The sequence below is a fragment of the Heterocephalus glaber genome, unplaced genomic scaffold (genome assembly GCF_053883595.1).
Source record: "Heterocephalus glaber isolate CG9 unplaced genomic scaffold, H.glaber_assembly_v1.0 deba00001593, whole genome shotgun sequence".
In the NCBI taxonomy this organism is placed as follows: domain Eukaryota; kingdom Metazoa; phylum Chordata; class Mammalia; order Rodentia; family Bathyergidae; genus Heterocephalus; species Heterocephalus glaber.
Genome location: NW_028258368.1, coordinates 4,622,505 through 4,750,141, shown reverse-complemented (window position 1 = coordinate 4,750,141; position 127,637 = coordinate 4,622,505). Strand labels below are relative to the sequence as shown.

At 40.3% G+C, this 127,637-nt stretch overlaps 1 protein-coding gene and 1 non-coding gene across 2 annotated transcripts; one reads left to right on the top strand and one right to left on the bottom strand.

Moving 5' to 3' along the window:
* Nucleotides 1-23,985: 23,985 nt before the first annotated feature.
* On the top strand, nucleotides 23,986-127,109 carry Ccdc170 (coiled-coil domain containing 170). Its single transcript, XM_087193446.1, has 11 exons — nucleotides 23,986-24,107; nucleotides 59,580-59,708; nucleotides 60,821-61,077; nucleotides 66,030-66,174; nucleotides 70,463-70,648; nucleotides 92,716-93,033; nucleotides 105,283-105,483; nucleotides 111,426-111,599; nucleotides 114,119-114,361; nucleotides 120,431-120,667; nucleotides 125,933-127,109. The coding sequence occupies exons 1-11, from the start codon at nucleotides 24,006-24,008 to the stop codon at nucleotides 126,131-126,133; spliced, it is 2,193 nt and encodes a 730-aa protein (XP_087049572.1). The 5' UTR covers nucleotides 23,986-24,005; the 3' UTR covers nucleotides 126,134-127,109.
* On the bottom strand, nucleotides 120,736-120,842 carry LOC147823327 (U6 spliceosomal RNA). The gene has a single exon (XR_015444088.1). It is a non-coding gene; the product is annotated as a U6 spliceosomal RNA (small nuclear RNA).
* Nucleotides 127,110-127,637: the final 528 nt, after the last annotated feature.

The window sequence follows — 127,637 nt, the reverse complement described above, 5'->3', positions numbered from 1 at the left end:
TTGGCTCCTAATATTATTTTATGTCTTTTGGGCACTCCTTGTCCCCCCTTTTTCTAGCTACAGTAGCCTTCAAACATACAAGCTCTTTCTGACCTTAGGGGCTTCACAAACACTACCTCTCCTGCCTAATATTCTTTTCTCTGGTTTCTCATTAGGTGTCAGTTCAGCTATGCTTTAGGAAGGGCATTCTCTGATACCCAGTCTAACAGCTTCTTCTCTCCCAGCCCTCCCTGCCACCTTCATCCCATTCCTCTTACTCAATTGTAAATTATATAGGTATATTATATATATATTTATCTCTCCTACTGGACTGTAAACTCCACGAGGGTGGGTACCAAGTGTAATACCTGGCACATAGAAAGTACTCATTATTTATTGAATAGATAGCAATTAAAGCCTTCAATAATCCATCTAAATCTACTTTTCAACATACCTTCCACTATTTCTGTTTCTCAATGGTTAAAGCAAACTAAGCCATTTCCTTCTTATATTTGCTTTATGCTTCTCCCTTAGCCTGTTGACTGTGATAAATGACATTTTTTGGACTGCCTTTCCTTTTCTCATATAGTAACAGTTTACTTTCAGAGTATTCTCATGGGACTATTAATCAAGGCACCTTACCCCTCTTCTAGCTAAGAATAAAATAAAGTGAAAAGGGAATCTGAGTCAAAATTGGCCAATTGGAATTTGAATCATGAACACAGTGACAAATATAAACTGATTGAAGCTCATTCATTGTAACAAAGTTGCCTGCATGAGACCTAATTCTTGCTACACAAATCCAATGGGATTGTGTAGTTGCTTATTTTGTGAACATGTACTTTTAGTAAATTCTTTTTTATTTTAAATCAGACTTTCTGTTGCTTGAAACCTGGTCAACACAACTGTTTAATTTCCCATTTGTTTTTAATGTTATTTCGTCTTCTTTTTTTTTTTTTTTTTTGGTACTGGGGATCGAACTCGGGTCCTTGCACTTGCACAGCAGGCAGTGAAACCACTGAGCTAAATCTCCGGCCCTGTTATTTCTAAACTTTATATTTTTGCTGTTCACTTAAGTTTATATATAGTATAGTAGTTATAATTGGCTTGGGAACCAGATATTTTATACAGATACATTAGCTATAAGAACATTTTTCTGGCAGCTATTTCATTAGAGTAAAGAACATTTTTGAACTATAATCAAGGGTAACTTTTATGGTAGAAACAAAATAACCAGATCTTGTTTTCTGAGAGTTCTCATTATGCAAACTAAGTGCCTACTTTTACATAGGAAGATCCTCTAGAGCAGTGAGTACCTTCTATTTTTCAATATTTAGCTCAGATGTGGGGAAGGAGTTACGAGAGAGAAGCTGACCTCTGATCCAAATCCAATAAACCTGTATTAGTAACTCATACGAGATAAAGTTGTATGCAAATTGCATTTTGCAAACTGTATGATAAATTACATTACTTTTACCATACAAACTGTCAAGCTTCCCCAGCTCACGCTTGAGTCATCAGGTCCCTCCACTTTCGCATTATATTCATATCGCTAATGTAACTCATCCTACTGGGTATGAGGGCAGGAATCATTTTCATCTCATACAGCAAGTGCCTAAAGGTATAACTGGATGTAATACCTGGAAGACAAACTACCACTCTGGATAAAAAGTAATTGTCCCAAGTTCTGACGAACAAGTAAAACCTTTCTCATTCTACATACTAAATTTTCTTTATGCTTGGCGACAATATAGCTAAAGCTTCTACTTCCTGAGCTGGCGCTTCAAATCCTTTCCGGAAGGCGGCAGAAGGTAAAGTGAACAACACTCCTGCTGTATGTGTAGGGAAGACAGAGCCTTCCTATCTCCTAATTCCTTCCCTCTGCTCCTAGATCGGCTGCCCACCCGGAGACCATAGGCCTTAGTAGGGGCCGGAGCTTGGCTCACGGTAGGAGACGTCGTCGCTGTGCTCCAAGCACTTTGCCAGAGAGACCTCAGTAGAGAGGGTCAGACACTTGCCACCTAGGGTACAATGCACAGTTAGCCAGGAAGAATAAAACAAAACAGGAGAGAGTTCACAGGCAAAACCAACCCCCAAGTGACCTCTTTCATTTCAGAGGGCCTCCCCCATATGTTTTTATTAATATGGCTTCGTAGAATAATTTGAAATCAGATATTATGATATCTCCCATATTTCTTTTTTTGCTCAGAATTTCTTTGATTAGTCTGGATCTTTTCTGATTCCATATCAATTTTGAGATTTTCTTTCTAATTCTGTGAAGAATGTTGATATTTTAATGGGAAACACATTGAATCTGTAAATCATTTTTGGTACTGTAACCATTGAAACAATATTAGCCCTGCCAATCCATGAACAAGGGAAGTTTCCATTTTCTAATATCTTCTTCAATTTCTAATATCTTCTTCAATTTTCCACTTTCTAAAATCTTCTTCAATTTCTTTTTTCAGTGTTTTATAATTTTCATTATAGAGGTCTCTCTATAGGGTAGGTTGATTCCTAGGTGTTAAAAAAAAAACTACTGTGAATAGGATCCTGAGTTCTTTCTTGGTGGGTTCATTATTAGTGTATAGGAAAGCTGTTGATTTTTTTTTTTTTTTTGGTACCGGGGATCGAACTCGGGTCCTTGTGCTTGTGCAGCAGGCGTCAAAACCACTGAGCTAAATCCCCGGCCCAGGCTGTTGATTTTTGTGTTTTGCTTTTGTAGCCTGCCTGTTATATGTTTTGCAAAGTGGTTTATACTTTATAAAATAATTTGGGTATTACACAATGTTATCATGAGAGTACTGATATATAGATCTTACTACACTAACTGGATTTCTGGGTAGCAGAAATTCTATAAGCTTACAAGTGGCTTGATTGAGGCTTGAAACAGTGGCTTCCAAGACTGCTGGCCTTTTTACAGTCTTGTATTCTTTTTTTTTTGTACTGGAGATGGAACTCAGGACCTTGCACTTGCCAGGCAGGTGTGATGCCACTGAGCTAAATCCCCACCCCATGGTCCCGTATTCTTAAGGACAAATAGTAAGATCTCCCAGATATCAGAAATACAACCAAGAATGCTTAGACTTTGTCCTATTGGCCACTGGTTTTCTACTTTCGTCTCTGCACACTCAGGGTTCTGTGGTGGTACTTTGGGGACCAGGGGAACAATGTACAGTGGGGGTCACAGAGAGACACTTTGGTGGGACTCTGAGCACTCCATCACTTGGTAACTAGGCCAAACAAGAGAATCTCCAAGTTGATCTGCATATTGAGCTCCTGAAAAAGACTGCAATTGAATAGGAGTCTTGGCTTTAACATAAGGAAGGTTCAAAAGCGCTGCTGTGGGTGATAGGCAGCCACTGAAAATTTCTTAGGAGGAAACTGGTAAGTTGTATTTTAGAAAGATCAATCTGGTCGGGATTTTGAAGACCTGTAATATAGAGGGTCTGACTGAGAGAGACTTTAGAAGAGTGTGGACAGGCCCAGGAGAAGTTACAAGACAGGTCATTGGAGAGCACGGCGTTGGACAGGAGAGGCAGAGCAAGGTGTAGGAACAGCAAGAACTGTTTTCTAGATCTTAGAGTCCACAGGATTGAACTTTTTGGGGGGGCATATTTGTTTTTAATTCAAAAAATTGTGATTATCAAACTTAAATTTGGGAGTACAGTTCTATTAATTTCAACCCATGTATAGATTGATGTAACCACCTGTCACAGTTAGGATACAAAACATTCCATCACCCCTCAAAATTGCCCCTATACAGGGCCCCCTACTATCTCTACCTATCAGTCCTGACACAACACATCGTCTTTATAGTTTTGGTTTTTGGAGACTGTTACATAAATGGAATCCCACCCTACAAATTTTTTTTTCCTTTTCCTTTTTTTGGGGTACTAGGGATTGAACTCAGGGCCTTCTTACCGAGCCATATGCCCAACCTTTGTTTACTTTTTGGGTTTTTTTTTTTTTTTTTTTTGGTACCAGGGATTGAAGGCAGGCAGCAGAACCACTGAGCTAAATCCCCAGCCCTGTTTATTTTTTATTTTGAGATAAGGTCTCACTAAGTTGATAAGTTGCTCAGGCTGGGATAAAACTTGCAGTCCTCCTACCTCAGCCTTCCAGAGTGCTGGGATTATAGGCGTGTGCCACTACATCCGGTTCCTGTAAACCTTTGGACATTGTGTTCTTTAGCCAGCATGAAACCTTTGAGATTCATCCGTTGCATATATCAATATCCACTGGACTCTGGAAATGAGGCTGTGGTGAAAAGGAGCTGTGGTGTGATCAAGTTGGGGCTTGAAGGATTTTGAAGTGGAAAGAGTAATAATCACGTGCTATAAACACTCAAGGGAATCCTTTCATTCTTTTTTATGCAATTACTTACTGAGCAACAAATATATGCTAGGCATTACTTTAGAGGATTAAGAGGTGAACAAATGAAAAACCCCATCCTCAATGTGCTTGAAGGAAGCAGATGAACAAATGCATTTGTTATTTAACGCTGGGAAATGAGGTACTCTGGTCAGAGTACAGAGGGAGGAGAGGCCATCTTAGACAGAGGAGACAGGGAGAGTCACTGGAGAAGGTCAAACTGGACCACAGACAGGAATGAAATACTTGTGTGTGCCACAGAGCCATGTTTTAGAAAGGTCAGTCTGGTTATGATTTTGGAGAACTTCAGTGTGGAGGGTCTGACCGACAGGACAGGCCCAGGCCCAGGGAACTGGCATGGTTGCCATGTTCAAGGAAGCTCAAAGAGGCCAGTGGAGGCAGAGCAGTGACCTGAGAGGAGATGAGGCCATGACACAAAGGGTCCTGGGCCTGTGGATTTACATTCAAAGTGTGATGGGCAGCCTTGGAGAATTTTGAACAGAAGAGTGACTTGCTCAGATTTATGAAGGCCAGTCGGGCTACCTGGTTGGGGAATAGACTCAGTGAATGTGTTGAGAGGTTGGGGAGGAACTGAGGCCAATGTAATACGAGAGAAATGTAATATGGATCTGAACTAGGCCAATGGTAGAAAAAAAATGTAGGAAGGATGAATACAAAACAAATTAAAGAAAAATGGAATTTATTGCCTAAGGAATTATACAGTTAAAATTTAAATAACTTCCAGGAATACAGATAAGCTGGTAGAAAATATGACCGTTCTAAGTTATAAGGGAAACTAGGGATGCGTGGTGTGACTGTACCTAATATTCTGTTATTGAATCAAGGTTAATTGTGGCTTTCAGACTATGCCCCTTTGATTTTCCAGGGATGTCAGAAACACTCCTTGGCAGAAGCCATGTTCTCAACTGCCACTTCAACCAGAGCAGTGCTAACACAATTTGTTTAACACATTTGCTTCCCTGTAAAATATCATTAGCGTGTAATGTTACATAATAAAAGGAGGAGGTACCCTGTGGCAAACCACATACTCAGGAACTTTTTATTCCATGAATGAAGAGTTTTTCTCTCCCCTACTGTGATGGTTAATATCAATTGTCAACTTGACTGGTTAGAAAAATGCCTAGGGGATTAATAAAGCTCATTTCTGGGTGCGTCATGGAAGACCTGGGGGTCTATATCTGGTCCCTGACCTCTTCCTCTCAGGCACTCTTTCCCTATTTTCTGCTTCCCACCCTTTGTGACCTGAGCAGCGTTGCTCCGCTATACCCTTCTGCCATGATGTTCCTGCCTTGGAGCCAGATTACCATAGACTGAAACCTCTGAAACCATGAGGCAAATTAAACCTCTCCTCTCTTAGGTTGTTTGTGTTAGGAATTTTGTTCTATCAATGGGAAAGCTAACCAGCAACCCAGAGATAGAATCTAGTCTGGCTCCCACAGCATTTTTAAAAGAAAGAATGCAATTTATTGAGAACTTAATGGACAGAAGGGACAGAAGCCTGTCTCAGCCAGCAGCAACACCTGACTCCTAGATTTGGAGACAAGAGGAAAGGGCTGATCTGCTATGCTAGACTCCCACAGCATATTATGGGAGAGGGGAGGACACAGCCATATGTATCACATGTTAGACCTTATTCTCTCTATATCTACTCCTAGAGTTTTTGTTGTACTTATTATTCAAATGTTTTATTTTTGACTTTTAAAAATGAAAACACATTCACAATATATTTCTTTTCATAAATGTTTAACATTTCCCAACACAATTCAGCAGTCTTGTATGTACAGTAGTCTTCTGTATCCATGGGGGCGTCTCTCCAGGATCACCCGTAGGACCCTGAACCCCATATTGTACCTACCATGGTTTTTCCTACATCCATATCTATATACCTATGGTAAAGTTAAATTTATGAATTAGGCACAGTGAAGGATTAATAAAACTGAAAAATAAAATACATCAATTGTAACATGCATTACAATAAAAAATTTGATGAAGGTGATCTCTCCATCTTGAAAGATTTAGAACAAATAAAAATATTTTCAGGCCATGGTTAAGGATCTCTGAAACCTTGGAAAAATGAAACCACAGATAAGGGGAACTACTGTATGTCTTTTTGTTTTCATGTTCTGTGTTTTAAATAACGATAGTTAAGGATATGCTACCTGTTATAACAGCTGAAGTTCCGTGGCTTGACAGAATAGACAGTACTCTCATAAAGTCCAGTTGGCTGGGAAGTGTGTGTGGGAAGCTTTGAGATCACTGACTTTATGAAGACATGCAGGGGTCTAGCCGACAGGTTCAAAGGTCATCCTGGAACCAAGATCTAGCCAGAATTTAGGGGAATAAAGAGCATGCAGAACCACACAGGATGTTTTTCTGAGCCAAACCTGAAAGTGAGGGCTTCACTTCCACCCAAAAGTCAGCTTTCCAGGTCACACGTGACCGGGTTTGGTGAGTAGCCAACCACTCTCTGTTCTATGTATGACTGTGGTATAAAAACTGGTGAACATGGGGCCGAGGATTTAGCTCAGTGGTTTTGATGCCTGCTGCGCAAGCGCAAGGACCCAAGTTCAATCCCTGGTACCAAAAAAAACAACAAAAAAACCTGGCGAACATAAACCTGGGCCCTGGATTTATATTTTTGCCTTGGGGCAAGTCAGTTGCTTTGTTTGTGTTTTTGAGACTGTATGTGAAAACTGTATGTGTAAAAGCAAATTCAGAGAGCTTTGTGCCCATATAAGATACATGCTGGTTACCCCCAAGCAGGATGTCTAGGAGAGAAAGAAACTCTTCTTTTCTCATTTCTTCTTTCAAAGTTCAGTAAAATTCACTCCCCTGGCAAAGTATTTTTCAACTTTCATCAAGTCCTTTTATAACTGTAGCTATTACTGATAACATAAAAATCAAAATGGCTACAGAATGGTCAAAAAGAGAGTAAAATCCTTTTCTGAGTCTTAGGGATTTAACTGATAGGGCTAAATTGCCACATAGATATTATATTGGGAACTGAATCCACCAAAGGAACAATTTTCTGGAACCTAACAATATCTTGCAAGGTTTGAGAAATACTTGATTGTCCAGTTTGTCTCCACCTGGACATTCCTGGGGGTGGCAGGAGATAGTGTGGGAGACAGTCTCTTTGGCCCGAGGCACACTGCAGACAGGATAGGATGCCTTCTGACCCTTGGAGACCATGAGAACATCCACTCTCACCAGATTTCCTCAACATTCTGACAGGAGCCTGAGAAAAATGCTCCTGCTCCTATCATATTTCCTTGACCTCTGGCAAGAGTTCTGGGGAGCATGTGCTCCAGCTGCTTCAGAGTAACCTAGGGTAACCCCACTGTCTTTATAATAGCTTTAGCACTGTGGCTTTGACATCCCTCACCCTCTGGGCTTTGTCAGTCATGCTTGACCCCTTTAGGCTCACATAAAGTCCAAAACGCCCCTTCCCAATGTGAGGGTGGAGACTTTCAACAACTGGACAGAGTCACATAGGTCCACCCCAGACCTCAAGACCCAGAAAAGGCCCCAGTAATTCCTCAAACCAGAAGCAGACCAGTGGCTCAGAGTCAAACTCACTCTGAAGTTTTCTCATCTGCTTGATCTCCATCTGTGGAATGTACTTTCCTTTAATAGATCTCTGCCCCTTCCTACTTCTGGGTGTCCTGAGCAATTTTTCCTTTGGGATACAAAGAGCCTAGATGTTGGATGAGAGTGAGACCAACTGTCTGGTAACAAGTGGATTTACAGAGTTTATGACCGCCCTGATTTGTGCTGAATGAATTCGCCTAAATCTTCCATATCTCCCCCAAAGAATGCTAATCAGCACCACCCACTCACTGCTCGGCTCTGTGAAAGCCAAGCTCACTTTCCCTCCAGCACACTGGTTCTGTCTCACTGAGCCCATGGTTCCAATTAGGAATCTGCACCTGAATACAAAACTGTCTGGGCTATTGTTTTAATCTCACTTATGATTTCTTAGTTGGCATTACTCAGTGATTTTACAGCATTGTGTGGCTGATTTTTGTGCTTGTGTTTTATTCATTTATTTATTTTCAAGTTTCCTCATTCCTGGTTAATCCGTAAGTCGTTGATAGAGTTAAATATCTCTCTGCTCTCTTCAACTCTCAGACTTCTGCTCAGTGCTCTGTCTTGAGCAGATTGACTTATCAAAGGAAATAAAGCCACAATCAGTGTTTTGCACCTAGTGATAAAACTTTTAGGAGCTATCTCAAGATACCCTGGAGAGACCGAGATGTACATTTCTTTAAAAACCGATGAGCTGATTCCAAAGCTTCCTGCATCTCTTCTCTTGTATAAGAAGTTTTTTAGACCAAGTAAGTGAAAGCAAGCACATTATGACCAGTAATGCAAGCTTCTAAATGGAGAATTGAAAGCGATATCAAATCTATGAATCAGCAGGAGATAAAATCTCTTTCCAAAAATCAGACTAATTTATTAGTCTGATATTTCTGGAAGAGGTAGATAAAAATTCCTGTCTATATATGTATGGGGTTGGCTAACCCTCGATGGGTAATAAAATCTAGCCTGATCCAAGTCAGAAAAATCATCGAAATATTTTTGGAGTACTTTTGTGAAAACCTCACTCTCAACTCTAAAAAACAGAAATTACTTTTTTTTGAAAGAAAATTGGCACAATTTAAAAAGAAATCCAGAACATGTCTAGAATGGAGTCAGGAAAATCCCACACTTCCCCCACTCCAAGCTATAAGATTTTCCAATATAATAAGGGCATTTTAAAGATCCAGAAGAACTGAGGCTTGTGCTTAATTTAGAAACCATGTTTGTTTTTGAAAGTTGATTTTAACAGATCATTTGGCAAATTATCATTTGCTTTGAGGATTTTTTTTCTGTTTTTTAATTTTTGAGACAGTGTCTCTGGGTAATTTACGCTGGCCTTGAACTCACTCTGAAGCTCAGGCTGGCCTCGAACTTGTGGCAATCCTCTTGGTTCAGCCTCCAGAAGGCTGGGATTGCAGGCTGTGTGCCACCAAACCTGGCACTTTGAGGAATTTTTAACATTTCTCTTTTGAGAACTCCAATGTACGCTAAGAACCACCCTCATTTTTCACTGCTGTCTCAGTCACTCCGAGTAACTTCCAGTAAATGGCTGCAACTGCAGTGTTAACCTCTGTTCCCATGACCTTTCCTAGGCACAGGAGTGTAGACAAAGATCTTGAGGGAGGACAAGTTCCGTGGGGAGGGCTTTGAGCTACAGGCTTGCATGCTTAGCGGGTGGAATCTTGTTCTTTATTTATTTTTATTTTTTATTTTTCACTTCTGGGAATTGAACATAAGCCAGGCAATTACTCTACCATTGAGCTACATCCCCAGCCCTTTTTATTTTCTATTTTGAAGACAAGATCTTTCTAAAATGCCCAGACTCTCAATTCTCCTGCCTTAACCTCCCAAGTAGATGAGATTACCTGTGTGGGCCACCATGCTAGGGTGAATTTTGATCTTTAAAAACTGGAATGGCTACTTATTATTTTAGATGGGAAACAAAGTTATCAAAGACAGTAATATTTGAGATCCATTGCCTCCTCTCCCTCTTTCCACTTCCAGATTCCACTGTGGGAAAAATCTCTCTTGTTATTGCCATATCCTTGATGCTATAGTCAATTAAGTTGAAGTCCCATCTTGGCCTGGGAGAAAGTGCATCTTTAAGTGGTGTTTTGCATCTTTGGTTTAACCATATAAGACTAAATGATACCTAAGTTCTCAGAAGCAAGGTGTTTCTGTTGTTTCCAAATCCTTTCTACAATTCTTATTTTCCAAAACTAAAGGAGATGCTTTTAAAATTTATTATTACCAAATAGCTGAAAACAAATTAAGCCTATGGTCTTGCAAAGCTCTGAATAGAGTATGAGCAAATATTTTGCTTTTCTAGTCCTTTTTTTAGTGTCTTGTGAGAGTATTCACTATGGTTTAAGAAAACAATGCTAATAGCAAACCCTTACTAACTTTGTTGCAGGTTCTGTATCCCAGGAATTTTCATGTATTAAATAAGTTAATCTTTATAACAACCCCATGATCTAAGTATTGTTATTACTTTTGTACTTAGGCCCAATGAAGCAGAGGGAACTGCCCAAGATCTCAAGGCCAGGAAATGGCAAAATCAGGACTGGAAACCAGACAGCCTGTCTCCAGGGTCTGTCTACTTAACAACTATTTGAGATCTCCAAATCCATGAATAAACCCAAGGACTTTTAGTATTTTAAAAAAGGATAAAATCTCTTTTATACTTTATGGATATTTTTTTCTCTCAAGTATGAAAAGAACTAAATCTCATTTATAATCTGATTTTAATCAAGGATTAATCTATTGATTGTCAACTTAGGTAAAGCAGAAGGAATGCTTTACTCTATAACATTTTCACTGGGCAGTCTATTATTTCTAGCCACCAAGAAGGAAGGCTGACTTTTGTCTGAGAAAAATCTGCCAACTTCATGGATCGGTTCTGATTTTTCAGCAATACATCTATTGAGGACTTTTGTTCTGGCTAGCTTCCTCAGTCATCATCCATGGTGACATCAGTACCCAACTATGTTACCCATCCAACACTTTGGCCATTTCAGTTCTTTGATTACCTGCTTCAGAGTCAATAACTTTTACCTATTTCACCTGTTCTCATGATTACTGCCACCCCCAGAAACTACAATGTCTTTATCCTACTTTGACCAACACCTGCTGTCCTTTCATTTCACATTTCACAATTTTTTTCTTTTTTCTTTTGTACCGGGGATCGAACTCAGGACCTTGCACTTTCGAGGCAGGCAGCAGAACCACTGAGCTAAATCCCCGGCCCTCATTTCACAATGTTTTGACCTTACCAAGACCTCTTATTTATTGATCCAATCTTTTTATTTTTTCAAACTCTCATATTCCTTCATTTTTCTCTTACTTTTATTTTCTTTACTATTCAACTTAAATTTCATGATCCATAATTATAATGAATTCCTTGCAAATACAGTCAATTGCCTTGTTCCCTTCTCTAGTTTTTTGCCTGGCATAACCCTGACTTTGGTTGAAGGTAACTGTATTCCATTTTCTCAAACAATTGAAACACTGAAGAGAAAAATCATACAATTAAGCTCACTGATTTAATTTTAAAACCAGGACCATAAACCTCAGGGCCTCATTCAATATTACCAGGAAATTCTATCATATTTCCCTGTATAATATTTTCCAAACTTTATTACCTCTATGATTTTTCTTGTCTCTGAATGCTACCTATGCAATGATTTACTATATAGCTCATTTTAAATTGATTCACACTGAAAACACACCCATATCCTAAGTCTTGTCCTAGACCATGGTTGGCAAGTATGATGTTTAATCTTGATTGTCAACCTGACTGGATTGAGAATGCTTAGGAAATTAATGAAGCACATTACTGGGTGTGCCTGTGAGAGTGTTTCCAGAGATGATTGGCATGCAGGTGACAAACTGAGGGAGACCTTGCCTGAATGTGGGAGGCACCATCCACTAGGCTGTACCCAGATAGCATAAAAGCAGAAGGAGGAAGCACACCAGCACATGCTTTCTCCCCTTCCTCTGTCTCTGGTCCACAATGACTTGAGGTGCTCTGTTCCGTCAGAGAGTTCCTACTAAGACACTCTGCCTCACCACAGGGCCAGAAGCAACGAACCCAGGTGACCATGGACTTAAACCTCTAAAACTATGAGCCAAAATAAACCTTTCCTCTTCTAGGTTGTTTTTCTCAGGTATTTGGTCACAGTGACAGGAAGCTGACTAATATAGCAAATGTAGCCAAAGGCCAAATTTACCCTGCTACTTACCTTTTATAGTCCATGGGATAGGAATGATTTTTACTTTTTTTTTTTTTTGCAGTGCTAGGGATCGAACTCAGGACCTTGGCTTGCAAGGCAGGTAACAGTGCCACTGAACTAGGTTCCTGGCCCCTGATTTTTACATTTTTAACTGGTTGGAAAAAGAAAGAATATTTGTGACACATGAAATGATATGAAATTCAATTTTCAGGCTCCTTAAGTAAAGTTTTATTGAAGGGCAATCAATCCTCTGACTGCCTAGAAAGGGGGACACTGAGGGCTGAAGAAAGAAAGACAGTAGAGACTTGCATACTTTCAAAGTACATGGGAGGCCAGGAGGTCAGTGCCTCAGAGTGGGCAAGGACAAAGGCACTCCTGAGCTAGCCACTATTTATTAGGTACACACAATAATTGGAGGGAGTATCAGGTGACTCCGGGGTGGTGGTAATCCTGTCAATGAGGATTTTATGCTGATGAGGGTCTTTTCTTTTGGTACTGGGAATCGAACTCGGGACCTTGCACTTGCGAGGCAGGTGGTGGCATCACTGAGCTAAATCCCCAGCCCTGATGAGGATCTTAGGTCCTGAGGATCTTATGTTGATGAGGGCGGTAAGGGGAGCACTTTTATAATAGTAGGTGGGCCAAGACAGCAGGCTAGCAAAGACGTTGTCCTTCCCCCAGGTGAAATCTTTCTTTTTAAAATTACTACTCAGTTCTTAACGAACCAGGATGTCTTCAGCTGATGTGTTCTTGCCCTTGAGCATCACAATATCATAGGACCACTGAAGCCTCAACTTGTGACCAGAGGCAAAAGTTATGTTTCTGCATGTCACAGCTGGCTCATGGACAAGGTGACGCTGGGCCTCAGACAGCTATAGTCATACTTTAATGATGAAATTATCCCCCCCCCCAATTTATGTAGAGTGGCTCTTGACAAAGTTTTATAAGAACACAAGCCACACTTGTTTATATTTTATCTCTAGTTTGTCTCTAGTATTTTGTCTGTAGTTTGCACTACAACTGCAGAGATCAGGGGCTGCAGATAACTACGGTGGTGCTCTTATCATTTGGCCCTGCAGATCCGTGAACTACAAATCAAAGGTGCCACTGTAGTACTAAATATGTTTGGAATGTCATGTGTATTGCGATACTGTGACATTTTATTTTACTTTTTAAATTACCAGTCGTTATGGTTTATATCTACGGGTGCCCCCGGGAGCTCCATGCATTCATAGGCAGGGTATTTGCAAGAGGACTGGACCATGGGGGTGCTATAGCTAAATGTGAGGGTAGGAGGTGGGGTCTGGTCAAACGAGGCTGGTCAGTGGGGGTACGAACTAGTGAGGTCCATCTCCTTTCCCAGCTCCACACTTCCTCTCTGCTTCCAGGCTGCCAGGGCACATAAGCAGATTTCCTCCACTCAGGCCCTTTCACCATTTTGTAAACATACGTAATGTACACTGACAGAACTAGACTAAGCGCTCATCACAGTAAATGTAAACATGTAAATATGTTGGGAAAACAGTAGAAAAAATTTAAATGTAATATATTATCACAGCAGAATTTCATAAAAGCAAATAAATTAAGTAAGTCCGCAACCAAAGTAAGTTTCTGAGGGGTTATTTATTAATCAGGCAAAGACTACCACTTACTAATGGTGTGCTCATTTAATTATGTTTGACTTCTGGCATTAAAGCTATGTAACTAGAGGAAGTGAATCTGCCTTTCAGTAAGACCGGTTGTTTAGAGAGTTAAGCACCCTGAGATCAACAATAGTCAATTAAAAAACAAAGTGAATAAATGGTTTAGAGTGATTCTCTTTGTCTCTTGATGAGTAGACAGATGATAACAGTACTGTTCTATTGTTATTTTGAAAAGTCAGTGGCAAGACTGAAAAAATCTGTGTGGAACATCTGTGTGGAATTTTCAGAGAAATTGAGAAAATATTCATTCAATGCAACCTGAAGAAGAATCTGCTAAGATGTTACAACTAATGACAAAAAAAATGTGAACATAAAAGTATTCAGTGAGATAAATTTACAAAGCTTGGGAACATGAAAAGCCTAAAGTTATCTATTACAATAGTTATTCGTTACACTGTATATCAGTAAGTATATCCCTGGTAATACTTGTATTTATAAGGTATTATTAAACTGATAATGTCGTTAAACTTAATTTGCCCTTATGGTCCTAAAGAGCTGAAAATCCTGACTGATTGTTTCACTGCAGTTTGATGTATCAGGAGTAGTAAAGTTTCCTGGGAATTTTATTATTATTATTATTGGGTTTTTTGTTATTTTTTTTTGGTACTGGGGATCAAACTCAGGACTTTACACTTGTGAGGCAGGTTGCAGAACCACTGAGCTAAATCCCCAGCCCTCTGGTAATTTTATTTTAAATTCAGGGATGATATTCAAATTTTTCTGAATAAGAAAAACAGGCTTTAATCACTATTATTACACACCAAATTGTTTGAGAAACTAGCTTTTGCTGTAGACTTGATAATATTTATTTTTAAAAAAATTTAAACAATAATTTTTATTAACATGTATTAGTTCTACATATTAAATGAATTCAGTGTGATTTTCCACATATACATATACTGTGCACTAATCAAATTCAGCTTCCTTTTATCCATCCCCCACCCCACCCACCCCCACACAACCTTCCCAACCTCCATTAGTCATTATTATTCATTCAGGTCATCTTTTATCCTCTTCCTCAGATGAGAGAGAACATGCAGTACTTTTTTTCTGTGTCTGATTTATTTCACTTAACATAATGTCTTCAGTTCCATTCGTTGCAGTTGACAAGATTTCTACTTTATAGCTGAATATATTTCACTATGCATATATTCCATGTTTTTTTAAATTTTAATTTTATTGGTACAACTTAGATATACATAATGATCACATTCATTGTAGGGAATTTGTACCTGTACATGATGTATCTTGATTCTACTTTTTTTCCCATTCTCATCCCCTCCCTTCAACCCCTCTTCCTCCCCTTATTTACAAAAGCTTTGTTTCCATTTTTTCCTTCTTTTCTCATTTTTCTTTTCCCTTCCTTTCCCCCTCCCCTTCCCTAGTTTCCCTTTCCTTTTGAACAATTTTTTCCTATTTCCTATTATCTATTATATATTTTGGTCCCTATTTACACTTTAGTTTCTCACACCAGAGAGACAATGTGATATTTACATATGTATGTATGATTTATTTCACTTAAGAGTATATCTTCAAGGTGCATCCATTTAGCTATAAATGTCTCAAATTTATACTTCTTTATGACTGAATAGTACTCCATTGTATAAAAAAACCACATCTTCTTTATCCATTCATCAGTTGATAGGCATTTGAGTTGTTTCCAAGATTTAGCTATTACAAATTGTGTCACTATAAACATGGGTGTGCATATATCACTGTGGTATGATGCTTTTAATTCTTTTGGGAAGATAACCAGGAGAGGAATAGCTGGGTCAAATGGGACTTTTAATCCTAGTTTTTTTAGGAATCTCCGCACTGATTTCCACAGCAATTATACCAGTTTGCACCCCCACTGCAACAGTGGAGAAGGGTTCCTTTTCCCCTCAGTCCCACCAGCAATTGTTGTTGGCTGATTTCTTGATATTAGCCATTCTTTCTGAAGTGAGATAGAATCTCAGCACTGTTTTAATTTGCATCTCTTGAATGACCAGTGATAGTGAACATTTTTTCATATATTTGTTTCTGTTTCTACTTCATCTGAGAAGTGTCTATTCATTTCAGATGCCCATTTTTGAATTGGGTCTTTAAATTTGGGGAGTCTGATTTTTTCCAATTCTTTTTATGTTCTAGATATAAGTCTACAACTGGCTATAATTTTTTCACACTCTGTGGGTTGTCTCTTTACTCTGTTGGTGATTTCTTTTGCCATGCAAAAGCTTTTTAGTAGGATGAGATCCCAGTTGTTGATTCTTTGTATTATTTCCCAAGTGATCAGAGTTTTGTTCATGAGGTCTTTGCCTACACCTAGGTCCTCAAGAGTTCTACCTATTCTCTCTTCCAGTAGATTTAGTGTTTCTGTTTGATATTTAGATTTTTGCTCCATTTTGCAGTGGAGAAGATTTTTTTTTTTTTTTTGGTACTGGGGATTGAACTCAGGTCCTTGCACTTCTGAGGCAGGCGGCAGAACCACTGAGCTAAATCCCTGGCCCTCCATTTTGATTTTCGTTTAGTGCGTGGTGAGAGACATGGGCCTAGTTTTAGTCTTTAGCATGTAGAAAGCCAGTTTTTCCAGCACCACTTATTAAAGAGGCTATCTTTTTTTCAGTGAACGTGTTTGGCCCCTTTGTCAAAGATAAGGTCACTGAGTATGTTTGGGGTTATTTCTACATCTTCCAGTCTATTCCACTGATCCTCAGGTCTGGTGTTTTTTCTTTTCTTTCTTTCTTTTTTTTTTTTTTTGCCAGTACCATACAGTTTTTAATCACAGTAGCTCTGTAGTATAATTTCAAGACAGGGATTGTGATGCCTCCTGCCTTGGCTTTGTTACACAGAATTGTTTTTGCTATTCTAGGTCTCTTCTGGTTCCAAATGAATTTTAGGAATGTTTTCTCTAGTTCTGTTAGGTATGCTGATGGTATTTTGATGGGGATTGGATTAAATCTGTATAACAATTTTGGGACTATGGCCATTCTCACTATGTTGGTTCTTCCTACCCAAGACACTCTATATAGAAGACCTCAAAAACACCACCAAAAGACTTCTGGATTTAATAACCACATTCAATAGCATATCTAGATACAAAGTCCACACTCAAAAAACAATAGCATTCCTTTACAAATAAACTCACTGAGAGAGAAATTAGGGAAACAACACCTTTCACAAGAGCATCAAAAAAAAAAAAAAAAAAAAAAAAGAGAAATACTTAGGAATTAATCTAATAAAGAAAGTAAAAGATCTTTACATTGAAAATTACAGTACTCTGAAAAAGGAGATCGAAAAGGATTTTAGAAAATAGATATCCCTTGATAATATTGATTAATTGATTTGAATTATAATTGTAAGATAAAACAGCACCATATGTAAAATTTATGCAATATTTTGTTAAAGTCATTTTGATAATCCCTAACATTGTTTGTAGTACAAGTAATGTCAAGCTGCTTTGTATTACTTCCATGCTGTCAAAATTAAAAATAAGAAGTAAAATTTTCACTACTTTACAGATACTTAGCTCTCAATACTAGTGCAAAGGAAATTTCCAGGGTTCAAAATACATTTCATATGAAACTGAGGAGCATCCTTCTAACCTATTGGAAGTGATTAATCTGAAATGTAATAACATGTTAAAAGGCAAATACAAAAAAAATCCAATATAAATTTATAAATGGCTTCCAAGCAATTGATACGCTCTATTAAAATCACATACTTGTGTACTGAAATCAGTACTTGGCACTCATCTTTGTGAAATGACATTTTCAAAGATGAAATATGTAAATTTTCATGACAGATAAACATTAAGAGTTGGGTATTTGCAATACAATTTGATGCTAAGAAACACAGTAAGTCTTGGTTAAGCAAAATGTTATTCACTCCACAAGGCAATTCTTATTTGTTGTAATGTATTACAAAAATTTGCACTTATTATTGTGTTTAAACTTTCTTAATAAAAGTGTGGAAAATGTGTTCGCTTCGGCAGCACATATATAATAAAAGTGTGGAAATTTGTTTCTTTTGGCATATAAAAACTTAATAACCTGATTTTGCCTCTTGGCTTACAAAGCTTGAAATATTTACTCTCTAGCTCTTTATAGTAAAGTATGCAGATTCCTGCTCTAAGATGGTGGTTCTGAAGAGTAGTTAAGTGTGCATCAGAGGCTCACATAGGGCTTGCTGCAATGTCTTGCTGGCCCTGTCTCCGGAGATGCTGATTCATTTGGGGTTGGGTGGTGAGGGAGTCCCAGCATTTGCATCTCGAACAAATTCACAGGAGATGCTGTCCCTGCTGCATCAGGAACCACACTTGAGAACCACTCCTATGGATTCCCGAGCCTCCCCTGAGCAGCTGGATGCCCTAGGTTTGTCCTTCCCTCCACAGCTCCCCCTGCCACGTTAGTAGAACTTCATGGATTATATAGTCAGCTTGGCTGTGTTTATTTTAAAAAGCACTCTCAAAATTTGATTAGAAGTTACCAACTAGAACAATTGAAAACAAACATTATAATCCTTTGCAGTATCATTGCAAGAATTCTTTTATCCCCTCTTTTCAGTGACGTGGTTTGGGAAATATGGTTTGGGAAATACTGATTTTTATCATATTCAGACTTCCAGTGTTTGGGCTTTTAGCAAGAGACTGGGGCAAGAGAGGGAGTCTGGGATATTTAGTCCATGAGCTTTCTTTCAGTCCACTTGTAGGGTACTGGCCATGCTCCATTGAGAGTTGGGCATTTGTGATAAGTTTTTTTTTTTTCTTGGTACTGGGGATCTAACTCAGGACCTTGTGCTTGTGAGGCAGGCGCCAGAACCACTGAGCTAAATCCCCAGCCCTGTTTGTGATAAGTTTTGATGCTAGGCAACACTGTAAATCTTAGTTAAGCAAAATGTTATTCACCCTACAGGATAATTCTACTCTTATTAGTTGTCATCATGATATCTGTAGATTTAAATTGGAAACTTAAAATATTGTTCTGGACATTAAACAAAGAGCAGATCATGTGAACTACAAAGTAAATAACAGATTTAACCAGTGACTAATTCCTGTGCAGTTCCACAAATTCTTATTATTCATAGAAGTTATGTTCTATGAATTCACTATGAACATTGAATTAGTGAATACTGCATTACTTCTATGGAAAATAGAGGGCAGGATTCTTTTGTACCTGTGCTTACAAAATTTCCATCAACCGATCAATTCATAATCATATTTTATGTGTTTTTGTTTAAACAAGATTTGATTTAATAAGTACAGTTGATTCATTAACACTGAACTCACACTCACTAGTGCTGTGCCTCATGCTTGAATGAAGATTAGCTAATACATACTTTATCTGAAAGACACAACCCAATTTTATTGTGCTTTTTAATGCTAACAGCACGTCAATACTATGTGGGCCATTTTTAATCAGCAAAATCACCAAGAATAAGGACAAAAATGCCAGTAAAAAAATAGCAAACTAGATTTCAAAAGGATATTTGTTTATAGTATTAGTAGTGGATCAAGAATGTGCTTTGACTGCACATTGAGTGACTTAAATTGTTTGCTCCTGCCAGCTTCTCAGAACAGAAAAATACTAACATGGATTGCCCCATTTATCCTTCTAATTTTTTCCTAAAATATTCAACTATTTTAAACTTGCAAATCTACAACTGAAAGATAACTCCAGTAAGGCGATGAATAATGGTATTATGTATAATCATCTTTTTGACCAGTTCAGGAAATATTGATTAAAGTTGAATTAAAATATTAAAATTGAATTTATTGTTAAATAAAATCATAGAAATCCAGAAAAATGTATTCATCATGGATGTTTTTCAGAGGCATATATTGATCCAGCTAAAATATCTTGAAATGTACTTTCTTTTGATAAAAAAAGAACAGTTATAGTTGACTTTAACAATGAAATGGATTTTTAAGTTGGTTATTTTGCATGAAGCGAGCTCTCTGTGGTCTCTTAGCCTGGCCTACAGAAAAGTTACAAAAAGATCACATTTATTTTAGGTATAAAATATGTATGGTCAAATACATGGGAAAAAGAAAAAAACGGACCTTACAAATAAGTGAAATGAGAATTTATGAAGATTTTTGGAAGCAACATTGATAAATTGTTTTACAACTAGCTGTAGATTACAATAGAATAAATAAGGCAAGGGTTATTTGTTTTCAGATGAACTGATAACACTAAAATTACTGCTAAAGAAGGACTCATTTATTTGAGAGATCAAATAGGGACCAGCACACAGCTGAAAGAAGTTTAAGACAGGGCTGGGAATGGCTTTAACGGTCTTTAAATGCTGTCAATTAGGATAGCAGATTTTAATATCTCACCAAGTAAACTGTTAAATGACTGAAGTAGTTACCAATTCTGTCTTAGTCCATTTGGTTTGCTAGAACAAAATACCTTAGACAACAAAGATTTATTTCTTATGGTTCTGGAGGCCAAAAAGCCCAAGCCAAAGGTGCCAGAAGGTTTGGTGTCTGACAGGTAGGTGGCGCTTCAATGGCACGAGTCTCACTCAACAAGCGACTTAATCACTTCCCGAAGCCGGCACCTCTGAATATGGGAGGGACTCCAACATTCAGACCATAGCAAGTTGTTTATGAAAATATATAAATCAAGCATGCTCTTTTCCACAGTCTTTAGAAAATGAAAATGTCCTAGGAATGGTTACAGTGACAAGCATTTAAACATAAATCAAAAGCCCCAAAGTTATCACAGTGCAAAGTTTCCTATGAGAAACATACACATTTGTAAAATAAACAAACAAATAAAAGGAGGCAATCTGAGTAATAAAGCTACGACACCACGAGAGAACTCCAAAGAAATTCATGCCTGAATCTACAGACCCCCACCCCCTCACCCCATCTACTTACAGGAGTTTTGATCTCCTCTCAGATATTGTGTTTATTTAACACACATCTCAGCACACCTGGCTTATCAGTGTACTTCAGGATAGGGCTTAGCATTATGGCAGAGCGAGCTGGATTTTCTGCTTTAAGCTGAATGTTCCCTGGGACTTCCTGTTCCAGCAAAAGATCTGTTTGTCTTCTCCTCTCAACACTTGAGACTAAATTTGTCCCAGTCTGAGCTCTCTCTTTTCCTCCCTCCTCTGCTTTGTCTCCTTGCTGCCTGATTAGGCCTCACCAACATCCAGACTGTCTGGTGAGCTCAGACCCCAACTGATTGCACCCCTACAATCTCTCACCTCCTCATTATTATGATGTCCACTCCCTCCCGTCCCATCTCCCACCTGTGTGTGACAGTCTCCTCCTGGGGCCCCCTCCCCACCCCCCGGCCTACTCACTGCCACCTGTTACCTTCTTTGGGTGCTGCATTCACAAGTGCTCTTCCAAAACTTAACAGCTTGAGTTCCTATACCACAGGTCCAAATTCAGCCTAGTACTTAATTAGGAACCCTCGTCTTTTATAAAGATGCAGCTCTATGGTGCTGAAGCATACAAGACTATATGGCTGGCAGCTTCCTGCCTCGGTTGTCACTGTAAAGGTAAATTAAAGTCTGTACCAGGGCACTGTGAGCTGCCCATACATAGGGTTTGTGAGAAGTCTGGACTGGAACATGCTTTGTTCATTTTACTTCCTGCCTTTGCTTAAATTGTCATCACACATATGGCTCCCAATTCTGGCCTGCAGTACTCTTCTACTATAGACCTAGGTGGTTCAAATTATTGTCCTCCAGGGTCCAGGTTCTGCTCAATCCCTTGGTCAGCATCAGATCTCAATTTCACATGCTGACCTGAAGGGTCACTTAGTTCATGTCTTGACATCCCAGAAAGTTCAAAGGCATCCCAGCAGGGGTTAGGCTGAGCACTTTTTCTGCTCCCATTACCACAAAAGCACATACTGTCTTTACACTGAGAAAAATTCTTTGACAATGATTTTCAAGGACCTTGCAAATTCCCATCTCCTGTTCTCATGAGGAAGAGGTTTCAGGTGAACCCAAGTGACCAGAATTAGATTTTATGAAATGGTATGGTGGCAAATGGATGAAGAGTTAATCTAGAGAGAGGAGTTTTCAGGCTGGTTCTTTTTTTAAATTTATATCTTTATTGGTACATTTTGGGTATACAATACATTTACATTTATCATTGGGTGCTTGTACCTGAACATGATGTATCTTAGTTCTTATTTTTTCCGCCATTACCTGTGCGTCCTTCACCCTCAGGCTGGTTCTTTTACAGATGCTTCCAGTTTTCATTAACTTTGTTTTCTCTGGCAATGTCCATTCATGGAAAATAAAATAAAATAGTAGTGATTCTGCTGCAAGGAAAAACTGCAGCTAGAAAAAAATATTTTCTACAAATTATACTATTAACAGGAGATTTCTGAAACCTTAGGTTCCATTAAGGACTTTCTGTAAAACATTGCTAGAACTGAAAGTGTCAAGATGATTCTGAATTAGATATATGGCAGTGGTGGTGAACCTATGGCACGCATGCCACAGTGGGCTGTTTGTATCATTGAAAACTCTAAAAGGTTTGCCATCACTGATATATGAGATTGTAGAAGTACTGTCAAGCCACTCTCAGCATTTTATGGTACCCTATCAATGTATATAATTTTTACATGTCATTAAACATACTTTTTAAAAAGCAAGGGCAAGAGGGCCAGGGACTAAGCTCAGTGGTTCCACTGCCTGCCTTGCAAGCACAAGGTCCTGAGTTTGATCCTCAGTACCAAAAAAAAAAAGCAAGGGCAAGAAATCCTCAAATACAATCATGGATGCATGTAGGGTGGATGGGTGATGTTATGGTTTAGATCTAAAATGTTCCCCAAAATTTTCATGTTTAGAAGTGGGGCTTTTGGAAGGTGACTTGATCACAGGCTGCTATACTCACCAGTGGATCCCTCCATTGGTGAGTTCAGAGCTGGCTGTGCTGCTAGGGTTGGGGCCTGGTTGGAGGTGGGTCACTGGGGACCTAAACTGGAAGGGTGTATTCTCAACTGCAGCTCCTCCCTTTTCTCTGCTTCCTGGCTGCACAATTTTCCTCCACCAAGCTCTTCCATTCTGCCTTGGACCTGGCTGACCATGGACTGAACCCATTGAAAATGTGAGCTATATTAAACCTCTTCTTTTTTAAATTGTGTCTATGGAGTATTTTGTCCCGGTGATGGGGAAGTGACTAATGCACACAGAATCCAAGCAAAGCTGCCTCAGCTCTGATTTTATTTAAGTTTCCAATAGTCCTTCAGTCCAACAAGGTCTTTCACATGTGGGGTCCATTTTTGGATGCTGCTGCAGTGTGGGACGTAGAGAGGTCACTCCCTTTGTGGGGTGTGATACTCTCTCTACCACCTGGCAGTTGTACACTCTTTGACCATTTACTTCAATTCCCTGTGACATTAACTCAGAAATGGACTATTCTAACATCCACTTCCTAATCCTGTTTCTAGGGAGATCATACATGGGAAGCACTTAGAGCAGCTCAGGTATGGCACCCATGAGTATGCCACCTGCAAAGCTGTGCTGTTACTGTGACTAGCATCCTGTCACCGTACTTCCTGCAGGGGACTTGAGAAGGTTAAATGAAAGAACACTCACCATGACAGGCTACACAGTTCGGGCCTGGAACAAAATGAAAATCCAGGGTAATTCAAAAGCTAAGAATTTCTGGGGAAGAGGATCTAACGATGGGGAGGTTGGAAGGGAAAGGGAATAAAAAGAGTTAAGATATGTTACGTACGTGTGTACGTACCTACTTCCCACAGTGAATGTGATCATTTGTAGTACAAACATACTAAACAAAAATGAAAACGAAAAAACACTACTAAGAATTTCAACAAAGCGTTAAACAGAGGGCAGCCAGGACCCTCCCACCCCCAACCCCCGTGCAAGCCTCAGGTTGCCTGCCCATGAAGGGGACCCTGGGGCTCGGAGACGTATCTGCATACAGTAGGTGCAAAATAAATGCTCTGTTCACGTTGGAGTCCTCAAGCTCCGACTGCGCACGCCCCTGCACTGTGAATACTGACAGCTCACTGTCCCTCGCCCACCGCAGGTGACACCAGTTTTGAGGCTGAGGTCGCCCAGCGCCCGGGCGGGTCTAGTGTGCAGCCAGGCGTGGCTGCCCTGTCTAGGTGTTTACCGGTTGCCCAGGAGACGCATGGCCGCCTCAGCAGCCATGAGCCGCCGCGGCTCCCCCGGCTCCCGGAGCCTCGACCCGACCTGCGACGCCGCGGCGGGCGCCCGGTCGACTGCGCCTGAGGTACAGTCCCAGCGGCGGCCCCTGGCAGCTAGGACCCAGATCCCAGCGAGGGAGGCGCCGGGGCCAGACGACCCCAGGGGCACGGTTCCTGTGCACCCGGGTGCTCCTGACTGCGCGGTCCCGCCCGGACAGCGCATGGGGGGAGCGGGACGGCTAATTTTAGAAATGATGAGCAGGTCAGGAATTAGTAAAATGAGCCTGAATTTTCTTTTTAAGGTTGTGTCATGCCACTTCTTTGACCTTTTAGAGTGGTTAAATTCGACAGATGGGCCGCTCCTGTCCCCGCCCCCGGAGCATACAGGCAGTTCCCGCCCTAACTTCCCGGCTTCGCTGCTGAGACGTGCCTGTGAGCACTCCAGAGCTGGGCGCTAGGAGTAACGCGGCCGGGGGAGGTCGCCAACACCCGCGTTGCTAACCACTCCGGAAACAGTAATTAAGTTGTCGTTGGACTCGTTTACTCCCACGAGTTACTTAGACACGGGGAACTCGGAGATGTCAGATATGCTATGGACACACGCACGCTCTCCATGAGGAATTCTGGAGGGCTCAGCCTGGGCTGAGTCTTACCACCTCTGGGGCCGCCACCGGTCCCCCAGGTACTCTGTGTTCTGGAGCATTTGCTAGAGAAGCAGAATTGTGCTCAACAGAGGCTGTTAGAGGGGCCCTCGGCATATAAGTCCCTGGGGGAAGTTGGGCTCCAAGCAGCGCTTGCATTCCCCAACACGCTACCACAATTCTACTAATCAGCACGTTTGATTGTTGCTTTGCATCCCCACATTTAGATTTTCCCGATTCCTAATGTATTTGTGGAAAAGTAGTACCAATAAAACTAATTTTTCTGCCATCGGGCATTTTCATATTCCATATTACATTTTATCTCAATATGGTCTTGGTCTTTATAAACGAAGACTATCAGCCCATATATACGCACCAAGTATTTCTATTATTATTTTTTGGTTATGTATTTTTGGTGAGCAAAGCAAGTTAAAACATCATGACCCTTCCATCCTAAAAGCTCTGGTGTAAATTTTCTAATAAAGAATTTAATAATTTAAGTACAATGGATCAAATTCAGAATACCATACTTAGCATTTTTGCAATAATCTACTTACTCCAATAGTACACCATCTGCTCAAATTTTGTCAATACTCCCAGTTATGACATTTATTGAAAAAATTTTTTCACTCGTAGATCACACACATTTAGTTGTTACATCTTAGTTTCTTTGTTTGAAATTAATTTTATTTGTGCATTTTAGATATACACAATGATAACATTCATCATAGGGAATTTGTAGCTATACATGATATATGTTGCTTCTTTTTTTCCCCTTTCCCTCCCCTCAACCCTTCTTCCTCTCCTTATTTATAAAAACTGTTTCCATTTTTTCCTTCTATTCCCTTTTTTTCCCTTTCCCTTCCTTTTTCCCCCTTTTCCCCCTTCCTAGTTCCCCTTCCCATTTGAACATTTTCTTCCTGCTTCACAATATCTCTTATACATTTTGGTCCTTATTTACACTTTCTGTTTCTCATACCAGAGAAACCATGCCACATTTAAACATGTGTGCCTCATTTACTTCAGAGTATGGTCTCAAGGTGCATCCATTTATCTAGAAATGTCTCAAGTCCATCCTTCTTTATGGCAGAGTAGTACTTCATTGGATAAGAAAACTACATCTTTGTGCATTCATTGATTGATGGGCATTGGGGCTGTTTCCAAGATTTAGCTATTAAAACTGTGCCCCTATGGGCTGGGGATTTAGCTCAGTGGTTTTGTCACTTGCTGACAAGCGCAGGGACCTGAGTTTGATCCCCAGTACCAAAAAAAACACACACAAAAAACTGTGCCACTATAAACATGGGTGAGAATATATTGCTGTGGTACAATGCTTTAAACTCTTTCAAGAAGATACCCACAAGAAGAGGAATGGCTGGGGTCAAATGAAACATCTAGTTTTAGTTTTTTGAGGAATCTACATACTGATTTCCACAGTGGTTGTACCAGTCTACACTCTCACCAACAGTGGAGAAGGGTTCTTTTTTCCTTCCAGCTCTGCCAGTATTTGTTATTGGTTGATTTCTTAATAATTGCCATCCTTTCTGGAATGAGATGGAATCTTAATGTTGTTTTAATTTGCATCTCTCGAATGACTAGTGATGCTGAACTTTTTTTCATATATTTATTTGTTGTTTCTACTTCTTCACCTGAAAAGTCTGTTCAGTTCAGATGCCCATTTTTAGGTTGGGTCTTTTTTTTTTGTACCGGGGATCAAACTTGGGACCTTGTGCTTGTAAAGCAGGCTGTGGAACCACTGAGCTAAATCCCCGGTCCCTAGGTTGGGAATTAAATATCGGGGGGGGGTGTTGGATTTTTTAAAGTTCTTTACATATTCCAGATATTAGTCCTTTGTCTGAAGAACAGCTGGAAAAATTTTTTTCCCACTCTGTGGATTGTCTTTTCGCTCTGTTGATGGTTTCTTTTGCTGTACAAAGGCTTTTTAATAATATGAGATCCCAGTTGTTGATTCTTTGTAATAGTTCTTGTGGGATTGGAGTTTTGGTCACAAAGTCTCTGCCTTCACCAATGTCTTCAAGAGTTCTGTCTATTCTATCTTCCAGCAGATTTGGTGTTTCTTTTTTAATATTTAGATCTTTGATTCATTTTTTTTTTGTTCCAGGGATTGAACTCAGGACCTTGCACTTGTGAGGCAGGTGCAGTGCCACTGAGCTAAATCTCCGGCTCTCATTTTGATTTTAGTTTAGTGGGTCATGAGAGATATGGGTCTAGATTTAGTCTTTAGCCTGTGAAAACCAGTTTTCCCAGCAGTATTTATTAAAGAGATTATCTTCCTTCCAATGAAGGTGATTGGCTCCTTTGTCAAATATAAAGTGGCTGAGTGTGTTTGGAGTTGCTTTTGCATCTTCTAGTTTGTTCCACTGATCCTCGGGTCTTCCCCCCTGCCCCCCCTTTTAAATCACAGTAGCTTTGTAGTGTAATTTTAAGTCAGGGATTGTGATGCCACCTGCTCAGAATTGCTTTTGCAATTCTAGGTCTCTTCTGGTTCCATGTGAGTGTTAGGATTGTTTTGTCTAATTCTGTGAGATATACTATTGTATTTTGGTCAAGACTGCATTAAATCTGTATAACAATTTTGGGAGTATGGCCATTTTCACTCTTTGGTTCTTTCTATCCAAAAACAAGAGATATCTTTCCAATATCCTCTTTGACCTCCTTTTTCAGAGTACGTAGTTTTCCATGTAAAGGTCTTTTACTTCCTTCATTAGGTTAATTCATAAGTATTTCATTTTTCCCAATGCTATTGTGAAAGATGTGGTTTCCCTAATTTCTCTCTCAGTGAGTTTATTATTTGTGTACAGGAATGGTATTGACTTTTGAGTATTGACTTTGTATCCAGCTATGCTACTGAATTTAGTTATTGAATTTAGAAGTCTGTGGTGGAGTTTTTGGGTCTTCTATGCAGAGTGTTATGTCATCCACAAATAATGATAATTTAACTTCTTTTCCTATCCTCATTCCTTTTATTTCTTTCTCTTCTCTAGTTGCTCTGGTTAATATTTCTAGAACTATATTGAATAAAAGGGGACTTCCTCTTCTTGTTCCTGATTTTAGAGTGAAAAATTTCACTTGACCACTTAGTATGATGTTGGCTGTTGGTTTGCCATAGATGGCTTTTATCAGATTGAGATAAAGACCATCTATTCCAATTTTCTGTGGGGTTTTTTTTTTATCATGAATTCTTGTTGGACTTTGTCAAATGCTTTTTCTGCATCTATTGAGATGATCATGGGGTTTTTGTCCTTGGCTCTGTTAACATGGAGTATTGTTGAACCATTCCTGCATCCCTGGGATGAATCCTACTTGGTCATGGCATATAACCTTCTTGATGATCTTCTGCATTCCATTTGCCAGTATCTTATTGAAGATTTTTGCAGCTATGTTTATTAGGGATATTGGCCTGTAGCTTCTCCTTTTTTTTGTTGGATCCTTCTCTGGTTTTGGTATCATGGTAATGCTTATTTCCAGGAATGGGTTTGGGGGTATTGCTTCCATTTTAATTTCATTAAAGAGTTTGAGGAATAATGCCATTAGATCTTCTCTAAATTTCTTATGGAATTCAGAGGTGAATCCATCAGGACCTGGGTTTTCTTTGTTGGTAGCTTAAAAAATTAAATTTATTGGTACATTGTAGGTGTACATAATGATCACATTCATATAAATTTACCTGTACATGATATATATTAGTTCTTATTTTTTCCATTCCCCTTCCCTCCCTTAAACCCTTCCATTCCTTCTTCTTGACAAGAGCTTTGTTTCCATTTTTTCCTTCTTTTCTCATTTTTTCTTTCCCTTCTTTCCTTTCTCCCACCCCCTTCTCTAGTTCCCCTTCCCCTTTCAATATTTTCTTCCTATTTTACAATATCTATTATATATTTTGGTCCTCATTTACACTTTCAATTTCTCATACCAGAGAAACAATGCAGTATTTACGTGTATGTCAGATTTATTTCACTTAAGAATATGGTCTTAAGGTTCATCCATTTAGCTATGAATGTCTCTAGTTTATCTTTCTTTATGGCTGAGTAGTACTCCATTTTATAAAAGAACTACATCTTCTTCATCCATTCATCGATTGAAAGGCATTTGGGCTGTTTCCAAGATTTAGCTATTACAAACTGTGCTGCTATAAACATAAGCATGCATATATTGTTGTGGTATGATGCTTTCAATTCTTTCAAGAATATACCAAGAAGGAGAATAGTTGGATCAAACAGAACCTCTAGTATTAGTTTTTTGAAGAATCACCACACTGATTTCCACAGTGGTTGCACCTGCCTACACTCCCATGTTGGTAGGTTTTAAATTACATCTTCTGTTTTATTGAGTGATTTTGGTTTATTTAGAATTTTGTATTTTCTTGATTCAGCCCTGGTAATTCATATGTATCTGGGAATTTGTCCATTCCGTCTGTGTTTTACTTCTTATTAGAATGCACGTTGTTGAAGGAGGTACTGATGATCTTCCGGATTTCTGCAGGATCTGTTGATTTTACCCTTTTCATTCCTAATTGCCTGTATTTGAATCTTTTCTTTCCTTTTTTTGATAAGGTTGGCTAAGGGTTTGTCAATTTTATTTAATGTTTCAAAGAACCAACTCTTCAATTCATTGATTCTTTGTATTGTTTTCTTAGTCTCAATTGCATTAATTTCTGCTCTGATCTTTATAATTTCCTCCCTCGTATAAGCTTTGGGCATGACTTACTCTTCTTTTTCTAGAAATTTGAGGTTCAACATTAGGTTGTTTATTTGAGCTTTCTTTGTTTTTCTGATATGAGAATTCCCCTCTATAAATTGTCCTGGTAGGACTGCTTTCATTGCACCCCATAAGTTCCAGTATGTTGTACTGGCATTTATCATTTAATTATAGAAACTGTCTAATTTTTTCTTTAATGTCATCTGTTACTCATTGGTTGTTTAGGAGGGTGCTATTTAATTTCTATTTGTTTATGAAGTTCTTGTGGTTTCTTTTGCCATTGATTTCCAAATTCATTTCACTATGGTCTGGTAATATTTATGAGATAATTTTAGTTCCTTTGTATTTACTTCAGCATGTTCTATGAGCTAATATGTGGTCCGTTTTGGAGAATGCCCTGTGTGCAGCTGAGAAAAATGCATATTCTTTTTTTCTCCCATAAGTTTATTGGTACATTTTAGGTATACATTACAGTCACATTCATCATTGGGAATTTGTACCTTTATATGATATAGCATGGTTCTTGTTTTTTCCCATTCCCCTTCCCTCCCTTCCACCTTCCCTATTTATAAAAGCATGGTTTTCATTTTTTCCTTCTATTCTCATTTTTTCTTTTCCTACTTTCTTTTCTCTCACCCTCCCTCCCTATTTCCCCTTCCTCTTTGAACCTTTTCTTCATATTTCACATTATCTATTATACATTTCGGTCCTCATCTACATATTCAGTTTCTCACACTAGAGAGGCAATGCGGTATTAACACATGTGTGTCCTATTTATTTCACTTAAGAGTATGGCCTCAATGTACAACCATTCAGCTATAAATGTCTCTGGTTTATCATTCTTTATGGCTGAGCAGCACTGCATTTTATTTAAAAAATATGTTTTTTATCCAGTCACCAGTTGATAGGCATTTGGGCCATTTCCAAGATAAGAATGCATATTCTGATGTGGGGTGGAACACTCTGTAGACATCTATTAAGTCCATTTGTTAACAGGTTTGGTTCAGTTCTGATATTTCTCTGTTGTTTTTTTTTGTCTAGTTGATCTATTTGTGATAGTGGAATATTGAGGACCCCCCCATTATAATTTTATTATTGTTTATCTGATTTTTCATGTCCATTAATATTTGTTTTGTATAGTTGAGTGCATTGGTATTTAATGCATATGTATTTATGATTGTTATCTCTTCTTCTTAAATTGTTCCCTTATCAAAGATGTAGTGACCTTCTTTGTCTCTCTTGATCAGTTTTGGCTTGAAATCCACTTTGTCTGTAAATATAATGGCTAATCCTGCTTTTTTCCAGGTTCCTTTCAGATGAAGTATTGTTTTCCATCCTCTGACTTTCATCTATGAATTTCTTTTTGAGTTAAGTGTGTTTCTTGTATGCAGTATGTTGTTGGATCTTGTTTCTTGATCTATTTTGCCAGTCTGTTTCTTTTGATTGGTGAATTGAGACCATTTACATTGACTTTTATAGCTGATATATATTGACTTATCCTTATCATGTTATTTTTCTATTGTTGGTTCTCTTTCTTTTTGCTCTGTTTGATTTGTTGCCTTGCTTGCTGGACTCATTCCATTGGGATTCATGGAGTTGTAGTCTTCATTATCTCTTTTTAGAACACCCTTCAGAACATTTTGGAGTGCTAGTTTGGCGATCATGAATTTCTTCAGGTGTCCTTTGTGATAGAAGTATCTTATTTCTCCATCAATCTTGAAAGATAGTTTTGTGGGGGTATTTTAATTTTGGTTGGAGGTTGTTTTATTTTAGGGCTTGAAATACTTTACTTCAAGCTCTCCTTGACTTAAATGTTTGTGTTGAGATGTCTGCTGTAATTCTGATGGGCTTTCCTTTGTAAGTGATTTGTTTCTTTTCTCTAACAGTTTTTAACATTCTGTTCTTGGTTATATTTGTGGTATCCTGACCATTATGTGCTTCAGGGTAGATTTTTAAAATCATAGCTAATTATAGTTCTATGTGCCTCATTTACCAGTATGTCAAATTCTTTTTTCCTGCTTGGGAAGCTTTGTGCCATTACTTCTATGAACAGGGTTTTTATGTCATTTGCACTATTTCCTGTTTTTTCATTGACTCCAATCCATCTTATATTATTCTTTTTTGCATCATTCATCAGCTGTTGGGTTGATTTTCAATGATCCCTTGATATTTTGTATAAATCTTTTTTTTTTTTTTGGTACTAGGGATTGAACTCAGGACCTTGTGCTTGAGAGGCAGGTGCCAGAACCACTGAGCTAAATCCCTGGCCCAATCCCTTGCTATTTTAAAGAAATCTTTCCTTTCATGATCACTAACTGCAATTCTGTCTTCTAGATCTGATATTCTGTCCTCACATTGGTTCATTCTGCTGGGTATACTTTTAATAGAATTTTTAATCTCCTGGATATCTGCTTGAATCTGTTTTGTGGATTCCATTTCTTTCCTATGTTGGGCCTTCATGATTTCCATAATTTTCCTGAGCTTCTCTATTTTTAAAAATTGGTATCTTCTCTAGATTCACCAACCATGCCCTTCAGTATGGTCATCATCTCTGAAGTTATGGAGAAATTATTTCTGATTTGATTTTTTTCTAGAGCCTCATTCATTTGCTTTGTTACTGTTACAACTTCAGAGAGTTCGGGTGGGTGGCTTTCAAACTGTTCCACCTCATTGGCCCCTGGGTTTGCCTTTGTCAAGCTGAAAGTCTGGGTTTACATCTTGCTTCCATGCTTTCTCATTATTTATATATTTATTTTTAGTTAAATTCCTGCATTGAGGCTTGTTTATAGCAGGTATCCTTATTTCTAGTATCGTGAACCCTTAGGAAGTGACTACTTCTCAGTGATATCTTCTAGTTGTAGCTGGCTTTTGGGTTTTGAGTCTGTTGCAAGATCCTACCTCTTCAACTTATTAGAGGTGAGAAATTGCTGCCTATTTGGCCTAGAGTCTGATTATTTGACACTGGACTATAGTACTGTTTAAGACCATTAGGCATTCTCAGACTTGTCATACAAGGAAGAACAACTGAGTGGAATAATCATGTCACCTTGTCTAAAGTAGCATAATTGCTAATAACCATAGCATCAAACATACCCTAGAGGGGCATTTAGCTCAGTGGCACTATGCCTGCCTTGCAAGTGCAAGGTCCTGAGTTTGATCTCTGGTACCAAAATTAAAACAAACAAGCAAAAACAAAACAAAACAACAAAAAAATACACCACATCCTAGAAAATAACAAAGTATGGTAACTGTTAATTTGCCACCTTTATCTATATGAAGAGGATATGTAGTTATATAATCAAATCTAAAACAAATCAGAAAATTTTGTACCATAAATATTCCCCTCAATATGGTGATTTTACCCTTAGGGAAGAAAATTTAAAAGGGAGTAAAGGAAAAAAATAGACAAACAGAAGAAGAGAAAGGGATTAGAAACAAGGCTGAAGGACAAAAGAAGATTATGGAAGCTTTTGGAACTGGTGAAGAAGACAGTAGGGAAAGACAGAAGGAAAAAACAGAAACTAAACCAAACCAAAATAACAACAACAATAAAAAATACAAAGAATGTTCTCACTCATATCAAAACAAGAATAAGAAAAAGAGAAAAAAGAGAAAAAAATAAATTCAAAAAGCAAAGCAAAGAAAAAAAGCAGGAAAAAATGTTCACCTCAGGGCGTGTTTCTGCTGTCACTTGTTGATAGAGGGTACAGAGAGAGCATAGATCTGTGTTGATTGATCCCAGCAAGCCAGCAGTAGAATTATGGCAGTGGTGGATAATCCCAGCAAATTTGGGCCTTTAGTTCCACTGAAGTTCAGGTTGCTTCTGGTTTCTGGCTGTGAGGCTGGGACCTGAGTTTTTCAGTCCACAACACTTCAAGTGCCTTTTGCTAGCTTGAATTTGGCTCCCTGCCAGCTTGAAGTTGGCCCCCTGACCTTCTGCTGACTTGAATTTTGTTGTGCCTCACCCTGACACTTGGAGCTGCTAGGTGGAGTCAACCCACAGCTACTCTGAGTTCTAACTTGGCCCTTTGCCAAAATAGCTACCAGCCAATCATCCACTTCTTGGGGGGAAGGGGCATCTGATCCCAGATAAGTCACCAGCCACTGCAGTCCACAGCATACACTGCTCTGTTCCATTGGCGCATTTCTCACTGGAGGCCCCTGGGGTTGCCAGTAGTCACTGTGCCTCTGCAGGTTCGAGCCATTCCTCCCATGCTGAGAGCCAGGGATCAGGGAGAAAGTGCCACTTGCCCCTTCCCTCTTCTGCATTGTGGTCCCTCTCTTCACTCTCTCCATGGGCTTCAATTCTTGCATCAGATCCTTGCTGGGTCCCAGGGACCCATTTCCCTCCTCCTTCTCTTCCTCACATTGCTATATTCCAGTGGCTGGAATCAAAATATCAGAGAAACTGTTTCTCTGCTACTCACCATTCTGCCATCATCCCGGAAGTCCCATCCTAGTTTCTTTAAACCTGCAATAATTCCTCCACTTAAAAAAAGATCTGTTATGGGCTGGGGATTTAGCAAGCACAAGGTCCTGAGTTTGATCCTGCTACCAAAAAAAAAATCTGTTCTTCATAACTAGATATTTGGAGGACACTGCTTAAGACATATTATGTCTTGGTGGATCACATCAGGAGATGCCTGTTATCAGTTTGTCCTATTACTGGTGATACCCCCAAATGATAGTATCTGTTGGATGTTTCCAGTGTAAAGTAAAATTTTCTCTTTTAGAAATAAATTATTGATTAGATTAATTGAAAACGCTTATTGATTCAGATAGAGATTTTTAGGAAGTCACTACCTGTATACAGGAAAATTTCCACTAACATCTAGATTTTAATTGGCTTGAAAGAACTCAATTTTACTGAGAACAAAAGTAGAAAGTCAGTATTTATTACTGGCATATATCTTCAGTTTACAAAATGCTTCATCAAGGACAATCTTACAATTTTGGCAGGCAAGGCAGAAATTCCATTATGTGGATGAAGAAATGGCTTACTCACTTAACAAATGATGGAGCAGAGACTTAAATATCTTTCTTTTGGAAATTTTGTATTTTTTCCTCCTAAGTTGCACTGAAAAACATTAAAATACAAAGCAGGGATGGTATCTATCTCTCTGAAGTAGAGTAGAGCAGGGAGATAGGTATTAGCCTTGGAATCAAACTGGGTTCAGACAATCCTGATTTTACCTTCTCTGTGGCACCTTGGGCAAAAAAACTACTTAGTGTCTCAGAATTTAAGTGTCCTCAGTGGAAGCATGGAATCATAATCATAATACTTATCACATAGTGTTGTTTCAGAATTTCACAATAAATATGTGGAAGGCTCACAATAGTGTGTGTGACAGAGTAAGTGTTAATATGAATATGTATTAGTTCTTGTTCTTCTTCATAACTTCCAGAATTTGCCTTGGTATCACACTGCTACCATTGACTGCACCACATCAATACCTTGGCCAACACCTCAACATTCAGCTTATTGTGGACGTGGGTGAGGAATTAAGGAGGCAAACATGAATTTGATAGTCCTTGGTCTCCACGAAGAACTAAGAGTTCACAACCAGAGTAATAGACACACAAAAAAGATTACTGAGTTATCGGTGTCGTTCATGATCCAGATTGCATGCTGATCTTTTCTCAAGCTGAATTTATGTGTAATCAATTCATCAGCCGAGCTTTACTAGGCTAGGAAATGTGGTGAATATTGTTCTAAGAACAATATTATAAGCACTGAAGCAAAATGGCTCAAGCTGAGAGGAAAGAGATAAGCAGCTTTGGGCAGAACTGTGTAACTTTAGCCCTGCATTTTGAAATAATGCTACCAAGTGAAAAAGGTGACTGAGTTACAAAGTAGTATCATCAATCAGCAGAAAGCATAGCAGTACTTTAGTGGAAAGTGCTTGGATTTGGCGACAGGGCTACAAACAAATGGTGGGGTGGGCAGCAGCTCTTTTGCTATGTCAGTGTTTTCACATACCTAGAGGATCTGAATCAAAATTATGACTCAAGTATAAACCATTGCTGGGAAATTGGGCAAATGTCTTTCTTCTATATAATATAAGCATTAAGTGGAATAACTGCCTGAAGGAATCACTAAGAGGAGCAAATGTAAATAGCAACAATCTCTCAACAGCTACAGTTCCTCAAAGCAAAGACTTAGAGCTGATCCTATATAAATAAAAAGGAAGTAAAGTCTCTTTTTTTATCTCCCACCGTTTCCACTTTTTCAAAATTGCATAAAATACACATAACATAAAACGGATCATCTTCATCATTTTAAGCCTCCAGTTAGTTGCATTTAGTACATTCACATTGTTGTGCAACCATCATCATCATCCATCCAGATCTTTGCTCATCTTGCAAAACTGAAACTCTGTACTCAATAAACAATAACTAACTTCCCATTTCTCCTTCCCACAACCCTTGACAATCATCATTTGTTGTTGTTGTTGTCTTGAGACAGGGTCTCACTATGCAGTTCAGGCTGGCCTCGAACTCACCATGTAATCCAGGCTGGCTTTGAACTCGTGGTGGTCCTCTTCAGCCTCCCAAGTGCTGGGATTACAGGTGTGTGCCACCATATTTTCCCCATTTTACTTTCTGTTTCTATGAATTTGACCATTCTAGTAACCTCATAGAAATGGAATGATACTGTTTTTGTCCTTTTGTGACTGGCTTATTTCACATTGAATAATGTCTTCAAGGTTCATCCATGTTGTAGCACACATTAGAATCTCCTTCCATTTGAAGGCTGAATAATATTCTATTGAATGCATACACATTTCCTTATCCTTCCATTTATCCATGGACATATGGGTGGTTTGTACCTTTTGGGTTAATACTGCTGTGAACATGGGAAAGGAAATATCTCTTTGAAACTTTGCTTTCACTTTTTTTTGGGTGTGTAACCAGAAGTGGAGTTGCTGCATCCTATGGTAATTCTATTATTAATTTTTTGAGGAACTGCTGTACTGTTTTAAATTCCCACCAGCAATGTACAGTGCTTCCAATTTCTTTCCCACGCTTGTTATTTTCTCTCTTCCTCTGTATTTTACACTGTAGCCATTCTAATGGGTGTGAAGCGGTATCCATTTCTAATTTTTAAAAAACTATTTCCTCCATTCTTCTCTGCTTTAGCAAAATCAAGTTTAAGAAAGAAGCTGATTGTAATTACATGTTTCATAGTAATTTAAGTCAGAAGGTTCCCTTTTATAGGTATAAAGAATAAAATCTACATTCACTCAAAAAGGTAAGAAAGAAGAGAAAATGAAAGAGAAGTGAAAAAAAGACAACACAAAATGATAGTTGAAAGCATATGTATGTATCAGAAATTACAACAAACTAAATGCTCAGTTAGCTAACAAAAATAGATCCCATTTAAAAATATTTAAAAATGTTCTATTAATGAAAGAAAGATCTGAACAAAAGAATATGGAAAGGTTGAAAACAAAAGTCTATAAAAAGCTATATCAGGAAATAACTGAAATAAAGCTGATGACCATATTCATATTATGCCAAATACTTTAAAGATAGATTTTTACTAGAGGTAAAGAGAGTTACTGCAAAGTGTTAAAAGTTTTCATTCATCAGGGAGTTGTGACAATTTTAAATGTGTATGCACCTAATAACAACCTTGAAATAAAAGAACAAAATTTGAGAGAAACAAAAATCTGTGAGGACAAATAGACAAATCCACAAGTAGAGCAGAACATTTCAAACATACTCTTGGTGTTTGGTAGCTCAATCAGACAAAATTAAGGAAGAGAGCTAAATTGCAAACTGGTTATACTGTAGTAAAAAATTAAAAAACAAAATATTTGAGATATGGCTGGAAAAGTCAATAGTACCCCATTTTTCTTCCTTTTGCCATAGGAAGAAGTATCTTTAGATTATGAAATAATCAATTGGACATAGGCCTAGAAAGTATACTTTGTGGGGATTAAATTAGATTAATAATTAGATATTTTCTCCTTGTTTTAAATAAAAAAGAGCCTTATACCATTGCAAACAAACAATAAGTATGAAATCATGATAAAACATTAGAAAACACAACTGGAAAGGAATTCTACAAAATATCAGCCAATATTCTTCAAAAGTTTCAAGGTAATGATTGGGGGAAAACTAAGGAGAGATGAAAACTAGATGCAGTATCAGAGTCTGGGTTGGCTCCTGATCTGCAAAAGTATATTTATAGAAAAGCTGGAGTAATTTAAATAAGGTCTGTGGTTTAGTTAACAGAATTGTAACAATGCTAATTTCCTAGTTCTAATGAATGTACCTGGGTTATGCAAGTTGTTAACTTTAAGGAAAACTCAGTGAGGGGTATTCACTGTTCTGTTTTTGTAACTTTTCTGTAATTCTAAATTATTTCAGAATGAAAAGCTTTTAAAAAATAAATGATGACCCATTCATTCACTTACACATTGGACTTTGATATTCTCACTATACTATTTAGTTTCTCTGGGTATCTATTCTGTGACCAGCTGCCCTCAGAGGGCAGATGAAAGAACAGGTGGGGAGAGCTGTTTGAACACCACACAGTGAACAAGCTTTCTTTGCGTATTTTAAAGAGATGTGTGTGTATTTACTCAGTGTTAGCACATAGAATGTGCACCGTATGTCAAACAAAAGTGAATACTTCTTGGATTGAACAAAATCAACTCATTATAAAGATTTACTTTTTTTTTTTTCATGTTCAAGGACAGATGAAAATCTGTTTAATTGAAAAAGGGAGTAACATTTGCTGCATCAGGAATTATTTATGCTGTGTTCTTACCCAAGATTTCTTTCTTTTGCTTCCAATTTTTTTCCCTTTGAAATGTGCTTTGGAGACTTTGATCTAAGGGTGTGGAAGTTCAAACGCACTGGTGAAGTGGACCACAGCACCTCATTCTTCTTCTTATTGATACCAGCACAGCTATTGACTATAGCTCCTCTGTCTCCGTGTGTAGGTATTGGTTGAATAAATACACAATGCTTTTAAAAATAAATACAAAATTGTCTCCTTAGTAAAACAGGGAGTATGTCTGTCTGTAAAAATAAATATCGAAATTATACTTCTGAGTAACTGAGAGGAGATGATTTTTTCACCGACAAATTTACCCTACGCTTTTCTCCCTGAATCTACCCTATGAGCTTTCTTCAGAAATGTATTTTTTGGCATATTGGTGTCAGTTTAGTCTAACCTCAATGTCAGTGCAAAGGGGAACGATTTTAAGACTCAAGTATAATTATGACATTTCCCCAAATCTCTCGTAGTTTGGGGTAAAAGAAATGGATAGAATTTAAAGAAGGAAGTCGTGATGTTGAAATCTTGCGAATGTTTGGAGTACACTGAACTGAGAATGTAGGAGGAAATTTGGACCAGAAATATTCTCCTCGTGAGCCACTGGCCTCTCCTCTGGCACACACGTACTGGGCCTCACGCGCTCTGTTAAGCACTGAAAATACAGAAGCTCTTTCCTTTAGCAACCATAAGATAGCTGCCCATGGTAAAGCAGGCACCATTTTGGATAACGCCCCACTCTCAGAAAAGTTATAGTCTACAAAGGGAAAAAGATACAAAGGTAAAGAAATAGATAAGGTAATTTCTGGGAACAGTAAATGGTTTTGAAAACAATAGAGAGTGCCAGGTGCAGTAGCGCATGTCTTGTGTCTGTAATCCCAGCTAGGTGGGAGGGAGGCGGAGGGAGGAGGATCTGAGTCTGAGCCAAGCCTGGGGAGCTTTGGGAGATCCAGTCTTAAAGAATGAAGGGACTGAGGATGTAGCTCAATGGTAGAGTGCGTTCTTAGTGTGCGTGAGGCCCTGGGTCCAATCTCCAGTACGTCAAAGAATAAAAATAAAAAAGATAAAGGGAAAGAGGGGGAGTAGTCAGGTGGAGACTCAGTGGGGTGAAGGCAGGGTCCAGCTGGGACAGGGCAGGCAGGATGGGCTCTCCAAGATGACAGGAGATATTTGGGCTGAGTCCAAATGATCTGAGAGGTAATTCTTAGAAACAGCAAAAGCAACCACAGGCCTTTAGGGGGAAATGAGGTTGATATCTAAGAGTGGTTCAGCAACCCTTTCTTAATTGGGTGATAGCGTTTCCTCATGATTAAATTCGGACTAATCATTGTTTGGCAAATCTGTATGAGGTTTTGTGTTCCTCTCAGTATGTCCCGCAAGGTCCCGCATGCCACCTCCTCTCACTGTTAATGTTGGGAAAGGTACAACATCATAAAGACGAGGGAAGGCTGAGAAATGGAGACATAGCCACATGCAATGCTTTTAGTACTGCTCTGAGGAACCTCACTGGGATGGGTGGAGAATGAAATGGTATCATTGTGGATTTTTTTGTTTTTTTTTTGCTTTTTGCGATAGGGTCTTGCTATGCAGTTCAGGCTGGCCTTGAACTCACTATGTTGCCCAGGCTGGCCTCCAACTTACTGTGATCCTCCTGCCTCAGCCTCCTGAGTGCTGAGAGTATAGGCATGTACTAACATGCCCAGCTGGTGACCGATTTTGGTCTCTCTTTTATTTATTCCTAATCCTAATATTAGGATTACTGTCACTTTCATTAAATTCTGCATTTCAGACTAAGTATACTGTCTACAAATGTACCTTCTTCAGCTAAACAGCCAATGCTGAACGTTGTGGACATTGAGATCTTGCATTTTCTCTTTGTTTTTCTCTTGTCTTGATATTAATGTCTGTAAAGTGACTCTAGTGAACCTAATTTACTTGCTCACCTCCAAAAAGATCTCTCACTTGACCATATGAAGAAAATTTCAGGTATTCTATAAGCCTCTTTCTCTGTAAGTGTGCTAGGAGCTACATAAAACTTATAATCATTTAACAACCTGTAAATGAGTTGTCTTGTTTCTTTGAATTTGTACTTATCATTCAACAGTAATTTGGAGACTTCCTCATGCCCAGTATCCTTTGTTTGTATTGCTTTCATTGATAGCTAATGTGCTTTGACAAAAGGAAGGAGCTTCCATTTCCCATATCTAATTTTTAGATAAGATTAACATTTCAATTAATAAACCAAAAGTTGAAGCAGATTAACCTCCAAAGTGTGGGTGTACCTCCAATCAGTTTGAAGGCTGTAAGAGAAAAGACCGAAGTTTCTAAGAGAGAGGGGATTCTATTTTTAGACTGCCTTTCACTCTTTCCCATGTCTCCACCTGTCCTATAGATTTCAGACTTGCCAGTCCACACAGTCATATGAGCCAGTTTCTTAAAATGAATCTCTCTCTCTCTCCCTCTCTCTCTCTCTCTCTCTCCACATGTGCACATCCCATTGGCTTAGTTTCTCTGGAGAACCCTGGTCAGTATACAGCATAACATCCCTTTGAGACTTCCTGTGATTGAGGAGTTCTTGGGAGCCAAGCACAAAGGACAACAGGCTACACCTAGGCCCACAGATGTGTCCCACCCAGATGCAAAAGTTGATGATCAACAAACAGCCAGGCTAGGTATGGTGGTGTACACCTGTAACTGCAGCACTCAGGAGGCTGAGGCAGGATTACCTTGAGTTCAAGGCCAGCCTGGGCTACATAGTGAGACCATGTCCCAAAAATCTCACCAAACCAACCAATCAATCAACCAACCAACCAGCCAACAGCAGAACATTGGCAAGAACTGGTCACAACCCTGCCTGATTTCCCAGAGAGGGGGCTGACCAGTCCATAGGCATCTCTGTGGCCCACCGTATTTTCAGCCTGATGAGAATGTTTTATATTTTTTTAAGTCAGAAGAGAAAAAATCCCAAACTTTTAAATTGAAAAAGTATTTTAATACATTGATTTTGATATATTTATTTTTATACCAATGCAGTCATAAAATATAATTTTTACTATTTTTTTATGGAGGAAGGAGCCCATGAAGGCAAAAGTATGCAGGGCACTCAGAGTCACAGTGTGGCCCTGGAGGGAGATGAGAATGTATGTGGAGTCAGTGTACATATAGCCCTGATAGATAATAGAAGAGCTCACACTGAGTGTGGACAGTTTTGTCTTAAATTTTTTGCTCTTTCTTCTATAGGCTAAGACAAGACAGAGGGATAGGAAACAATATTGAGCAATTCTTCAGTCTCCCTAGGACAATGCAGTGCATCAGGGAATTGCTCTTTTGGCAGGTAGGGTAAATTGCATTTCAAGAACATTCTAAGGAAATATCCCTGAGGAGCTAATTTGAATAAATGGCTTGTTAAAGTTTAAGCACACCACTCAACAGAGGAGCCGAAACATTACATCACAGGAAAACATCTCACTTTAAAACAATTTATCAAATGTTTTATGGTAGGTGGACTGGACAAATCTCATTTGGGAAGAGTTCTAGGATCTTTAGCCTGTGGGAAGATATTATAATATGAATAAAATGCCCTATCTAGCTAGTTGTTAATAGAGATTTTGTTTCCATGATTCCTCTCTCAGAAGCCATTGCAGATTGACAATATTCTCAAATCTACATTCATTGCTGGGCTTGACAACTACACCCTACACTTCCTGAGGAAATACGCCCATTGTAAATGCTGGAACATTGCTGGTTGTTTAAAATAGGACCTGAAGTTAATTTGCCTGTAACTTTGAGTCCAGCATAAGAAATTATATTGTTAACATGAATAGCTTTTTTTGGTCAGTACTGGGGATTGAACCCAGAGCCTTCACACTGAGCTACATAACCAGCCCTTTTTAAATATATATATATATTTTTTGTCTGTTTTGCAATAGGGTCTTACTAAGTGGTTAAGTTGTCCGGGCTGGGCTGGAACTTGTGATCCTCCTACCCTAGCCTCCCAGAGTGCTAGGATTACAGGTGTGTGCCATCATGTCCAGCTGTGAACAGATTTTTTTAAAGCTTCATAGCAATTTGTATTCAACTAAAATATAAGCTCTTGAGAAGACTAGACCCAACTGTGCAATTATGAATTTGCAGGAAACTGAACACAGCTTCCAAAACATGGCTGGAAAGAGATTTACAGGTTCAAGTCAAATTAATTCTTTAAGCACAGCATTACTTACAGAATGGAAGTCATTCCTACCTCAGTCAGAACAGCAGACAGCAATGTGGAGGTTGGGGGCATAGTTCAATTTACTGGAAAGCTATGATCTCAAATCTGACCAGATGTAGATGGGACAGTAAGAGAGTAATTCAGAGCTTTGGAGTCAGACAGTCTTGTTTTGAATTCTGGTGGCACCGGTTTATTATTCGTTCATTCCACAAGTGTTTCTGGGGTCCAGACACTGAGGACACAGAGGTGAACAAAGCAGATACTCTGCAGCTGTGTGGACCTTGTGTCCTAACAGGAGAAGTGGACATTAAGACAATAATCAAGAACTCAAAAAACAACAGATGCTGGGGAGGTTGTGAAATGAAATGCATCTCCATTGTTGGTGGGAATGGAAACTTGTGCAGGCACTATGGAAACCAGTATGGAGATTCCTCAAAACACTAACCATGGAGATTTCATTTGACCAGTGGTACCTGTTCTGGGTGTCTTTCTGAAAGGAATCACCCAGGCGTGGTGATGCACACTTGTAATCCTAGCATTCAGGAGGCTGAGGCAGGAGGATCTCTGTGAGTTCAAGGCCAGCCTGGGCTATATAACAAGACCCTGTATATATATATGTGTGTGTGTGTATATATATATGTATGTATATATATATGTGTATATATATACATATACATATATATAAAGAGTTAAAGACATCATATTACAATGATCCATGTATACCCATGCTTATAGCCCACAACTCATGATAGCTAAATCTAGGAAGTGGCCTATATATCCATCAATGGATGAATGGTTAAAGAAAATGTGGTGTGTATACACAATGGAATACTATTCAGCCATAAAGAAGAGTGAATGAGTCATTTGTAAGAAAATGGATGCACCTTGAGACTATAATGCTAAGTGAAGTAAATCAGACACAGGTTAAATATTGCATGGGTTCTTGTATATGAGAAACACAAAGTATAAAAAATTTGAATGGCAAAATAAAAGACAGATGATAGGAAACAGGGAGATGGGCTTTGTGGAGATGGGAAGGGGATATGGGAATGAGAGGAGATGAAAGGAGAGGAGGGGAAGGGAAGTAAAAAAGGTCAAGATGTGATATGGGTATGTGCATGTTCCCCAAGATGAATGCATTTATTATGCATCACAAACATTATTAATCAAAAGGAATCAAAGATCATACAGATAAATAATAGTTACGGTGGGCGGTGACATGCAGGGTAAGTGTTGGGGGCCTCAAGAAGGAACACACAAGACATAATTCAGATTGGGGGCCAGAGGAAGCTGACCTAAGGACCAAGTGGCCACTGTGTCTGGGGCAGGTGAGGAGGTGAGGGGCTTTGAGCTGCGGGAGGGAGGAGAGGGGAGGAGAGGGCTCCTTGTCCCTCTGGAACCCACGTTTCCTTCTTGTACAAGGCAGAAGTACATCATCTCAGGAGAGTCACTCTCAGCGTTAAAGGATGCATTTGCATCATGCTGCATACAGCCTAACATCAGTACTTAATTCCAGGTAGCTGTACATTGTAATCACAACCTCTCATGTGGTTCACACTGGTTACACAGGCATAGAAGTGGTAGCAGATTCTCCACGTGGCTGCAAGGGATGGACACAGATGGTTTATGAGAGCTTCAGGGTGAAAGATTTATTTGTATTTATTTTAGTCTCATCTTAGTATATACTTTTGTGTATATTGGTAATATGCCTAATCCATACAGCAGGGCACGTATATCATTGTACATGAACGGACTTTCAGGTTGGTTCCATAAACTCATACAGCTGGGACTGGAACCAAAACATTTGCCGACCTCAGGGAGAAAATATGGGTTGAAGGATCAGATCAACTTGTGGCTCTGAGTTCTGTCTTCACCACTCCTGAGACGGAGTTATGGGGGGGAAGACAGACTTCTTTTTGCTTTGTAGGAATTGCTGCAAGAATTGAGTGATCTTAGTAAAGTGCTTAAATTGTGTTGTGTAGACAAGTTGTTTAAAAAGGCTAATTTACTGTTATTATTTATATAATAAATATCTGAATACAGAGAGCATTAAAAGGTTACAGAAATATCGAGAAGGGACTGATTAAGCAATGTGCCCTAATGTCATATAACTAATAGTTAATTCTTGGGGGAGTGTAAATTGGTACTATTTTATGTGCAGTAGGGAGCTAAATCCTTAGACCTTTTATTCCTTTTGTCTAGTTCCTTCTTTTCCAGGAACTAATCCTAAGGAAACAATCGAGAGTTCTAGCAGATTTGTAATCTTGATACCTTGGGGAAAAAAACCCCTGAATGCCCCTTGATGACAGAAAAGTCAAATGAAAATACAGCTCCGTGATGGGATACTGTGCCCCTGTGACATTTTTAAAGCATACTTGGGAAAATATTAATATCAAGTGAAGAAGAGAGGGTACAAAATTGGAGTTATGATGCAACCCCCGCTATATTTGAAAAAAACACATTATGTATATATATATTTCAAATGCATATTTGAAAAATACTATAAAGAAATGTGCCAAAATATAACAAAATTATCTCTGATTGGTAAAAAGGTGAGTGTGGCATTCATTTAAAAAAATTGATAAGACCATCGGAGAAATATCACTAAGATCAATAAATAAAGTAAGATGAAGATGGAACAGGAGTGACCACTAGAATATAAATAAATGTTTCCTGGGTGTCTTAGCAAGGAACCACTGAAATGCTAATTCCAGCTCCTGAACTAGCCCGACTTCTGTCAGGGCGAGAAGCAGCATGGGAGGGGTGGGAAGGCACCCTGCACAGGAAAGAGTTATAAAGCTACGTGGCAGATTTCACTTTTTCCGTGTGACCTGAGATTAGGCTGGACCTGGGGCAGAAAGATGGCCTTGCAGATTCTGGCTGATGGAGGAGGTGCATGCGCCGTGGGGAGTTTACTCCTTGCCTGGTCCGCTGCGGTCAGCTTCTGCAGGTGTGGTGTCAGCGATCAGGTCTGCATCGCAAGTTGACTGCGCTGTCAGCGACGTGGTTGGATCAGCTCAATGGGAGACGGAGGGGGACCACGCAGAGCCGTTGCTCCAGGCCTCATTGATTTCTGGATGAAGCTTTGGCAGACCGTTTTCGGTCCCAGCTGGAAATGCTCAGATGCGGAACGTCTGAGACCTTGGCTGGCGCTGGGCAGGCGTGTCCTCCACAGGACCGGTCTCCACTTACCGGACCCCTCTCCGTGACTCAGTAGGGAGCCAGGGTGGGTGCATTTTGCATTCCTGGACAAGAGTCTCAGAAATCATGTTTCTGTGAATACCAGAGGATTGGCTGAAGACTGCATTTCATTCATTCTATGCCCTAACTCACAATTATCCTCAAAAGCCGCAACCTGAGCAGTATCTACTTGGACTCTACCGTCTCGACCCAGTTGAAGGAGTTCGATGCCTGGGCCAGGGCTTGTCTCCATGCCTCTGGATTGTCTTGTGGGGTTTCAAATTTGCTGTAATTTCTTTAGCGAGTAGGTCAGTGTGCTATTGTTGAGGAAACTTGTTTGCTTTACCTCAGAGTCCTGGGCCCATGTGTGGTTCCCTTTGATCTGCTTGGAGAAGGCATGCCACGCTGTGTCCCATCTCTAGCAAGTGAGGTTATTTGCATCCTCTTATTGCTTTTAGTTTTTTCTCCTTTAATTTTTCCTTACTGCCTTTTGTCTCTCTCCCTCCTCCTCTTCTTTTTTTCTCCTCCCCCTCCCTCCTCCTCCTCCTCCCCCTTCTCTTCCTCCTCCTTTGCCCTACTAGATATTGATTGATCCCAGGGCCTTCACACGATGCTACATCTCAGCCCCTTAAATTTTTTTTTCTTTTGACCCCAAGTCTTGCTAAGTTACTAAGCTGCCCAGGCAGGGGTTGAATCTGGGATCAGAAGCATGCACCACCATGCTCGCCTGTGTCACCATTCTTTTCCTTCTTTTTTTTTTGGTACGAGGGATGGAACTCAGGACCTTGAGCTTGCAAGGCAGGCGGCGGCACCACTGAGCTAAATCCCTGGCCCCCTTTTCCTTCTTATTTTGATACTGAGCAAGCAACAGACTTGGAGCTCTGGATGGAAGTTAAAGTCATTCTGTAAAACCCAAGCCTTTTGCACACAGTGAAGCTGACAGAAAACACTAGCAGGGGAGGACTTGCCTTTAGTTTGTGGTCCTGCCCTGAACCAGGAGAAGTGTGTCCCAGAGCTCCTGCAGAGCCGAAGGAAGGCAGCCTTTCTCCTGCCGGGGCTCACGCTCAGTGTGCCCAGCTCTCTGTTGTGCTCCTGCTTCTGGGGAGAGGAAGAGGCAAAGGAAGGTGGTGGAAGCCCTGTGGGCTTCTGGGACCAGCCTGTGCCCAGGGGACAGGACTCAGAAGTCAGAGCAGAATGGGGGAGCCTGGGGAGTGACTCACATGTGGAGTGAGGACTGGGACATTAGTAAAAGGAGCACCCTTCCCTTCACTTAATTCTGCAAATAACTCTGCTTCCAATGTGAGGGACAGAGTAGGTGCTAGCGTGACATTTCCTGAGGGAGGGAGACGTGCAGGCCTCAAGCACACATATTTACCCCTTACCTGTGCCTTAGAGGACACGAAGGTGGCTATGGGAAGATAGCCGAAACAGCAGGGGGACCCAAGCATTTCCACTGACCAAAGTGGAAACTTTTTTGAAGAAAGCTGGGTCGAAGCAAAATGACATAGGGAGACATTTAATTCACAAATGTCAGAAGTGTGGGAAGAGTGCTATAAAGGTGCTTACCTGATCATTGGATGATTTGCTCCTCTGGCCTCTGACACCTGCCACTGGACAGCTGCCTCTGCTCCTGTCTTGGAGCTGGCAGGGGGGACAGGAAGGGGGATAGGAGGGGGAACAGGAAGGGGGGGATAGAAAGGGGGGATAGGAGACAGGTCCTGGGGAGGAGGAAAGTGAGCTCTGGTCATTCAGGAGATGACAGATCCTGTCTTTGAAAGGACACTTCCCAAACAGCAGTCTATGTACATCTGTCCTAAACCATGTGCTGAGGACACACTTGCTAAATACAACAGGGGAGGGTTTGAAGTTTGCCTTTAGTCCTATTTATTCTGGGAACAAGATAGAGGAAAAATAAGTCTAAAAACTTGACTGGGCATATTCTGTCCCCTTATAAGAATTCTTATAGGAAGGCTGAAAATTATATTTGATTGATTAATTTTTTTTGTTTGTTTGGTGTTTTGAGACAAGGACCCACTATGTGATCCAGGCTGGCCTTGGACTCACTATGTAGCCCAGGCTGACTTAAACTCACAGAGATTCTCCTGTCTCAGCCTCCCAAGTGCTGGGATTGCAGGTGTGAGCCACCACGCCTGGCTTGATTTCTCTCTCTCTTTTCTTTCTTTCTCTTTCTTTGCCTCTCTCCCTCCCTCTCTCTCTCTCTCTCTCTCTCTCTCTCTCTCTCTCTCTCTCTCTCTCTCTCTCATTATCTGCTTACTTTTTGCTGACATTTTCCACTTTCTCCTCATTTTCCAAGTGGGCTGCTGTGGAGGCTTTGTTAGCCTCAGGAGTTTGTGTGCCAGAAACCATGGGTTCCTTTTGAGAGAAGAGATGGTTGCTAGAAGAAATAAAACAGCATCATTTTTATTTCTTTGGGCATAGTTAAAGGCCACCAGGGAAGGCCACCAGGGGAAACAGGGATTTAGTGCAGCACAGAAATTATTTAGATAGTTTCTTCCCTCCTTGGCTTATCATTTCTTGATTGGAGATCTTTTAAAAGCTAATAAAAAATCAAAATCATTGAATTCTTGTTTTAAACCTTGAGGATATTTCATATTTTGGCTAAGCAATTATTTATATTCCATTTACTTTAGCCCTGGATTTCCTGTCCCAAATGTAGTCAAAATGTCCTTGTAGAAGAGCGAATGGATGCCAAGCACTGCCGTGTGGAGAACAGGAATTGTTTGGTGCTGCTCCTTTGCATGCACTGGGGTAAAGTTCAGGGTTTCTTGTCACCTCTCCAGCCAATTGGAAGCCACAGTGTTCAGCCACTGGAAGTGGCAATGTCGGAAGGGTAGGTTGCAAGAAGAGTAACTTAGACTCTTAAACATGTTTCCAGTTAGGTTTTACTTAAGAAACTAATTTCAATATGAAAATCATTTTCTAAGAATTTAAATCCATTATTTAACTGATACACAAAAGTATAAAAATTGTACACAATATGAGTCACTTTGTGATATATACAGGGTCTGCCCAAAAATGTATACACACTTCAGGAAAAGAAAAATAATAAATGTCTGGAAGTGAATGCCCACCACTTTGAGTACCTCTTGTAACTGTGGAAGCCAAGGGTAACTTGTATTAATCTCATGATGTCTTAATAAATTTAGTATTATAATATTTATACAAAGTTTTCTTTCCCTGAAGTGAATATACACTTTCTCTGGCAGGCCGTGTGTATGCCACTTTCCCTGTAAAAATTAGAATATTATCAATGAAGTTACAGTGCAGGTGGAAGAAGAAGGGAAAGAAGGAGGCTCAGGAAAATTCTTCCAAGTAGGGAGAAGAACTGGTAGTCAAAATGGGAGGAGTGACTAGATAGAAAAGAGAAAGGTTTTGAGATAATTTATTCACTGCAAATCCAGGAGGAAAGTTTACTTGGGGCAAAGAAATGGATGATAGGGAGTGGGCAGCACTGGAAAAGTGTAGACAGAAAGGGAGGGAGGGAGGGAGCAGAGAGAAAGAGAGAGGAGAGATTCCATAATGGAAGCCATGCAACTGTGCAATGCACTAAGGAATAATGCTGGCATGAAGGGAAGATCAGTTATGGGACAAAATGATAATGGAATGGATTTAGAAGCTTTTGTATGTCAGACACAGGCAGTGATTTTCTTCTTCGTCATCGTCTTTTATTTTTTTCACCCCCATGGGATAATAAGACAACCAAATACCATAGTAGTAAGACTGGTCTGACACATTGTCCATACAGGTCAGATAATTGGGCACATTGTGTACTAAATTCTGAATAAGCTTATCTTTGCTTTATGCTCCTGAACTTTGAAACCATCGTTTATTCTGAAAAGACTATGAGCCACCCTGTGAGGCAATTTCAGTCATTATCATAATAATATCAGCAGCAGAATCAAATCATATGTAGTTGGCTCTCTAAAATTAGTGTAAAATTGCTTCATGGGTTAGCTGAGAGGTACCTAATAACTTAGATTGTCCTCATGTGAGGACAAATGAGAGTCCTTATCTTGCCATTTTGAAGAGGGTAGAAAAAAAAGATTTTTTTTAAAAAAAGAAGTGAAGATTGTTTAATACTTACAGGAAAAGTTGAAGAATTTTCAAAAAGTTTTACAAACTCCGGGAGGGCTTAAGAAGAGCTCCAGAGGGGCGGGGCATTTAGCTCAGTGGTTTCGCCGCCTGCTGTGCAAGCACAAGGACCCAAGTTCGATCCCTGGTACCAAAAAAAAAAAAAAAAAAAAAAAGAAGAGCTCTGGAAATGTCGGCTCTCCAATGTGTGTGTGCAGGCTATGTTACCTACGGGTGTTTCTTTGTCATCCTGTTCCTCATAAACACACTATATAGCAGGGTTGGTGGCTTTTTATCTGTGCTGCTCCCTTTTTTAAATTTAAGAAGGGATGTTACTTCTGGTTATGAAAGTAACATGTGTCACTGTAAAGGATTTGGAAAATATGGAAATCTATAATAAAGATGAAAATAAAATCTAGCCCTATAACTAAAAGATAACCACAGTCAACAATTTCTTTTCAGTACTTTTTTCCTCTAAACTGTATTTAATTGTACAAATAATGCATAAATACATCTTTTTTGAAAAAATATTAAACCATTGCTCCCCTACCCCAGCTTCAATACCATCATCCCCTCCTATGCCCAAGGTACGTATCTTATGGGGTAATGTGGGTTCTGTCATCCTCTTTTTGTCTCTAAATATGTATAGAGGAAATACTGTACATAGAGTGGTATTTTCCTGCCTGTGTGTATTTTATAAAGATAAGTATAAAAAGATAAGTATCAAACTCTAGGTCTATAATTTCTTATTTTTGTTTAGTAATATATCTTGGACCCCAACATAGACATCTGTCTCATACTACTGGTTTGTTGGATAGGTTGGAAATGGCTTTATTTAGTGATTCTCTATCAACAGGAATTTACATTGTTTCAATAACCCCATTCTTTTTTTTTTTTGCTATTACAAATTATGGGATAGTGAATATCCTTCTAAGTCTTTCTATGTTCATGTGTGTTTTTCAAGGTGTTATGGCTTGTGTTTAGATGTCTCCCTAAAGCCTCATGCAGTCATAAGTGGGACTTTTTCTGAAATTGATTCATGGTGCAAATGAAACCTAGTGCTCAAGGGCACTAGGATTGAGGGTGTGAGTGCTACCCGCCCTAAGCAGTCTGCATAAAATATCTGGCCTTTTTTTTTTGTTTCCAGGGATCAAACTCAGGTCCTTGCGCTTGCAGGGCAGCCATTGGAACCACTGAGCTAAATCCTGGCCCCAGTCTTCATAAAATAGAAGGGGCAGAAAGACACTGTTCAGGATCCTCCCTTTGCTCTCTTGTTGCTTTGCTACCTTTGGTCCACCATGAACTGTTGCCCCTGTGCCCTGTACCATCCTGCTTTGGAGCCAGCTATTTATGGACTGAAACCTCTATAAACTGTGAGATAAATAAACCTTTTCTCCTTTAACTTTGAATGTCAGGTATTTTGTCTCAGAAATGAGAAAAGTAACTAAGACACAAGGGGAGGTCATTGGATAGCTGAATTGCTGGGTCAGAGGATATTTACAATTGTTTATGTATTTTATTTGTGGTGCTGAGCATCAAACCCAGGGACTCATGCAGGTTAGGCAAGTACTCCACCACTGAACTACATCCCAGACCCATATATTAATATACAGCTCTATCCCCCATGAATATTTGAAGATGCTAATGATTTGGGTACAGTTTTATATTAGACTAACTTCGTAAAGTGAGGGGCCATTTCTCAACTGTCTTTTCTGGCTATTAATAATATATTCAATGGATACAATATTTTTCATTAGAAGGAGATGTAAAATAATGGTATTGCTAGATCATTTCCTAAAAAAAAAGATATTATTGAAAGAAATCATCATAATCATTAGGACAGTTATTTTCCTAATGGACTTTTTTTTTTTTGGTACTGGGGATCGAACTCTGGACCTTGAGCTTGCAAGGCAGGCGGCGGAACCACTGAGCTAAATCCCTGGCCCTAATATATATTTTTTGAGACAGGGTCTCACTATGTAGCCCAGGCTGGCCCTAAATTCATGACGATCCTTCTGCCTCAGCCTCCTAAGTGCTAGGATTACAGCCACCATTGGGTTTTATAAAATGGCGGGCCAAAGATACTATGGTTGAAATGCTCCTACGTGATATGGCAGTGGTGGTTGAGGTAGAGAAGTCTTTCTGAGTCCGGAGGTAGGCTGTGCAGGAAATGGCTCTGTCATAAACGCCTCAGACTCATCAGGCTTTCTCCCTAGAGGACACATCCACCTCAGACGTGTTGTGATTGACAAGCACTGTTCATTATTCAGTGCGTAGAGGTTATGTTTGGCATTTTGGGGACTGCTACGCTTGTTGTCAGGCTGAGGGCTTGCTGAGGACTTTTGCATTCCCGTGTGTTTCAAGCAGTAGCTGCTGGCCGTGGAGCAGCCTCTGGTAGTCACTGGTGGTTTTACTGCTGTGTCCTCTGAGATCACTGGGGTATTTCAGGAAATTCTCCTTGATGCAACCTCTTTCATAGTCCTCCAAAAATGAGTGGTTTTCTTGTATATCTTTCACAAAGACCACAGTGCTGGAGCCTTCACAGAGGTGGGTGTGGGTTCTGTCCAGTCTAAGGAATAATTCTTTTTTTTTCGTATTAAATTCTTTTATTGGTACATTGTAGGTATACAACACAATTACATTTCTCATTGGGAATTGTACCTTTATATAATGCATCTCGGTTCTTATTTTTTCCCCATTCCTAGCCCTCCCTTCACGCCCTCCACCCTTCCCTATTTACAAAGACTTTATTTCCATTTTTTCCATTTCTCATCATTTTTCCTTTCCCTTCTTTCCTTTCCCCTGCCCCTCCCACTACCCCTACCCTTTTGGACCTTTTCTTCCTGTTTTACATTATCGATTATTCATTCTAATCATTGGTACATTTTAGGTATACAATATAATGACATTCATCATTGGAAATTTGCACCTTTACATAGTCTCTCTTGGTTCTTATTTTTCACCCTTGCCCAGCCCTCCCTTCAACCTCTCCAGTCCTCCCTATTTACAAAGATTTTGTTCCTATTTTTCCATTTTCTCATGTTAATCCCATTCCTTTCTATCCTTTCCCCTAGCCCTCCCACTTCCTTCCCCTTTGCCCCTTTTCTTCCTATTTCACATGACCTATTATACATTTAGTCCTTATTTACACTTTCAGTTTCTCACACCAGAGAAACTATTCGGTATTGACACATGTGTGTCCTATTTATTTCACTGAAGAGTATTGCCTCAATGTGCATCCACTTAGCTATAAATGTCTCTAATTTCTCATTTTTTATGGCTGAGTAGTACTCCATTTTATAAAAAAAACACATTTTCTTTATCCAGTCTCCAGTTGATGGGCATTTGGGCTATTTCCAAGTTTTAGCTATTACAAACTGTGCTGCTATGAACATGGGTGCACATATATCACTGTGGTATGATTCTTTTAATTCTTTGGGGAAGATCCCCAGCAGTGGAATAGTGAGGTCAAATGGGACTTCCAGTCCTAGTTCTTTGAGGTATCTCCAGACTGATTTCCACAGTGCTTGCACCAATCTACACTCCCACCAGCAGTGGAGCAGGGTTCCTCTTTCCCCACAGCCCCGCCAGCATTTGTTATTGGTTGATTTCATGATAGCAGCCATTCTTTCTGGAGTGAGGTGGAATCTCAGTGTTGTTTTCATTAGCATCTCTCGAATGACCAGTGATGTTGAACATTGTTTCATGTATTTATTTGCTATTTCTACTTCTTTGTCTGAGAAATGTCTGTTCATTTCAGATGCCCATTTTTGGATTGGGTCTTTAAATTTGGGAGGTCTGTTCTTTTTAAGTTCTTTATAGATTTGAGATAGTAGACCTTTGTCTGAGGAAGAGCAGGTGAAGATTTTTTTCCCACATTGTGGGTTGTCTCTTTACACTGCTGGTGGTTTCTCTTGCTGTGCAGAAGCTTTGTAATAAGAAGAGATCCCATTTGTTGATTGTTTGTGCTAGTTCACGGGCAACTGAGGTTTTGTTCATAAAATCTTTTCCTACACCGATGTCTTCAAGGGTTCTACCTAACCTCTGTTCCAACTGGTTCAGAGTTGCTATTTTAATATTTAGATCTTTAATCCATTTTGATTTTAGTTTAGTGCATGGTGAGAGATATAGGTCTAGTTTTAATCTTTGGCAAGTTGAAGCCCAATTTTTCCAGCACCATTTATTAAAGAGGCTATCTTTCCTCCAGTGGGGGTGTTTGGCTCCTTTGTCGAAGATGAGATGGCTGAGTGTGTCTGGTGTTGTTTCTGCATCTTCTAATCTGTTCCACTGGTCCTCAAGTCTGTTTCTTTGCCGATACCATGCTTTTTTAATCACAGTAGCTTTGTAGTATAGCTGCAGGTTGGGGATTGTGATACCCCCTGCCATGTCTCTGTTACCTAGAATTGCTTTTGCTATTCTGGGTCTCTTCTTGTTCCAAATGAATTTTTGGATTGCTTTCTCAAGGTCTATGAAGTATGCTGCTGGGATCTCAATTGGAATTGCATTAAATCTATATAGCAGTTTTGGAAGTATGGCCATTTTCACTATATTAATCCTTCTTACCCAGGAGCATGGGATGTCTGTCCATTTTCTGATATCATCTTCAATCTCTCTTTTCAGAGTGCCATAGTTTTCAGAGAAGAGGTCTTTGATTTCTTTCGTTAGGCTGTTTCCAAGGTATTTCAATTTTTTGGATGCTATTGTGAATGGAATTATTTGCCCTATTTCTCTCTCAGTGAGTCTGTCATTCATGTAGAGGAAAGCTATTGATTTTTGTGTGATGACCTTGTAACCAGCTGCTTGACTGAATTTGGTTATTAAGTCTAAAAGACTTTTGGTGGAATTTTTGGGGTCTTCTATATAGAGTATCATGTCATCTGCAAATAATGACAAGTTGACTTCTTCATTACCTATCTTTATTCCTTTTATTTCTTTCTCTTGTCTAATCACCACGGCTAATGTTTCCAGAACTATACTGAACAAGAGTGGTGATAGTGGACATCCTTGTCTTGTTCCTGATTTTAGTGTGAAGGATTTCAGTTTTTGACCATTTAGTATGATATTGGCTGTTGGTTTTACATAGATGGCTTTTATCAGTTTGAGGTAGAGACTACCTATTCCAATTTTTTGTAGGGTTTTTATCATAAATGCATGTTGGATTTTGTCAAATGCCTTTTCTGCATCTATGGAGATAATCATATGGTTTTTGCCCTTGGCTGTATTGATATAGTGTATTACATTGATTGATTTTCATATATTGAACCATCCCTGCATCCCTGGGATGAATCCCACTTGATCAGGGTGTATGATCTTCTTGATGATCTTCTGCCTTCTATTTGCCAATATCTTATTAAGGATTTTTGCATCTATGTTCATTAGTGAGATTGGCCTATAGTTCTCTCTTTTGGTTGGGTCTTTCTCTGCTTTGGGGATCAAGGTGATGCTTGCTTCCAGGAATGAATTTGGGAGTATTGCTTCCCTTTCAATTTCACTGAAGAGTTTAAACAGTAGTGGGAGCAGTACCTCTCTAAACGTCTTGTAGAATTCAGCAGTGAAGCCATCAGGGCCCGGGCTTTTCTTAGTTGATAAGTTTTTAATTACATTTTCAATTTCATTGGTTGATATTGGGTTGTTCAGAATTTTTAGGTCTTCTTCATTCAACTTTGGTAATTCATATATATCTAGGAATCTGTCCATTTCTTCTGTGTTGTCCATCTTATTGGCATATAGGTTCTGGAAGCAGGTATTGATGATCCTCTGGATTTCTGCTGGGCCTGTTGTAATTTCAGTCTTTTCATTCCTAATTGCATGGATTTGGGCCTTTTCTTTCCTTTTTCTGACAAGGTTGGCTAAAGGTTTGTGAATTTTGTTGATTCTCTTGAAGAACTAATTCTTGGCTTCATTGATTTTTTGTTTCATTCTCTTAGTCTCCATTGCATTGATTTCTCCTCTGATCTTTATAATTTCCTCCCTTGTATGAGCTTTGGGGTTGTCCTGCTCTTCTTTTCCTAGAAGCTTGAGGTTCAGTATCAGGTTGTTTAATTGGGCTCGTTCTGTTTTCCTAATATGAGTAGTCACTGCTATGAATTTCCCTCGTAAGACTGCTTTCATTGTGTCCCATAGATTCCGATATGTTGTATTGTCATTGTCATTTAATTGAAGGAACTGTCTGAGTTTCTTCTTTAATTTCCTCTGTGACATTGGTTATTCAAAGTGTGTTGTTCAATTTCCATGTGTTTATGCAGTTTTTGCAGTTTCTTTTGCTATGGATCTCCAATTTCATCACACTATGGTCTGATAATATACAAGGGATAACTTCAATTTCTTTGCACTTACTTAAACATGTTCTATGTGTGAGTATGTGGTCTGTTTTGGAGAATGAGCCATGTGCAGCTGAGAAGAATGTGTATTCTGATTTTGTGGGGTGGAAGACTCTGTAAACATCTGTTAAGTTCATTTGTTCAAGAGTTCAATTGAGTTCTAGTATTTCATTACTTATTTTTAGTCTAGTTGATCTATCTATTTGTGACAGTGGGGTGTTGAGGTCCCCCACTGCAATTGTATTAGTGCATATAGGACTTTTCATGTCCATTAGTATTTGTTTTATATAGTTGGGCGCACTAGTGTTTGGTGCAGAGATATTTATGATTGTCATCTGTTCCTCTTGGATTCTTCCCTTTACAAGAATGTAGTGTCCTTCTTCATCTCTCTTAATCGGTGTTGATGTGAAATCTACTTGATCTGCCAAGAGGATAGCTACTCCTGCTTTTTTTCAGGTTCCTGTTACATGGAGTATTGTTTCCCACCCTTTAACTTTCAGTCTATGAGTTTCCTTTTGAATTAAGTGTGTTTCTTGTATGCAGCATATTGTTGGATTTTGCTTCTTGACCCATTCTGCCAGTCTATTTCTTTTGATTGGTGAATTGAGACCCTTAACGTTGATGGTTCTAACTGAAACACATTGACTTGTCATTGCCATGACTTTTTCTTTTTGTTGGGTTCTCCCCCTTTCCATTTAATTTCTTGTCATGCCAGATGGGTTCATTCTGCTTTGCTTCCTGGGGTTGTGATCTTCAATGTCTGTTCCTAGGATATTGTGTAAAATTCTTTGCAGTGCTGGTTTGGTATTCACGAAGTTCCTAAGGTGCTCTTTGTCATGAAAGTATCTTATTTCTCCATCCATTTTGAAAGATAGTTTTGCAGGGTCCATCAATCTGGGTTGGAGGCTGTTTTCTTTTAGGGCTTGGAATATGTCACTCCAAGCTCTTCTTGCCTTGATGGTTTGTGTTGAGAAGTCTGCTGTGATTCTGATGGGCTTTCCTCTGTATGTGATTTGTTTCTTTTCTCTGACTGCTTGCAGAACTTTGTTCTTCTGTTGTGTTTCTGGAATCTTAACAATTATATGCCTATGTGTAGATTTTTTTTGATCAAGACTATTTGGAGTCCTATATGCCTCACTTATCTGTATGTCAAGCTCTTTTCCCCTGCTTCGGAAGTTTTCTGCCATTATTTCTGTGAAGAGATTTTTTATGTCATCGCCACTCTCTCCTGTTTCTTCATTGAGCCCAATCAGTCTTATGTTATTCTTTTTTGCATCATCTAGCAGCTGCTGGATTGATTTCTCATGTTCCCTTAGAATTTTGAAGCAATTTTTCTTTTCCTGGTCACTAATTGCAATCTGATCTTCTATATCTGAAATTCTGTCCTCACATTGGCTCATTCTGCTGTGTAGACTTTCAATGGAGCTTTTCATGTCCTGGAAATCTATTTGCATCTGTTTTATGGATTCCATTTGTTTCTTATGTTGGGATTCCATCATGTTCCTCAGCTCCTCTCTAGATTTATTAATCATATCTTGCACTAGGGGCACCATTTCTCCTGTTATCTGAGAAATTATTTCTGATCTCCTTTTTTCCAGATCCCCTTTTGTTGCCAGTTCAGTGGGTCCAGGTGGTTGAGTATCAGAGGGTTCCATCTCATTTCCCTTTGGGATTCCTGTAGGTGATCTGGAAGTCTGGTTTTGAGACTTAATTACGTGTTTTCTCATTTCGACTGGGGCGGGGGGCTGTTAGCGCCTGCATGGATTACCTCCTCTGAGCTGGGTGGGGTGGGACAGCAGCCGGGAGCAGTGGTAGGGATGGTGACCCAAAAGCCCTTTCCTGTGGGCTGGGAGCAGCCGGAGGGATGGCAGCCGGGAAACCCCTTCCTCTGGACCAGGAGCAGTGGGACGATGGCTCAGAAGCCCCTCCCTCTGGGCCCGGAGCAGTGGGAGGGATGGTGGCCCGGAAGCCCCTTCTTCTGGGCCAGGAGATGTGGGACAGAAGGTGGCCCAAAAGCTCTTTCCTCTGGGCTGGGAGCAGCGGCAGGGATGGTGACCAGGAAGCCCCTTCCTCTGGACCAGGAGCAGTGGGACGACAGCTCAGAAGCCCCTACCTCTGGGCCAGGAACAGTGGGACTCAGTACCTTGGTCTGGTGGTCTGGTGTCCTCTGCGTCTTTGTAGTGTGGAATCAGGTGACTGCCTATCTGCAGCGGGGTGATTCGGTGTCTTCTGCGCTACTGAGGACCTCGGTAGGGTGTGCACAGACCTGCCTGTCTGCAGCAGGCTGATTAGGCGTGTGTTCTGCGTGACTGGGGACCTCAGTAGAGTGTGGGCAGACCTGCCTGTCTGCAGAGAGGTGATTCGGCCTCTTCCTCGAGACTCAGGACCTTGGTAGGGTGTGCCAAAGGAATAATTCTTGAGGGCAGCAGGCACAGGGCAGGGGAGAGCCCTGTGGTGACTAATTCGTGCCCCCCCATCTGCTCTGTAGATAGGTTCACTTGGCTCATATGTTTAGAAAGCATTTTAGTTGTCAAGCTTCAAAAACTGGGAAATTTTTCTTCAAAAATTCTGGATACATGGCTTATCTTGAAAAATTGAAATGATTTTGCCAGGCTGGAATCCTTATTTATTTATCTACTTATTGATTGATTCAAATTGGCCTTGAACTCACTCTGTAGCCCAGGCTGGTCTTGAACTCACAGTGATCTTCATGCTTCAGCCCCTCAAATGAAGAATCACAGGAGTGTGCCACCACACCCTGTTTCAACCCATATTTTTGCATTAGCAACTATCTGTGGAATTGAGAGCTGTTCCCTTATAAGGGGGTGGGGTACTCCCTGCACCTCCACTGTTTCTAATCTCTTGCTTTCTGTGAATGTCCTCTAAGGCCCCAGGAGAGAGGGTGAGACAGAATAAAAGGTTGACTGCCTCATGCAGAAGGAGATAGCCTTTCACAGTCAATCGCTTTGATGAACGAATGGGACAAGAGAGTTGTGAATCACCTTCATAGTCAAAAGACAGAATGAAAACTGTCTTGCAGTTACACAGATTGTAGCATTCCCCCTTTTCTGATAGTTCTTTATTTTTTTCAAGTTCTGGGCAGAGGTCAGATAGCACTTGAGTTACTTAAAGAAAATTTCATAGGTGGCAAGGACCGATTTCCTTCTCTTCCCTCCCTCCCTCCCTTCCTTCCTGCCTTCCTGCTTTCTTGTTTTCCTTTCTTTCCTCTCCCATCCTCTTCCATTTATTTTTCTTCAGTGCTGGGGACTGAATTCAGGACCTCACTCATGCTCTCAACTGTTGAGCTATACTTTCAGCCTCTTATTTTTCTCATAATAGACATAGTCTTGCTATGCTGCCCAGGTTGGTAAAGGCCAATTCTTAAATGCCAAATCTCACCACCACCTTGAGGAGGCACATCATTAGTTCCTAGGCTGCCTCCTGGCTCTCCTTGAAGCTTGAGAGCAATAATGAAATGATCCAAACACAGTACATTTCTGGGTAGCATTTCCAACATATTTGAAATACAGTACTTCGAAGTCTTTGTGCAGCTGCACTGAAAGGAGTATTTAACTTTCTTTATATTTTGTCTCTTGGGGGAACTCTACCAGGAAAACTATGATCATCTCTTGGAAGTCCCAGTCACTCGGGAGCAATTAAGTCACTACCGGAATGTGGCTGAAAATGTTCGAAGTGAACTTGCAGCGACTTTGGTCAAATTTGAATGTGCTCAGTCTGAGGTAAGATTGTATATATTCACCACTCACAAATGGATCTTATATAGTGAAGCAGAGCCTAGCGAATTATAAATGGGATGGTGGAATCCTATTGGGCAAGTTTATACTTATTCTTGTCTTGTGTGCATATTCTCTCAAATTCCTGCTAGAAAGCAAGGAGGGTTGGCCTGAATTATAGGTCTCAGAGTGGTTCTGAAGACTGGTGTGATCTGGGAGCCCCTGAGGACTTTGTGTTGAAGCTGAATGGGCCCTGGGGAACTTCTAGCCTCCCTTGGAATATGTTCTTTAATGAGGCTTGCTTGCAGTTGGGAGCTGCTAGGAGGGAATTTTGAATTTCTTTTCTGTGATAGTTCTGCTGGCTTAGGAAAGTCTAGTAAGATGTTTGTGGTCCATTTCCCTCTGGCTAGATCAGATCTGGATGGAAGTCTCAGGGGTCTCCCTAGACTCACTCTGCTCACAGTTCAGTGGTCCCAGGAGTCTAGGCTGGTCTGGGAGGTAACTAGCAATGTCTCTGAGTTTGCCAGTACCCCACTGAATGTTGATCCCAAAGATGAAACTGCCACAGAACTTGTAAAAGTAGAAATGTTTCCTTTGGATAAATGCTATAGGGGCTTTCCTTTGCTCTTTTATTTTTCCCAGAAATCTGAATAGTATTTTTCTTTGTTACCCATGATTATGGTCCAGAGAAATATAGTAATATATTGAATATTTTGTATTTACTTGAGAAACAGTGGGCTAAGAAATAACAAAGCATGGCTTGCAGTTTCCTTGAATCCTTGTTTGTAAGCAGCAATACTGATATAGGAAATGCATTACCACTGCAAAATATTTTATTGCTTTTGGTAATAGCACACCACAAATATTTCCTGAGTGAGACTAAATCACTCCAAGACATTGCTCAATTGGCTTTGAAAAAGACAGAATATGAAGCTCACTCTTAAGGCAAAATTTCCTACTTGGTAACATATACAAATATGAGAAAAGAAAATAAAGTTGGATTAAGTCATGAGTAAAAGTTGAGATTTTAAATTATGGTTTTGAGTTTCTCAAAAGTAATCCAAATGGTACACTGTTAAATTCCTTCTTCTTTTTTCTTACACTTCTTTTCATGTTAGCTTCGAGACCTTCGCTCCAAGATGCTTTCTAAAGAAGTTTGCTGCCAAGAACTGAAGGCTGACATGGAGAGATACAAAGAAAACAATGCCAGAAAATCATCTCTCCTTGCCTCTTTGAGAGACAGAGTGCAGGAACTTGAAGAAGAATCAGCAGCACTTTCCACTTCTAAAATCAGGACAGAAATCACAGCTCACACTGCAATTAAGGAGAACCAGGAATTAATGAGGAAAGTTGCAGAACTAGATGAAAAATTACAGTAAGGATATTTGTGATGGCTTGTGACTAGATGTCCCTCCAAAACCTCATGCAGTCATAGGTGGGGCTTTTTCAGAGGTGGCTTGATCTAGAGAGTGTGATTGATTCATGGTGCAATGCTAGGATGAAGGATGCTAGGAATAAGGGTGTGCGATTGCTAAATCAGTCCACTGATTAGTTTAGCACCACCCTAATCCTGGTAGCCTGGATACAATGTAGGGGACAGAAAGAGGCTTGTCTTGTCCCTTGCTTGCTTTGCGACCTTCTGCCCACCATGACCTATTTCTCCTCTGTGGTGCCTGTTGATTATGGACTGAAACCTCTACAAACTGTCAGCTAAATAAACCTTCCCCCTTTTAACTTTGAGTTTTGGGTATTTTGTCTCAGCAACGGGAGAAAAGTAACCAAGACAATACTGTAATATGTTTCTTAGTTTAATTGGCAGTTATACTGGCTTCGGTAACATGTAAGATACGTCTTTGCATATACTTTGAATGCTTTGCATTATTTGACCATAAAAGTCAAGTTGGAAAAAAAAGCTCATTGACCTCCCATATCTTTGGAGTCTTGAAAACTTTCCCCAACCTCATTCTCAGCACCACTGAGCATCTCAACACACAAAGAATTGTCCTAAGTTATGTCCTAAGTTATTGTCCTGGTTATGTCCTAGGGATTAGCTGTGCAAATGCTTATTATAGACATAATTTGAGGATTTCCTCTAAACAGAGGTTTTTTCCTGAAATGGGAGGGTAGCCCACAGAGGGATGCATTTATTCAGAAGTTAGTTATAAAAATACTTGGAAGTTGGGCTGGGGATTTAGCTCAGTGGTTCCGCCGCGTGCCTCACAAGCTCAAGGTCCTGAGTTTGATCCCCAGTACCAAAAAAAAAATACTTGGAAGTCAGACCACTCTGAACATTCCTCATCAGGGTTTATTGCCATTTTAGGCAGAAATTCATGGATCCCAGGTTTTTCCTACTTAGTTCTGACAAGGGGTGATTATGGAGACAAAATTGGGAACTGGTAGCTCCTCAAATATATATTAAAAATTCTATATATGACTTAAATATATCTCTTAGAAAATACTGGATATTTATTTTACTTATCCCATCTAAAAGAAATAAACCAACATTCCTGGTGCCTGTCCTGCTCTCCTCAAATGTTTGTATGAGCTCCCCTTCTCCAATTTCTCTTCTCTCTCTTTTATGTGCTCTGTGAGAACAGCTGATTATAGTCACCAGTGCTGCACAGTGCCAGGTATACGGCCAGTCTCATTTCACCCGGCCCACCAGTGGCATCAGGCACAACGATCTCTCTCCTTCGACCACTTTCTTCTGTTGGTTTCTAGGTCATGGCACAGGACTAGTCTATAGCTTCCTGTCTAGCTAGTTTCTTTCACTTTTTTCTCATTCCCCTGGCTTCTAGTTATGGGACTGCTTCACAGCCCCCATCTTTGAATCTCTTTTCTTTTTATGTCATTTAGTCTCATAGCTTTAGCAGTGATCAAAATACAGTCGACACTTGCAATTCTATAATCTAGAGTGGATCTCTTCCCAGAACTCAAGACTGACAAATTTTACCACCTAGTGGACATTTCCATGTAGTTGTTAGCAGACATCTCAAATTGTGTCTGAAATTCAGCTCCTGGTGTTCCCACTAAATCTTCCTATATGTTTCCTTATCTCATTTAATGTAATTTTTCTATCTTTTGATCAGGTAAAAAAACTTGCTATAATTCTTGTTTCTCTTTCATACTCATGTCTGATTATTAAATGCAATCAATCATATCTATCTTCAAATTAAATCTAATTTTTGGCTGTTTTTCCTTGTCTCCCCAATGTCACTATCATCTCTTATCTGGATTATTACAATAGGTAGTTGTTTCATATTTTAGTTTCAAATTTTTCCTTGATCAATTTGGGGTATCACAAAAATACCATAGATTGAGCAGCTTAAAAACAATAGAAATTTATTCCTTACAGTCTGGAGGCTGGAAAGTCTAAGACCAAGGTGCTGGCTGCTGTGTTTCCTGGCAACACTTCCTGGTGTGCAGATGCATGGCTTCTTGTTGTTTCTTCCCTTGGTGGCAAGAGAGTATCTCCTTTATGACTCTTCCTAAAAGGGCACTAATTTCATTTGTGAGGGCTCCACCCTCATGACCTAATTGGCTCTTGAAGGCCCCAACTATGGATATTGCAACATTGGGATTAAGATTTCAACATATGAATTCTGGGGGGAAAGAAACATTTAGTCCATAGCAGTGATTTTCTTGCTTTCACCTGTACCCTCTGGTGCCAGAGCAATTGTGTTAAAAAACAAATTAGATCATGTAAATCTCAGATCAGAGTCCTCCAGTGACTTGTATTCTTACTTAGAGTAAAAGCATAGGATTTTCTATGATTTAAATAGTTCATCCTATCTGGTTTTGTTACCTCTCTCTTCCTTATTTTTTTCATTCTAGATAATTAGTTTCTTTGCTGTTTCTTGAACCTCAGGGCCTTTGCACCTGCTAGTCCCTCTTCTGGGAAGGCTTCTTCCCAGATATTGCATGGTCTTCCTGCTTCCTTTAGGTTTTCTCTCAGAGGCACCTTCTGACTGAGGCCCTGAAGAGATCCTCATCTAAAATTTTATCCCTATCAATATTTCTTACCCTTTTTCCTGTTTAATCTTTTCAGTCCTTTTGTAACATACTGTATGTTTTACATGTATTAACATTTTGATCATTGTCCATTATATTGGTCAGCTTTCCCATTGCTGAGACAAAACACCCAATACTCACAACTTTAAGAAGAAAGGATTTATTTTGGCTCATGGTTTCAGAGATTGCAGCCTATGGTCAAGCTGGTTCCAAGGCAGAAACATCATGATGAAAGGGTGTGGCAGAGGGAAGCTGTTGCAACTCATGGCATCCAGGAAGCAGAGGGCAGAAGCAGAGCCAGAGAAGAAGGGACCAGGGACCAGATGTGGTCCCAAGGACAAGTCCCTGTGATTCACCAGATGCACCAGAAGTATTCTTTAATAATCTCCTAGTTCTCTCAAGCCAATCAAGTTAACAATCAAGCTTAACTGTTGTAGTCATCTTTCCAACTAGAGCATAAGCTCATGAGGGCAAGGATTTTTATTTGCTTTGTTTACTATTGTCTCTTTAGCATCTTTAATGAGGCCTAATGCACAGTAGGTGCCTGATAAGTCTTTGCCAAATAAATGACTAATGAGCATGTTATATACTTATCGTAATTTTTAAATACAAAAAAAGTGCCACTAGGAAGTTAAAAATGACCCAAAACCTTACTATAGAAAAGTTATAATGAACATTTTTGAACAGATTTTCAGTTTTACCCAAATGACATCATGTAATGTGTTATTTTTACTGAATAATATGTTGTAGATATTTTTGCTTTATAATTTTTAATGGCCCATCATATTTCATTGTCTGAAATATCTTAATCAAATCAACCAATTCTTTTGATGTTTTTATACACACTTAGGTTTATTCCATTAAAAACTTATTACAGGGTCAGGGATTTAGCTTAGTGGTTCCACTGCCTGCCTTGAATGCTCAAGGTCCTGAGTTCTATCCCTGGTACCAAAATGAACAAACAAACAAACAAATAAACAAACAAAAAACTTATTACAAAGCATAATACTCAGGTGGACTTGTATTTTCACACTTATGTGATTATGTCTCTAGCATAGGTTCTTGTAACTTTGTTGAGTCAAGTGACATGCAAGTAGGTGTGGACATAGTTTAGCATATACCTTGGGAATAAAGAAGACTGAAATCTTGGAGTTAGTATATGGGATCCTGTATGTAAATCAATCAGAGCCATGGCATTAACTGTGCTTTTCATGAGCCCCAAAGACCAAATAAATTTGACCTTTCATGTGGTATAAGCAAGAAATCATAAATATATTAATGTTAGTCCTTTATTATTGTACTCTTAAAAAAATTACGCATTAGGATCTGAGCTCAGGGCCTCATGCATGCTAAGTAAGTACTTTACCACTGAGCTACAGCATAAGCCCTTTTTATTTTATTTTGAGACAGAGTCTTGGTAAATTGTTCAGCTGGCCTTGAACTTGTGGTCCTCCTGTCTCAGCCTCCTGCATAGCTGGAATTACAGACATGTGGCACCACACTGAGCTTGTCATCCTTTTTACTAAATGGAAATATGATAAGCTTATGAGTATATGCAATTATGGGCTTTGTTAATTTTTGAACAGAGTGAAAAAATTTGCAGTAAACACTCAACATGGTCAAAAGGGAAAGCAATAATCATGTTTATTATCTATGGTATTGAAAAAAGTGATACCAAATTACTGAAATGATTCTAATTGCCTTTAAATTATGTCTATTCTTTTGATGATCCCTTAGTCTTTAACATTTAAAGTATTGAAAACAGTATTTCAACAAACCTGAGATTTGAAATAAAGTATTCAGAACAGACCAAAAAATCTTGATTTTCCCTGATTGGCAATTTCAGTACTCTTTAAGGATTCTGGGTGTGTGAGAATTAGGAATAGTTTTTACTGGTGGGGGAACACCTTTCTTTGCCTGACGTTGGAACATCCCTGTCTTGTGTCTTGTGTTATAGTTATGCTTGGCCATGAACCAGGTCCTTCATAGATCAGTGTATAATGTTTCAAAATACAATGGAGCTTGGTCCTCTAGAAAGCAACAGGACTCTCCTTCCCCATGTGAGCCACAGCTGTATGGGTTGTGACCGTGCAGAGAAAGGGCCCACGTATGACCCAGAAGCTGACCCTACCTCCACAGATCCTAACAGGCTGAGGAAAACAGGTAAAGCATCTCCCCCTCCTGTTGCTAGGTCCAGGATACCATGAGGATAGAGCACAGGGCCCCAGATTGCTTTTCCATTTAAGTTCTGCATTGGTTTGATGAGTAGTGCGTGCTGTGGCATTAAACCCTGACTCATCTGTTATTGCCCTGTAGAAAGTGTGCAAAGGAAAGTGAGGAGAATAAGAAGCAAGTCTCGGAGCACTGCTGGAAGCATGTGGACTTTCTAACTCAGCTTCAGGAATGCCTAGATCCAGACCGGAAGGACCAGAAGGCAGCAGAGGAAGATCTCATTTCAAAGGTGTTTGTATGCAGGTTAAAGGGACTGTGAATACGGGGTCATTCTGATGCGGCCATGCAGGGACGTGCAGTGGTCGAGTCGCTGGTGGCAGGAGACCAAGACAGTGGCCCCAGTGGAGCATTAATTAATTGTCTGACCTGGGACCGATCAGATCACTTCCCAGAGCCTCAATCCAAGATCCTTCCTAGTATTATTTGGAATCAATTAGTCTTCATAAAGAGTTGTTTTGTCTAAAATATATACAGGTTGGCAAGTACAATTAATTATTCATCTCAATGCTATGTTTTCAGGCAGTTTTTTTCTTTTAGTTACAGACACCACACACACACACACCCACCAGGAATATGTCAATTATGCTTATTGAGTATAAGGTTAAGATTATCTCTGAAGCCAGGCGTGGTGGTACATATCTGTAATCCCAGCACTCGGGAGGCAGAGGCAGGAGGATTGCCATGAGTTCGAGGCTAGCCTGGGCTACATGAGTTCAGAGCCATCCTGAACTACAAAATGAGACCCTGTCTCAAAAACAAACAAACAAAAAACAAAACAAAACAAAAGATTAGCTCTGAAGTACTTTTAAAATTTTACATTGAAGCCAGATAATAAAAATCCTATTTTAACAGTGATTATCACTAAAATGAAAGTTAATGAAATCAACAGAATAATCCACTTAGCCCATAGTGATTCATTACGGTCCCTGCAAAGATTTGAATGCTTATGGCATCTTTGCTCATTTTACAAATTTATTGTTGGGACACCGTGACACATGCCTGTAATCTCAACTCCTGGGAGGCTGAGGCAGGAGTGTCAAGAGTTTAAGGCCAGTCTGGTCAAAAAAATAAAAGACAAAATCTTTCATTTTTTTCCCCAGTGTTGGGGATCAAACCCAGGGCCTCCAGTGCAGTCAGGCCAGTGGTCCACCCCTGAGCTACACCCACAGCTGCTCCATGCAGCTGTTCTTGAAAAGCCTCTCAGCTGTCTGCCCATCGGCTCCCCCAGGTCCTCTAAAGGTGCAAGAGGATTTAATTTTCTATAGCAAGAAGTATCCACTTCACTGATGGGTTCTGTGGCTCAAGACTAGAGTCTGCTTGACACCCTGTGGGCGCCTCCACCTGTCTGGCTGATATGGGCCAGGAGCTGCACTGCAACAAAATCCACTTCACACTGTGGTTTAGGGGATTATCTTTCAAACCAAGTGGTGAGGAGACAAAGAATGCATTCAGAAATTCCTTTTTCGGGACGCTCCTTTCTCCGTCAGAGTCAGTGTAGCTGCCAGTCTGGGGGTTAATGCTGTGTTAACCATGCCCTTTCACTTTCTGTTTTCCTAATGATTTGCCACCTGGGGCCCAGGAGAGCCTGCCAAAGCTCCCAGTGTTAGCCGGTTCCTGGAGAGAGTGAAGGATGCTGGGAGTACAGCTTTCATATGCAGACGAAGCCAGTGTGTGGCTCTTAGGCTCCTGGCCACTATCTCTTTTCTTATCACTCTAGGGACAGACAGCAGACAGCATGGGCATGGTCCTTCCAAGGCATTCACAGTAGAGCTTCTGGCCCGTAGTTCTCTCTGCCCCCTCTGCTTCCGGATGGGCTTTGGGGCTACTCCAAGTGGCTCTGCATGGCATGGCCAGTCCTGTCCTCCTCTTTGGAACTATGCGCAATGAACTATCTTTTCAGTAGTAATGGTCTCCTGATCTGTTGGACTCACTATACTTGGGTAATATAGGACTTATATTTCAAAACACACAGTGGGATTCTGGACTCTTACTGTCGCTTGCTATTGTGGATCCCTGTTTTTGTAGACATGAAAATTAAAATGAAAGTGAGTAAGACGCACACCAGTAATCCCAGCACTGAGGGAGGAGGATCACTGTGAGTTTAAGGTTAGCCTGGGCTACATAGTGAGTTCAAGGGCAGCCTGAACTACATAGTGAGACCCTGGCTCAAAACCCCCTACACCCCCCAAAAAAGCTTTCATTGAAAGTTAGGAAAGTACTCCAGCTGATGTGGCTGGTGGGGACACACTCTGATACAGGGGTTCAGACTGGCCCATATCCAAAGGTAGGAGGCCAGCTTTGGAGGATTAGCTGGTAAGCCGGGTCTGGTTGTTCATGATCTCAGTCTGGTGTCCTAGTTCTGGAATCTTTTTTTTTTTTTTTATTTTTTTAATTAAATAACTTTATTATCAAACACACACACACATACAAAAAAATTAAAACCACTCAAAGAATAACAATGCAAGGGGAAAAAAGCTACAATAATATTCAAATACAGTAGAACTCAACCAAAACAAAACTGGAAAGCACTTAAACATTTTCCCATATAACTTAAAAAAGCATCTCTAGCACCAACAAGACACCAGAGGATGTGATTTGTTTCAGAAAGTTCCCCAAAACCAACACTGAACAAATAATGATCAGGAAAAAACCTCCAGTTAGTTAGCAGACTCCACATAAGCCAAACTTCTCCCTAATTTAAATTTCGATACAGTCATATGACCCGTGATGGAAACACAATCCGAGAACTATGTTATTAGGCCATTTCATCTGTGTGTATCCTTACTTACACTATCAGTTTCTCACACTAGAGAAGCTACTTGGTATTTACACACATGTATCCTATTTATTTCACTTAAGAGAAACCCTTCAACATGCATCCATTTAGCTATAAAGGTCTGCAGTTTCTTGTTCTTTATGGCTGAGTAGTACTCCATTTTATAAAGAAACCCACATCTTCTTTATCCAGTCTCCAGTTGATGGGCACTTGGGCTGCTTCTAAGCTTTCGCTATTATGAACTCTGTAGCTATAAACATGGGTACACATATATCGTTGTGGTATGATTCTTTTAATTCTTTTAATGCTGGGCTGAGAAGGATTTGACCCAAGATTTACAGTACCAAAGGGTACAAAAGGAAGGTCAAGGTGGGCATCTGTAGGCTCAAGTGAGGAGTCGTAGCTCATAGCAAAAATAGCTTTGAAGTCTTTGACTGTCACAGATTGGGAAAGATCAGGCAAACACAGATTGTGCTTTTATCGAGTAGCATGAGGGCCCAGGTTCTGCCTGTGCCCTGTTGCTGTGGTGATCCTGACTATCTCACGACTCGGCCTGAGCAGGTGCTTGTCTTTAAAACAACTACTACCCTAGAGCAGGAAGACTGGTGTTTTGATCAGGGCCACAGCCTCATGCAGTGTTCAGTTGAGAAAAGGAACGAAAGCTCTCCCATCTCACAGCTATTCTTCACTTTTACACTTGCTTGTGAACACACACACACACACACACACACGCCCTGTAGGCTCCATGGTGGAAAAGAAGGCATTCCTAATAATTTATTTTGGTGTTCATTCATCTATCTCACCGATATTTAGTGAATGCTTATGTGCTAGGCATTCTGGATGCTGGGGCTGGGACAATGAATTTTTTGAAGCTTTCATTGTCATGGTGTAAAGATGGTGAAGAGATTAACAAATAAATATTGAATATTATTCCACATAAGAAAAACTCATGAGGATGTAGGGGCGGAGGATGGAAATCAGAGGTGTGGCATGCTAGTTTAGGCTGATGACCAATCAGGGTCCCCTGATCCCTTTTGAAGGTGAGCTGAGGTGTGAGCATGCAGATATGAAGAGTGTCCAACACAGAGGAAGGTGCTACAGTGGTGGAGTGCTGAGGCCGAAAGCCATGTCCCTTCCCTAGGTCGTCACAGCATGCTGACCTCATCATGTGGGTCACCGACTTTTCTTGTAGGCATCATCGTGGTCCCACAGAGAGAGAGATTTTGTCACTGTGCCTCATGCCCTGATGTCCAGGAGCCTGCCTGCTTTGATCTTCTCCCTCCTAAATTTCATAAATGCTCCCAGTTTACAATTCCGATGTGTGGCATAGGATGCAGAAGAACCCTGCTACTCTCGACCCCAGTGACAGCCATTGTTTGAGCAGCATACGCAGACTCTTTCTTTGCTTATATGAGTCAGAAGGATACTTTAAGGAAAGCAGTAGCCCCATCTGTCTGCCCCAGTGACAGGAAGTGCCTGGACGTGGGCTGGCACAGCCCTCAGACCCTGTGGCCACCTCTGCAGAGCCAGCCAGGGCTGCGGGTGCCTGGCAGTGTGGGCAGCTTTGGGTGCACCTGCCACTGGCCTCGCCTGACCCCTGAGTTTAGATGTTCCTTCTGACAAGTGTGACCTTTGTGCACACACTGCTGTGTACGGTTGTGTAGCCACTGGGTACAGACTGTGAGTTGAAAGTGGATGGGGTCGTTAATTTTTATGACAGCTGTGATGGGTTTCTCTTCAGCTTCGAGAGCTGTGCAGGGAAAACGCATTCATGAAAGGACAAATTGCTAGTCTTGAAGAGACTATAAATGTCCATGAGATGGAGGCAAAAGCTAACAGAGAAACGATTATGAGGCTGGCGTCCGAAGTCAACAGAGGACAGAGCAAAGCTTCCTCCTGGGCGGAAGAGAAGGACAAGCTGAACCAGGTACAGCACATGAAGCGTGTGTGTGTGTGCACTCCTGGGATCAGGTTCAAGAAGCAGAAATGTAAAGATGGATTTAGGAGGAATGCACTAGAAATGGAGACGACAGTTTCAAAGGGCTGCTTCCAGAAGGAGGGGTAAGGCAGTTGGGGTGAAGGCTATTGGGTATATATCATTTTTTTTTCTTTGCACAGAACTAGAGGTTGAACCCAGGCCTTTTCATTGAGCTACATGCCCGTCCTTTTTTAAATTTAAAAATTTGTAGCCTAGTGCAGTGGCATATGCCTGTAATCCCAGCACTCAGAAAGCTGAGGCAGGAGGATTGCTTTGAGTTTGAGGTCAGTTTGGGCTACGTAGTAAGTTCAAGGCCAGCCTGAACTATAAAGTGAGATCCTGGCTCAAAAAAAAAAAAATTAGATTTCGAGACAGGGCCTCTCTAAGTTGCTCAGACTGGGCTTAAATTTGTATTCCTCCAGCCTCAGCCTCCCAGAATGCTGAGATTATAGGTATGTGCCATCTTACTTGGCTGTGTTTTTCTTTTTAATTGGAAAATAAAAAGAAATAAAAAATACCTAAGAGTAAAGAATTTGTAAAGAAGATGGCTAACTTTTAAAGATTTAAAGATACTTTTAAAATTTGTCTTAAAATTTTAAGTTTTATTTTTTGAACAAATAGAATACGTTTGCATCATAGAAAATTCTAAATGTATAAAAGAAAAGGTGTTCAGTAAAAGCTCTTCTCCCTACCCTTCTCAGCCTCCTGGTTCTCTCCAGAGGAAACTTGTTTCAATTTCTTATACAACTTCTAGAAATATTCTATGTATGTGTATGCATAAAAAAGAAATTTGTTTGTTATATATAATATATATTATTTGTATTTATTTTTAACATATGGCAATAGAGTATACACTATTATCAATAAGGCCACTGTGAATAATATCATGCATTTGTTCATGTGTCATCAGTCATGGAGAACAAAACCCTAAGCTGAATGTTGTGTTACCTGCCCATAATTCAGTGCTCTGGGAGGCTGAAGCAGGAGGATCTCAAGTTGGAGCCTAGCCTGGGCAAATGGGTGACTTAGCACAATCTTGTCTTAACTATGTTTAAAAAAGGGATGGGATGGGGCTTGGCATGTGGTTTAGTGTGAGGATTCTGGGTTCAATACCAAGTAATGTTAAAAAAAATTCTAGAAGTAAATTTTCTGTATCAAAGACTATGATATTGTAATTTTAAGGGATATTAACAAAAAGAAGCAACATAGTTCTAAGCTTTTTAAAAAACACAATGAGTAGGGGCCAGGGATTTAGCTCAGTGGTTCCAGTGCCTGCTGCGAAAGCACAAGGTCCCAAGTTCGATCCCCGGTACCAAAAAAAACAACAACAACAATGAGTTGCCTGATCTTTTCAAGTTGGCTAGAGTTTGAGTATGAAAATAAACACTGTATTTTCAATATATAACTATTAATCATGTTTTTTAAGTTTTGTGACAAATTATTGGATTCATATTGGATTAATACTAGCAATCCACTTCCAAAAGCAAAACTGAGCTAGTGTAATCAGTTACTACAGGTCCACAGGAGGAAAGCAGATGGCCCTGGTAAGGAGATGAGGTTCACGATTAGGTAATGACCGGTGCTCATCCCAAAGAGGCTCTCTGAAAGGTGAAGGCCCAGGGGTCTCCCAGGCTGAGGGGCCGGTGTGGAGTTGGTGTGTGCGAGGAGCAGTCTTCCTCGGGCCTTCCCTGTCTACAGTGACACCACTGTGGTGTGAGAGCCATCCACACAATGACAGTGATTTCTGTTTCTCCCCTAGTTCCCTGCATCAACAAATCCTCTTCCACTGGCTTTCTAGGAAAGAGCAAAGACCATCATTGCTATCATCATACTGTCTTAGCTTGTGCTGCCATACCAAACAATACCACGGAGTTGGCTAGGGGTGTTGCTCAGTGGTAGAGTGCTTGCCTAGCTTGTATGAGGGCCTGGGTTTGATCCTCAGCAGCTCACACCAAACCAAGCCAAGTCCCGCAGACTGCGGTGCTTAGACAAAAGGGGTTTATCCTTCACAGTTCTGGAGGCTGGAAAGCCAAGGTCAAGGTCAAGGTGTTGGTATGGTTGGGTTTTGATGAAGATCCTCTTCCTGGCTAACAAATGGGTATCTTCTTGCTGTGCCAGAGAGAGAGAGAGAGAGAGAGAGAGAGAGAGAGAGAGAAGGAGGGAGGGAGAGAGAGAAGGAGGGAGGGAGGGGGAGAAAGAGAGAGAGAGATCAAGCTCTCCAGAGATCAAGCTCTCCAGTGTCTCCTCTTAGGAGGGCACTAATTTCATCATATGGCCCCACCCTGATGACCTCCTCTAAATCTAATCACTTCCCAAAGGCTCTACCTTCAAACACCATCAAGTTGGGATTAGAGCCTTTGTGCATGAGTTTTGGAGGAACACAATTTGGTCCATAGCAACTCTCAATTATTTTTCTGTCTTTTTCTTATAAAAAATTTTAAATGTAAACAAAGAGTGAAGGACCACGACAATGAACATCCATCTTCATCTTCCCAGAAGCAACATTTGTTAGCATTTTTCCCTATTGGCTTTGCATGCACACATGCACACAAGCACACAGATACACACACACATACACATTGCAGAACCATTTGAAAATAGGTTACAGATATCATGCCTAGTTCTTGACTACTCTTTCAAAACCATACATAGTCTGATTCTCCTCTTCCTGAAAAGTAGAGTTTAGTTCCTTTCTCTTGAGTATAGAATTAGCAACTTCTAGTGCAAAGAATATGTCAGAGGTAATGGGATGTCATACTTGAGGTCAGGATATAGTCTATGGCTTCTTTTTAGAATCACTGTCTTGATCTCTCTAGAGTCACTTGTGCTTGAGGGAGGCCCACTGCCATGCTGTGAGGTGGCCCTGGGGAAAGACACAACAGCTTCCATGCGGTAGAGACACTCACACAGCCTACTGAGGCCTACATGTCAAGGACCTGAGGCCACTCAGCCACCATATGAGTGAGCTGGACAGGGAATCAGCCTTCATCCCAGCCTTGGGATGACTGTGTCCCTGGGCAACAGATGATTGTACTCTCAGCAGAGACCGTGACTCATGGCCGAACAGCAAAGTCATGGCCAGGGCCGGGGATTTAGCTCAGTGGTCCTGCGTCTTCCTCGAAAGTGCAAGGTCCTGAGTTCAATCCCTGGTACCAAAAAACCAGAAAAACAAAAACAAAAGCAAAGTCATGGCCAGATTCCTGACCCCTAGAATCTGCAACAATAGATGCTTTTTATTTTAAGGCACTAAGTTTGGGGCAATGTGTTACACAGTAATTAATAACTAATAATCGTCTACTATCATATTCATGTTCTACATTTCAAAATGTATGACTTGCATTCAGAATGTTTTTTATAGCTGTTTTCTTCCCCAAATCAAGATCCAGTATGGGTTCATTCATTGCATTTGCTGATTATTTTTAGCTGTCCCCCACCCCCTACCCCCATACCGTGGATCAGACTCAGGGCCTTGTGTTTGTGAAGCAGGCGTGGTGCCACTGAGCTAAATCTCCAGCTATTTTTACCTGTTTGTTGTTGTTATTATTGTTGTTTTTGTTTGGTACCGGGATTGAACTCTGGTCCTTATGCTTGCGCAGCAGGCAGCGAAATATTTTTACCTGTTTTAAAAAATATTTTATTTTGTTTTTTGAGATAGGGTCTTGCTATGTAGTTCAGGCTGGTCTTGGACTCACTATGTAGCCCAGGCTGGCCTGAAACTCACGGTGACCCTCCTGCCTCAGTCTCTCGAGTACTGGAATTATAGTAGTATGCCATCACATCCCAGGATTTGCAAGGCTGAGGAAAGAGGTTTGGCATGAGTTCCAGGCCAGCCTGGGTTATATAGTGAGTTCAAGGCCAGCCTGAACTCTGAACTACATAGCGAGACCCTGTCCAAAAAAAAAAAAAGAAAAAGAAATGGATGTGGATGCCTATGGAATTCAGATCAAACCTCTTGGTGAGAATATTTGGAAAGTAAACCTGTGTACTTCATGTCAGAAGGAGAATGATGTTAGATGGTTCCTTTATTGGTGACAGTTTAACTACCAATCTTTTCAGTGTAAAGGTACACTAGTATTTCTTCTGCAGTTCAGTGATACTTCTATGGGATGATAATTATCACCTTATTTCTGCTCCTTAGGACTTTATTAGTGACATTAGCATCCATTAGGCCTTGCCTGGATTAACTATGTCTTCAGGGTGGCAAATGGTAATGTCCTAATTTCACCATTACTTATATTTATTAGCAGCTATTTTCCTGTGAAGAAAAAAGCTTCCTTTTCTGAGGAATGAGGATTGCAAGTTTGAACCCAGCCTGGGGACCTCAGTCAGTTCCTGTCTCATAGTAAAAAACAAACAAGGGATTGGGATGTAGCTCAGAGTGAAAGGCCCTGATTCAATCCCATGTTAGCTTTCCCACCACAGAGACATAAGACCCAACACCCACAACATCAGGGGGAAAAGTTTAATTTGCTCAGGGTTTGAGTCCACAGCAGGCTGGTTCCACAGAGACATGGCAGAATGGTGGGCAGAGCTGCTTAGTTCATGGCAGTCGAGAAAGAGCAGGAGCACAGTGCCAGAGAGCAAGAGCAGGGACCAGATGTAGACCCAAAGGCCAGACCTCTCTAATCCACCCTGATACATCCAGAAGTGCTTCCCACCAATTCCCAGGGAGAACCCACAGCTAATCAAGTTGAAACTTCACCCTAAGCACCACAAATCCCCACTACAGAAAAAAAAAAATCCATTTCTCTTTTTCTTTTAAATTCTAGAGGACATACAGATTTTTATTTATTTGTTGTATTATAATTGATTATTCTTTTCCAGTGTTCCAAATTCTCCACATTTGTCCAGCACCAGCCTCTTCAAAATGGCGCTCATGACCCTGTAACATGACTCCTTTAGTTTTCAAAATTTGCTTTCTGGACACCCTACGAGGTCCCTAGTCGTGCGGAACACATGCCGAATCAGCCCCCTGCAGACAGGCAGGTCTGTGCACGCCCTACCGAGGTCCTGAGTCACGCGGAAGACGCCAAATCATCCCGCTGCAGACAGGCAGGTCTGCCCATGCCCTACCTAGGTCCTGAGTTGCACAGAACACACTGAATCAGCCCGCTGCAGACAGGCAGGTCTGTGCACGCCCTAAGGAGGTCCTGAGTCCCGCGGAAGACACCGAATCACCCCGCTGCAGACAGGCAGTCACCTGATTCCACACTACAAAGACGCAGAGGACACCAGACCACCAGACCAAGGTACTGAGTCCCACTGTTCCTGGTCCAGAGGTAGGGGCTTCTGAGGCGTCGTCCCACTGCTCCTGGTCCAGAGGAAGGGGCTTCCTGGTCACCATCCCTGCCGCTGCTCCCAGCCCAGAGGAAAGGGCTTTTGGGCCACCTTCTGTCCTACATCTCCTGGCCCAGAGGAAGGGGCTTCCGGGCCACCATCCCTCCCACTGCTCCGGGCCCAGAGGGAGGGGCTTCTGAGCCATCGTCCCACTGCTCCTGGTCCAGAGGAAGGGGTTTCCCGGCTGCCATCCCTCCGGCTGCTCCCAGCCCACAGGAAAGGGCTTTTGGGTCACCATCCCTACCACTGCTCCCGGCTGCTGTCCCACCCCACCCAGCTCAGAGGAGGTAATCCATGCAGGCGCTAACAGCCCCCCGCCCCAGTCGAAATGAGAAAACACGTAATTAAGTCTCAAAACCAGACTTCCAGATCACCTACAGGAATCCCAAAGGGAAATGAGATGGAACCCTCTGATACTCAACCACCTGGACCCACTGAACTGGCAACAAAAGGGGATCTGGAAAAAAGGAGATCAGAAATAATTTCTCAGATAACAGGAGAAATGGTGCCCCTAGTGCAAGATATGATTAATAAATCTAGAGAGGAGCTGAGGAACACGATGGAATCCCAACATAAGAAACAAATGGAATCCATAAAACAGATGCAAATAGATTTCCAGGACATGAAAAGCTCCATTGAAAGTCTACACAGCAGAATGAGCCAATGTGAGGACAGAATTTCAGATATAGAAGATAAGACTGCAATTAGTGACCAGGAAAAGAAAAATTGCTTCAAAATTCTAAGGGAACATGAGAAATCAATCCAGCAACTGCTAGATGATGCAAAAAAGAATAACATAAGACTGATTGGGCTCAATGAAGAAACAGGAGAGAGTGGCGATGACATAAAAAATCTCTTCACAGAAATAATGGCAGAAAACTTCCGAAGCAGGGGAAAAGAGCTTGACATACAGATAAGTGAGGCATATAGGACTCCAAATAGCCTTGATCAAAAAAAATCTACACATAGGCATATAATTGTTAAGATTCCAGAAACACAACAGAAGAACAAAGTTCTGCAAGCAGTCAGAGAAAAGAAACAAATCACATACAGAGGAAAGCCCATCAGAATCACAGCAGACTTCTCAACACAAACCATCAAGGCAAGAAGAGCTTGGAGTGACATATTCCAAGCCCTAAAAGAAAACAGCCTCCAACCCAGATTGATGGACCCTGCAAAACTATCTTTCAAAATGGATGGAGAAATAAGATACTTTCATGACAAAGAGCACCTTAGGAACTTTGTGAATACCAAACCAGCACTGCAAAGAATTTTACACAATATCCTAGGAACAGACATTGAAGATCACAACCCCAGGAAGCAAAGCAGAATGAACCCATCTGGCATGACAAGAAATTAAATGGAAAGGGGGAGAACCCAACAAAAAGAAAAAGTCATGGCAATGACAAGTCAATATGTTTCAGTTAGAACCATCAATGTTAATGGTCTCAATTCACCAATCAAAAGAAATAGACTGGCAGAATGGGTCAAGAAGCAAAATCCAACAATATGCTGCATACAAGAAACACACTTAATTCAAAAGGAAACTCATAGACTGAAAGTTAAAGGGTGGGAAACAATACTCCATGTGACAGGAACCTGAAAAAAAGCAGGAGTAGCTATCCTCTTGGCAGATCAAGTAGATTTCAAATCAACACCGATTAAGAGAGATGAAGAAGGACACTACATCCTTGTAAAGGGAAGAATCCAAGAGGAAGAGGTGACAATCATAAATATCTCTGCACCAAACACTAGTGTGCCCAAATATATAAAACAAATACTAATGGACATGAAAAGTCATATATGCACTAATACAATTGTAGTGGGGGACCTCAACACCCCACTGTCACAAATAGTTAGATCAACTAGACTAAAAATAAGTAATGAAATACTAGAACTCAATTGAACTCTTGAACAAATGAACTTAACAGATGTTTACAGAGTCTTCCACCCCACAAAATCAGAATACACATTCTTCTCAGCTGCACATGGGTCATTCTCCAAAATAGACCACATACACATAGAACATGTTCAAGCAAGTGCAAAGCAATTGAAGTTATCCCCTGTATATTATCAGACCATAGTGTGATGAAATTGGAGATCCATAGCAAAAGAAACTCAAAAAATTTCATAAACACATGGAAATTGAACAACACACTTCTGAATAACCAATGGGTCACAGAGGAAATTAAAGAAGAAATCAGACAGTTCCTTCAATTAAATGACAATGACAATACAACATATCAGAATCTAGGGGACACAATGAAAGCAGTCTTATGAGGGAAATTCATAGCAGTGAATACACATATTAGGAAAACAGAACAAGCCCAATTAAACAACCTGATGCTGAACCTCAAGCTTCTAGAAAAAGAAGAGCAGGCCAACCCCAAAGCTCATACAAGGGAGGAAATTATAAAGATCAGAGGAGAAATCAATGCAATGGAGACGAAGAGAATGATACAAAAAATCAACGAAGCCAAGAGTTGGTTCTTCAAAAGAATCAACAAAATTGACAAACCTTTAGCCAACCTTGTCAGAAAAAGGAAAGAAAAGGCCAAAATCCATGCAATTAGGAATGAAAAGACTGAAATGACAACAGACCCAGCAGAAATCCAGAGGATCATCAATACCTACTTCCAGAACCTATACCCCAATAAGATGGACAACACAGAAGAAATGGACAGATTCCTAGATATATATGAATTACCAAAGTTGAATGAAGAAGACCTAAAAATTCTGAACAACCCAATATCAACCAATGAAATTGAAAATGTAATTCAAAATTTATCAACTAAGAAAACCCTGGGCCCTGATGGCTTCACTGCTGAATTCTACAAGACATTTAGAGAGGAACTGCTGCCACTACTGTTTAAACTCTTCAATGAAATTGGAAGGGAAGCAATATTCCCAAATTCATTCCTGGAAGCAAGCATCACCTTGATCCCCAAAGCAGAGAAAGACCCAACCAAAAAAGAGAACTATAGGCCAATCTCACTAATGAACATAGATGCAAAAATCCTTAATAAGATACTGGGAAATAGAATGCAGAAGATCATCAAGAAGATCATACACCCTGATCAAGTGGGATTCATCCCAGGGATGCAGGGATGGTTCAATATACACAAATCAATCAATGTAATACACTATCTCAAGAGAGCCAAGGACAAAAAACATATGATTATCTCCATAGACACAGAAAAAGCATTTGACAAAATCCAACATGCATTTATGATAAAAGCCCTACAAAAAATTGGAATAGATGGTCTCTACCTCAAACTGATAGAAGCCATCTATGAAAAACCAACAGCCAGTATCATACTAAATGGTCAAAAACTGAAATCCTTCACACTAAAATCAGGAACAAGACAAGGATGTCCACTATCACCACTCTTGTTCAATATAGTTCTGGAAACATTAGCAATTAGACAAGAGAAAGAAATAAAAGGAATAAAGATAGGAAAAGAAGAAGTCAACTTGTCATTATTTGCAGATGACATGATACTCTATATAGAAGACCCCAAGAACTCCACCAAAAGTCTTCTAGACTTAATAACCAAATTCAGTCAAGTAGCTGGTTACAAGGTCATCACACAAAAATCAATAGCTTTCCTCTGCATGAATGACAGACTCACTGAGAGAGAAATAGGGCAAATAATTCCTTTCACAATAGCATCCAAAAAACTGAAATACCTAGGAATCAACCTAACGAAAGAAATCAAAGATCTCTTCTCTGAAAACTATGGCACTCTGAAAAGAGAGATTGAAGATGATATCAGAAAATGGACAGACATCCCCTGCTCCTGGGTAGGAAGGATTAATATAGTGAAAATGGCCATACTTCCAAAACTGCTATATAGATTTAATGCAATTCCAATTGAGACCCCAGCAGCATACTTCATAGACCTTGAGAAAACAATCCAATAATTCATTTGGAACAAGAAGAGACCCAGAATAGCAAAAGCAATTCTAGGTAACAGAGACATGGCAGGGGGTATCACAATCCCCAACCTGCAGCTATACTACAAAGCTACTGTGATAAAAACAGCATGGTATCGGCAAAGAAACAGACTTGAGGACCAGTGGAACAGATTAGAAGATGCAGAAACAACACCAGACACACTCAGCCATCTCATCTTCGATAAAGGAGCCAAACACCCTCACTGGAGGAAAGATATCCTCTTTAATAAATGGTGCTGGAAAAATTGGGCTTCAACTTGCCAAAGATTAAAACTAGACCTATATCTCTCACCATGCACTAAACTAAAATCAAAATGGATTAAAGATCTAAATATTAAAATAGAAACTCTGAACCAGTTGGAACAGAGGTTAGGTAGAACCCTTGAAGATATCGGTGTAGGAAAAGATTTTATGAACAAAACCTCAGTTGCCCGTGAACTAGCACAAACAATCAACAAATGGGATCTCTTCTTATTACAAAGCTTCTGCACAGCAAGAGAAACCACCAGCAGTATAAAGAGACAACCCACAATGTGGGAAAAAATCTTCACCTGCTCTTCCTCAGACAAAGGTCTACTATCTCGAATCTATAAAGAACTTAAAAAGAACAGACCTCCCAAATTTAAAGACCCAACCCAAAAATGGGCATCTGAAATGAACAGATGTTTCTCAGACAAAGAAGTAGAAATAGCAAATAAATACATGAAACAATGTTCAACATCACTGGTCGTTCGAGAGATGCAAATGAAAACAATGCTGAGATTCCACTTCACTCCAGAAAGAATGGCTGCTATCATGAAATCAACCAATAACAAATGCTGGCAGGGCTGTGGGGAAAGAGGAACCCTGCTCCACTGCTGGTGGGAGTGTAGACTGGTGCAAGCACTGTGGAAATCACTATGGAGATACCTCAAAGACCTAGGACTGGAAGTCCCATTGGACCCCACTATTCCACTGCTGGGGATCTTCCCCAAAGAATTAAAAGAATCATACCACAGTGATATATGTGCACCCATGTTCATAGCAGCACAGTTTGTAATAGCTAAAACTTGGAAACAGCCCAAATGCCCATCAACTGGAGACTGGATAAAGAAAATGTGGTTTTTTTAATAAAATGGAGTACTACTCAGCCATAAAAAATGAGAAATTAGAGACATTTATAGCTAAGTGGATGCACATTGAGGCGATACTCTTCAGTGAAATAAATAGGACACGCATGTGTCAATACCGAATAGTTTCTCTGGTGTGAGAAACTGAAAGTGTAAATAAGGACTAAATGTATAATAGGTCATGTGAAATAGGAAGAAAAGGGGCAAAGGGGAAGGAAGTGGGAGGGCTAGGGGAAAGGATAGAAAGGAATGGGATTAATATGAGAAAATGGAAAAATAGGAACAAAATCTTTGTAAATAGGGAGGACTGGAGGGGTTGAAGGGAGGGCTGGGCAAGGGTGAAAAATAAGAACCAAGAGAGACTATGTAAAGGTGCAAATTTCCAATGATGAATGTCATTATATTGTATACCTAAAATGTACCAATGATTAGAATGAATAATTGATAATGTAAAATAGGAAAAAAGGTCCAAAGGGGTAGCGGTAGTGAGAGGGGGAGGGGAAAGGAAAGAAGGGAAAGGAAAAAATGCTGAGAAATGGAAAAAATGGAAATAAAGTCTTTGTAAATAGGGAAGGGTGGAGGGCGTGAAGGGAGGGCTAGGAATGGGGAAAAAATAAGAACCATGATGCATTTTATAAAGGTACAATTCCCAATGAGAAATGTAATTGTGTTGTATACCTACAATGTACCAATATAAGAATTTAATACAAAAGAAAACAAAACAAAACAAAACAAAAATTTGCTTTCTGGAAGAAGATATTCCAAGCTCACTTATAGTTTTTAGGCTGCAAACCAAAACTAGCCAATTCCCTGCGAGATTTGGTCCCTTTTTTTTTTTGTGCAGGAAATGGTGCTTAGGAACCCATATTTATGTTTTAGAATTGCACATACTATTAGCACAGCCATTGTGTCCAGTGCTCAGAGAGGTTGTGTACTTTGTTCAACTTCACACAGTGATTGCACAGCAAAGCTGGGTTTTGAGCCAGACCATCACACTACCATACCTGCATCAATAATTTCCTCCACACTCGTAGACACAGCTACATCTTACATACAGATCTGATGGTAGAAATTACGTATTGATAAGTAGGACAACAGTAACAAGTAGCTATGTAAGAGGAATGTTTAATTCAATTATAAATAGTAGTTACTAAATTATCAAGCCTTGAAAATTAGGAAGAGTTTAGTATTTATCTGTAAAACTGCATCTCTGGCGATTACTAGTAGTAATAGAATGTGTTGTGATAATACATTAAAAAAACAGAAAATTCTTTTTCTTATGTAAGTGTTTTTACTAGCAAAAGATTGATGTAATGTTATCCAGAGTTCGGAAATGCTTTTCCTTTGGCTTGAAGTTCCTGCCAAAACAATAAAAATTGTAAAATAAAAATATGGGCAATAAAAATCCTGAAGTCTTTAATGAAGTTCTCATTCATAATATGACTCCAAATCTTTACTGCTGAAAAATATTGTCAGGAAGTTTTGCTGACACGTTAATGGCCTCAGGAGAAGTCTTCCTAGTACTTTGTAAAGTACTCTTTTGAGGTAGGAAACTTTTTTTCTTAGAAAAGTCTAGATGTTCTGCTGTGGTAGATGTAGTCACAGGGCTGGGGTGCAGTTTCAACCCAACTCAGGTTTTCTGATTTGTTTAAACACTCTACATAAATTATTGTATGAAAATTTCACAAATAAAAATACCGATGACATTATATATACAGTAAATATATTAGCTGGAAATATTTAGTAGCTTATATATATGTATGTATGTATATTTGTTTTTGTTTTTAGTGCTGGCAGTTAAACTTTGGCTCACACAGTTTAAGTACACACTGTACCACTAAACTACACCTCGAAGGAGTGTGTTTTAAAAATTATCAGGGATTGGTAGCTTTTTTCTTGGTTGTCTTGAAAAAAATCCAACTTTGAGAAAAGTAGTCACTTTGCCCACAAAAGCCATGCACACATTTCCAGTGGACTACAGAATTTAAAATCAGCAAACCAGAAATTAAGTTGCATACTGCATTTCAGACAGCTTCTTTTCTTTCACACTGTTCATATTTTCTTTAATCTGAATGATTAAATAATACTGGCTGTAAACTCAGGTGGGCCTGTGTTGCAAATGATGCTCTTTCTACTTTTTTGATTTGTTATCCTATAGTAGGTAGTGAAGGGAAAAGAACCTGAGAGAGAGAAAGAGAGACATAGCAAGTGGAGTGATAAAGAAGCTAGGCTCTAATGCCCATTAACAGACCAATGGATAAAGAGTGTGGTATGCATACACCATGGAATATTACTCAGCCATAAGAAATAATAAAATCATGTCATCTGCAGGATATCGAGTCCATAACATTAAGTAAAATAAGTCAGACACAGAAAGTTAAATATCAGGTGGATTCTTTTATATGAGAAACCTAAAATATAAATAAAAGGTAAAATAAAGGAAAAAGAGTAGGAAACGGGGAGGTAGACTTTTTGGAGGTGGGGAAGCGGGTGAGGGGAAGGAGAAAGGAGGAGGGTGAAGAGGGAATGAGGGGATTGAAAGTGATCAAGACATGATATATATTTACCAGTTCCACAAATCAAATGTAACTACCATGTACTGCAAGCATGCACTGAAGAAGAAGAAGAAGAAGGAGAAGAAGGAGAAGGAGAAGAAGAAAAAGGAAAAAGTGGCAGCTGGAATTAGGCTATAGGACTTATACCATAACACTTTAAAGTTATACATTTTTATTCCTGATACATCAATTTGAATTAGCAGTTTCAGGCTTTCTGCTATGAAATATGAGGAATTTGATGCCTCTTACTTTTGTTTACCTTCTTTCTGCTTCTAGTTTTTATTGTATTATAGCACTTATATTGTCAAGGTTGACTGTGGTGTTGTGATGATTAAGTATTCAATGGTTTCTCTTTAGGCTCATTATAAATATTTAAGATCAGTTAGAATAACAGTTAAAACAACATAATTTACAGCTTAGTAGTGAGGCACTCAGGAGGCTGAGGAAGGAGGACTGTGAATCTGAGGCTAGACCTTGTCCATTGGTGGGAAAAAAATAAGGCTGGGCATGGTGGTACATACCTGCGATCCTAGCACTCAGAAGGCTGAGGCAGGAGGATTACTGCAAGTTTGAGGCCAACTTGGACTATATAGTGAGTTCAGGGCCAGCCTAAACTGCCTAGCAAGACATTGTCTCAAAAAAAACACAACACCCTGATAAATTAGAAGAGGAGAGGACATAAAAAAAAATATGTGTTGGGCCGGGGATTTAGCTCAGTGTTTCTGCCGCCTGCCTTGCAAGCACAAGGACCCGAGTTCTATCCCCGGTACCCAAAAAAAGAAAAATATGTGTTATGTACATGTACCAACTCCCCACAAATGTAATCATTATGTACCGCCAACATGTACTAATAAAATGTTTTAAAAAGACTGATATATTAAAGGAAGTGAGGAAGATGGTAGAGTGGTGAACAGCAGAGAAACAGCTCCTCTGAGATTTGGTGTCCAGATGATGGAATATAACAATGTGGGGAAGGCAGGAAGGAGGGAAGTTGGTCGTTGGGACCCAGCAAGGATCTGAACTGAGAACTGAGGCCCATGGGGAGAGGAAGGAGAGAGACTTCAATGATGAAGAAGGAGGTGGCAAGCAGTGCTTTCTCCCTGAGCCTTGACTCACTGCATGGAAAGGGTGGTTCGGACCTGCAGGTGCACCGTGACTACTGGTGACCCCAGAGGCCTCCAGTAGAGATGTACCAGTGTAATGAAGCAGTGGAAGTAGTGGACTACAGTGGCTGGTATGTTTTTGGGTTCAGATGTCCCCTAGGAGAGGATGATTGGCTGGTTCCCATCTTGGAGAGGGACTGAGTTCTGAATTCAGAGCAGCTGTAGGCTGGCTTCATCAGCATGAGGCAGAACCTAGTGCAAGTTGGCAGGAGCTCAAGAAGCTGAGTTTAAGCCAGCAGGGACCTGAGTTCAAGTCAGCAGGAGGCACAGAGTGTTGGAGGCTGAACAAATTGATTTCCAGCCTCACAGCCAGAACTTCAGCCTGAGCTTCCAGCCTGAGCTTCAGAACTAAAGGTGCAGGCTTAATGGGATTATCCACTAACCCACTATAAATCTATGGCTGTTTTTTTGGGATTAATCAACACAGATTTGGGCTCTGTGTGCCCAACTTATCTACCAGTGACAGCAGAGATACACCTTGAAGTGAACATTTTTTTCCTTGTATTTGGTTTTGTTTTGTTTTCATTTTTTTATTGTTCTTCTTCTTTTTTTTTGTTTTTGGTACTGGTGATCTAACTCAGGATCTTTCACTTGCGAGGTAGGTGCAGTGCCCCTGAGCTAAATCCCTGGGTATTGTTCTTAGTTTTATATAAGTGTGAACATGGTTTTTTAGTTTTTTGTTGTTGTTATGTGCTATTCTTCTTTGAATTTCTTCCTTCTCTCCTCCCCTCCTATCTTCTTCACCAGTTTCCTAAATTTGCATAATCTTTCTTTGTACTCCAGCTTTGCTTCTAATCCCTTCTTCTTCTATTTCTCCATTTTTCCCCTTTATCTCTTTTAAATTTTCTCTGCTAAGGGTAACATCACTATACAGAGGGCATATTTACTGTATACAATTTTCTGGTTTGTTTTAAATGTTGTTATATAGCCATAAATCTAGTTCATATGGTTAAAGGTGGCAAATTAATAGTTACCACAATTTGTCATTTTTCAAGGCTATGTTTTTCACCTAAAAAACAAAACAGAAAATGAGAAGACACTTAAGCAAGATGCAGTCCCAAACTTCCAGCTCACCAAAGGCAAACCCAAGGTCTTGCTTTTTTCCACCAATGAGGAGGAATAATTTGAAACCCACCTGGACTCTCTGAAGCAGTGATGGCATAAGTAACAAAGGAAATGAATGAAGGACTAGAAAAAAAACAGATCAGAAATAGTTTCCCAGATAACTACAGTGATACTGACCACATGAAAAACATAATTAGTGACTTTAGAGCAGATACAGATAAAAAAAATAGAGAAAATTAGGAAAATGATGGCAACATTGAATGCCCAACATAGGAAAGAAATGAAATCCATGAAGTGGATTCAAACAGATATCCAGGAGATTAAAAATTCCATTGAAAATATACGCAGCAAAATGAGCCAATGTGAGGACAAAATATCTGATATAGAAGACAGGATTGCAGTTAGCAATCATGAAAAGAAAGATTTCTTAAAAATAACAAGGGACCACAAAAAAATCAATCCAACAGGTGCTAGATGATGCAAAGAAGAATAAAATAAGATGGGTTGGAGTCAATGAATAAACAGCAGAGCGTGCAAATGACATAAAAAACTTGTTAACAGAAGTAATGACAAAAAGCTTCCCAAGCAGGGAAACAGAATTTGACATACAGATAATTGAGGCATATAGAACTCCAATTAGCCATGACAAAAAAAACTACATCAAAGCATATAAAAGTCAAGATTCCAGAAATTCAACACATGGACAGAATAGTAAAAGCAGCTAAAGAAAAGAAACAAATCACTTACAAAGGAAATCCCATCAGAATCACAGCAGACTTCTCAACAGAAACTCTCAAGTCAAGGAAAGCTTGAAGTATTTCAAGTGGTAGAAGAAAACAACCTCCAACCCAGATTGGTGTACCCTGCAAAACTATCTTTCAAAATTGATGGAGAAATAAAATACTTCTGTCACAAAGAACACCTGAAGAATTTCATGACCACTGAATGAGCACTCCAAAATGTTCTGAAGGATATTCTAGAAAGAGATAACAAGGACTACAATTCCATGAACCCCAAGAGAATGAATCCTCCAAGCAAGGCAAGCAGTTAAACAGAGAGAGGAGAAAAAGGGAATCAACAAGAGGAAAATAACATGACAAGGATAAGACAACACATATCAGTTATAATCATCAATGTAAATGGTCTCAATTTATCAATCAAAAGAAACAGACTGGAAGAATGGATCAAGAGCAAGATCCAACAATATGCTGCATATAACAAACACATTTAATTAAAAAAGAAATTCATTGACTGAAAGTCAAAGGATGGAAAACAATACTCCATGTAGTAGGAACCCAGACAAAAGCACAGGTAGCTATAATATTTGCAGAAAATGAATTTCAAGCCAAGAATGATTAAGAGAGACAAGGAAGATCACTACACCCTGGTAAAGAAGACAATCCAAGAGGAAGAGATAAAAATCATAAATATATGTGCACTACATACCAGCACACCTGTAGGGGACCACAATATTGATTATGCCCAAAGCAGGCTGTAAGCACTGTAGGCTGTGAAGAGCTAACCCCTCGATTGGCTTGTTTTGAGAAGTGAGTCCAGCTAAAGCCTATGTGTTGAGGTCAGAGTAACTCACATCCAAATTCCATTCCTACAATTAAAACTTCTTAACTAGAAGGACAAAGTTCTAATTACAACCCTATATTTTGTTTATTTTGTTCCTAATTTGAGATTACTTTGTCTTGTCCTTTACAAGCCTCACCCTGATAAAAGCTATCTATGACAAACCAATAGCCAACACCATACTAAATGGACACAAACTGAAAGTTTTCACTCTAAAATCAGGAACAAGACAAGGTTGTCCACTGTCACTACTCTCATTCAATATAGTTTTTCTAAAACACAACTTCAAAACTTTCACCATCCTTCCTGTGTACTGAATGCGCTCTAGTACATTTTTTCTCCCAAACTATGAGTAAGAAAGGATGATTTTTAAAATTTCCAATCCGCTGCTGACCAATACTTCTATGGAATATAATAAAATAAATTAACAGAAAAATTATTTAAAAGATACATAAAGCAAAAGTCCAAATTTTAAGTGTTAGAAACCACAAACATACCTTTAAATTTTACTAAATATAATGGAAATAAACAGGAAAAAATAGAATTACATAAACTGTACCCATTCTTCGAAAGTATGTGTGTAGGACATTAAATAATCACTGCTAGACTTCCAGAAACTTTGCAAACATAACTGAACAAAAGTTATGAGTACAATTCTCTGTGTTAAAGTTCTATTGCACATTTTGAGTGAACTGCACTTATGCCAGTATTTAAAGTTTAATTATGATAATGAACTCACTTTTGGTTTGCTAATTTAGGTCATCTTTATTGGACTAATGACTGTGCTATTTGCAGGAGATATGTTTTATTTTAAGACACACACAGTAGAAAATCAGTCTCACAGAGGCTTGTTGAGACTGGAAAAGATTTAAAACCAATTTCAGGGTATTTATTTGTAACATATCCAAAATGAAACAAATGCATTTTCAAAAAATCTTCAATCCTCCATCTGGAGACAGTTCTACTGATTTATTTCATATAGGAATGGTCAAATTTAAATTGTTTTTTAATGAGAGAAACATGTTCTGGATTTCATATATTCTTTTAGTTTTGGATTATTGTTGGCAAACTCACCTTAACATAACACATAGCACGCATGTTTTATCTGTTCTTGTGGAACACAACAGACATGCAACCCATAGCACCTGCTGCCTGCCATGTAAGTTTGACAAAGTGTGGACAGGGCCCTGCTTTGTTAGAAAATCAAGGTTATGGCTCAGACTCTTGGTTTCTAAAATTATCTCACTGGGACTGGGAACAAACGGTAGCACTCATGGTACTGGCATGCAGAGCCCATTTTGAAAAGCACTGTTGTAGGAGAGTTTTATCTAGATTAAAGTTTGAATCCCGGAACTCAGTGTCAAACTGAAGGTCTGGTCTAGTTCAAGTGAAACAGAGCAGGACTCATCTCCCCTATTCCAGTTACAGTACTTCTATTAATGTAGCCTAAGTTTAGCATGCATGAGTGTGTGCTCCCATTTCAACATCCTCCCCACCAAGTTACAGTGTCCTTTTCTACAAGTGACCAGAATTGAAGCTGCCTGTGTGTATATTCTTCTCAGTTAGGTGAAAATGTTACTACACTAGGTGCTTAATGATGGACGATATATATGACTGTGGTCTCATGAGATTATATTGCCCCGTGAGCGACCTCACAGCTTCATTCCTGTGTGAAGCACACTGTCTGATGTCAACATTGTCAGTGTTGTCTAACGGTGCATTTCTCAGGAGCTATCCCCATCACTCAGTGGCACATAATTGTGTCATAATCAAATGATTTTGCATATACATCATCTTCCATATTAAGTAATCTACCTTACAGATACATTCTTTTTTGTTGTTGTGTTTTGTTTTTTGTTTTTGAGTCAGGGTCTGCTATGTAGTTCAGGCTGGCCTCGAACTCACTAAGTAGCCCAGGTTGGCCTTGAACTCAAGATGATTCTCCTGTCTCAGCCTCCCGAGTGCTGGGATTACAGGCATGTGTCACCATTACAAATACATTCTTAGGACTGGAATTTCAGTGATAAAAGATATTAAATTGTATGAAGCATATTAAATTTTGTTTGGCATTGTTGCCAGTCCTTAAACCTATTTGTATTTGTCCAAGTCAGGTATAGGAGTGTCTGCTTGGAGGATTTTTTTAGGTTTTTCTTTTCATTGTCACTGCTCTAGGTAGAATTAACCGAATGATTTTTTTATTTTATAAAACTGGTTTAGCATTGGAGGAATGAAGCACTGGGCAGAGAGGTTCCCACCCTGACAATAATTAGTTATTGTATTTTTGAGAGGCAATTTGATGTCAGGAACGTCTAGATCCATATAATAGCAGGCACATCCTAACAGGAATTGACTGTTTTAGAAACACCACACTTCGAACATTTTCATCCCTTAATTCAAACTCACACCTTTAATTGGGAAGCTAGATTGAATGTCTTAATTCTATTATTTACAAATATTTTTGTTAAAAGATGCAGTGAAGGAGCCATTCTTCATTTTCTGTATTAGTCAGAATGAACCTCAGGATCTGTTAATTATAAAAAGAATTTCTAAAGCGATCAGCATCACCGTGTGTCTAGGACCTGCCCTCCGTCGCAGAAGCGATTTCTTCCCTGGAGGCCAGCCCTGAGTTTTCTCTGAGGCAGCTCCTTGTTTCTTGTTCTGTGTCAGTATGGTCTGACAGTAGTCCCAGGTCCTGGCCAGTGATGCCCATGTCACATTACTTTATGCTTCAGTGTATCCTTGAGGTAGCCATGCAACCAGACTCCGGTCTGGTGGCTTTCTCCTGAGAGCCGGGCTTGTAATTGCATTTGCAGTCTGAGGACATCTATTTCCAGTGGATCAGCCCTGTGTCTCCCCTGCATCTCAAAGTGATTAATCAGAGCTCCAGGGGAGTGGTTGTCCCCAAGGTCCATCACTGGCTCCTGATCAGGCATTTCATAGAGAAACAGCTTTGAGTTTGGCTGAAAGTGCCCAGAAAGAAGAAATTGGAACTGCTAACCAGTGTCTTCCTCTTCCAACAGCACAAATTACTTTTGTAGTTTTTTAATTAAACATAAGTATGGGTGCTTGGGTTTAAAAAAAGTGCTTTAGATGTGTTGGAGGATTGTTGTGGTTCTTATGTTTCAGTTGGTGAAATAACAGGGTGAATCTGGAGTAGAAAAATTCCTCAGAGTTGAGACATTTTATTTGTGTTTATTCGTCTTTTGGTGTTAGCTGCCACTTGGTTAATCTTCAAATTGACAGTAAGTTCATTGTACTCAAATATCTGATATATTTTTTGAGTCTTTTGAGGGCTTTTTTATAAATAATCGGTTACAAATATCACTCTATGTTGACTGTGGAAACTTTCTCCTTTTGCATTAGGGATTTTCTTTCAATAAAAAGTTAATATGTAATATTCTATATGGGTTTAGAACTCTGAAATAATTAAGATTAATTTTCTTTTTTGAGACCGGGTCTTGCTACGTAGTTCAAGCTGGCTTTCAACTCACTATGTAGCCCAGGCTGGCCTCGAACTCACAGTGATCCTTCTGCTCAGCCTTCTCAGTGCTGGGATCATAGGTGTGCACCACCACACCTGGCTCTGAAGCATTAATTTTATCTGAAAATTAGAGAAGGAAAATACATAGGAAATTCCTTCCTTCTTTCAAAGTACATTAAGTTATCAATGAAAACAGATTAGGATTAATTTTTTTTTTTGGTACCTGGAATCAAACTCAGAGCCTTGCATTTGCTACACTGCGGAGCTACATCCCTGGCCCAGATTAGGATTAATTTTTATCTGTGCATCATTGAATTTAGGACCTCACAGATGCGATTGTAGTTGCTAAGTAAAATGGCAGCCCAAATGGTGATCACTCAAGTGAATGCTGGTTACTCTAACTGAGCAAGTCAGTTGCTCTTCCATTACTACTGTGTCCGAAGAGAAATCTGTAAACTGTAAACTATAAACTCCGTATTTTTGATAAAGTGTCCTTGATTCTACTTTAAGGGACATAATCTAATTAGCAGCAGCAGTGAGGTTTTTCTACAGAGACCCTAATTTGGAAAGAGGAAAGGGGAAACCAAGATCTTGAAAAGCAAGGAATTTTATAAAATCAGCTCTATGGTTACTTATTACGTCTCTGAAGAGGGCAAGCTTTTCTAACTACCTCTACTGTGATTTTTCTTTCAAATTGATACTTGAGATTTCCTTTAAAAAAATCACCATAAGAAAAAGAGTAAAATGTTATGTTTTCTCTAAAGAGTAAGAGCTAGTGTTTCAGCTGACCTTTCTCCTGTCTACAAGCTGTTGGTGGAGATAAATTCCTTTTAAAGTCCAGTTCAGAAGCAAAAGGGATGATTGCATTTTAACTAGCAGCCTGAAATGTTACCAGACCATTTAGAGGTAGAACCTGTGGCTCAAAAGTATTGTTTGCTGGGCTGGGGATTTAGCTCAGTGGTGCTGCTGCCTGCCTTGAAAGTGCAAGGTCCTGAGTTTGATCCCTGGTACCAAAAAAAAAAAAAAAAAAAAAATTTACCTTTTGTACCTTTTACTTCTGATGTACAGTACTATTTTTAATTTAAATTTTTTTGCTAATTAACCAGGTAGTAATCCTATAGCAATGCTGATTAACTGCTTATTCTTATTTGATGTAAATTCATGTATTTTGGAATTTGATGTTAACAAGTGACTAAAGTGATTAAAAATTAATTTAGAAGATGTCCATTTAGTGGCACTGTGGGCCATTCCAGATTATGGTAAATAGAAATAGGTACACAGGTAACTTTCTCTGTGCCCTACATTTTCCTGAATCTAATCATACATATTATATTATATTCTTTAAGATTATTTATTGTTTTTAGTATGGTACCTTAACTTTTACTTTTAATTCTCCACCACCAAATGGCTAATTATTTCTGTCTTTTTTTCTTTTGGTTCTATCAATTATAGGTTTGTCTTTATGAGACAAGAGAATAACAGTCAGTGAGCACTGATAGATAGATCTGGTTATGGAATGATATTTTTATGAGAATGCTCATATTTTTATAAACTGAGATTAAAAAGGCATTTTTATTCAAATAATTTTTAATGACTAACCTTAATAATTTCATAATTATAGGGAACTTAGAGTTAAGGTTGGGTTGAGCATTTAACCCTATTTCCTTGAAGTCATCAGTAAGCCAGGTAAATGACTTGCTATGGTCTGTGTAGGTATATATACCTGATTAGTGGCTGATGTTACTGTCTTCACCCTCTGTAATTGTTTCAGGATTTGCTCAGTGCTGTAGAGGCAAAAGAAGCTCTGGAAAGGGAAGTTAAGATCTTTCAAGAAAGGTTGCTTGCTGGCCAGCGGGCCTGGGATGCCTCAAAGCAGGAGCTAAGTCTCCTGAAGAAAAGCTCTGAAGAGTTGGAGAAGAGTTTGAAGGCCAGTCGGGATACAGCCGCGGCCTCACAAAGCCAGAACACCTTATTTAGGGAGAAAATCACAGCCCTCCTTAGAGGCAGGCTGGGGATGACTGGGCCCACTGAGGACACCATTTTGGAGAAGATTCAAGAAATGGGCAGCCAGGAAGAGAGCAGGCTGAGGGTAAGTAGGTGATGACTGCTTACAAGCTTTCTCAAAATAGTGGACACATTTGTTTAGCTCAGGTCAATAAGTGATTTATCTAAATTAGTCAAAGTGTAATTTAAATGTGGTCGTGTTACTGGCAGCTCAAGTCCATACACTCAGGTCCATCTGCTTGCTGTCGACCAAACCAAAGGAGGCCATTTATTTTGGTGAAAAGGAAAAAGGCTTTAAGCAAAGGTGTCTCTGAGGAGACGGAGGGGCCTCATTTGCCTCAGATCACCATACCCCATGCCCAGGTGTGCACACATCTTTTATGGTAAGGAACAGAGGGTGGCAGGATACAAGGAAACAGTGAGGGCTTTCCACTTGCTCATCTCTCCTGGACCCCACCTGTTCTTTCTGTTTATGGAGGCTGAGAGGAGGAGGTGCTGGTTACGCATTCGGCAAAGGGAAGTTTGGAGTTGACCTCCTGGTGCCAGCATCTTTATATCTGCCCATTCACCTAGGCTGAAGAGAGAAGGGAGTGTCCTAAAGCTTTATTTTCCCATGCCAGTTGCAGTTGTATCACTTTCACTATGTGCAGTCCTTGGGAAGCCCTGAGAGTCACTTCAAGCAGCTGATGGCTAGACTGTACTCCTTGAATAAGAACTACCCAGTGGTGAATCCTGTCTCCACTGTACACTTGCTCACCGCAGTGCAAATATGGACAGCTTCCCCAGGGCCTAGCTTCTGAGGTTTTGTTTTCTCATCTCATTAGGGGCTGGCACAAGATTCACAGTCTCTTATTGGAAACCCTTTGGAATTCAGAATTTTTTCAGGGTTTAGAAAGGTGAGGCAGAAAGACAGTACAAAAGCAACTACCCATTCCTCTGCAAGGGGATTTGGACTGCACTCTGACACAGGCATGGTCATAAGGCTGCAGCAAGCCCTGGGCACCCACAGGACAAATGAGTGGAAACTACCAGTAGCTTTGTGTCACTTTGGGTCAGGGTTTGATGCTCAGCTGGGTCAGGTCAGGCCAGGGTTTGTCAATAAATGAGTTATGGAAATAGCTGGATTTAGAACTACAGATATGGGTTTCTAGATCTGTAACACCATCTGCCTCATGAAGTTTTTTTTCATAAGCATTAAACAGAAAAAATTGTCATGAAGTCCTTAACACACTGTCTGATAAATCACAATAATATATATTAACTATTATTGCTGCTGTAACTTGTACTCTTTCCTCCTCCTCCTTCTTCCTCTTTGCATAATGCATTCCTGCTCAAGACAGTTTTAGGAAATCTATTTAACAAGTGGAAAAAAAGGATTTAATGCACCTATATGGTGGAAGTGCATTTAAAATTTTCATTTATGCTATTAACATTTCTCACTTTTTTTTTTTTTTCCAGACGGTCTTGCTAAGTACTTCTGGCTGGGTTTGAACTCACTATGTAGCTCAAATTGGCCTTGAACTTTTGGTGATCCTCCTGCCTCAGCCTCCTGAGTGCTGGGATTACAGGTGTGCACCACCACGCCTGGCTTCCAATTCACATTGTCTATAAATTATTACCTGAGCCAATGTCAGCCTGGACTTCTTAAATGATCATCAAACTCAAATGACTGAAGTCCTAATTATTGACATTTTAAAGTGAATTCTATCCAAATTCCATGTATAATCCCATTATGACTATTTCTTCTGTTCCTGTCATACCAGTTCAAAAGGAGAAAATGCATTTTCTATCTTTTAATGCAATCACTAATTCAGATCACAGGGTTGTATCCTTTGACATCTCCCCACTTCCTCTCCCTCCACACTCTGCCTTTTGGGACCACTGTTCTATTTTCTCCTTATCTTTGATCATCCCATACTTTTAGAAAGGATTCTGCAGATAAGTGATATTTTTCTTTCTGTGTCTGGCATATTTCACTTAGCATACTGTCCTCTAGGTTCATCCACATGGAGGATATGAGGAACTATGGGAGATAATGGATATATGAATTTGTTCCAATATGGTAACTGTTTTCCTATATATGAATCTTATAACTTCACTTTGTATACTTTAATCATACACAATAAAATTTTATTTGAAAAGACAAAGTTCAGGATTACATTTGTAAATTTTCTTTAATGATCAAAATACTTAACCTCCCCCCTGCCCCTTTTTGAGGCAGAGTCTTGCTCTGTAGTCCAGGCTGGCCTTGAACTTGCAGCAAGCCTTCTGCCTCAGGCTCTTGAATGCTGGGATTACAGGTATGTGCCATCACGCTTGGCTCTTAAATTCCTTTTAAAAACTGTCCAAAAACTCACAGATGCTTCAGAAGCAGCAATCTCAAGCTCCTTGGCCAAGCACAGGATTTTCTTTGGATATAAAATGCTCACACGCAGCGTACTCCACAGCCAATGTCCATCCTGTATGTAACGTGTTGGATCTCAGATCAACTCAGTTTTTCTCCTGACTTGTTCTACACAGAGGCACTTGATTGAGGAAGGAAATTGTTTACAGGATCGAGAAAAACTTTATTAAATTATTTATGTTGAATGGCATTAGATATACTTCAGTTGCTAATGAGTTTCTTTATTTTTTTGCAATTCATTTTATTGCTTCCCCTTCTGTATTTCCAAGTTTTTTCCTAAAACAATTTTAATTCCAGCATGTGAAGCATGGCCTACAATTGTCAGCATGATGTATATGTTTATTTCTGAAAGGAAAATTGTGCAAATTGGTTAAGCTGAATATGCCTTCCCCCACTCCCCATAAAAATTAGAACGATTCAGAATCTTTTTAGTGCTTTTGTCTGCCTTTCCTACCCTGCAATTTTTCTCAATAGCTGCTCTTCTTATTGAAAAGCCTGAAATCAAGCATATAGCTGGTGTCTTGTGTGACTCATCTTCAAGTAAAATCAGGAGAAAATGGATTTCGTATATTGTCTTAGAAATGTTTTGGAAGAATGGGAGCTTTAGGAATTGATGAATCTGTTTGATAAGGAGGCTGCGCCCCCTGTCAGCTGCCCTGACTGCACACCCAGCCCATGGTTGAGCAATCCTGACTCGATGGCCCAGTGTGCGTAGGCCAGGGGGGCAGCTTCTGCCCCTCACGTCCACTCCTGCCTGTTCAATGGTGTTTTCCTTGTCCACTCGTTTGCCAGCCCTGTCCCTCTTCCAGGCTTGCAATTTTCGGTAGAATTGAGGACACCACCCACACTTCAGTAAATGACTCCAATAAGTCATTTCCACTTGTTCCTTGCATTTCTGCTTCTGGCAAAATTTAATTTTCTTTTTAAAAGTTTTACTATATCTGGGCACTATTGACATTTTTGGGTGGCATAGTCTTTAGCTGTGATGCTGTCCTGTGCAGTGCAGGGAGTTTAGCTGCATTCTTGGCCTCTGCCACTAGGTATCTGTAGCACCCCCAGCCCCAGTTTTTGTTTTCTGGTACCAGGGATCGAACTCATGACCTTGCATTTGTGAGGCAGGCACGGTGCCACTGTGGTAAATCCCCGGCCCCCCAGCCCCAGTTTTTGACAGCCATAGGTGCCTTCAGATATCACCAAGTGTCCCGCAGGGAGCAAAGTCATCTCCAGTTTAAAACCACTGCCTTAGAGGAGTGTTCTACAGCTGGATCGCCAGCAGTCTCTTTTTTAATTTGTTAGTACATGTGTGTAGTACATAGGGTTTCCGTTACTTGTGGGAAGTTGGTACACGCACATAGCACATTCTAATGCCTTTTTCCATCTGTGGCCCTTCTTTTCCTCCCCCTTCACCTTCCTTGTTCCCTTTTTTTCTGTACCTGTTTGCAGTACATTAGGTTTACATTCCTTATCTGGCACATCCCACTTCCTTTTTTTCATCCTGTATCCCTTCCCACTCTCTCCCTTCCCTCTATCTCTTGATTTCTTTCCCTTTTGAGAACAATCCATCTCCCTACTTCCTATTATCTCTTTTATTTTTGCTCTTTATTTTTGCTCTGGGGTTCCATATAGAAGTTAACAATGTGATATTTAAGCTTGTGCACCTGATTTATTTAACTTAACATTATGGTCCCAGCAATCTTAAATGAGTTTTTAGATGTTATTTAGCCTTGGAATTTGAGGTTACTGTAACAGGTGTTTATCAAATAATGACTTCTTGCACAATGGCAGAAAGTTACAACAATTTTAGGTTTTCTTTAGAATTTTGAAGCAAAATTTCCCCTACTTCGAGGTGTTTAATTAACCAACTCTGAATGAGAATTGATTATGTGTAAAGAGAACATGACCACAATAAACTTCTTGTCATTTCTTAAATTTTATAGACACACACACACACACACACACACACACACACACACTTCTGGCACTGGGGATTGAACTCAGGGCCTTGCACATACTAGGTAAATGCTCTACCTCTGGGCTACACCCTAGTCCTTTTAATTTTATTTGGAGACAGGGTCTTGCTAAATTGCCCAGGCTGGTCTTAAACTTGTGATCCTACTGCCTTTGCCTCCCAAGTAGCTGATAATACAGGTGGGTGCCACTATGCCGAGCCTCATTTCCTAAATTAAAGGTAAATTCATACAAGCTTATGCACAGTGACCTGGATGGACAGCCTCTTTGTCTGCTCTAGGCACACTAAGGCTTTCCTTCCTTCACTGTGAAGTTTCTTATTCTGGAGGCTCTGTGGGAGCTGTGGGGACCTAGCTGGATAATCTAAAACACCTGAAAGGTCCATGACCTCCTAATCCCCCTTCTGATCTTGGAGCACTGTCATTGTTCTCTTGCTCTGTCATTAATCCTGCCACCTATTGAAGCAAGCATTTCTCTGGAAGGGACAGCAGATTCTATTGATGTTTCATTGTGCAAAATTGTGTTCCAGGTCACCCCTGGCTGCACAGGCATCTAGGAGAGTGAACAGTAGGGGTTTAGCTTTCCCAGTCTCTTGGGTAGTATTTCTTTCCTAGGATTTTGGTAATGAAGTACCACTAATTGGGCGGCTTGAATGATGGAAGCTTCTTGGTCATGTTTCTGAAAGTTAGAAACCTGAAATCAGATTTGTTGGAAGAAGGGTTGGTTCTTTCAGAAAGCTATGAAGAATGATGTGTTCCACTCTTGTCACCCTGCTGCTGGTGGCCTCAGGCATGCCTGGTCTTATGGGTACCTTCTATGCACATCTGCCTTTGTGTCCAAAGTTTCCCTTTTCATCAGAATGCTGATCAAATTGAACTAGAGCGCACACTAATGATCTCATTTTAATTTGATTATCTCCATAAAGCGCTTATTTCTTTTAGTTAGCTTTTCCAGTACCAGGGATTGAACTCAGAATCTTGCGCTTTTGAGGCAGGTGTGGTGCTACTGCGCTAAATCCCTGGCCCAAGTGCTTATTCCCAAACAAAATCACATTCTTGAAGTATGAGGTGTTTCAACATTTCTTTTTTGGGGATGCCCAGTTCCACACATAACAAAAGTTGACATGAACAAAGAGGAGGGAGTGGATTAGCCAGTCAGCACTGTGGGCCACAAATACAAGCAAGAAAGAAGGGGAATTTCGTAGATATTGAGTTCCTGATACCTGGGATTTTTTTATGCATTTCTTAAGTGAAAAATCAAAGCTTGAATAATCAGAGAAGAGTTGTTTACATCTCAAAGTCACTGGTCCTTAAGTGACCCAGGAAGCTCTTTCTCAATTTAGAGCTCTTCTGCTTCTGTTTGGTTTAATCTTAGAGCAAAATGCTTCTCTGGTGAAATCAACAAGTCCTGTCCTTGGGAGAAGAATGAACTCTGTAAGGGCATTATGACTTCACTTCCCCAAACTCTGCTGCTTATGCCTGAAGCAGAGCTTACTGCAGTGCCTTTTTTATGTAAAAAATTGAGGTATTCTGTTCTACATCTCCAGTGTGGAAATCTGGTGCATGTTTTGTCCCAGAATGTCAGGTGTATATGAACAGATGATATTAAGAAAAAAATGAAGGACAAGCTTATTGATGTATGAAAAACAACACGTGTTTATAGTTTTGGTGGACACATATGTTTGATGGACACATATGGCATTGGTATTTGATGTTCCCAAGGACAGAGTCAGATGAGGATGCTAATGGATTTGAATACATTTATGTAAATTTAGCTCTGAACAAACCTGGTAGTGTCATATACCCTAAAACATAAATAAGCTTAGGAAGCCAAGCTCTGTGATGGGGTAGGGAGGTTCTTAGATCTTTGTTCCTCTCTAGAATCCAAATTTATTTTTTTGGTCAATTAAAAATTTTTTATTAGTACATGTTTGCAGTACATAATAATTACATTAATTGTGGGGAGTTGGTCCATGTACAGATATGTATAGAAGACATAGTAATTCTTTTTACTTTCTTTTTCCCTTTCTTTCCTTCTCTACTCCCACTTACCCTTGGTCCCCTTCCCATTTGCAAAATATCATCTCTCTGCTTCCTACTGTCTATCTTTTATTTTGCTCTTTAAAGTTTTACACTTTGGGTTTCTCATATAAGAGAAACCATGTAATATTTAAGATTGTGTGTCTGATTTATTTTACTTAACATTATGGTCTCAAGGAGTTTCAATTTTCCTACAAATGACTAAACTCAACTCCACTTTATGGCTGAATAGTAAGTACTCCATTGTGTGCATATACCACATTTTCTGTCATTCATCTGTTAATGGACATATAGGGCACTTCCAAGATTTAGCTATTGTGAATTGTGCTGCTAAAAGACTCCAGAATCTTGGCATGGCAGTTGGGTAGATTCGGCATAGTTCAACTACCTACATATTAGTGATGTTAAAAATTATATTTGTGGGGTCTTCAAGGCTCTTTGGAATATCCCTGAGTCTACACAGGGCAAACATACAGGTGAGGTCCTCTTACCTTTGATTCAAGCATATTTGTCCTTTATGTGTCTGTCTTATTTACTTTTTCCTCGCTGAGACAAAATACCCAACACCCAAAGTTAAAGGAGGAAAAGTTTATTTAGCTCACAGTTTGTAGAGGTTTCAGTCCATACTCAGTTGGCTCCAAGGCAGGGTGACATGGCAGAGGGGCAACAGTTCATGGTGTCTACAAGGTAGCAGCATCTTTCTGCCCCTTATATCTTATCCAGATTACTGGGATTAGGGCAGTGCCAAACCAATCAGTGAATTTATTTAGTAATCACACACCCTTAATCTCAGCTTCACACAGTCTAGATTCAGCCACCACTAAAAAAGCCCTATGACTTCATGAAACTTTGAGGGGACATCTAGACACAAACTATTACATTCCAACCCTGAGCTCCCAAACATTCATGCACATCTCTTTATGCAAAAGGCATTTAGTCCATCTCTAAGAGTTGCAAAAGTTGTAACAGTTTCAGCAGTGCTGAAAATCCAAGTCCAAAGTTCCTTCTGAGATTTAAGGCAAACTCTTTAACTGCAAGCCCTTGTGCAAATGAAAAGAAAGTTAAACACTTCCAACATTCAATGGGACAAAATAGACATTACCATTCCAAAAAGGTACAGATAGGAGGATACAAAGGAATGGGACCAAAGCAAGCAAGTCCAAACTACAGCAGAGCAAACATTAAATCCTGTAGTTCCATGTCCAGCATCCAAGGGAATCTGTGGCAAGATGTGAACTCTATCCCTATGACACTGCCAGTGTTCATAGCTCTGATGGCTTCTCTCTTTGACTGGCTCTGCTCCATCTTTGCAGTTTTCCTCAGAGGATCCACAGTCCTGGCTTCTCCAAACTTCTGGGGTCTCCACTGTACCTTCGGGTTCACACTCACAGCTTTACATGCTGTCCTCTTAGGGGCACACTGCCTGGCCTCCTAGGCCTTCTTCTGAAATCTGAGTGGAAGCCTTCCTGACTCCACAGCTCTTGCATTCTACATGCATCTAAAACCAGCACCATGTGGATGACTCCAAGGTCTGCTGCCAGCTGGAGCAGTAGTCAGGCTTCCTTCTCTCTTGGCTATAGTGCAGTACCTATGAACCAAATCTCAAGGAACAACTTTCCTTGGCTGCCACCATTCTGGAACATGGTGCTCTGGGGTTTTCTTCTCAAAGCAAAGTCTTTCCCTTTTCCAATTTTGAGGCTGCAAAGGGTGGAGTCCTGCTGCTTCTTGGGATGCCCTCAGGCCATCGTTTCTATTTTCTTGTTTCTTCTCAGCAATCAAGATTTCTTCTGTTCTATCTTTCCAGGCCACATCTTTACTGGTGCTTCCTTTCTGGCCAAACTCAGAACATTTTAAATCATTCTGCTGTCCTCTTTCCTTTTGAGTCTCAACATAAATCTGACTAAAAGCCCCCAACAATAGCCATATTACTGCCTCAACATTAGACTGCCTTGAAATTTCTTTTGCCAGAGTAATTAGTCTGCCAACCTGAATCTCAGTTTCAGGGACAGTCTCTGGACATGAACAAAATGCAGATAAACTTTTTGCCATAGCATAACACACATGATCTGGAGTCCAACAGCCAATGCAGTCTTTTTTCCCAGCAGAAACTCCTGGGCCTGGTTTTTACTGGTAGGGTTTCTATCATCATTATGGTCTTCTGAACTCTGACCAGAATCTCCCATACAGTACAGCCTAAGGCATTCCAGCTCTCCTTTTTTAGCGGGGTTCTTTGAACCTTTCCAAACTCTTACCACAAGCCATTCCTAAAGGCTCCTGAACCACATGGCCAGGTGTAGTTGTAGCAATGACCCCACTTCCCTAGTACCAAATTCTTAGTTATTTTTCTTGTTGCTGAGACAAAATACCTGACACCCAAGGTTAAAGGGGGACAGGTTTATTTGGCTCACAGTTTGTAGAGGTTTCAGTCCACAGTTGGCTTCTCCAAGGCAGGGTGGGATGGCAGAGGGGCAACAGTTCATGGTGCCTACCTGGTAGCAAAAGCAACAAGAGACCTTAACAGAGTCTTTCTGCCTCTTTTATACTCTATCTAGGCTACTGGGATTAGGGTGGAGCCAAACCAATCAGTGGACTGATTTAGTAATCACATACTTTTTTTTTGGCACCAGGGATCGAACTCAGGACCCCATGCTTGCCAGGCAGGCACTGTGCCATTGAATTACATCCCCAGCACTAATCACACACTCTTAATCCCAGCGTCACATACTCTAGATTCAGCCACCCCTGACAAAGCGATATGACCCCATGAGGCTTTGGAGGGACATCTAGACACAAACCATAACAGTGTCCTTTCCAGAAATACCTGTAGGTGATAAAAATACATTTGAAAATAGTTTGAGAAACACAGCTCAGGACAATTTCTGAAAGGTTCTTTATGGAAAATGGAAAGTGAAAATTTCTTTATGGCGGTCATACTGATGGTAAACTTGGAAGCATTTTATTGGACCTCAGTGGGGCTTAAAATAGGTCTGTGTTAATGCAGTAGATACAATGTGCTTAGCACGGTCCAGCCTACAAGGCAACCTACAGGAAGAGGACATGGAGCAAGGTCAAAAGATGCTGCCTCCTCAGGGAGCTATTATTCAAAGTTTGACACCTTGTTTCTGCACAATAGAGGTGGCTTCACATGGAATCCAAGCAGGAAGCATCTTTTCTGCTACTCGGATTTGCTACTGAGATGATCTAAATTGGCTCCTTTACCATCTATGAGTTTCAGAGGGGTTAGTTACTTGCTTCAGGTAACACACTGATGAGCAGGACAGTTGGGACTTAAAGCAGTGTTGTCTGACTCCAAAGGCCCTGCCTCCCATCAAGATGGCTGCCAGGCTCATTATTGCTCCCTTGGTTTTAGGGTCGCTGCTCCTGTCAGTGACTCCATCTGCCTCTCTCCAGCAGAGCTTTCTGTCTGTGTTGCTTTCAGTTTCATTCTTCTTGGTAGGTCACCAGCGGCATAGGACATGTGTTGATGGCTCTCCAGGTGGAAAGACTCCCTCCCTGTAGTGCAATGTGAAGCTACGTCTTGTGTTGTGCAGAAACAGATGTTAAACCTTGAATAACATGACCCAGTTCCCTGGGGAGGCCACATCTGTGGACCTTGCTGCATGGCCATTTTTTCTGCAGGTTACCTTGTATGTCATCGTGCCAGGACAACCCATTTCTCTTGCATCAAGAGCAGATTTATTGTTAGTAAACACCAAGAGTAGAAAATGTGAAATGAGACTTCTCAGCTTCTCATATTCTGTAAGAACATTAATAATTTCTTTGGGAAAGATAATTCCTTAAATGTGGCTCTAAATGGTTTACTATCAAACATCCAATTTTAAGCTCCCATAGAAGTATAGAATTAGCTGGGCATGGGTTACACACCTGAAATCCCAGCACTCTGGGAGACTGAGGCAGAAATATTGCAAATTCTAGCTCAGCCTGGGCAACTTAGCAACTTAGTGAGACCCCGTCTCAAAATAAAACATAAAAAAGGGGTGGGGATGTAGCTCAGTCCAAAGGCCCTGGGTTCAATCCTAATACACACACACACACACACACACACACACACACAAATTACTGAAAGTAATAAAAGTACAGAATTAGAGAGTTTAGAGCTCAAATGGCCCAACCTTTCTTATATATCACCTCAATTCATGTTGTAACTTTATTTATTTATTTATTTTGGCACTGGGAATCAAACTCAGGACCTTGTGCTTTCGAGGCAGGCGGTGGAACCACTGAGCTAAATCCCCGGCCCCCATGCTGTAACTTTCTTGACAATAGTTGGCCAACTTCTGGCCATATCTAGTAACTGGGAATCCTTTATCTACTGGCTGGTGTCTTCAAACAGCCTTAATATTTAGGACGGTTTTCCTTTCCTACAAAGGGATGCATAAGTAAATTATAATACATTCTCATGGTAGATTCTTTTTTTCTTTTTTGAGGTCCTGGGGATGGAAACCAAGGCTTCCAGCATGCTAGCAGATGCTCTACTTTAAGCTGTGTTCCCTAGACCTCATGATGGATTCTTAATGCAGAATTAAAATATTAATTAAGCATTTTAAATGGCATGAAAAAATGTATAAAATATAGCCAGATAGAAACAAAGACAGATTGTTGCATACATAATAAAATCTCATTTAATTTTTAATAATGGATAACAAATTATTTTAAAATATTAATATTTGTTGCCTATGAAAAGTAGTATCATGGGAGAATTTTTAGCTTCTTTATACTTTTTTGCCCTCAATATTTTATAATGGGCATGTATTACTATTGTTATTACAGGCACTGGGGAGAAATTTTCCCTTAAATAGGAGTTGAATTCCTTTGATTTATACCTCAATCTAAGCTCTGAGGGCAACTCAGATGAAATCTTACTGCTTTTTCATATAGCAGCCTCTCAAAAAACTGAAGTAACTCAAATATCTCTGTGCCTTTAAGTATTGTTGTTTATAGGTAGTCTTTTTTAAAATTTAGACTAAAAAAGACTGAAACTGTCAAGATGTTTAACCCTATAGAATGGTGTCATAGTGTTATGTATATATCTACTACTTTTTCCCTTTCCTCTTCCAAAATAAACCATCAAAAGAAATGAGTTTATCACCCCAGGTATGTTGATTTTATTGAGTTAAACATTTGATGAAAGCTGGGTTTAACAAGATCAGTTTGGGAATCTGAAAATGTTCTTGAGGTCTTTAATATACTTATGCTCTTGGTTTAAGGGGACAGGACAGTTAAGACATAGACAGGAACTCCTGGGAAGGGTGGAAATACTGGGGATCTTCTCTGAATGGGGAGCCTTAGGGGGTTTTAGTGAAGGGCCTTTGATTTTATGGGGCAGGAGAGAAGATAGCAGTCAGATTCTCCTGTCTGCTTATAGGATGCCACCATATTGGAGAGATTTTGATCTTTCAAATGTCATGTAGAGTCAGCGACATTGGAGTGTAAGGCATGAATAACCAATACCCAATACAAGGTTGAAAAAATATATTTCTGCACTTGAATTCTCCATAAGCTTATCAAGATCAACTCATCATATAATCTTTAGTCAATTGTATGTGATAAAGGAGTTTTTGTGGAAAATGATTTTTTTGTAATTTTGAAAGTATTTATTTTCTTAACTCTTTTTTCCAACAAAGCTTTGAAACCCTTAATGACAGTTTTGGAGATGAGTAAATTTTACCTGTAAATATTTATCAAATAGCCTGTTGAAGGGATTATATAAAAATATTTTATTAGATAACAAATGTAGATTTATTTCATATAGACTACCAATAACTTATTTTTTATTTAATTTTTACAAAGAACCTGGAAGTGGGTGTGAGAAATAGTTATGCTACTTGGGCTAAGTCCTAGATTTTAACACTTTGTTGCATGTACAACAAGGCTTATCTTTGTTCTGTGTCTTCATTTCCAGATGGTCTCTCAGCTTGAATCCCAAGTATCTGAGCTTGTTGAACAGTTGGGAAAGAAGTCTGAGTCTCACCAGAAAACTCTACAGAGGGCCCAGAAAGCAGAAAACAAGTTGGAGGCTCTTCAGGGCCAGCTGACAGACCTGGAGGGAGAGCTAGTGTCTGGAGACGTTTTGCGAGACAATTTGAATTTTGAGAAACAAAAAGTAAGAACCTGAGGGAGTGCCCTTGGGTGGAAGCATCTGGGCCATTCAGAACTTGATCTGAGAATGTTCTGGGTGTTGTAGTACTTACACTGAATGTATCCTGGGTCATGAATGAATTTCAAGGAGCATTAAGTCTCTTCCTATTGTTTGGAGCTTCCTTGATTCCCATTAATTCCATTAAAGTTCATAGGTATAACTTAGTCAGCTTTTCATTGCTTTGACTAAATACCTAAGAAAAACAATGTGAAGGAGGAAGGATTTATTTTGGCACATGGTTCAAAGGTTTCAGTCCATGATTAGCTGGCTCCATTGCTTTCAGTCTTGTGGAGAGGGAGAAACATCACAGTGGAAGGCATGGTGAAGGAAAACTGCTCACCTCATGGTAGCCAGGAAGCAGTAAAAAAGGAAAGAGAAGAAAGATTTAGTTCTCAAGGTCATACCACATGATCCACTTCCTTCATCTAAGCCCCATCTCCTATTTCCACTGCCTTTCCCCAAATGCCATCAAACTATGATCTCATCCATGGATTAAGAGGAGAGCCCTCGTGATCCCATCACTTCCCAAAGCACAACAGCAACTAAGCCTCCAATACAATGAACTTTTTTGGGGGTATATTGGATCTCAATCATACTAGGTGTTTATTGAGTACCCACTGTATATATGCCCTGAAGGTCTTGGAGGTAAAATATAAATAATATATAGTTTCTGGTCTCAAAAACTTCATAATTCAAAAGGGGAAACAACCATTCAGGTCATTTGCTGTACCACAGACTACGTGCTATTAGAGCTCTGTTACATTAATAAAGCGTTGCAGACACTTCTGGATAAAGATACGATTTTACAGGAGAAGAGATAATTATGTTAATCTTGAAGGACAAGTAGGATTATAGTGGTGAAAAGGGGTGGGTGCCACGGGGGAAACAGTTTCAACAAGGGCATGGAATCTTGAAATGCTTTATTCAGAGAATGCAGAGCTTCTAAGCCCATATGGCCATATGTGACATTCTTAGCGGGGCGATCGCAGCAGAGAAAACTGGAATGGCTTGCATTCTGGAGACTGAGTGTACTTTATTTTGTGGAATACAAAGTGTGACAAGTGATTATGAATGTCATTTACAGTCACACATTGCCTAATGATGTTTCAGTCAGTGATGGACTGCATGTGACACGGGTCCTATAAGATTATACTGCCAACTGATATTGTAGCCAACTTAGTTTATGAAAAGTACATTCAGTGATGTTCACTCAACGATGAAGTTGTGTAATGATGCAGTTCTCAAAGCATCCACAATGCTAAGTAACCTGTGACTATATTTCAAAAAGATATGGTGTCACTCTGAGGCTGAGATTGCAGTGTAGAGACTCTTAGAAATGATGGTGTCTCCAGCCCAGTGGGAGAGGAGCGGAGAGAAGGGTCAACCCTGAGTGTGTGCAGATCCCCCATGACACAGGTTTGTAGAGTGGAAAAGGGGAGCCTGCTTGCTCTGGGATGAGGGTTGACTAGAAGCAGGAAGGGTACAGGCTCACAAGAAGACCACTGTGAAATCTGGGCATTAAAAAAGGCACAAGGCAGTAGCTGTAACAAACAGAGTCAGAGACAGCTTCCGGTGAGCAGGACAGGGAGTTAAGGGGTTGTGGGCTGTGAGTCTGTGGGACAGAGGGTAGGCAGAGAAAAGAAGCAAATGGCATTGAGAACATGTGCTGAATTTGGGGTGAAAAATATATTCACTTTTATTCTTCTGAACTTAAAAATGACCCAGGAAGCACCATGTTGCACAGAGCGGGGGGGGGGCATGCAGAGCTGTAGGAAAGGTGTCTGGAAATCAGCCCAGTGGCTGAGACAGACAGATCACTAGGGCACCCCTAGTCCTGCTAGTGCTGTATGGAGACAGGTGTAAAGTGTGGCAGGGACTCAGCAAAAAGACGAATGGTTCCTGTGTGTGTGAGGAGAGGAGGCTTCTTTATAGAAGAGGTGATAATTGACAGGGGCCTTAAAGAAGTAGGAACAGGTCAGGCAGAAGAGGTAGGAAAGAAGACAGGGCAGGGAACTGCCTGAAAAGAGAAGGAATGGAGGTTGACAAGATGGCCCAGGAACAAATGTGATACATGGGGATGGAGGTTGATGCTTTGGTGAGGCCAGAGGTGTGGGACAGCATGGCTGCTAGGAATAATGAAGTGAGGGCAGGTGAACTACTGTGGTTTCATCCTATACACAGTGGGAAGCTAGAGAAGGGTTTCGAGTAAAAGAAAGTTTTCTGGCTCAGAAAGTAGACTAGCTCAGAGGGAATACAGGCCAGAGGCAGAGAGTCCAGGCTGGAGATTCTTGGAACAGTCTACATAAGAAGATAATGAGGTTGTGGACCAAGTAGTAGTTTTGTGAATGATGTTAAGGAATAGATTTGAGAACTAGGGTGGAGGGTGGGGTTTTTCTTTCTATTATGTATTATGTATTTGTATTAGATTTTTGATTTTGAAAAGAAATACCGCACCTGAGTGTAATGTGGGGTAATTTGGACCTAGACGGTCCCCCAAGACCTAGACATATTCAGAGCTGACATGATCTGTCCTCATCTTTGCCCCTGCTGCTTCGGTGATGGTGGCAGCCGGCCTCCACTTGCCAGAGCCTTTCCTTACTCTTTCCCGTCTCTAACCAGACCCTAACACCACCCATCCCATCTCCTCACTGTTCCTCAACCACCACGCATCCTGTGTCTAGTTCTGTAGTAGGCTCTGCCTCTGAGCACTGTCCAAGTTGTGTGGCTCTGGACACAACCTTTTAATAGGCTTCCTTGCTCTGCTCAGCCTACCTACGACTTGCTGCTCACTGCTGCCAGAGAGGTCCTCATCAGTTGCATGTCTGACCTCACCTTCCTCTGTCTGAAAATTGGTTGATGGCTCTCTGTGGCCCTCAGGGTCAAGTTCAGATTCCTTCTATTGTCATGGCCTCACACTGGGCAGGCTGGCTAGTTCTTCTCCCCACATCTCCTCTCCTGTAATATCTTTCTAGCCAATGGGGACAAACTCAGAAGATTCAGGGACCAGCAGGATGCTGGCAGGGTATGTGGTAAATGCTGAGCCTAAGACACCCACATTCCAATTTGTAGCAGTGCTCCCCTCGTCTTGTTGGCGTCTCATACTGCATGGAGCTCTTCCCTCTGCAGAATGTTCTCCTCCCACCTGGTAATAGCCATCTCTGCAAGGTGCAGTGCAGATGTCACTTGCCCTGGGTCTCCCAGAGAGACCAAGCCCTGCTTGTGTACTGTCTGCAAGTGGCCGGTGCTCATCTCTGTCACAGTACATATTTTTTCTCTTTTTGGCAGTCCTGAGGATTGATCCCAGGGCCTTTGCATTGAACTACACCACCAGCCCTTTTTATTTTTAATTTTTTTTTTTGGTACCTGGGATCAAACTTGGGTCCTTCTGCTTGCAGGGCAGGCAGCAGAACCACTGAGCTAAATCCCCAGCCCTTTAATTTTAATTTTTCAGACAAGGACTTGCTAAGTCATTAAATTGCCCAGGCTAGGCTTGAATTTATGATCTTCCTGCCTCAGCCTCCTAGAGTGGTGGGATTACAGGCATGTGCCACCATGCCTGGGTTGTCACAGCACTTTTCAACTATGACGATTTATCCCTAGCTTACTGAGGTTAAGGGGAATCTTTTTTTTGAAATTAATTTTCTTGATATACTTTTGATATACATAATGATCACATGTATTGTGGGGAATTTGTACCTGTACATAATAGATCTTGATTCTTCTTTTTCCCTCTGTTCCCCTTCTCTTCCTTCAGCTCTTCCTCCCCTCCTTATTTATTTTTTATTTTTTATTTTTTGGTACCAGGGATCGAACTCGGGTCCTTGCGCTTGCACAGCAGGCGGTGAAACCACTGAGCTAAATCCCCGGCCCTTCCCCTCCTTATTTACAAAAGCTTTGTTCCCATTTTTTCTTTCTATTCTCTTTTTTTCTTAAGAGAAGTCTTTAAAAATTTTTTTTTTTCTGTCTCTAGGGTCTAGAGAAAGTCAATAAATATTATTTGAATTCTAGAAAAAATGCATCAAAGGCAAGAATTGCAGGTGCATTGGTTTCTCTTCCTTTCTTTCCATATAAATGAATCATTAATTTTAATTGGGATTATGCCAAAATAATTTCCAGTTATGAAAGCACATTATGTAAGCTGACCACAGTAACTATTTCACAGATAATTGCATATGAAATGCACGTCCTAGCAAGGGCAGTTATCATGTAAAATTGAAAAACAAAGTTGTGTGGAGATTCAGTACTAACTGAAGGTAATTAAGGCTAGCACATAACAGAGTAGAATGCCTCATTTTTTATTCATGCTGAACAATGATTCAACGTCTATGAAGTTGGTTTAATTTCTATGAAGTTAAACGTTTCTAGCAGCTGTAATCTGAGGTATAGCTGTGATTCTTGAAATAAACTCTGTCTCTGGGGGGTCTTGGCTTGTTGTAGATCCTCATATGCAAAGGGGATGGGTCACATGTAGAAATGGAGTAAAGGGGCTCTTCTAGCTTTGCATAAAAGGCACCAATAGTGCCAATAGAAGCTAAGGCACTTACCTACACTGTGAGAAATTAAAAATTCCAGAGGGATAGGTGGCACAGTGAAAAGAGACAATAACCTGATGGTGCAGAGAAAAAAGCAGCCTGTGGCACTGAGGCACAACGCGATGTGTGGTATTTGTAATGACAGTGACTTATAAACAAGAGATTAAATGGTATTTATATGAATGCTAGTTAACAAAATTGGAAAATACACACTTACAGATAATTTTCATCCTGACAACTGAAATCTAGATAGTTCCAGGCTTTAAACTGATATGGTTAGACTCGCAGGAAATTATGCTTATTTAAACATTTAATTGGCTGTATATGTCAGATGGATGTGAAGTTATTGTAATGAGAAGAAAATATCAAAGAATCCAAACCATGCAGTTATGATATAGAGAGCTCATTGATTGCTTTGTTCATCCAGCAAGCACTTGATAAGCATTATTCTGTCTGGGCGCAGCCAGTTCAGTCACAGCAACCTAGTGGAGGAGGCGGCTCTAAGCTTATTAGAGTATGGACCATGACTTCTTTCATAGAACTCTATTTTAGGAGTTGTTCATTTAACTTTGATGCATTAAACACTTTTTTCCCTGGTACTGAGGTTAGAACTCAGGGCCTCATGCATGTTAAGCAACTGTTCTACCACTGAACTATACCTCAAGCCCTTTTACATTTATTGAATTAATTTTAGCCAAGGTCTCATTAAGTTGCCTAAACTGCTCTTGATCTTATGATCCTCCTGCCTCAGCCTTCTGAGTAGCTGGGATTACAGGTGTGTGGTACTGTGCAAGGCTGGCATTAAACACGGTTAAAGACTTTTGGAAAGTATTTTAACTTAAGAAAACCCCACAGAGTTGTTCAAATTTTGTGAGTATGGAGAGTTTTGTTTTGCTTTTGTCTCTATGGTACAAGAAGAGTTAAGTGGTAATTGGCTGAGTGGCCAGTTTCCATATTCAAGGCCAGGGTCTAGTTGGTGAGCAAAACTCCTTCGGAAGGTGCATGGATGGGCGGATGTCTGGTGCTGGATCAGCCTCAGAGCAGCAGGGCTGCAGCTCCATGTTGCCAAAGCAGAGATGAGGATGGAATCAGCGGTGTTGCCAAATTTCCTGTGTCAGGGATGAGAAGAATGGATCATACTGGATTGAAGCCAAGGTCACTGAGCCAGATGGTCAAGAGCATTTGGCCAAGAAGCAGGGCAGGGAATGGTTAGGGTTGTTCAGGAATTTATCACCAAGGCCTGGGCTCAGAGTCCAGGCTCCATGCTGGGTTTAAAGGGAGCCACCTGTAAGCTTGGGGGAAGGAGGAAGATTTCAGGAGCTCCACGTTAACAGTACTTTTGTGTCCCATTTTCATTTTTGTTCCTGGGTTTAGTATCTTAAGTTTCTGGATCAGCTTTCAGAAAAAATGAAACTGAACCAGATGACTGCTGAACTTGGCTTTGACATGCGTCTGGATGTAGTATTAGCTCGCACAGAACAGCTGGTCCGCCTGGAGAGCAATGCAGTCATCGAAAACAAGACTATCGCCCACAATTTACAGAGAAAGGTAGGTGTTATTGAAACTTTGTAATATTGAGAAAGGCAATGGACCCCTACCAATATTTATCAGTGTGGCTTGAAAACACATTGAAAAGATATGTATTTAGAATTTCTGTTTCAGAATTTCTGTTACTGAGTATTGAGCTCAGGGTCTTCATACTGAGCTACATTCCCAGCTCTTTGTATTTTGAAACAGGTTCTCACTAAGTTGCCCTGGCAAGATTCAAACTTGCCTCCCTGGCAATCCTCCTGCCTCAGCCTCCCAGAATGCAGGGATTATAGGCATGTGCTGCCACACATAGCCTTATTTAGAATGCAAGTCTCCATTTCAAGTCTGAAGAGTTGGTAAACGCATGTATCACCTTAGGTTCTTTTTGTTGTGAGTAATAGAGGCCCCAAATAATAGTGGCTGAAAGAACTAGAAGGTTTTTATTCTCCCCTATGCATTTCTGGAGACAGGCAGCTTAGGGCTGGCAGAACAGCTCTGCTCTGTTCTAGGAATGACTCTGACCTATTTCCCATCCCTGCAGTGGTCCTTAGCCTTATGGTACAAAATGGTACCTGGAACCATCAGATCTGTTTATAGGATGAAGAAGAGGGATTTAAAGAACATGTAAGAGGTGTCTTTTGAAAAAAGCACCCAGAATTTTCTCTGTGTCCTTGTATTTTTACCTCCAGCCAGGATATGTTCTGATGGCCAAACCTAGGGACAAGGAGACCTGCAGATGGAGTGTGACCATGACTTTGGGAGAACAGAAGGAACCCATGAGTCTCTGCATTTATATGCTTTATGGCACTAGGAAGTAGAGAGAGAGAAGGGCTTACATTTTATTCATTCAAAGAGTTAGAAACAGTTGAGACCAAATGAATGAATAGATGAAAGGGATAAAATATAATTATTAGTTACGTAATTATTGGTATTGGGGAAGGAAAAAGGAAAACACAGATGTGTTCTTATAATAGTTCTTTGGAGAAAATTCTTGGTTGAATTCTAGTGTAGGGGTTGTGTAAATGTCACATCTGGGTTCTCACTTTGGCTCCACGAAGCTGGTTGACCCTGGAAAAATTGCATACCTCTCTGTCTGTTCTTTATACTAAGATGGTGATGAAACATACCTCAATGAGTGCTACTTTTTAATCCACAACATTTTTGAACTCTTGACTCATATAAGATGCCTGATTCACATTTAGCCTCTTCCCTAATTTACTATATCGTGAGGAATATTTTATGAAAGAAAGAAGACCAGTCCAATCAGGGATGTTAAATAGAGCTACAATTTTTTCCAAAGTCCTCCTCCAGTAATTGATTTTCTTTCTTAATACCCGATACTATTCCTTCTTAAGAGTTACATAATTGTTAAAACTACCCGAGTATAGAGAACTCACCAGTGTAAATTTGCAGTAGAGTGAAATTAGACACAGCGGAGGTCAAGAGAAGGGTTGGTTAGAGGACTGTTAGGAGGAAGGAGGGCCTTGTTAAAGAGTAAGATGGGTGTTGGGTTGAGGATGTAGCTCAGCAGCGCCACTACTGCCTGGCAAGCTCAAGGTCCTGAGTTCGATTCCTGGTACTGGAAAAAAAAAAGTAAAAGAGTTAGATGGGTGTGGATGAGGTTGTCATTGTTGAGCCAAGAACTCCAAGCAGCATCCCAGGAAGTCCTCCCACCTTCTAACTCTTCACACACGCAGAGTAGGGAGTGAGGGGGGAGGTGACCTTCAGCTCAGACATTCCATTCTTCGACCAAATTCCCAGTCCTCGTGTTTGTGACGGTTGACAGAGCATTCCACTCACTAACTGTGACAGGGAGAGCCCAGGAAGACCTTTCCCCTCTTAGAAATGTTTTCATTTTCTAAAACGTCACTCAAATTTCCCTCAGCAAGTTTTCCCTTAGCCAGGGTAAGTATATAGGCTGGGCATGTAACAAAGACCTCAGAACTAAAACTTTCTTGAAGTCACTTGTATTCTAAGGTTTAAAACATGTAAGCAAAGTCTTCTTAAATATCTCCTTTGGCTTACTGTGCTTTAAAACATATCAACTCTCATGGTGGTTGCTGCTCAACTCGGTCCTCAGGGATTAAATCTAGCAGGTCCAGGTTGCAGTACTAATCTGTACCCTATCTTGTTTCAGAAAACACTGGTGCAGGCATTGTGACTATTGAGTGCTAGAGAGGATTTTGTCTCTCTGCCTTATTATATTCTGCTCTTGATAAACCTACTCATGTAGTTTTAAAAGTAATTTCACATTTTTATTATGATGCACATAATATTGGCGAGAAGTGGGTATGGAAAGCTGATTCTTTTGCACATTTTCTGTGTCTCTTTTGTCCAATACTTTGCAGAATTAATTTTTGGAAAAAATATGAATAAAAAATGTGATCAGGAAAAGGAACCCAGTAACCTTCTTGGATGGTGTATAAGCTAGTCTTCTTGAAATGTAGATAAAAATTGACATTATCTGGGTAATTCATTTATATCTACTGACTATTTGATTATTATTTTAAAAAAAATCCCTGTTTGTATCAAACCAGTTAAAAACTCAGAAAGAAAGGCTGGAGAGCAAAGAACTGCACATGAATCTCCTCCGTCAGAAAATAGCCCAGCTGGAGGAGGAGAAGCAGTTGCGCACTGCCTTGGCTGTGGAGAGGGATGAAGCCCATCTCACTACCAGGAAGCTGGAGAAGAAGGTGGAGAGGATGCAGAAAGAGCTAAGTACATGTCGCCAATCCAACACAGAGCTCAAAGCCAAGTTGGCTGACACCAGTGAGCTTAAGGCAAGTGTGTGGCTCCGTCCCCTTCTTGCATTTGTCCAGTTACCATCGAAGTGTATGCAAAAGACAAACAGCTTGTCGTGGATATACCAGGAGGGAAGTGATGAGAACTTCTGGTTGTTTCTCAGAGTTGTGGGGAAAAGGTGAGAACTACATAAATCAGAATATTATATCAACTTAGTGCCTCTTTAACATATATATTTTTTGGAACCAGGGATCAAACTCAGGACCTTATACTTGTGAGGCAGACTGCAAAACCACTGAGCTAAATCCCTGGCCCTGTGTCTTTAATATCTGAAGTAGAGTCATCACTAATGTGTGAAATATCAGTCCAGAAAGAGTGATTGTACAGGCAAAAAATACGAACATTTTTTCAAGGTGTAGGTAGATTAGAGGTGATAGAGGAACTTATCAGATAGGGAATTGTTTTGGGAGAAATGAGAAAATAGACACACTGCTTACTGAGAAGCATCTGAGTACACACCCAGTGTGGTGGCACACACATGTAACCCCAGCACTCTGAGAGGGTGAGGAAGGAGAATTGTAAGTTCAAGCCCAGCCTGGGCAACTTGGCAACTTAGAGAGATGCTGCCTCAAAATAAAAAAGGATTGGATTTGTATCTCAGTGCCAATGTACTGGGTTCAATCCCCAGTACTGAAAAAGAAAGAAAGAAAGATAGAAAAACAAAAAGAAAAGAAAGAAAGAAAGAAGAAAGGAAAAAAAGAGTTGGAGTACACAACTGTGTAAAAGGTGGGGGGATATTGCTTGGATTCAAGGTGTTCAATTTCCAGTGAATATAGAGAAGCAGGAAAAGAAAATGTACAGGGATTTAATAAAAGTATTTAAATGTTGTGCATGTGTGCTACTGGCAGTAAGATGTCAGTTAACACACACACACCATCCCAGAAGGTGTGTGTATCACAAACCAGCAGAAATAACATCATGCTCTTTGCAAACTGACTTTTGGAATGTTTCTGAATCTGGAAACAGACCCGTAGGGAAAAAGTATCTGAAATCAAGCTGTTCCTTGCATAGGTGGAATGGGAATATTCCCACTGTGTTTTCCCTTCTAGGTTGTTAGCTGTCTCCCCTGGAGGCCCTTCTACCTTCCGGACTAGGGCATGAAATTAGGTGTATTTCCCTAGAGAAGGGGAGGCTGGCATAGCCCCGGGAGGGACATATTTAAATACCTGGGGAGCATTTGATGGGGGACAATGGGTGGGCTAATATCAGAGGTGTGTGTCCCAGAGCCCACCTCTGGGAATGGCCCTAGAAGAGTGGTGGAGTAGGGGTGGAAGCCTGGAAGGCAGCCTCAGTTGCTCCCACCCTGGGTGGAAGGAGCTAAGGGAGAAGGGGAAGCAGGAGGTCGAGACTGCACCCAGATATCCTGGAGCCTGGAGTTCTACTGACGGTGGGGGATATGGATGATAGCGGAAGAGAGCTCATTAAGGGGACACAAGGGGGTGTTCCTTTCAAGTGAGGGGCAAAATGAGCCCTGTCAGAGGCTCTGGGCAATCACTGAAGCTCTGCTCCAACAGCAGTTAGAGCCAAGCTTTGAGTCCCCAAAGGCCGCTGACAGGGCCTTGACCCTAAGGGAGCGCTCACTGTGGCCACAGGTGGTAGGTACAGAGGGGAGCTGGGTAGCCTGAGGGCCAGACTCACCTCTCCTAATGCTTCCAAGTGTTCACAGCATCTGTGGGCCTGAGAGAGACTCCCTCTGTTTTGTCCTACCCTATCCTGAGAGCCCTGAATAATGCCTGGCTCCAGCCAAGGGCGTTTTCAATGTAGGGCTTGAAACCCACCTGATGGAGAATTTAGACCCTCCAGGGAAGCTAGAACATCAGGTTTTAAATTTAATCATCTTTTCTTTGGTGGCCCTTAAGACAACTGTGCACCAGTTTTAACAATTCTTTCCTGAAAGAAGCTCCTGGACACCTTCTCCATCCTTGCTGTAGGCTCGGCAGCCTATCAGTCATGTTTACAGCCACTTCTGTCCTGCTGGGAGGAAATTAGGGGCACAGGCTCTCACTGAACCACTGATCTTGCTCAGAGAAGTGCCCACAGGAGTCTTTGATTCCAGCACTCCCAGGGCTAAGGCAGGAGGATCAGAAGTTTGAGCCCAGCTGGGCAATTTAGCAAGACCTTGTCTCAAAATGAAAAATAAAAAATAAAAGGGCTGGGATGTTGCTCAGTGAAAAGACTCAATGCCAGTACTAGAAAAAAAAAAAAAGAAAAATGAAAAAGAAGAGAAAGTGATTTAGTCCCACACCACTTCTGTCTTTTGTTGAGGTTGACTTAGGAAGCCAAAGGTCCTCACTATGCTGCACTGTGCCGGCTTCCAATTCTGTCCTGATGGCTTGGCTCTGACCTCCATTTATTGCTCTCGCTCTTCTTGACAACAAGAGTTCAGGCAGCTCTCAGGATTGTAATAAAGGTCTCATAGTTTTCAGAAATTCCTGGCAGGACAGTCTTCACATTAGGACATGATTCAGCCTGCTTCTTGCTCTCCAGGCTGTGTCCCATCACCTTGAGTAGATAGCCCACAGCAGATGTTCACCCAATTGGCACAGGAAGCCTGAATGTATCTCTTGTTCTATTAATACAAGGTTTTAAATCCATCATACCCATCCTAGCAACTTCCCACTCTGTGCCATATTTTCTCTGTGGCAGTGAGATAGTTTGCCTGTGAAGGGGAATGGTGTGAGTGACACCAACCAATAGGCTTATCCCTGGGTGGAATAGAAAAGAAAAAGGAAGCTTTGCTATTGCTTCCTGCCTGCCATGCCATGGACTGTCTCTCCTTCATTATGCCCCTCTGCCATGCTGCCCTGCCTTGAGGCCAGCTGACTACAGAATGAAATCTCTACAAACTGCGCTGAAATAAACCTTTCCTCCTTTAACTTGTGGGTGTGAGGTATTTTGTCCCAGAAATGAGAAAGTAACTAAGACATCATTTAAGAGTATAATTCCAAACACTTTGACACTTCACCCCTAAATACTTTGCCAGGTATTCCTTAACATCAAGGACATTCTTCTCCTTCACCACAATGCAATCAGCACACTCAGGAATTCCCACTGGGATAATACTCTGATGTACTGGATCTAGCATAGTCCATGGTAACCTGGGATCCATAAATGATCTCCAAAGTCAGCCCCAAAACCTCAATTTAGTGGGTGGCATTTCCTTGTCTCCAGTGCTTGTTCTGCTAGTGTCATTTTATTGACTCCAGTGCAAAATCCCTTCCCCTAGCTGTGGCATCTCATTTTCTATGTATTTCCAGAGCTGCAGCAGTTGTTCTTATGCCTCTTTGATAGCAAGTTTCATGGCTTCTGTCAGTTTCCAAGACATTTTATCTCCCTGGAATGGAGTTAGTTCTATGGCAATGACCTATCCAAGCATGTCTGTCACCAGCCTCTTTTCTGTGTAGAAAAGTATCTATCCTAGTCTTAGGCTGCTATAACAAAATAGTATACATAAACTGGGTGGAGTGTAAAGAGAAGAAATTTAATTCTTCCTATTCTGACAGCTTGGAAAGTGCCAGCAGATTTCACATATGGTGAAGGCCTGCATTCTAGTTCATAGATGACACCTAGCTGTGTCCTCACATGGTGGACTGGTCAAGGGAGCTCTTTAGGATCTCTTTTCTAAAGGGTATTCATCCTAATGACCACCCCCCCCAACCCCCACTTCTTAATAACATCAAGTTAGGGGCTAAGACCGCAATGTATGAATTTTGGGGAAAAAAAACCATCCAAACCAAAGCAAAAGGAATTCAATTTCTTAGAAATTTGTGTGTGTTATAGTAGGTAAAAACTGGTTGTTAGTTTATAGTTTATGAGTTCAGCATGTATTCAACCCAGGCTTCCTTAATTTAGTGAAGTCACACAAGACAGTTTCCCAAGCAGTGATATGTCATCTACATTGAGTCCTAATTCCAGTCTAGAACAGTGTCTACCCCTCTTAGCACTTTCCAGTGGGCTCATAAGAACTTTCAGAGTTGAGATCAGATCAACTTGTGCTCCTGTTCAGGCGCTCAGCCACAGTGAAGGTAAGCAAGCCCAAGGCTGGGTAAAGATGTCAGGGTGGGATCCAGGTGTAATCCATGTAAATGAGCTACTGAACCCCTTGTCAGTAAATAACCAGCAGTCCAACAACTAAATGGTAATTCTTACCTCTATCATTATTCAGAAAACACCAAACCAAACCAACCTTCCTCAAACAAAACACACACACACACACACACACTATCAGGAGCAGCCACAATTTCAAGTATGTCTCCCCAGTTCACTTTCTTTCTCATTGCATTGCTACATAGCCCTGTGCCTCCATTCTGCTTTCCTCAGACCTCTTCCTGTTCTTTCATATAAATGGAATCATACAATATGCAGTCTTATGCAGTTGGCTTCTTTCCCTTGGCATGATGTCTTTAAGATTAATCCATGTTGTAGTATGTCATGGTACTCCATTATTTTTTATTACATTTCATTTTATGGCTATACCACACTTTCTTTTTCTATTCATCACTTGCTGCCTATTTGGGTCATTTCTAACTTTTTGGCAATTATCAATAGTACTTCTATGAATATTTATGTACAGTGTGGACATGTTTTGTTTTTATCAGTGTCCTTAAGTGTATAACTGGGAGTGGAATTGCTGGGTCATACGGTAACTCTATGTTGAACGTTTTGAAAACTGCCAAACTGTCTTCCACAGCAGCCTCACCATTTCCCACTCCAGCTAAGAGCGCAAGAGGGTTCCAGTGTCCCTCCCATCTTCTCCAGAGCTTGTCGTTGCCTTTCATTTTTATTTTAGCTACCCTAGTGAGTATTAAGTGGTAGTTCATTTGTATTTATTTTAAAAGTCATTTAAATTCAGGCGTGGTGGTGCATGCCTATAATCCCAGCACTTGGGAGGCTGAGGCAGGATCATCACCTTGAGTTCGAGGCCAGCCTGGCCTACACAGTGAGTTCAAGGCCAGCCTGAACTATATAGGGAAACAGTCTCAAAAAAAGGTCATTAAAAATATTTGTGTCTGTAGAAAACTGCTTCTGATTCCTTAATTTCACTGTGCTGAAATAAATAGAATACAAAATTTACCATCTTAGCCATTCTTAAGTATACATTTCAGTGAATAAAGTGCATTCACAGTGCTGTACAGCCACCACCACCACTGTTTCCAGACTTCCATCCTCCCAAATTGAAGCTCTGTGCCCATCAGAGAGTAGCTTCCAGCTCCCCTTTTCTCAGACCCCGGTAACTTCTATTTTATTCTGTCTCTATGAATTAATCTCTCCTAGGTAACTCATGTAAGTAGAATTATACAAAGTTTGTCCTTTTGTATCTGACTTAATTCACTTAGCATAATGTTTTGAAGGTTCACCCATGTCAATTATGTCAGAATTTCATTTTTTTTTTTAAACTTAAATTCTTTCTTAAGCAGCTCTGGTATAATCTGATGTAATAAGGTAATAAAGAAAATGTGCCTCACACTCCAGGATGCTCTGTTTGGCTCTAGGACCTGAGGTGAACTCCTCAATGGGAGCCACTTTCTTCTTGTTCCGTTGCTTGTCATGGTTGTAGATATCTTCTGCAACCTATACTTGTGGTGAAGTCAGAAGATACCTCTGAATAATTGCTGCTCTAGGTTTTCCTCATAGCAGTAATGAAGACTTGCTGAAGATATTTAGGTGGGGCTTCCCTGTGGACACCTTAAGGGGACATTTTGCTATTCCTGGTGTTTACCTACAAGAGTCAATGGCCAACTGTTAGGGCAGAAAGTACAAGTTACTTGTGGGTTTTATTTTAATCTCACTTAAGACTCATGCCATCTACAATCTTATCTCAGTGATTTTCCAAATAAGGGTACTCTAATATGTTGTTTATAAACTCTAACTGTTTTAAGTGGTGCCCATTCAGCTCATAATGTTTAGTAAAGTCATTGTAGTTGTTTGGGATAAATTCCGTTCTTTAGTCATAAAAATGTTAATCCATTGATTTCTGATTCATCGTGTTTATATGATTTTCCTAAATAAATACAGAAGAAATCATCTACATTTTCTTGACTTCTTAGATTAAAACTTTGGAACAGACCAAAGCCATTGAAGACTTAAATAAATCCAGAGACAAACTGGAGAAGATGAAGGAGGAAGCTGAGAAAAAGCTAATGTCTGTCAAGTCAGAATTGGGTACTGCAGAGCATGAGGCTAAAGAGGAGAAGGAAAGGGCGAGAAGCTTGATAGAAGTGATAACCAGTGAAATGAAGACGCTACAAAAATCTCTGGAAGAAGCAGAAAAGAGAGAAAAACAGGTAGGTGCAAATCTGGTGTTGAAATTTTGTTTCTGTAATGACAGGACAATTCAAACACTTCGTAATTAAAAAACATGGACTTGCTCATTACTCCACGTGTCATCTTTACACAGGGGACATGTTAATCTTCGGTGAGTCATTCCACTTTTAGTATTTGTGTTGCCAAAGAGAGCATCATTCACATGTTTTTTCAAAAACAATCTGTAAGGCTTCCTGTACCACTTCAATCTAACTGCTCTGTGGCATCTTTTTGGCATTAACCGTTATGATTTACTGTGCTAAGAAAAGCAATTCATGGCTGTATGGCTTGGATTGTAAGAGAAAAAGACTTAAAAAAAAATCAAAGCAGTGGAAAGGCAGTGAACAATCAGGGCCTGGTGGTGGTGAGGTTTTTTATTATGTTTGGTGTTTGCCTCTGGAGTTTGCATCACCCCAGATCTTTTAACGTTAAGCAGGGCTTGAGCCTGGGGGAGCAGCATATCTCTTGAAGAGATCAATTGCAGGAAACAGTCTCCCATTTCAAACGGTGTCACCCAGACTCATGGTCAACTAAGCACAGATGTAAGCCATAAAAAAGTATTAATTGGCCAGCAGGTTGGAAGAAGGAGCATTTTATCTGGTGAGCACATCAGGTCAGGCATAAAGAAATATTTCCCGGGCAGCCTGACCCCCAGTGCCTTTGGCTCTCATGTCACTCTCTTTCTGCAGCCCAAAGGGCAGCGAGTGGACTCCGGTCCTGGGGTTTTTTTTCCTCTTTGGCTGCCCCTACTTTGGCTCATGTGTCAGGCAGAGCTGGGGAAAGCCAAACTATATAAGCAAATGTTCTCAAAAAGGAAACGTCTCAGGAATTAAGATCTTTGACCTGTTCAAAAGGATGGGAAAGTTCAAGGGAAACTTTTTCATCTGGGAGACTGGGTTGGTGGGTTAGTCTGTTTAGGTGCTATAATAAAATACCATAAATCAGGAGGCTTATACACAAGATAAGTATTTCTCAGAGTTCTGGAGGCTGGAAAGTCCAAGATCAAGGTGCTGGCAGATTGTGCATCTGGTCAAGAGATGATAGCTTCCTGCTGAGTCCTCACATGGTAGAAGGGACAAGATAGCTCTCTGGGGCCTCTTTTACAAGGACTCTGATGCCATAACGAGGGTTACACCAACACTACCCCACGTAAACCTAATTAACTCCCAAAGAACCACCTCCTGATACCATCACATTGAAATGTGAAGGTCAGGGGAGTGCTCCAACATCCCAACCAAGGTGGATGGAACATTACATTTCCCAAACTGGACTCTGGTTGGGAGGGTGTCTGGGGAATGAATGAACCAAGGGTGGGCATGTTTGGTGTTCTTTTTTTAAAATTAATTTTATTGGTACATTTTAGGTATACAATATAATGACACTCATCATTGGGAATTTGCACCTTTACATAATCTCTCTTGGTTCTTATTTTTACCCTATTCCCCTGCCTTCCCTTCAACCTCTCCATCCCTCCCCATTTACAAAGACTTTGTTTCCATTTTTTCATTTTCTCATATTAATTCCATTTCTTGCTTTCCTTTCCCGTACCCCTCCTACTTCTCCTTCCTCTTCGCCCTTTTTCTTCCTATTTCACATTATCTATTATACCTTTTAGCCCTTATTTACACTTTCAGTTTCTCACACTAGAGAAACTATTCAGTATTTATACATGTCCTATTTATTTCACTTAAGGATATTGCCTCAGTGTGCATCCATTTAGCGATGTCTCTAATTTCTCATTTTTTATGGCTGAGTAGTACTCCATTTTATAAAAAAATCACATTTTATTTATCCAGTCTCCAGCTGATGGGCAATTGGGCTGCTTCCAAGTTTTAGCTATTACAAATTGTGCTGCTATGAACATGGGTGCACATATATCACTGTGGTATGATTCTTTTAATTTTTGGGGGAAGATATGCAGCAGGGGAATAGCTGGGTCAAATGGGACTTCGAGTCCTAGTTCTTTGAGGTGTCTCCATACTGATTTCCACAGTGGTTGCACCAGTCTACACTCCCACCAGCAGTGGAGCAGGGTTCCTCTTTCCCCACAGTCCCACCAGCATTTGTTATTGGTTGATTTCATGATAGCAGCCATTCTTTCTGGGGTGAGGTGGAATCTCAGCATTTTCATTTGCATCTCTTCAATGACCAGTGATGTTGAACATTTTTCTCACATGTTTATTTGCTATTTTTAATTCTTTGTCTAAGAAATGTCTGTTCATTTCTGATGCCCATTTTTGGATTGGGTCTTTAAATTTGAGAGGTCTGATTTTTTTTAAAGTTCTTTATATATTCTAGATAGTAGACCTTTGTCTGAGGAACAGCTGGTAAAGATTTTTTTCCCCACATTGTGGATTGTCTCTTCATACTGTTGGTGGTTTCTCTTGTTGTGCAGAAGCCTTTTAATAAGAAGAGATCCCACTTGTTGATTGTTTGTGCTATTTCACGGGCAACTGAGGTTTTGTTCATAAAATCTTTTCCTACACCAATGTCTTCAAGAGTTCTACCTAACCTCTGTTCCAGCTGGTTCAGTGTTTCTGTTTTAATATTTAGATCTTTAATCCATTTTGATTTTAGTTTAGTGCATGGTGAGAGATACAGGTCTAGTTTTAATCTTTGGCAAGTTGAAGCCCAATTTTTCCAGCACCATTTATTAAAGAGGCTATCTTTCCTCTAGTGAGGGTGTTTGGTTCCTTTATCGAAGATGAGATGGCTGAGTGTGTCTGGAGTTGTTTCTTCATCTTCTAATCTATTCCACTGGTCCTCAAGTCTGTTTCTTTGCCAGTACCATACTGTTTTTATCACAGTAGCTTTATAGTATAGCTGCAGGTTGGGGATTGTGATACCCCCTGCCATGTCTCTGTTACCTAGAATTGCTTTTGCTATTCTAGGTCTCTTCTTATTCCAAATGAATTTTTGGATTGTTTTCTCAAGGTCTATGAAGTATGCTGCTGGGATCTCAATTGGAATTGCATTAAATCTATATAGCAGTTTTGGAAGTATGGCCATTTTCACTATATTAATCCTTCCTACCCAGGAGCAGGGGATGTCTGTCCATTTTCTGATATCATCTTCAATCTCTCTTTTCAGAGTGCCATAGTTTTCAGAGAAGAGGTCTTTGATTTCTTTCGTTAGGATGATTCCTAGGTATTTCAGTTTTTTGGATGCTATTGTGAAAGGAATTATTTGCCCTATTTGTTTCTTTTCTCTTACTGCTTGTAGAATTTTGTTCTTCTGTTGGGTTTCTGGAATCTTAACTATTATATGTCTACGTGTAGATTTTTTTGATCAAGGCTTGTTGGAGTCCTATATGTCTCACTTATCAAGTTCTTTCCCTCTGCTTGGGAAGTTTTCTGTCATCACTTCTGTAAACAGTTTTTTATGTCATCTGTGCTCCCTCCTGTTTTTTCATTGACTCCAATCAGTCTTATGTTGTTCTTCTTTGGATCATCTAGCAGCTGCTAGATTGATTTCTCATGGTCTCTTACTATTTTAGAGCAATTTTTCTTTTCCTGGTCAGTAATTGCAATCTTATCTTCTATATCTGAAATTCCCTTCTCACATTGACTCATTCTGCTGTGTAAACTTTCAGTGGAGTTTTTAATCTCCTGGAAATCTGTTTGCATCGGTTTTATGGATTCCATTTGTTTTCTATTTTGGGATTCCATCATGTTTCTCAGCTCCTCTATTTTTTAATTTGTATTTATTTTTTTGGTACTGGAGATCGAACTTGGGTGCTTGCGCTTGCGCAGCAAGCGGTGAAACCACTGAGCTAAGTCCCTGGCCCTCCTCTATTTTCTTTATCTGTGTCCTCTCTAGATTTATTAATTATGTCTTGGACTATGGGCACAATCTCTGTTGTTATCTGAGAAATTATTTCTGATTTCATTTTTTCTAACTCCTCTTTTGTTGCCAGTTCAGGAAGTCCAGGTGGTTGAGTATCAGATTGTTCCATCTCATTTCCCTTTGTGCTTGCTTTAGGTGATCTAGAAGTCTAGTTTTGAGACTTGTTTACATGTCTTTGCATTTCAAAGGGGTGGTGGTGGGAGGGAGGGATGTGTGCTGCTGGTGCCTGCGTGGCTCACCTCCTCAGCACTGCGGGTGGTGGTACGTTGGCCTCAAAGGTTCACCTCCTCTGCTCTGGGGACAGCTCTGCTCCTCAGTGCTGGGGGTGGTGGTATGGTGGCCTGGAAGGTTCACATCCTCTGCTGACTGGTGTTCTTTAAGGTAACTTCATCTTCAGGTTGGATTGTACTTTTTCTAGGTGGAAGGTAACTTTCTGAGGCATGTGCAGAGAGCCCTGATTCACCTGCTTCTGCAATAGCCTTAGAATCACAGAAACCAGCCTAGGAGAACTTGAAAGGGTCTGGAGCATACTTTGACCATTTTTCCTGCCCCCTCCCACACTTTGGTGGTACTAGGGATTGACCCCAGAGCCTTGCACCGAGCTACATCTCCAGCCCTTGGTAATCAATTTATTTTGAGACAGGGTCTCACTAAGTCACTAATTTTCCCAGGCTGGGCATGAACTTGCAATCCTGTTGCCTAAAGCTCTCAGTGTGCTAGGATCACAGAAATGTGTTGCTACACCCAGTGTTGCTCTCTTGATGGTCAAATAGTGGTCCCAGACTAATCATATTCTCGTCTGTCATATAGTAATCTGTGATGTGATTTGATAATAATTTAAAATTACTCTTGTTTTCATCTTGTTTCATCCTCTTGTTTTATGCCATTTGTTTTTCCTTTTGTTTAAGAAGCTCACTGCTCTGGTAAATTTACAATGTGTAAATGGTTATCATCCATTGATGTAACCATACCAACATTTGAGTAGTGCTCTCTGGAATACAGAATGTGTGCACAGTCATCATTTCATTTGTGCCAAATTCCAGCCAGGTAAGTATTTGGTTAATGCAACCCAGGTGATGAGAAAATGAGTCTTAGTGAGATCAGAACCTCATTTATGGTTGCTTAACTGGTGTTCTTGACTCCAATGCACCATCATTTAGCTCATTAGAATTTCAAAGGTAGTTATGAAACTGTTGAAGGTTGATACCTGAGGAGACTTCAGAAGTAGTTTAGCAGGCAGTCTACTTATCTTATAAATGAGAGAAAAAGGCTAAAGTGGGTAGGTAATATGCCTACCTCACGAAAATCTGGATTTTCCAGGATTTGTTGTTATTGGATCTGACTCAGCAGTAGCTGGTATATTTTCTCTCCCTATAATGTCTTTCTGTTTGCTGTTGCAGCTGGTGGACTTCAGGGAAGTAGTATCCCAAATGCTGGGCTTGAACATGACTACTCTGGCTCTTCCAGATTATGAGATCATCAAATGTCTTGAAAGATTGATCCATTCACATCAGCATCACTTTGTGACTTGTGCCTGCCTCAAAGACGTGACTACTGGGCAGGATAGACATCCACAAGGCCACCTGAAGCTTCTTCATTGAGCCCTGTTATTTTTAGAGGAGGCTGGAGCTAAGAGATGGACTCAAGCCTCAATTTCATAAGTGCTTCATATCTTTGAAAGTTGATCAGTGTCTGAGTATTATATACTTTGATAAGAGATACTTTAATAGTGCGAATATATCATGGGCAGAGATGGAGCTTCAAGGTGCCAGCCTAGATAAATATTCCATATGAAAAACACCTATTATTTAATTTGCTAGCACTTGGAGACCAACAGTTCCACTGGATCAGGGAATGGGATGGTGAATTAATATGGTTGGTCTCCAAGTGCTAGCAAATGTTGAGCTGATGTTTTACTACCCACTTTAATTCTCATAATGACCACATGGAGAAGCTTTTTAAAATTATTTTTGACATATACTTTTATTTTTATTTGACACACAAAAAGTTTACCTATTTATAGGGCACAATGTGGCATTTCAATATTTGTATAAAATGTTTAATCATCAGACCAGGGGGATGTGGAGAAGCTTTAGTGGTTTTATTGTACAGTGCCTCTAGGGCTCCTGAAGGTAGCTGTTGGTGAGTGTTGGAGCCAGGCTGTGCAACACTTTGGCTCTGCCTCAAGGGCGGTGCCTCTTCTACTCCATGGTCTGGTTTTCTCCTGAATCTTGATGCTGGTAGAAATGCCAGTGTTATGGCTTGTGTTAAGGTGTCCCCCCAAAGCCTCATGCTTTCTCAGAAGTGGCTGAATCTGGAATGTGTGATACTGGGATTAAGGGCATGTGAATACAAAACCACTACACCTGAGAGATTGGTTTGGCACTGCCTTAATCTCGGTAGTCTGGATGGGATAAAAGGGGCAGAAAGACACTATTAAGGTCCCTTGTTGCTTTTGCTGTCTTCTGACGCCATGAACTGTTCCTTCTCTGCTATGTGACACTCTGTCTTGGAGCCAGGAAATTATTAATGGAAACTTCTATGAATTGTGAGCTAAATAAACCCTTTCCCTTTTAACTTTGGGTGTTGGGTATTTTGTCTCAGCAATGAGAGAAAAGTAACTAACACAAAATTTGGTACCAGAGAAGGGGGGTCATTGCTATGACATTACCTGGACATGTGGCTCAAGAGCATTTGGAACTGGCTTGTGGGAAGGGGAACAGTTAGGAAAGGTTTGGAGATGCTGGCTGAAGAAGTAGAGCTGGAATTCCTTAGGCTGTACTGTATGGGAGATTCTGGTCAGAATTTGCAAGTTTAGAAAGTTCAGAAAGACCAGGCTCAGGAGGTGTCTTCTGGGAAGAAGGACTGCATTAGCTGCTGGACTCCAGACCATGCATGTTATGCCTTGGCAGAAAGTTTGTCTACATTTTGCTTGTGTCCAGATACGTTGCCTGAGACTGAGATTAAGGGTGGTGGACTAATTAATCTGGCAGAAGAAATTTCAAGGCAGTCTAATGTTGAGGTGATGGCATGGCTACTGTTAGGGACTTTTAGCCAGATTTATGTTGAGACTCAAAAGGAAAGAGGACAGCAGAATGATTTAAA

Coding starts and splice junctions, on each gene's coding strand:
- Ccdc170 (XM_087193446.1), top strand. CDS start 24,006: ATGGCCGCCTCAGCAGCCATGAGCCGCCGCGGCTCCCCCGGCTCCCGG. Junction 93,034..105,282: donor AGGAAGAGAGCAGGCTGAGG/GTAAGTAGGTGA, acceptor CTTCATTTCCAG/ATGGTCTCTCAGCTTGAATC. Junction 120,668..125,932: donor CAGAAAAGAGAGAAAAACAG/GTAGGTGCAAAT, acceptor TTGCTGTTGCAG/CTGGTGGACTTCAGGGAAGT.